This window comes from Loxodonta africana, chromosome X, assembly GCF_030014295.1.
Source record: "Loxodonta africana isolate mLoxAfr1 chromosome X, mLoxAfr1.hap2, whole genome shotgun sequence".
NCBI lineage: Eukaryota > Metazoa > Chordata > Mammalia > Proboscidea > Elephantidae > Loxodonta > Loxodonta africana.
The window spans coordinates 63,765,468-63,909,646 of NC_087369.1; the positions used below are offsets into that span (position 1 = coordinate 63,765,468).

General features: G+C 41.6%; 3 protein-coding genes across 11 annotated transcripts; 1 reads left to right on the forward strand and 2 right to left on the reverse strand.

Annotated features, from left to right (window-relative positions):
• Positions 1–21,656: 21,656 nt before the first annotated feature.
• SMC1A (structural maintenance of chromosomes 1A) lies at positions 21,657–67,252 on the reverse strand. Of its 2 annotated transcripts, XM_023539350.2 has the most exons (25): positions 67,144–67,252; positions 52,014–52,202; positions 51,807–51,919; positions 49,793–49,996; positions 49,469–49,707; positions 48,556–48,814; positions 48,325–48,465; positions 47,262–47,344; positions 46,900–47,107; positions 45,600–45,785; positions 45,328–45,507; positions 45,079–45,225; positions 44,835–44,972; positions 43,691–43,807; positions 43,481–43,587; positions 39,290–39,431; positions 37,063–37,208; positions 36,819–36,972; positions 35,681–35,791; positions 25,464–25,620; positions 24,900–25,054; positions 24,625–24,776; positions 22,995–23,064; positions 22,586–22,696; positions 21,657–22,160 (listed from the first exon to the last, which is right to left on the reverse strand). In XM_023539350.2, the coding sequence occupies exons 1-25, from the start codon at positions 67,250–67,252 to the stop codon at positions 22,077–22,079; spliced, it is 3,702 nt and encodes a 1,233-aa protein (XP_023395118.1). In that variant the 3' UTR covers positions 21,657–22,076. The 2 variants fall into 2 exon arrangements, with proteins under 2 accessions (XP_023395118.1, XP_023395119.1); XM_023539351.2 differs by lacking the exon at positions 52,014–52,202.
• Positions 67,253–67,274: 22 nt separating this feature from the next.
• RIBC1 (RIB43A domain with coiled-coils 1) lies at positions 67,275–84,815 on the forward strand. 7 transcript variants are annotated; one of them, XM_064278321.1, is made up of 9 exons: positions 67,287–67,756; positions 67,919–68,033; positions 76,343–76,430; positions 77,632–77,748; positions 79,002–79,083; positions 79,293–79,637; positions 83,547–83,665; positions 84,071–84,465; positions 84,578–84,815. In XM_064278321.1, the coding sequence occupies exons 3-9, from the start codon at positions 76,350–76,352 to the stop codon at positions 84,657–84,659; spliced, it is 1,221 nt and encodes a 406-aa protein (XP_064134391.1). In that variant the 5' UTR covers positions 67,287–67,756; positions 67,919–68,033; positions 76,343–76,349; the 3' UTR covers positions 84,660–84,815. The 7 variants fall into 7 exon arrangements, with proteins under 7 accessions (XP_064134394.1, XP_064134395.1, XP_064134396.1 ...); XM_064278320.1 differs by having other exon boundaries at positions 67,308–67,604; XM_064278324.1 differs by lacking the exon at positions 84,578–84,815 and having other exon boundaries at positions 67,275–67,604; positions 84,058–84,188.
• On the reverse strand, positions 69,367–87,383 carry HSD17B10 (hydroxysteroid 17-beta dehydrogenase 10). Of its 2 annotated transcripts, XM_064278327.1 has the most exons (7): positions 87,260–87,383; positions 86,741–86,905; positions 85,928–86,092; positions 85,670–85,798; positions 85,480–85,588; positions 71,623–71,700; positions 69,367–71,486 (listed from the first exon to the last, which is right to left on the reverse strand). In XM_064278327.1, the coding sequence occupies exons 1-6, from the start codon at positions 87,284–87,286 to the stop codon at positions 71,663–71,665; spliced, it is 633 nt and encodes a 210-aa protein (XP_064134397.1). In that variant the 5' UTR covers positions 87,287–87,383; the 3' UTR covers positions 69,367–71,486; positions 71,623–71,662. The 2 variants fall into 2 exon arrangements, with proteins under 2 accessions (XP_064134397.1, XP_003420414.1); XM_003420366.4 differs by lacking the exons at positions 69,367–71,486; positions 71,623–71,700 and adding an exon at positions 84,949–85,282.
• Between the last annotated feature and the right edge of the window lie 56,796 nt (positions 87,384–144,179).

The following is a 144,179-nucleotide window of genomic DNA, read 5'->3' on the forward strand; positions in this document are numbered from 1 at the left end:
GGCATCTTGAGTAGAGGCTACACTCACAGCCAACATACTACAGAGGGGGCTTTGATATCAATGAGGCCGGCCTGCCTGTGGGTCCATGTGGAGCATGACAGCCCCTCCCCCACCTGGACCCTGTCAGTTGCAAGGCTGCTGCCAATTGTTAGAGAAGATGCCCTGCAGTGGAGTCTCCTCCCATAGTCAGCACTCTGCCTGCCTCACTATTCACCCCATAGCTCAGGCCTCTGAAACCAACAGTACAGAACTCCCTGGGGGTCAATTTGGGTTAGTCTGCCCCCACTTCTGGTTGGCACTGAGGATTGCTGACTAAGGGTGCGTGTGCTAGAAGGCAGGCATCTTTAGTGGCGGCTGCACTCACAGCCAACAATCTACTGGGTCGGGGGCTCTAATAACAACAAGGCAGACCTCCATGAGGATCTGATCAGATCATGATACACCCTCTCCCATCCAATAACTACTGGTTGCCAGGCTGCTGCAAGGTGCTACAGAAGGCCCCTGCACTAGAGTCTGCTCCCATCGGCAACACTCTACCTGCCTCCATGCACATCTCATAGATCAGGTCCTTAAAAACAACAGGACAGACCTCTCTGGGGGTCAATTTGGGTCTGTCTGTCCCCCTTTTTGGTTGGCGCTTAGGACTACTGTCTGAGGCCACTGTGTGCTAGGAAACCTGTCTTGAGCGGAGGAGGCTGCACTCACAGACAACAGTCCACTAGGGGGATACTGATAGCAACAAGACAGACCTCGCTAGGGGTTCAACTGAAGCTTGACAGCCCCTTCCCCAACTGGTCACAGACAGCTACCAGGCTAATGTGAGTTGGTACAGAAGGCACCCTGCAGTGGAGGAGTCTGCTCCCATAGTCAGCGCATTACCTGACTCCCTACGTACCCTATAGCTCAGGCATCTGAGACCAACAGGACTTCCCTGTTCTCTCTCCCTTATGATTGGCTCTGAGGACTGCTCACTGAGGCTGCTCTATGCTAAGAAGCCAGCATCTTGAGTAGAGGCTACACCTACAGCCAACTTACTATGGGAGGGGGGCTCTGAGAGCAACAAGGCAGACCTCCCTAGAGGTCCATTTGGAACATGAGACCACCTCTCCCACTCAGTCACTGTCAGCTACTGAACTAATAGGAACTCCTACAGAAGGTTTCCTACAGTGGAGCCAGGAGGCAGATCACCAAAGTGGAGATTGCTCCCCCAGCCACCACAGGGCCACTGGGGCTCTGAAACCATAAAGACAGATATCTTGGAGGTCCTTCTAGGGAGTGACAACCCCTCCTCCTCCTGAAATGGAGGAAAGTCTGCCTGTGTATCCCCTGAATGCCAGCTCATATGTAAGCAGGCCCCACAGTGCAGGGAAGTAAGCCTCAGGCAAAACCAGAGGGCAACAACCAGCTGCAAAGATATCTTGCTGGGTACGGGTTTTCTCGGTGAAAATGTGGTTGCAGAAACAGAGACGGGAAGGGAGTAATAACCAGAGAGAGAGGATTGCACCCCCTGGTGGACAGATTGATTAGTTTGGGATATCTCGCCACAGTGGCAGTGCCCACAGGTGGACAGATTGACCATAGCATGTTCTCTGGTGTGCTTGGGAGACAATGAAAGTTGAAGACTGAGATCTAGAACTTTTGAATCCAAATTAAACTAAGGAGGGAGAAGGAGCTATCACAGAGAGGCAGCGGCAACAGTAAGCAAAGGCCAAAGGCTCTGCCCACCTAAGAGTTTTTTGCAGAAAGTAGTGGGGTAAAAACACCAAATACTGGGGAGAACTGAGAAAGTTAACAGCCTCGAAAATTTCAGTGCTTCAACAAAAAATCACAAGACACATGAAAAAAAGAAAAATGATGGCCCATCAAAATGAACATGACGGAGGAAGTGAAAGTGCATCTATGGAGACCGAATAATGAAAAGAATGGAAGAATATAATACAACAATGTTAAATATAATTAAAGAGTTAGGGTCCATATCCTTATCAAAAGGAAGAAAATGCAGAACAGAATTTCAAATTCTCATGGAATACAGATTTTCTGGAGCCCCGGAGACTGGATGAACCCCCAAAACTATTGCCCTGAGATAATCTTTGAACCTTAAACCAAAAATATCCCCTGAAGTCTTCTTAAAACCAAACAATAGTTTAGCTAAACTAGCAAAAAAAAAAGTCTGCCTTGAATATTGTGCTCTTTTAAGAACTATCTAATGGGATCAAATTGACAACAGCAGCTCAGAAGATTAGATAGGAAGCTTACAGGGCAGTGAGTTTATGTCAATGGATGACAAACAATTCAGAAAAGGAGAGTGAGAATGGTTGCACGACTTGAAGAATGCAATCAACGTCACTGAATTGTACATATAGAAACTGTTTTGCTGTGTATATTCTCAACAACATAAATAAATAAAATAAATTATAAAAAAAGATTCTATAAAAAAATAGTACATCCCAGTGAATTGGCCTAATAACATATTTAGTGCTTATGTTCTATCTCCTAGTTCATTGCATAGTGCCTGGGGTCGTAAAAGTTTGCAAGCAGCCATTCAAGGTACAACAATTGGTCTTTATTCACCTGGAGCCACAGAGGAAGGAGGAGAGTCAGGAATAGGAGGGTATGGAATGTGTGGCTAATTGCCTCCATGAAAAACTGCCTCCTTTGCCATGAGACCAGGAGACCTGGAATGTGCCCAGCTACCATTACTGAACATTTTGATCAAAGATTTTATAGAAGAATCCTGATCAAAAAGGGGTAAATGCATAATAGAATTTAAATTCTCATGAACTCCAGACTTTCTGGAGTCATGAAGGTTGGGTAAACTGCTGAAACTATTGAGATAATCTTTAAACCTTAAACCAAAAATATTCCCTGAAGTCTTCTCAAAACCAAACAATAGTTTAGCTTAACTAGTAAAAAAAAAAAAAAAAAAAAAGCCTGCCTTGAGCATTATGCTCTTTTAAGAGCTATCTATATGGAATCAAACTGACAAAAGCAACTCAAAAGATTAGATAGAAACCTTAGGGGGCAGTGAATTTATGTTAACAGGGGAGGAACAACTCAGAAAAGGAGGGTGAGAATGGTTGCACAACTTGAAGAATGTAATCAATGCCACTGGATTGTACATGTAGAAACCGTTGAATGGGTGTATATTTTGCTGTGTATATTCTCAACAACAACAACAACAAAATAAATTTTTAAAAGAGTTAAGGGAAGACAGACAATGAACTAAAAGAAATAAGGAAAACAATGCAAGAACAAAATGAGAGTCTGAAAAAGAGATAAAAAACAAAACAGAAATATTGCAACTGAAAGGGACAATAACTGAAATGAGAAACACAATGGAAGGATTTAACAATAGATTTAAACAGGCAGAAGAATGAATTGGTGGATTAGAGGATAAGATAGTCAAAATTACAGAGGGTAAAGAGCAACAAGAATGGAACTCAAGAAGACTTAGCACAGTTTAATGGAATTATGGGATGACAACAACAAAACACTTAATATATATACATCATAGGAATTCCAGAAGGTAATGAGAGAGAGAAGGGGACAGAAAGAATATTGGAGAAAAAATGATGACAGAAAATTTCCCCAATTTGACAAAGGACATGAATCTACAAATCCAAGAAGCTCAAAAAATCTGAAGCAGAATAAACCCAAAGAAATCTACACCGAGGCACATGATACTTAGGCTCTCAAAAGGTAAGGATAAAGAGAGAATCCTTAAAGCAGTGACAGAAAAGCAAACAGTCGCATACAAAGATCCCCGATAAGATTAAGTGCTGTTTTCTCCTCAGAAACATTGGAGGCCAGAAGGCAAAAAAAAAGAAAAAACTGTCAACCAAGAATACTATACCCAGTGCAACTGTTCATCAAGAATGAGGGTGAAATTAAAACATTCCCACACAACCAGGAGCTGAGAGAGTGCATATCCACCAGTCCAGCCATAAAAAAAAAAACAAAAAATACTAACAGGAGTTCTGCAGATGGAAGGGAAAAGACACTTGAAAGTAATTCAAAGCCATACATATAAAGACAGACCCCTAATAAAGGGAATTGAATGGACAACCATAAGGGCTAGTATCAAGGTATTCGTGCTTCATAATTCTAATTGTTTTCTCCTTAAGGCTTTTTTTTTATTATTAACTTTTATTGAGCTTCAAGTGAACGTTTACAAATCAAGTCAAACTGTCACATATAAGTTTATATACACCTTACTCCATACTCCCACTTGCTCTCCCCCTAATGAGTCAGCCCTTCCAGTCTCTCCTTTCATGACATTTTTGCCAGCTTCCAACTCTCTCTATCCTCCCATCCCCCCTCTAGACAGGAGATGCCAACACAGTCTCAAGTGTCCACCTGATACAAGTAGCTCACTCTTCATCAGCACCTCTCTCCTACCCACTGTCCAGTCCCTTTCATGTCTGATGAGTTGTCTTCGGGAATGGTTTCTGTCCTGTGCCAAGAGAAGGTTTGGGGACCATGACTGCCAGGATTCCTCTAGTCTCAGTCAGACCATTAAGTATGGTCTTTTTGTGAGAATTTGGGGTCTGCATCCCACTGATCTCCTGCTCCCTCAGGGGTTCTCTATTGTGCTCCCTGTCAGGGCAGTCATCGGTTGTGGCCGGGCACCATCTAGTTCTTCTGGTCTCAGGATGATGTAGGTCTCTGGTTCATGTGGCCCTTTCTGTCTCTTGGGCTCTTAGTTCTCGTGTGACCTTGGTGTTCTTCATTCTCCTTTGCTCCAGGTGGGTTGAGACCAATTGATGCATCTTAGGTGGCCGCTTGTTAGCATTTAAGACCCCAGACGCCACATTTCAAAGTGGGATGCAGAATGTTTTCATAATAGAATTATTTTGCCAATTGAGTTAGAAGTCCCCTTAAACCATGGTCCCCAAACCCCCGCCCTTGCTCCGCTGACCTTTGAAGCATTCAGTTTATCTCGGAAACTGCTTTTGGTCCAGTCCAATTGAGCTGACCTTCCATGTATTGAGTGTTGTCCTTCCCTTCACCTAAAGCAGTTCTTATCTACTAACTAATCAGTAAATAACCCTCTCCCACCCTCCCTCCCTCCCTCCCCCCCCCCCTCGTAACCACAAAAGTCTGTGTTCTTCTCAGTTTATACTATTTCTCAAGATCTTATAATAGTGGTTTTATACAATACTTGTCCTTTTGCCTCTGACTAATTTCACTCAGCATAATGCCTTCCAGGTTCCTCCATGTTATGAAATATTTCACAGATTCGTCACTGTCCTTTATGGATGCGTAGTATTCCATTGTGTGAATATACCACAATTTATTTACCCATTCATCCGTTGATGGACACCTTGGTTGCTTCCAGCTTTTTGCTATCGTAAACAGAGCTGCAATAAACATGGGTGTGCATATATCTGTTTGTGTGAAGGCTCTTGTTTCTCTAGGGTATATTCCGAGGAGTGGGATTTCTGGGTTGTATGGTAGTTCTATTTCTAACTTTTTAAGAAAAAGTCAGAGAGATTTCCAAAGTGGTTGTACCATTTGACATTCCCACCAGCAGTGTATAAGAGTTCCAATCTCTCCGCAGCCTCACCAACATTTATTATTTTGTGTTTTTTGGATTAATGCCAGCCTTGTTGGAGTGAGATGGAATCTCATCGTAGTTTTAATTTGCATTTCTCTATTGGCTAATGATCGAGAGCATTTTCTCATGTATCTGTTAGCTGCCTGAATATCTTCTTTAGTGAAGTGTGTGTTCATATCCTTTGCCCACTTCTTGATTGGGTTGTTTGTCTTTTTGTGGTTGAGTTTTGACAGAATCCTATAGATTTTAGAGATCAGGCGCTGGTCGGAGATGTCATAGCTGAAAATTCTTTCCCAGTCTGTAGGTGGTCTTTTTACTCTTTCGGTGAAGTCTTTAGATGAGCATAGGTGTTTGATTTTTAGGAGCTCCCAGTTATCTGTTTTCTCTTCGTCATTTTTGGTAATGTTTTGTATTCTGTTTATGCCTTGTATTAGGGCTCCTAAGGTTGTCCCTATTTTTTCTTCCATGATCTTTATCGTTTTAGTCTTTATGTTTAGTTCTTTGATCCACTTGGAGTTAGTTTTTGTACATGGTGTGAGGTATGGGTCCTGTTTCATTTTTTTGCAAATGGATATCCAGTTATGCCAGCACCATTTGTTAAAAAGACTATCTTTTCCCCAATTAACTGACACTGGGCCTTTGTCAAATATCAGCTGCTCATATGTGGATGGATTTATATCTGGGTTCTCAATTCTGTTCCATTGGTCTATGTGCCTGTTGTTGTACCAGTACCAGGCTGTTTTGACTACTGTGGCTGTATAATAGCTTCTGAAATCAGGTAGAGTGAGGCCTCCCACTTTCTTCTTCTTTTTCAGTAATGCTTTGCTTATCCGAGGCTTCTTTCCCTTCCATATGAAGTTGGTGATTTGTTTCTCTATCACATTAAAAAATGACGTTGGAATTTGGATCGAAGTGCATTGTATGTATAGATGGCTTTTGGTAGAAGAGACATTTTTACTATGTTAAGTCTTCCTATCCATGAGCAAGGTATCTTTTTCCACTTAAGTAGGTCCTTTTTAGTTTCTTGTAGTAGTGCTTTGTAGTTTTCTTTGTATAGGTCTTTTACATCCTTGGTAAGATTTATTCGTAAGTATTTTATCTTCTTGGGGGCTACTGTGAATGGTATTGATTTGGTGATTTCCTCTTCAATGTTTTTTTTGTTGTTGTAGAGGAATCCAAGTGATTTTTGTATGTTTATTTTATAACCTGAGACTCTGCCAAACTCTTCTACTAGTTTCAGTAGTTTTCTGGAGGATTCCTTAGGGTTTTCTGTGTATAAGATCATGTCATCTGCAAATAGAGATAATTTTACTTCCTCCTTGCCAATCCGGATGCCCTTTATTTCTTTGTCTAGCCTAATTGCTCTGGCTAGGACCTCTAGCACAATGTTGAATCAGAGCGGTGATAAAGGGCATCCTTCTCTAGTTCCCGTTCTCAAGGGAAATGCTTTCAGGCTCTCTCCATTTAGAGTGATGTTGCCTGTTGGCTTTGTATAGATGCCCTTTATTATGTTGAGGAATTTTCCTTCAATTCCTATTTTGCTGAGAGTTTTTATCATAAATGGGTGTTGGACTTTGTCAAATGCCTTTTCTGCATCAATTGATAAGATTATGTGGTTTTTGTCTTTTGTTTTATTTATATGGTGGATTACATTAATGGTTTTTCTAATATTAAACCAGCCCTGCATAAAAAAAAAAATTGCATACCTGGTATAAATCCCACTTAGTCATGGTGGATTATTTTTTTGATATGTTGTTGAATTCTATTGGCTAGAATTTTGTTGAGGATCTTTGCATCTATGTTCATGAGGGATACAGGTCTGTAATTTTCTTTTTTTGTGGTGTCTTTACGTGGTTTTGGTATCAGGGAGATGGTGGCTTCATAGAATGAATTAGGTAGTATTCCGTCATTTTCTATGCTTCGAAATACCTTTAGTAGTAGTGGTGTTAACTCTTCTCTGAAAGTTTGGTAGAACTCTGCAGTAAAGCCATTCCTTAAGGCTTTTTAATAAGAAATGCATAAAAAGCAAGGATAAAATTGTTACAGGACACACGAAATATAAAGACGTAATTAGTGACAACAATAACAAAATGGAGGGTGGGAGACTGGTATAGGTATAGAGTTTCTTGTATGTTACTGAGGTTAAGTTGGTACCAACTTACCCTAAGGAACCCCGTTGCCATCAAGTCGATTTGACCCATAGTAGCCCTATGGGACAGATTAAAATTGCCCCATAGGGTTTCCAAGGCTGTAATTTTTATGGAAGCAAACTGCCACATCGTTTTCCTGTGTAGCAGATGGTGGGTTCGAAACGCTGACTTTCCTGTTAGCAGCCTAGTGCTTAACCACTGCACCACCAGGGCTCTTAACTTACCCTAGAATGTCAAAAATACAAATGTTTAAATGTAATATTCACGGTAATAAGAAAATATCTATAAAACATACACAAAAGCAAAGGAGAAAGGGACCAAAAATGCTCCCTACCATAAATCAACAAAATAAAAAATCAAGCAGTAGTAAAGAAAAACAAATCTTAAGACACACAAAAACCAAATATCAAAATGGCAGAAGTAAGTCACTTCTTATTGATAATTACAGTGAATGCAAATGGACTAAATGCTCCAATCAAAAGGCAGAGTGTGGCAGAATGGATTTAAAAAAAAATGATTCATATATAAATGCTGTTTACAAGAGACACACATTAGACCCAAGGGGACAAATAGATTGAAAGTGAAAGGATGGATAAAAATATTCCATGCAAATAATAACCAAAAGTGAGCTGGGGTGGCAAACTTAATATCAGAAAAAGTAGACTTTAAGACAAAATCTGTTAGAAGAGATAAAGATGGACATTACCTACTGATAAAAGGGTTGTCTTAGTTATCTAGTGCTGCTGTAACAGTAATACCACAAGTGGATGGTTTTAACAAACAGTTTATTCTCTCACAGTCCAGTAGGCTCCAAGTCCAAATTCAGGGCATCAGCTCCAGGGGAAGGCTTTCTTTCTCTGTCAGCTCTGGAGAAAGGTTCTTGTCATCAATCTTCCCCTGGACTAGGAGCTTTTCAGGACAGGGGCCCCAGGTCCAAAGGATGTGCTCTTCTCCTGGCACTACTTTCTTGATGGTTTGAGGTCCCCATATCTCTGTGCTGACTTCTCTCGTTTATATCTCAAAAGAGATTGATTTAAGACACAACCTAACTTGTAGATTGAGTCCTGCCTCATTAACATAACTGCCACTAATCCCACCTCATTAACATCATAAAAGGATTTACAAGACATAGGAAAATCACATCAGGTGACAAAATGGTGGACAATCACACAATACTGGGAATCATGGACTAGCAAATTTAACACACATTTTTGGGGGACACGATTCAATCCATAACCAGGGTCAATTTATTAAGATGATACAAAATTAATAAATATATATGCACCCAACATCGGAACACCTAAATATATAAAGCAAACATTAATTGGAGAGAGAAATAGATAGCACTAAAATACACCACTTTCAATATTGTACAGAACATCTACAAAGAAGATCAACAAGGAAACAGCAAACCTGAAGGACACTATAAACCAACTAGAGTTAACAGACATATATCAAACACTCCACCCAACAACAGCACAATATACACTTTACTCCAGTGCAAATGGACTATTCTCCAGGACAGACGACATGTTAGGTCACAAAGCAAGTCTCAATAAGTTGAAAAATATTGAAATCATACAAAGTATTTTCTCTGACCACAATGGAGTGAAACTAGAAATCAATAATAGAAAAAAAAAACCTGGAAAATACACAAACATACAGAAATTAAACAACACACTATTAAATTACTAATGGGTTATGAAATCAAAATAAAAATCACAAATTTCTTAGAGTCAAATGAAAATGAAAGCACAACGTACCAAAATTATGGAATGTAGCGAAGGCAGTACTCAGAGAAAAAATACCAATAGATGCCTATATGTAAAAAGAAGAAAGATCTCAAGTCAACAGCCCAACTCTACAACTTGAGGAACTGGAAGAAGAGCAAACTAAGTCTAAACCTACCAGGAAAAAAGGAAAAAATAAAGATCGGAGTAGAAATAAATAAAATAAAAAATAATAGAATCAACAAAACCAGAAGTTGGTTCTTTGAAAAGATCAATAAAATTGACAAACTTTTAGTCAGGCTGACAAAAAAAAGAGAAAAGATACAAATAACCAAAATAAGAAATGAAAGAGAAGACATTACAACGGACCCAATAGAGAATTATTACAGAATATTATGAACAACTGTACAGCAACAAATTGGATAACCTAGATGAAATGGACAAATTCGTAGAAGCACACAACCTATCTGTGGTGCAATGAATTACCTAATATGGCCCTTCTAACCATGCACGGTCTTGTGACTCCCATAAAATGACTGGGTGGGACAATGCAAACAGGGTGGCCCACCAAGGGTATTGGGCATCTTGCTAACAACGCAAATGAAACCCTAACAAGAGGATTGGCCAGTTTTGCCATCCTAGAAGGCTTAAAGGGAGCCATTCCCAGAAGCAGGAAGCGGGCCTCGCTACCGTCAAGAAAGAAGAACCAGGAGTGGAGCGCATCCTTTGGACCCGGGGTCCCTATGCTGAGAACCTCCTAAACCCAGGAGGCAGAGAGAGAGAGAGAGCGCGGTAACATCAGAGACGGTGAGAGACACCGAGGAGCAGTGGCAGAGAAATGGTGGCAGCAGAACCTGAAGACCAGCATGAGACGGCATGGTGGACTTCCTGGCCCATGAAGCAAGGCAGCTACAGTGAGTGTGTCAAACCACGGAACAAGAAAGCTGAAAGCTTTTCAGCAGGAGGCTTCCTGGCAGAGGGGGTTCCTCTGGGCACTTATTGTCCGAGTTAAAGAGCTTTGTAACACTTGTCTGAGCAGGGCAGAGGCCAGGCCAGAGTGGGGCCAAGGGCCAAGAAAGGAGGCTTGTCCTGAGGGGGCCATGAGGAGTCTGTCCTGAGGGGGCCGAATGGAACCTGTCCTCAGGGGTCCAAGAGGAGCCCTGCATGGCCAAAAAGAGCTGAAAGAGCTGTCCTACATTGAAGAAAGGAGACTTTGCCTACATGCTTCCTGATACTGATCCTGATCCCTAGTTGTAACCTGTTACTTCCCTAATAAACCCCATAACCGTGAGTATGGTCTGTGAGTTCTATGTGGCCATTGCAACAAATTATCAAACCCAGCAGAGAAGTAGAGAGTACCATGGGAGGGATGGATGGTGTCAGACTGGTAAAAAGTTTGGAGGGTGGAAGTATGTTTGACCTCCACCTCACAGGAATCAGTCTTGGGCTGTTGATCTTGATTCTTTCTCCTCCCCCTTGTGAAGTTAGATGAGGAGGTCAGATGATGGCCCTACTGATTCAAGAGGTAATAGAAAAGTTTCAATAGACCCATAACAAGTGAAGAGATCGAATCAGTGATCAAAAACCTCCCAACAAAAAAGTCATTCTACCAAATATTTAGAGAAGAATTGACACTAGTCCTATTTAAAATCTTCCTAAAGATAGAGAAGGAAGGAACACTCTTGTCTTAATTATCTAGTGCTGCTGTCTATAACAGAAATACCACAAGTGGATGGCTTTAGCAAAGAGAGAATTTTATTCTCTCATAGTTTAGGAGGCTAGAAGTCTGAATTCAGGGCACCAGCTCCAGGGGAAGTCTTTCTGTCTCTGTTGGCTCTGGGGGAAGGTCCTTGTCATCTAACTTCCCCTAGTCTAGGAACTTCTCAGCACAGGGGCCCCAGGTCAAAGGACACACTCCACTTCTGGCTCTTCTTTCCTGGTGGTATGAAGTCCCTTACTCTCTGCTTGCTTCTCTGTGCTATAGCTCTTTAAGATAAAAGGTGATGCTAGCCACACTCCAGGAAAACTCCCCTTACATTGGATCAGGGCTGCGACCTGAGTAAGGGTGTTGCATCCCACCCTAATCCTCTTTAACATAATCTAATCTTGCCTCATTAACCACAGGCAGAGACTAGGATTTACAACACATAGGACAATTACATCAGATCAAAAAATGGTTGACAACTACACAATGCTGGGAATCATTGCCTAGCCAAGTTGACACATATCTGGGGGGGGGGGCACAATTCAATCCATAACAACTCCTTAATTCATTCTTTGAAGCAAACATAACCCTGATACCCAAACCAGACAAAAACACCACAAGAAAAGACAACTATAGGTCAATATACCTTATGAATATAGATGCAAAAATCCTCAGCAAAATACTAGCGAACAGAATACAACAGCATATTAGAAGAGTCAGACACCATGACTAAGTGGGATTTACTCCAGGAATGCAGGGATGGTTTACCCTCAGAAAATCAACCAATGTAATACACCACATCAATAAAACAAAGGAAAAGAACCACATGATCATCTCTATAGATGCAGAAAAATCATTTGATAAAATCCAACACGGTTTCTTTATGAAAACCCTAAAGAAGACTGGAGTAGAAGGAAAATTCCTCAATATGATTCAGGGCATATATGAAAAGCCAGCAGCCAACATTATATTTAATGGAGAAAGACTGAGCGCTTTCCCCTTGAAATCAGGAACAAGAGTGGCCACTCTCACCACTTCTATTCAATATTGTATTAGAAGTCCTAGCCCGAGCAATAACACAAGAAAAAGAAATAAAAGGTATCTAGATTGGAAAAAAAAAAGAAGGAAAATTATCTCTATTTGCAGATGACATGATCCTATACACAGAGAATCCCAAAGAGTCCACAAGAAAACTTCTACAGCTAATATGGAAATTTAGCAAAGTTGCAGCGTACGAAGTCAACAAACAAAAATCATTTGGATTTCTATACACCAGCAATGAGAAAGCTGAAAGGGAAATTAGGAAAATGATTCTATTTAAAATAGCATCTAAGAGAATAAAATACTTAGGAAAAAATTTAACCAGGGATGTGAAAGACATACAGTGAAAACTATAAAACACTGCTGAAAGAGATTAAAGAAGATTTAAAATAAATGGAAAGATGTTCCACGTTCATGTGTTGGAAGACTTAATACTGTTAAGATGTCATTACTACCCAAAGCAATCTGTAGGTTCAATGCAATCCTGATCAAAATTCCAACAGCCTTCTTTACAGAAATGTAAAAACCAATCCTCAACTTTATATGGAATGGCAAGAGGCCCCGAATAGCTAAAGCGATGTTGGAAGAGAAGAACAAAGTAGGAGGACTCACACTTCCTGATTTTAAAACATATTACACAGCTACAGTAATCAAAACAGCCTGGCACTAATACAACAATAGACATACAAACCAGTGGAATAGAATTGAGAGTGAAGAAATAAACCCACACATCTACGGTCAACTGATTTTTGACAAGTGTGCTAAGTCCACTCAATGGGGAAAGAAGAGTCTCTTCAATAAATGGTGTTGGGAAAATTGGATTTCCACATGCAGAAAAATGAAACAGGATCCGTGCCTCAGACGATACACAAAAACAAATTCAAAATGGATTAAGAACCTACATGTGCAAACTAAAACCATAAAATTCGTAGAAGAGAACGTAGGGGCAATGCTGTAGGGCCTAGCTTTTAACAATGGATTACACATACATACATACATACCCAGTGCCGTTGAGTCGATTCTGACTCATAGTGACCCTATAGGACAGAGTAGAACTGCCCCCATGGAGTTTCCAAGAAGTGCCTGGTGGATTCGAACTGCTGACTCTTTGGTTAGCAGCTGTAGCTCTTAACTACTACACCACCAGGGTTTCCAACAATGGATTATCTAATATAATAACAAAAGCACAAACAGCAAAAGTCAAAATAAATAAAGGGACCTCACAAAAATTAAAAATTTTTGTTCATCAAAAGACTTTGCCAAAAGAGTGAAAAGACAAGCTACTGACTGGGAGAATATCTTCAGAAACCATATATTTGATAAGCATCTAATAACCAAAAACTGGATGCCAGAAGAAAATGGAGCAATGCCTTCAAAGTTCTACAGGAAGATGATGTTAAATCTGAGAATTCTATACTCGTGTGAAGATGGAATAAAGGCATGTTCAGATATGCAAAGACTCAGGAATTTTATCTCCTACACATCCTTTCTGAGAAAGTTATTTGAGGATGTGCTCCATCAAAGCAATACAAAAAACAAACAAGCAAAACAAAAACCCTGGGATCCAGGAAATGGTGGATACAACAAAGGAAATCAGTGAAGGGAAGTCCCAAGATGACAGCCATGCACCAGACGTAGAGAACAACTAGTCCAGATTGGAGAAAGGGGATGGAGGGCTCCAGGAAGAAGGTCTCCTGGAGAAAAAAAGGCAGGGATTTGACAGAATACCTAATGGAATGGAGATTTTGGAAGAAAAAAATTGAATATATGATAAAGTAAAATAGTGAAAGAAAAAAAGAATTAGGAGCTTCAGGAAAAACAAAGGTGCTACAAGAAAAAGTACATTACTCGGCAATACAACGAACAATATTTACATAATCATATTAATATATCTGTTCATTGCATTTCAACTTTTAGAATTAAACTACAAAGCACAAAAAACACAATCATGATTACAGAACAGAATACAGTTATCAACTTTGACAATATAAAAGACCAGATGACAGAATTTGGGAAGTTGATAGTGGGGAAGAAGGCTGAAGGAAAGATATTCTCATCTAACAGAGCTCTGGTCCAGAAATATTGTCTCTAATTCATGAAACAAGAAATAAAACTGTTACTTAAATTCAGAAAGATAACCAATAAAATACAACTATATTAGAAGCAGGAAGGAAGGAGTTGAACATGGTATAAGTGAGCTAAATCCTCATCTGTCAGCATGACATATAATGGGTAATGTCTGAAATTGATTAAAAATGTGCACATAGCATATTATTTATAGAAATGATCAGAAGAAAATAACTAAAAGTGATTGCTAAAAGTGAGAGTGAGGGTCAGGATATGTGGGACAGTGGACTTGTTTTAAATAAGCCCTTCTGTAATAATATGAGTTTTCTAAACAATGTACATGCATTATTTCTATTTTTAAATGAACATATATTTAAGAAATAATTTTTAAAAGCACTAAAAAAAGGATATTCCTGTCTCCATGCTCTTCCTCCCCAAATTCCCTTGTCCCTCCAGACCTACTGCGCAGACTATAAAAACGTTTGAGAAACCTTGAACTCTTCCCCTCCTGCCTCTCCCTTAAATGCAGCCGCTGCTCCAGCCGAACTGGAATGTTTGTTAACCTAAACATGCCATATTTACTCCCACCTCCTTGCTTTTTTGTTTCCTGGGCCTGGAATGCCCTTCCTTCTCATCACCACCAGTTGGAATCCTCCCTATTCTTCAAGGTTCAGCTCAAATTCCACCTCCTCCAAAAAAGTCTTCCTTAGTCCCCTGATAAAACCTCTCTCTCCCTTCTCAGGGGCTCCCATAAGTCTTCATTCCTGCCATAATTATGTCACTTATGTGTACTTTTTTCAAGTACATTACTTAGGTCAGTGTTTATTCCCCACCCTTCCCCAACCAAATTTCACACCAGCTGCCAGCGTGTTCTTTCTAAAATACCAATCTTATTCTGTCACTCCCTTGCTTCAAATCCTTCTATGGCTTCCCATTGCCCATAGGGTCAAAGCTAAACTTGATTACTTGGCTTCCAACATTTCTCCCACCTCAGGAGACAATGCCCAGCCCACCCAAAATCCATGCACTTTCTCACTCTTCTTATAACTTTGCTTATGGAGCTCCTCTGCTTGGAATAGTCTTTCCTCCCTTTCCACATGGTAAACATCAACTCTTTCAACACTCAGTTCAGGTACCCCCTCCTCTATAAAGGCTTTCCTGACTACTCTTCCACCCCTCCCCATCCCAGGGAGAACCATCCGATGCTTCCTATATGCTCTCTATGTGCCTCACTCAGACTTTTGTTATATCATATCACACTTAATGCACTCATGTGCTTACTTATGAGTCCCCAATTAGATTGTGAACTCCTGGATGGCAGGGAGTATGTTTTATCTTCCCTTTTATCCCCAGAACCTAGCACAGTGCCTGGCATACAGCTGGAACTCAATACATGCTTACTGAACGAATGGATGGGAAAACGATATGAGTGGGTAAAGAATGAGCAAAAATTGAGTAAATATATATTAATATACATATTAATATATATTGATTGAACAAATGAATAAATGAATGAGTTATGAGTGAGTGTAAGGGAATGAATGAATAACGAGTGAAGGAATGAGAAAAATAAGTCAATAAATGAATGAAAAGTGCCTGTGGCAGTGAGGGAGTGAGAAAAAGAATGAATTCCCATCTCTGTCTTATTCAAAATCCACCTGGAAGACCTTCTGCCCTGCTTTCCACCCACCTAAACTGCACTCCACAGTGCTAACCTCCTTTAGATTACCAGGAACAAAGACAACTCAGGTTAGTAACGGGGATTTATTAAAGCATTCACAGGGAAATAAGGAAGACAAGAATAGCTACACAGGCAGCCTCACAAAAGAACAGAAACTTGAAAATGGTTCATGATCCAAAGCAGACCTAGAGCCTGGCTTGTCGCCCCTGAGCTGCAGGTATCTGTTGCTCCCTTCTCTAGTGTGTCCCTAAACGGTGACTCAACTACTTCCTGGCCATATTTCTACTACTCCTACTGCTGCTAACTTCTTTCTGCTCCTCTCCTCTCTAGCCCATGGCTTTTGCTGCTTCACAGCTCCTAGATCCCCTGGCTCATGTAGCTTTGGTTTCTATTAATCCAGGGCTTCTCTGTGTTGGAGTTTCTGCTTGCCTTTTAACTGCTGCTGCCTCTGATTCGTGTTGCCAGCTACCTTGTGGCTCTTGCAGTCTCACAGCTTCTGCTGCCTCATGGATCTTGTTTATTCCAGCCTTCTGCTGCTTCACAGATCTCACAGCATTGTCTCTCATGGTTTCTACTCCCTCGTAGCTCCTGCTACATCACGGTTCCTATTACTTCACGGCTTGTGTCCATTTGGCCCATTTTGCCTTGCTGCCTGACTTCTGCTACTTTGTGGCCCCACGATCTCACAACACAAAATGTCTCATGACCTCTGCTGACATAGGGTTTCTGCAGCTTTCCATTGGTTTTTGCTGTCTAGTTTCTGGCTATCCACTTGTCTCGCTAAGTTCTAGTAGTTGTTCACTTCCTCTGAATGCCTCACATTCAGGCTTCTTGAAAGGAGATATGATTGTTTCATGTATCTGCCATTTCATACAGGCCATCCCTATGAGGCCAAGTTCTTACACCAGTCCACTGAATAGGCTGCTGGCCAGTATAGAGATTGGCTGTTCTTGAGTCCCATACTATCCCAGTCTAATCATATATAGCCAGGATTGTGAGGCCATATGGTACAGAGCTTGCAACTTATGCTTAAGAAACCCCTAAAAAGGGTCTGTGGTTATTGCAGTTTTGATGAGGGTTTCCAGAAGTGAGAAATGTAATTGGCAAGCATCTTGTTTGGCTTGTTCAGAACATTAACCTTCAAGGCTCAACCTAAGTCCCACATTCCCCCTGACCACCTCTGCCTGTCATGATCTACAATGGGATAGATCTGGCTCCACCATGCCCTAACAGTGGGTCCTTGGGCAAGTTCCTATCCCTCTGAGGGCCTCAAGAAAGGACTGGACAAAGTCTCTAAGTTCCCTTACAGGTCTGACATTTTGGACATCTCAACTTTGTTATTGTATAAGGGATGTCGAGTCTTACCTAGGAAAGCCCTCAAAAATCTTTGAGGTAGGAAAAAGGGAGACAAGAGTCCTGGTCTGGAAAAGCCTCACTGCACGCAGGAAGTGCTTAGCCAAGATTTACTGAACTGGGTGAATGAATCAATGCAATGGTTCAGGGTAGGAAGGGAGCACACAGAGAATGTTTAAGTGAGACATTCCAGTTGCTGAGTAGGCTAGGAGATTCTAATTCAGAGATGAAGGAGAATGATTCAGATAGGGCATGAATCTTGGATATTAATGGATACTCATTCTATCCTCTCAGTCACCCTTCACATCCAGTAATTAGTCCCCAACTCCAATTCATCATCTCCCCTTGACAGCTCACACCTTATCGCCTCCAATCCATTCCTACTGCCCTTGCCTTAAAGCAGGCCTCCTGTCTATTGCAACAGCTTCCCAACTAATCTCCCCGTTTCCATTCTCTCCCTTACAAAAGTATTCATTCACACGTTCAAAAACTATTGGGTGCCTGTTATGTGTCAGACATTGTGCTTATTGCTGGGAATATACCGGTAAGCAAGACATCCCCAGGCCCATCCTTGTGGCGCTTACGCCTGTTCAGAAAGACAAAATAAGCAAATACACAATACAGTGTGAGAAGTTGAATAGCAGGGAAACTATGGTCGTATATAGCATGAGCATCTAACCTGATCCATTTTCACATTGGCTGGCCGGAAAGAAGTTGGTTAAATTCACATCTGATCTGGACTCTTTACCTGCTTAAAACCATTCCATAGCTCCCCCACTGCCTTCAAGCTTTAGTTCCCAAATTTGGCTGCAGCTTAGTCACTTAACAAACTTTATAAGCACTCAAAACCACCCGACTTACTTAAATCATTTTTTTTTTTTAATAAGTTGAGGTCCAGATTGCCCCATGTGTTTCTGGTATACAGCCAGTTTGGAAACCACACTGTCCCACAACATAGATCTGAACTCCTTAGCCAGGGACTCAAGACCCTCTGCAAATCTGGTTCCTGACAACCACTCCAGCTTCATTTCTTGCTGCCGTCCCTTCCCCAGCAAACTTTATGCTTCAGTATTTCTAAATTGCTTTGCTGTTTCTTACCTTCAGGACTTTTTGCATACTGTTCCCACTAGGTGGAAGTCCCTTCCGCTTCCTCCTCGCTTGGCCAACACCTACCACTCCCTCAAGACTTAGCTCAGGTGTTACCCCTAAGACTAGAAAATACCTTCCTTGAATCTGTTAGAGGCCCATTTTTCTGCACTCCTGTCACTGATCAAACTGGGTGCTTTACCACTGTTTATGAACTGCTTCCCCCACTAGACTGTGAACTCAAGGGCAGGGTAAGAGTTGACAATGTACCATACTGTGACTGCCAGAGTGAAGTGCCCAGTTAAAGGTACATACTCTTGTGGAGTACTCTTCAACTCCCTAGACCAACGCTTCGAAGTACAAGGGAGTTAACCTAGCATTCTCCAACAAGCTCTAGGCGTTGCCTGGAGACAGTAGGAGGCAGTGTGGAACACTGGCAAAGGGTGCTGGGCAAGCACTAAGATCTGAGTTTTTAAGTCTAGGCTTTGCCACTGAACCACAAGTCATCTCACCTCCCTGATACTCAGGACTTAAGTTCTCTAAGCTCATTTGTAGTACTGTGTTCCTGTGTGCCAGGGCCTTAGCCCAAGGCATCATGTGTAATCCTTCTCACCCTGTAAGGTAGGGAGAGATTACTTATCCAGATTATCATCCATACCCACTGAATCAGATTCCCAAGGGTAAGACCACAGAAATTTATTTTTAACAAGCCATTGGATGTGGAGGTATGGCAGGGGAATGATGCTTTTTAGTATAAGCCCTTCTATACTATTTCATTTTTTAACCCTGTGTATGTATTGCCTTGGAAAAAGCATAGCTAACGTTGACAACCACCTGTATAGTGAAGAAATCACTACGCTGAACTGGGGGACCTGGGTTCAAATCCAAGCCACTATCTGCTACCTGGATCACTCTTGCTGACTCACTTAACCTTTCTACCTTGCTACCTCTAGAGTGATGATCCAGGCACTAACTAAATTTCTTTAAACATATTTAATTTCTCTCTGCACTGCAAGGTAAGGTGCTCATTATTTCCTTTTATAGATGGCGAAACTGTGGCCCAAAGAGGTAAAATAACTTGCCCAAGTTTCTACAGCTAGGATTTGAACCAGATGTCCAAGTTGTGCTCTTCCATATAATCCAGCATTCCCCAAAGTATGGTACATGTAGCACTGGTAGTTATGTGACTTTTTTGGTTAAACACAGATGAATTTAGTTTGTTTTAAAAGCTATGCATTTTAATATGAATTAGAAAAATACATAATTAGCACATCGAACCTGTTGATTTCATGGATATCACTGCTTAGGATGAAACTAAAGTAGGTAACAATGCTAGGCTGAAGATAACCTCAGGAAAAATATTGAGTAAACAGAGGGGCAATTTGGAAGTATCTATCAAAGACAAAAATATAAAAATCCTATGACTCTGCAATTCCACTTCTAGCTATTATCCCTACGTAAACTTTCACACATGTACTTTCACACATCTACAAGGATACTCCATGTAGCACTTTGTATTAGCAAAAACTGAAAACATGTTAATGTCCACCACAACAGAAATGGGTAAGTGAAATGTGGTACAGTCATACGTGTAGTACAGTCATATGGCGGCAACCTATGCAGCCATCTACATGTAGCAACGTGCATAGCTCTCAAAAACATTAAGAAAGCAAGTTGCAGAACAATTCAGTATACCATTTCATCAAGCACACACAATGTTTTCAATGAATTCACACCTGTATGTAAAAGTATTAAAGTCTAGATGGATGTACAACAAACCTAACAGCAGTTAAGCATGAAGAGGGGGAAGGTATCAGGATTGAGAGCCGCAGTCAAAGGAGGCTAGCTTTATCTGTTTAACAATCTGATTTCTTAAAAGGAGAATGGATTCATGCATTACTTGGGTAATCAGAATTGACTTAACTTTTATAACACACAAAGACTCACAACAACCCTATAGGACAGAGTAGAACTGCCCCATAGTTTCCAAGGAGTGCTTGGTAGATTTGAACTGCCGACCTTTTGGTTAGCAGCCGTAGCCCTTGATCATTATACCACCAGAGTTTCCTATAGGGTCGCTGTGAGTTGGAATTGACTCGACAGCAGTAGGTAGGTTAACACAAAAATATACAGACTAAAATAAGCCAAAAGTCTGACAGTGTATGTTAATGAGTGAAGGCTGAACTCACCGCACCAGGCTTCGGTGCCCCTGCAAAGTCGCCGCAACTAACCAGATTATCTTGCAAAAGGAACCTCAGAGCACGTTATGCTGGGATGTGGCACAGGCTCTCTGTCCCCTACTTCCTCACAACCCACGTTGGGGCTCAGTAACTGTTACTACTGATGGCTGAAACTATAGGCTTCCTTAGGCCCTTCACTTACCAGGTAACCCTATCAGTGCTGTGGGACTTTCCCAGCAACCAGAGCATTCAGCAACTCCAAGATTTAAAAGCTTCTACTGTCCCTAACAGCCAGGATCAGAAATCCTCAGGGTCCAGGCATGAAAAGGTTTATACTCTGAGGAGTTAGCACCTAGTGAGCTCCAGGCATGGATAAGGCCTCCAGTGAGGAGCTTGACATCATTAAATCCTATGAGGTAGGTAATATTGTTAGACCCATTTTACAAATGAGGAAATCGAGGCACAGAAAGGTCAAATGACTTGCCCAAAGTCAAACAACTAGTAAGTGATAAAAAATGGGACTAGACCTGTAACTGTCTGTCCCTTGCTCTGCTCCTAGCGCCTGATTAAACCCTACCAATTTGTCAAGATTCCACTCAAATGTGAACTTCTCCAGGAAGCCTAAAGGTGATCTTCCTCTTCGAAAATACGATGTTCCCTTACATATGACATTCTACTAATCACAGTAATTCATGAGCCCATTTCATCTCCTTACTAAGAGGGCAGCGATCACATCTGGTTCAGCTCTGTATTCCTAGCATACCAAAAAAAAAAAAAAAAAAAACCAAACCCAGTGCTGTCAAGTTGATACCGACTCATAGCGACCCTATAGGACAAAGTAGAACTGCCCCATAGAGTCTCCAAGGAGCGCCTGGCAGATTCGAACTGACCCTTTGGTTAGCAGCTGTAGCACTTAACCACTACGCCACCAGAGTTTCCATTCCTAGCATAGAGCCTCACAAATAAGCGGGTGTTCAGTATGTGTTTGATGAATGAGTGAATTAATACATAAATGAATGAATGAATGAATGAATGAATAAGGGCAGTTTCAGCTCTGAGGTGCCATCATCCTAAGCTCTCTTGGAATCAAATTCAGCCTAGGCTCCTTATAAAACAAGTCTCCAATATCTTTTATTATTTTGCAAACACACCCACATACACACATGAGTACACACATATATCCACACACATATACCTATACACACAGTGGGCAAGGGGCCCATGATTATGGGTAATAGGGGGAGTGGACAGGAAGCAGGAAGTGGACAGACGGCCCTGTTCAACTCAGTTCAGTTCAGCTCAGTTCAGCACCTCCTTCCAGAGGCCAGGATGCTCCCTGTAGCTCAGGAACTTTTGGTCCAGACCTAACATCACCTCTGTTCCTCTTCATGCTTGATAGCAGTGCCTAAATTCCCATGACTATACCAAACACAGCCAGGAAGTAGGGGAAGGTGGGGAGCCAGATAGCCAACATTGGGAGAGGGGCAGCTGAGGGATCCAGACAGGATGGGAGGGCAGAACTGCTGCTACTGCTCATTGGGGTTGGGGTTGGCATCTGGGTACTTGGTGAGGTCGAAGGTCAGGACTTTGCTGATCACACAGTCCCCTTGCTGAAGGAGGAGGGAGAAAAAGAAAAATATAAGGAGAGAATTAAGAGGGGTCTAGCACCTCAGGACTGGGGACCTCAAACCCTCCTCCCTATATACCTGCCTAAAACCCAGGCAATGGGTCTCTCTGGGTGTGAGAGGATGTGCTTGGTCCCATATGTCTTCTATCCCTGCCTACCTCCACACTCACCTTTTCTCCACTGTCTGGCTGCCTCTACCTGGCCTTTCCACCTCTCCCCAAATGTAATGGCCCTGACCAGGTGGGCTGCCTAAGCCTCCAAGGCTGGGCTCCAACAAGCCCAGATGGCAGTTCAGGATATGATTCCCTATGCTCCCCGCCCCCCTTACCCCTCCACTGCCTTCTTCCCTTCCTGCCCTGGGGAATCAGCCAGAGAATGGGGCTGGCTCCTAAGCCAGGCCTGCCCTACCTCGGGATAGACTCCAATGAGGCTCTCAGCCTTGGTGTAGAACTCCTCCTTGAGAGAGATGACGATGGCCTGGAAGTTGCAAGTCGACTGCTCCTTGATGTAATTTGCCACCTGTGGGAGGGGCCGCTGGGTACTTAGCAGGGCTCAAGCCCTAACATTCCCCTGTCTTCCAGTCAGAACCAGTAGGCAGAGGCAGTGAGGTAGGGGGGTGGAGGATAAGGAGAAGAGAGGCTAAGAGAAGGAGGCCGAGGCCACTGACAGTACCACAGCATGGATGACCCTGAGCCCAGCCTCCCAGGCATAGAGGGCAGGCAGCAGGAATGGCTAGGGCGCACTCAGGAGTTACTCCCTGAAACCCAGCCCCAGCCTGGGGGCCTCCCTCCCAGGCCCCCACTTTTCTTGCACCCACCTTGCCAATGTTGGTGTTATCCAGGGCAGCATCGATCTCATCCAGGACGAAGAAGGGGGCTGGCTTGTAGCTGGGAGGGAACCAGTAGGTGAGCTGACACTGAAGCAGGGGCAAGGAGGGGTGGGACAGCCCCAGGCCCCATCAAACAGGCCAGCTTCCCCCTCCACTTCTTCAGAAACTAAAAAACACAGGTCCTAATGTTGTGTGGAGCCCTGGTGGTGCTGTGATAAAGACCTCGGCTGCCAACCAAAGGTCAGCAGTTCAAATCTACCAGCCGCCCCTTGGAAACCCTGTGGGGCAGTTTTACTCTGTCCTATAGGGTCGCTATGAGTCGGAATCGACTCGATGGCAACGAGTTTGTTTTTTTTTTTTAAATGTTGTCTGAGCCCCTAAAGGCCAATGAATCAACCAAGCCCTCCTCTGAACCCAGCCCTGTGCTCCAGGATCCTGTAGAAGAACCAGAACTGGGGAGAAAGTGCTCCTAGGTTCTGGCCAGACTGACCAAGCTGTCTAGAGTCCGCCCAGCACACCCTTCTCCATGCTGTCATATCTTCCTGCCTCAACACATGCTATACCCTCCATTAAGAATGCCTGCTGGTCTCCCTGGCAAACTTCTATTTGGTCTTTATGTCTCTTACTCTTGAAAGCCTTCCCTGACCCACCCACGCCTTCCTCCACATTGGATTAACTGTCCCTCCTCTGTTCATCCACAGTGCCACTGCTCACCTCAGTAACAATACTTAGCACACTGTCTGTTTACACGCCTGGTTTCTGCTAGATTGTGAGCTCCTCCAGGACAGACACCATGTTCAACTCATCTATGCCTAATCCCTCCACAAGGTCTGGTACAGATCAACCCTCAAGAAATGCTTGCTGCTTGAGCATTATACTTTCTTAAGAACTATCTATATGGGATTGAAGTGACAACAGTAATTTGAAAGATTAGGTAGGAACTTTAGGAGGCAGTGAGTTTATGTTAATGGGGGAGGAACGACTCAGAAAAAGAAGGTGAGAATGGTTGTACAACTCTAAGAGTGTTATCAATGTCACTGAATTGTACACATAGAAACAGTTGAATTGGTGTATGGTTTGCTATATATGTTCTCAATCACAAAATAAAAATTTTAAAAATAAATAAAGCAATTTAGGTAGAAAAGAAAGAAATGCTTGCTGAATGATGCTGCATAATCAAACACTAAGTCGTGTGGGTCAGGCTCAAGTACTATGGGCATTTAGGAGGGGGAGGTCAGGGTATGCCACAGTGGTCAAAGAGGGCTTCCCAGAGAAAGGGGAGGGGAGAATAAAAAGTGTGAAGGGGTGGAAAGTAACAGTCAAGCTAGATTTGCATGGAAAGGGCTTATTAGACAGTAACCATGTGAGCAAAATCCTGGAGGTGGGACTGAATATATGTAAGGGCCAGTAAGGACATGCTGAGTGGATGAGGATGCATGGGGGACACAGGTCCAGGAAAACCAAGCCAGATACACTGCAGTAGGTAGAGAAACAGGGATGCAATCTAGTTTCCACTAGAACATCTTCACCTCTGAAGATCTCTCCATATCCTTGTGCCCAGAGCCTCTGGTAGCCTCAGTTCAGTCTCTCTGCCAACTGCTCTGGGGAGCAGCCTTACCTGTGGATGGCAAAGAGCAGGGCCAGAGCTGCCACTGTTTTCTCCCCCCCTGACAAGTTGTCCATAGGCCGGAAGCGTTTGCCAGGAGCTACGCAGTTATAGTTGATGCCATCCAAGTAGGGCTCCTCAGGGTTCTCAGGGCCCAGGAATGCCTGCGGGGGGGCAGATAGGTTAGGATCTGGATCTAGGGTCTAGATAGGAATGGCAACAGAAAGTCTTGAGGGAAGGGTAACTGAGAATGGCAGGAATTGGCTGAGTAAGGGGATCCAGCATACCTGGGCACTGCTGTTGCGGGACAGGGCCTTATAGATCTCATCAATGTTGGTGGCCACAGATTCAAAACAAGCATTGAAGCGGTCAAAGCGCTCCTTCTTGATCTGTTCAAATGCCTGCTTGGCCTTCTTGGCTCGCTTTCGGGCTGCCTCAAACTCTGCCACAAGGGAAAGACAGGCGACCCCTCAGTGCCCTGGCTCTGCCAGGGCTAGGGACCATACCCTGGCAAGAATGATCTGCAAATGACAATCTGCAGAGTAAGTACATTCCACGGAGGGACAGAAATGCCTGGAGAGGGTCCCAGGAAGAGGGTACCACAGGCCACATAAACATCGATTCCTCCCTGGACTCTATCAGCAACCAGCTGTGTCACCTTGGACACACACCTCATTTTCCCTCTCTGAACCACAGCAGTTTTCTGCTCTATAAAATAGGTGTTATGACCTCTACTGTTCAGGGGTATTAGGAGTTTTAAATAAGAAAGCATGTAAAAATGGGAGCGGTTGTAATATATAAGGACAGCCTCCTGCCCTCATCTCAGGTCCAAATAGAAGGGGGAACCTTACCATCTGAGGTCTCCTGGAACTTGTCTCGGACACTTTCCAGCTTTTCCATAGCCTTCATGTTGGGGGCAGCAATGCGTTGGAGTACACTCTGCTGCTCATTCAGCTTCTGCTGCAATGTGTTCATTTCCTGCTTGATCTCCTCCTCAGCCTGGGCATCCTGTAAGGCCCAATCCCCCACAGAGATGCTTTACTGAGTGGGCCCTGGGCACCTGCTCCCATGCAGTAAGCAGGTTCTTCCTTCCCAGCTCAGCTCCTCCCACCAGGTCCTGCCTTCAGTAGCGATTCCCACCATCCCTGGAAATTACAGGCTGCTGCTGCTCTCTCTCATCTCTAGCCCTTCTCCAGGTCCTGTCATGTCTTTTGTCTTTCAGGAGATGGTACCCCTCTCTGGCTCTCAGCCCTGGTCATGAGCCAGCATCATCCCAGGATGACCTAGAGGCTTCCACACAAGCTGTTCTGGACTCCGCTTACAGCTCCACATTGAATAAGGCAGCTCACCTTTTCTGCTCAGACCGCTACAGTTGAGCAAATTCCACTTGAGTTTGGTTTTAGGTCTATGGATATTGCATATGCATGTCTGGGCCTGTGCCTTTCTGCCACTTTCAGTCAATAAATATTTACTGAATGCCTACTAAGGGCCAGGAACTGGGGAGCCTCATATCCAGTGAGCCATGGTTCCCATGCTCACAGAGCTCATGGTTCTAGCAGAGGCATGCATATAAGAAATCAGAATACTACAAGATGAATGCTATAACAAAAATTAGCAGACAATGTTGGGTCAGCACACAAGAAAGGCACCTAACTCAGACCCTGGGGCCAGGGAAGGCTTCCAGGAACATGCCTATGCTAAGGTCGATAGGATGAATGGATGAAGACAGAGAGAAGGAACAGTGTTCTAGGCAGAAGGGAACATCACATGCAAATGTCAGGGGTTATCCTCATGGTTCACTCAAGGAATTTAAAGCAATTCAATACGGTGACTGTGCGTCTCTCTGTGTATGTGACTGTGCATGTGCACAGTGTTCAGTGAGAGCACAGGAAGAGAAGAGGCTGGAGAGACAAGCAAAACACACACTATGAAGGGCCTTGTTAAGAGGTTTGGACTTTATCCCAAGGGAAGTGAGGGAGGTGTCCCTCAACAGTTTCAAGCACAGGAAGGGCATGAACAGATTAACATTTTAGAAAAACCCTCCTGAAGATCTCTACATACTGCTACAGAGTGGTCTCCAAAATATATTTTTAAGTGAAATACGAAAGGTATACAATAGTATGCTATGTTTAAGAAAGGAGTGGCAAGAATATGAATATATTTGTATTTTAAAATCACAAGAAAAAAGGATAATCAAAAAACCTAATTAAAATGGTTACCTATAGTGGAAGGTAAGGAACAAGGAAGGTGAAGGGGACAGCCAGGCTTGTCTTCATGTACCTTGTTCTCTACTTTCAGTTTTAGAACCATATGAAAACATTATGTGATTATAAAACAAAACTAAATGAAAATGTGAAGACCACTGGGTAAAAAATTATTGGGGAACAGGACAGTCACAAAATGTCAAAGAATTCATCCTAACAATTACTCACTAACTACAAAGGTAAAAATGTACATTGAGAGTTGAGAGAGGTGGCAATGAACACCTTAACTAAGGGATCAAACTTAACATCACTACTAGTAGGACACCCTGACATTACGTGCTTCCTGATGTGGTGCAATACGAAGTATACAGCCTCACCAATGAAGTGTTCTTGCCCCAAAATATTTAACCTGAATCTATCAAGCCACTAGACTAGACCGAACTTCCCATTTACAGGAAATACAAGGAAGAGCAAGTTAAACAATTCTGTAAGGAAACCAACATACCCGTAATGTGGGACATTCTACAACTCATGTGGACTCTCCAGAAGGTCAATGTCATGGAAAAAAAAAAGTGAGGGGACAATTCTGTATTAAAAGAAACAAAAGAGACGAAATACCAAAAGCAATACATGAATCTTGACCAGATCATAGTTTAAAAAAAAAAAAAAAAACTACCACAAATACACTTTTGGAACAACCAGGGAAATTTGAATATGGACATTATGGAATTAATAATAATTATTAATTTTATTGGATGTAATATGGAATTGTGGTTTTATAGGAGAATTCCTTGTTCTTAGCACACTGAAGTATTTCGGGCTGGAGTATCATGAGGTCTTCAACTACCTTCAAATGGCTCAGTAAAAACCAAAAAAAGTGCATATGTAGTGGGGAAAGAGGCTCTTCCAATCCTTGTATTTCCTATAAATGTGAAGTTTGGTCTAATCTAAACCAAACCAAACCCAGTGCCGTCGAGTCAATTCCGACTCATAGCGACCCTATAGAACAGAGTAGAACTGCCCCATAGAGTTTTCAAGGATTGCCTGGCGGATTTGAACTGCCGACCCATTGGTTAGTAGCTGTAGCACTTAACCACTACGCCACCACGGTTTCCTGGTCTAATCTAGAGGCTTGACAAATTCAGGTTAAGTATTTTGAAGCAAGAACACTTCACTGGCAATGCCGTGTGCTTCATATTGTACCACATCCGGAAGCACATATGTCAGGATGTGATGCTAAGTTTGATCTCTTAATGAAAGGGAAGGAAGAAGACAAGAAAGATGAGAGACAAAGCAAATGCAGTAAACTCATTCACTGGTGAGTCTAAGGCGAAAGCTATATGGGCATTCACTGTACCATTCTTTCAACTTTGTTGTAGGTTTGAAAATTTTCGAAATTAAATTTGAGGGGAAAAAAACAAATCAAAATGCTAAGAGAAATTCCTAAAAATTGGAAAAAATGAAACAAAGAAACCTAACTATATGCCAGTTTGGTTAAATATTAGAATTATTTTAAATTACTTTACAACATAGGAATGCACATGCCCAATGAAACATCAGCTTAATGTCAAAAAGAACCTCAAAGAAATCTTAAACATTATTCAATAATCAAATTGTTAGTGGTATCTTTTTTAAGATAAAATTTATAGTAAAATATATGTAAGAAAACATTTGCTATTTCAACCTTTTTATGTGTGCAGTTCAGTAACATTTATTACATCAACCATGTGTGCAACCATCACCATTATCCATCTCCAAATTTTTTCATCACTCTTAACAGAAACCTGTTGCCTCTTAAGCAATCATTCCCTCTTTCCTCCTCTCCTGGTAACCACTTTGGTCTCTGTGCACTTGCCTATTTTAGATATTTCATATAAGTGGGATCATACAATTTTTGTATCTGATTTCACTCAGCATGTTTTCAAGGTTCATCCATGTCATAGCATGTATTCAAACTTCATTTATCTTTATGGCTGAATAATATTCCACTATATGTATATAGAGGATCCCTGGTGGCGCAGTGGTTAAAGCATTCAGCTGTTAACCTAAATTTCAGTGGTTCAAATCTACCAACGGCTCTGCAGGAGAAAGATGGGGCAGTCTGCTTCTGCAAAGATTTACAGCCTTGGAAAGCCTATTGGACAGTTCTACTCTGTCCTTTAGGGTCACTATAAGTCAGAATCGACTTGACAGCAGTGGGTTTGGTTTGGCTATGTATATGCCTCATTTTGTTTATCCATCCATCTGTTGATGGGCACTTGGATAATTTCCACCTTTTGTCTATTGTGAATAATGCTTTAATGAACAATGCTGTACAAGTGTCTGAGTCTCTGCTTTCAAGTCTTTTGCGTAGATCCCTAGCAGTGGAATTGCTGTCCCTGGGTGCTGCATACGGTTAACCTGCATGGCTGCTAAATGACAGGCTGGAGGTTTGCATACATTCAGAAGTGCCTTGGAAGAAGTCCTGGCAATCTACTTCTGAAAAATCAGCCATTGAAAATCCTGTGGAGCACAGTTCTACTCTGACACACATGGTATTGTCCACGAGTCAGAATCAACTTGATGGCAACTGGTTATGGAAGCAGTATCTTATTGTGATTTTCAAACTTCTATACATAGAGTAAGATAAAGTAAATACGTTATTATGTTAATGTTGTTAGGAACCAAGATTTACAGCAAGAGTAACTGGAGACTCAAACATACAATCAATGATGTTAAACTGTGAAAATTACAATTTCAATTCAAAGTATCAATATGAACTCACGACGCATTTTCCTTTCGAAATAAAATATGTATTTCGTCGCCAAGTCTACTAAAAAGTTTTAGGAGCACTGACTAACTCTGCAGTCATGAGCACTATCGTATTCAGATGGCAGTCATTAAACAATCCCACTGAAAGAAGCCAGAGCTTTAGGTAAAATAGCTAAGTCTAGGTCTGAGGCAGAAAATGTAGAGGATGAGCCTGGACTATTAGATTATATCAGGAAGCAAGGAAAATATCAAAGATTACAAGGATTGTATCAAAATGATTCTGAAGACAACCTGAATAAGTTCCCACTGGCCAAAGATGGGACAACTTGTACACCAAAAAATTACCACAGCAGATTAAAACACACCAATTAACATTTATATCCGTAAGTTCGTAATTACACAAAAATAACTCAGTGGACAAATCTTAAGAATGCCAGGGAACCAACTCTTTAGTCTATAAACTGGTAAATAAAGGGAAAGAATCAAGCACAACATTTTGCCTTTCCTGTACAAACTGTGGAAACCCTGGTGGTGCAGTGGTTAAGAGCTAAGGCTACTAACCGAAATGTCTGTGGTTTGAATCCACCAAGCACTCCTCGGAAACTCTATGGGGTCACTAAAGGGTTGCGATGAGTAGGAATCTACTCGATGGCAGTGGGTTTGCTTTTTTTTGGTATACAAACTGTACCTCAGGGTAATGAAACAATTGATGAGAGAAAGTATATATAGTATTCTAACTAATAAACAAAAAGAAGTGATAGAAGATCACCATTTTGCAACCCTTGAATTGCTGGATCTAGGCAATGACCATCGTGGCTGCTAAGCACACACACACACACACACACACACACACACACCCAGACACTATGTACCTCCTGATGGAAGTAACACCACCACCTATGAAGTAGCCTTGACCAAAACAAAAACCAAATCTGAATTTGATCAAGCCTCTGTCCAATATAATGACCACTAGCCACATGTGGCTAAGCATGTGAAATTCGGCTACTGTGACTGAGGAACTAAACTTTTATTAATTAATTTAAATTGAAAAAGTGATTCAGCTACTGGAAAACTTTTAGGTATATTTGGAACAACTTGGATATGGTGGCATAGTGGTTAAGAGCTATTAGCTGCTTACCAAAAGGTCAGCAGTTCAAATCTACCAGGCACTCCTTGAAAACCGTATGGGGCAGTTCTACTCTGTCCTATAGGGTTGCTATGAGTCGGAATTGACACCTACGGGTTTGGTTTTTCAGTTTTGAGAATGCAGATATTTTTCAATTGTAAATTAAAAAAAATCCAAATACAGATCAAGTATGTCTGATGAAAACTTAAGCATTCAAATTGAAATGTGCTGTAAAGTGTAAAATACATACTGGATTTTAAAGACTTAGTACCAATAAAGAGTGTTAAATATCTCATCGAGGAAGCCTTTCCCAGCATCTCCATAATGACATTAATCCTGGATCGTGCCACTGCCTAGTTTCATGTCTTTTTCTCCAACTTAATACAATCAGCACGTTTTGAGAACCTCCTGTTTGCCAGCTCCCTGGCTGAACACATATTAGAGGTAAACAGAAACACTGTTTACTTGTTAAAATAATATTCTTTGGGATATATTAGGCTTAACAAACTATAGCATTAAATTTAATTTCTTTTCACTTTTTTAAAAATGTGGCTACTATGAACTCCTGGAACTACTGCCCTGAGATAATTTCCAAACTTTAACCCAAAAATATCCCTGAAGTCTTCTTAAAGCCAAACAATAGTTCAGTTTAACTAGTAAAAATGTCTGCCTTGAGCATTATATACTCTTGTAAGAACTATCTGTAATGGATCAAAGTGACAACAGCAACTTGAAAGATTACACAGGAAGCTTAGGGGCAGTGAGCTTATGTTAATGGAGGAGGAACAACTCAGAAAAGAGGGGTGAGAATGGTTGAACAACCCGAAGAATATAATCAGTGTCACTAAATGGTACCTGCAGAAACTGTTGAACTGGTGTAAGTTTTGCTGTGTATATTCTCAACAATACACATTTTTTAAAAAAATGTGGCTACTAGAAAATATTACACACGTGCTTCACATTTTATTTCTATTGAAAAGCACTGATCTATGCCTAACTACCCGCTTACAGGAACTATGAGGGAAAGCGGGTATTCCATTTTATTTTGGGGGAGTGTATTTTAAACATCACTGGGATATAATCAATACAGAATGTAGTAAATCCTACAGGACTAATGACCCAATTTCTTCAACAACAAAAAATACTGTGAAGAAAAATAAATATAGATAGGAAGGGGAAATTACAGATTAAATGAGACTTATGAGCTGTATCAACCAATCACCACATCCATCAATCATTTATCTACATATTTATCAATCTATCTACCATATTTTTACACAAATAACGTGTGCCTTCTATGTTTGTTTGCCAACCACGACTGCCCCCCTCCCCCAGAGGTATTTTTTGTAAGTGCTGCTACACTTTTCTGTTAAAAAAAAAAAAAACAGCATAGTGTGCTTAGGAAAATACCTTGCAGGGGGAAGGCAAGGCTGGCAAACAAATGTAGAAGGCACATGTTATTTGTGTAAAAATACAGTATCTATCTTACTTGGTTCCCAACTCAAACAAGCAAATTGTGTGTGTGTGTGTGTGTATATATGCATGCATGACATTCAGGGAAATGTGAATATTAATTACTATATTAAGGTACGATAATGGTATTACTTTTTCAAAGGATACTTATCTCTTTGGGAAATACATTCTGAAATATGAAATGATATGCTGCCCAGGATTTATTTTAAAATAACCAGGAGGGAAGGGGAATGGAGTATGTGGGGGTGCAGATGAAACAAGTTTGGTCATGAGTTGATAACTGCTGCAGGTGGTGATGGCTACATTAGGGACAATGTACTATTTTACTTTTGTGTATGAAATTTCCTATAATTAAGAACTAAAATTAGCAACAAAAATCAGCTTGAAGTGGCTCCCATTGGCCAAGGGTGGGATAATTTCAGCATCAAGAAGAAAAATGACTCTAACAGAGTGAAACATTCAAATACGTAAGGTTATAAGGAACAAAAAAAAATCCTCATTGGTCACCTTTAAAGTTACAAGGGTATATAACTCGTGACTCTGAAAGTTGGTAAATAAAAGCATTAAGTATTTATCCTACCTTTTCTGTACTAACTGTATTTCAAACAAAAAAAAAAAAACCAAACCCGTTGCCATCGAGTCAATCCTGACTCATAGCAACCCTATAGGACAGAGTAGAACTGCCCCATAGAGTTTCCAAGGAGCACCTGGAGGACTCAAACTGCCAACCTCTTGGTTAACAGCCATAGCACTTAACCACTACGTCACCAGGGTTTCCACTGTATTTCAAGGAATGGGAAATACAGTGGGAAAGTTCTTTTCAGAATTCCAACTAATGAAGGAGATGTGACAGAATTAGAAAATTACCACTTTGAAACCTTTCACAATGATCACCAATGGCTATTAAAATCAATTCGTGAAAGGCTGATAGGGAGCTTTATAAAGGATGGATAAGGTTAACACGTGAACCTAGTGATCGTGGTTTTTGGTTTTTCTAACGTTGCATTATGTAAATTTTCAAACATACACAAAAGTACGAAAAATAATATCATGAGCCCCCATGTACTCATTCAAACCCCAAAACTCACTGCGGTCAAGTCGATTCTGACTCATAGCGACCCCATAGGGCAGAGCAGAACTACCTCATAGGGTTTCAAAGGATATAATCTTTACGGAAGCAGACTGCCACATCTTCCTCCCTTGGAGAGGCTGGTGGGTTCAAACTGCTGACCTTTCAGTTAACAGCTGAGTGCTTAACCACTTCAATTATCAATTCATGGCCAATACTGTACCATCTATACCTTCCAACTTCCTCCCTATACTCAATTACATTAAAGCAAATCCCAGACAGATCATTTCATCTGTAAATACTTCAGTATGTATCTCTACAACAGGGTTTCTGAACCTCGGCACTACTGACATTTTGGGCCAGATGATTTGTTGTTGTGGGGAGCTGTCCTGTGTATTTTGGGGGCGTTTAACAACATCCCTGGTCTCTACCCACTAGACGCCACTATTAACACCATCCCAGCTGTGACAAGCAAAAATGTTTCCAGACTTTGCTAAAAGTCCCCAGGAGGCAAATTTCCATTCTCCCCGCCAACTGAAAAGCACTGTTCTAAAAGATAAGGACGTTAAAAAATACATATAATGACAATACCATTGCCACACCTAAAAATATTAACAGTAATTCCTTATCATCATAAAATATCTGGTCAGAGTTCAAACTGTCCTGTTTTAGAAAAATTTTTTACAGTTTTTTTCAAAATCTGTATCCAATAAGGCACATACACTGAAACTGGCTGCTGTCTCTTCAGTCTCTAATTTAGTTTATAGATTCTTCCTCTCTTTTTTCTTTGCAATGGATTCAAATGAAGTCCACACATTTTACAACTGGTTAATTTGTCTCTTTTAGCTTCTAACAGTCCCCTCCCTCTTTATTTTTTTTCTGCCCATTTATTTATGGAAGAAACCAGTTCTTTTATCCTTTAGAGTTTCCCACGGTCTGGATTTGGCTAACAGCATCCCTGTGCTTTTATTTAACATGCTCCTCTGGCACAGGTGTTTCTTGTAATTGGTGGATCTAGCCGCTTGATGGGATTCATGTTTGAGTTTTTGTCAAGAATATTTCATAAGTAATGTTGAACACTGATTAATTTTAACATCACAGAGAGAGACAACTGATATCATTTATCTGTGGATGTGATGCAAAAGGAAGTTCACAAGTACACAGCACCATCTACGACATATTCCTAGAAAAAAATAATGAACTTGAATCCAATCAAACCCTAGATTTAACTACCAGTTTATAGAACAAAGGAACCCTGATGGAGCAGTGGTTAAAGCACTTGGCTGTCAACCAAAAGGTCAGTGGTTCAAACCCACCAACAGCTCCATGGGAGAAAGATGTGGTAGTCAGCTTCAGTAAAGATTTGCAGCCTTGGAAACCCTATGGGGCAGTTCTACTCTGTCCTAGAGGGTCACTATGAGTCGGAATTGACTTGACAGCAGTGGATTTGGTTTTTTGGTTACAGGAAATACTGGGGATAGAAGAACATGCTAAATAACGTCAGAAATGTGATCACGAAATTCTACAGGACAGGTGACAAGAGTTTATTTCTTAAATAAATGGGAAGAAAAAAAGAGGGAAGGGAAAATGTTATAGCCTAAAAGAGACATATCAACCCATTGTAACACATGGACCTCAGCTGAATCCCGATTTAAACAGAAACCTTTAGAAAAAAGTTTTCATGGGACTTCCATGGAAATCTAAACATTTGCCAAATATTACATGATATTATGGAGTTACTGTTAAAATTTTCTAGATCTGATATTGTGGTTATGTTTTTTTTTTTTAAAGAGTTCTTATAGTCTAAATGTTGAGGTAATTATGGATGAAATAATGTCTAGAATTTGCTTTAAAATAGTTCACTGGGGGAGGGAAGGGGTATAAGAAATGAAACTGACCATATGTTGCTAATTGTTAAAACTGGGTGATGGGTACCTGGGGTTCATTATATATTATCCTCTCTACTTCTACATATGTTTGACATTTTCATAATAAAAAAGTTTTAAAAAGATTAAGTCCCTGTGGCTTAATTTTTAGAATGAGGAGGTATGGATTATAAAGCACTAGAAACGATTGAGAAGCTCCTGCAGTATAGTCTATGTGAGGGATGAAAATGGCCCAAAACGGTAGAAACAGAAAAAAACAGACTTTATTAGACAGGAGCATGTTGTGTGTGTGTATATCCAGGCTTAAGGTATGTACACACATGGAAGGGGGGAAGGGGCAGGGACACAAGCAACTGAGAGTGGAGGTGGGAGATGTACATATGCCTTCGTGTGTATAATGGGGGAGACCCTAGGTCACAATTTAATCCTCCCTTCTTGCCAGCTCTCCCCTCTTTCCAGCCATGGTCTCCATAGGGCCCAGAGGGCTTGACTTTCTCTCTGGACAGCTAGGAAGATAGCTTCCCACCCCACATCTCCCACCCCTGTGACTGATTCTCACCTTCAGATCCTCACACAGGTCACCGTAGTCAATCTCGATGAGGGCCTCTCGTGCATAGATATTGGAAGTTCTCTGGGAACCACTCACTGAATCCTCCCCCTGGGAGCTACCCTGCAATGATGAGAGAGAGGGAGATTCTAACGAAGCAGACCAGCCATGAGAGTGCCTCTGGGGAGGGGAGATGCTGGGGGTTCCTTTGCAGCCTTCAATGTCTTTGAGAAAGCACCTTGCTAGAAAGCAATGTGGTAGATGGAAGAGCAGCTCTGAAGGTAGAAAGACCTTAGTTCAAAACTGGGTTCTACCACTAATAGTGTGATCCTAGACAAGTTATTCTCTCTGATCCCATGTTCCTTCACCAGTAATGTGCGGACAATGCCTGTCTGGCAGGGCTATAGTTAGGATGAGAGCTAATTATGTCATGTGCTACTATGATGCCTGGCACATTTCTGGTATTTAAAATATTTTATTAAACTAAACAGAAATGCTATTGGGAGGGGGAGTGAGAAAGACCTGGGAGACTAAGATACATGACCAGGTCTAAGACAATATATATGCAAACCTCCTCTCAGTTAACATTCCCCACCCCTTCACTACCAATCTTCACTTCCAATGGATACAATGCCTTGGCTCCCCTATTGGCTAGTGTCCCTCTCTTTCCTATAGCTGTTTCCTTACCGCTGCACATTGTTGATGTCCCCTACCTCACCCTCTCCTGGCCAACTTCCCTCAATGTAGCTATCAACCCTCAGGTCCCACCAGCTTCCTGTCTTCCTCTGCTCTTGCTCTTGGCTAACGTCCCTCAATTCCCACTTTGACATCCACCACCCAGTGAGGTTAACATAGCTCAAGTCCCTAAAGTTAATGAATGACCTCATTCTCTCCTGGCTTACTTCCCTCACCATCTGCCTCTCTACCCCCAATTCAACTTCCCTCTCACACCAAGCCTATTTATTGCCTTTCACCCCACCTGCCTTCATAACCTCACTTTGCTTTATTGCCCCTGCATCGCTCCTATGTCCCTCGCCATCCCCTGCCTATCACACTTCTCTCTCTCACCTGCCCCTCCTGGCCACTGTCATTTCTCAGCACTGGTTAATGTTGTTCATAGCCCACTTCCATCACCAGCAATAATTCTCACCTCTTCCTGACTAATATCGTCCATGGTGCCCTTAGACAGTGGCAACTTGATGTCCTGCATCTTGCAGGCCTGTAGCAGGTTGTGGCGGTCACTGCGCTTCTGTTCAAGTTTGGTCTCAATGGCTGTCACCTCCTTCTGTAAGTGGGTCATTTCCCTAAGAAGGTCCAGGGAGCTGGGTGAGACCCAAATCTGGCAGGCTGCCTGCTCTACCTATTCCTCCCACCCCGAACCTGAACCCACTCACTTGTTGGCACCTCCCAGTTTCTTACGAATCTCCTCCATCTCGTGATTCTTGTCATTCACTTCTGACTTCTTGGCCAGGTGCTGGTTCTTCAGGTCTTGTAGCTGGGCCATGGTCTCATCTATTATCTTCATGTGTCTCTGCTCCTCCTGGTCCCAGCAGGGGAACAGGACAAGAAGTGAAGGCTTTCCTCAACTCACCTTAGGATCTTCTCCCCTACCCCCACCCTTTTCGCCAGGCAATTTGCTGGAGCCTCTCTTCAATGAGCTCTGCTTCCACAAACCCCTAATCACCCCTCAAGCCTCTTTTATCTTTTTTGAAATTATTTGGTTGCCTTCCCCCACCCACTCCAATTATACAAGATGCTTGTTGTAGAAAAGTTCAAAGTATACAAAAAGTATAAAGCAGGGAGAAAAAAAATCACTCGTAATCCTACCACCCAGTGCTAACCAATTTACATTTTAGCATATTTCCTCCCAGCATTATTTATAGACAGCTTTACATAGTTCCCTCCCATATTATTTATAGACAGTTTTTACATAATTGGGACTAGACTGTAATTAAAACTCTGTATTTCTTTTTTTAATTCTGACTTAATGTTATTTTTGAGCATTTTTCCACATCAAATACTGCCTGTCATGAGCAGTATAACAACATCCATGTTTTTAAAGAAGCACATATAAACAATACTGTATATTTTCTATGAGAACACATATACGAATGTAAAAGTATTTCATTAAGTATATACAAGGTCTTGAATACAAAATAAGCCAGGGTTGCCTCTGGGAAGAGAATAAGGGACTAGAATTGAGAGTGGTCAAAAGGGATTGTAGCCTTATAGTGTTCTGATTTTTTAAAAAGAGAATTTTTTCTTCTCATTTTGATCCTAAAAAGTCACATAAAAGGTACACACCTGCAAGTTACCCTAAGACGGTTCATAAGAAACAATCATATGCATATACAGAGGGAATGAAAATTGAAATGTGGCAAAATGTTAATGACTGATGAACCTTGGTGATGGATATATATCAGAGTTCTTTGTACTATTCTTGCTACTTCTAAGTTTAAAACTATTTCAAAATAAAAAGGGAAAAAGTCACACAAATATATTATTCTGGATCATCTAGATGTCCACCTAGTCCTAACCTGGATTTTACTCCCCAGGGTACTTAGCATTTAAGATTCCAGTGATACCAAATAGTAAACTTTAGGAGCCAAGAGTAATGAAACAAAGAGGCAAACAAAAAACAAACACAGGCAGACATAAAAGTCAAATGGTATGTTCAAACCAAGTGATGACCAAACCACTTTAGGAGGGGATGCTGTAAGGAACAAAGGTTTCATAGTAATTTAAAGAGAAAAGGTGTGGAAGAACTGAATTATCACATAGTACACAGTGGTATGGGCATGTTAAACTCAAAGGAACTGACTTGTAACAGTCAGTAGTATAGTCGCACCGTGAAAAGTGATTCGATTTCAGCAAAACAACATCACCTGTTGCAGTGATTTAACGTGGTTAATTTGAATTTTATTAGTTTTGCTAGTATTTAATGTGTAAGTTTGTCTTGGTTTTTGGTTAAGTGTTTGAAGTATATACATTTGTATATGTTTAAGTAACATTAAAAAAAATTTTTTTTTTCAGCAAACACTGGGGATCTTAGGGAATATTTTTCCTTTAAATGGGGCCCATGTACTACTAAACTTTGAGCAACACAAATACTTACATGAATGAAATTTATTAAATTTCTAATTCCCAAGGGGTATTGGTAATTTCCAATTTGGAACTAAATAATGCTTGCAATAAACATCACCCTATGTGCACAGAGCCTTGCCAGTATTTTGCATTATTTCCTCAGGTATAACTGAGTATTCTGAATACTCTTGACCAAATACTGGTCTCATGCAGTACGGCCAGTATTGAGTATTATCTTTTTTTGAATTTAAATTAATATGATAGGAAACAAATTACGTCTAATTGTTGCCTTAATTTGCATTTCTTTGATTACTCATAAGGCTAAATTATTTGTAACGTTTATGGACCATTTGAATCTTTTCTTGAACTGTCTGTGCCATTTACTTATTTTTTTTCCCCTTATTTCGGTCTTGATGTTTTTCTTACTGATTTAGATGAGAGATTCGTAAGTTATTGATATTAGCCTTCTGTCCACCATATCTCTTGCAATATTTCCTCCCAGTGTTTAGCCTGTCTTTTCATTTTCTCCTTCCTTACCTTCTTGAGCTTTTCTATCTCATTCTCATCTTTTTTTACTGTCTGTTCCCACATGTGCACTTTATCTTGGTCCTCCTTCAGTTGATTCTTTTCAAAATCCAACTGGATGCCCAAGCGAGTCTTCTGATTCTCAAACTCCAAACTGCGGAGAGAAAGGGAAACTAGGCTCAGGGCTCAAGGACCCAGAGTAACTGCAGAATGTCAGGCACCACTCAGCTCATCCACTCATATTTGTTACTGTTGTGTGCTGTCGAGTAGATTCCAATTCATAGCAACCCTATATAACAGAGTAGAAATGCCCCATAGGATTTCCTAGGCTGTTATGGAAGCAGATTGCCAGGTCTTTTCTCCCATGGAGTGGCTGGTGGGCTCGCTTAATCAGTCTCACCAAGGACCCAGAGTTACTACTGAATGTCAGGTGCCACTTAGCTCATCCACCCACATGGCCCCATAAAACTCTCCCCTGAAGTTAGGAAACTAAGTTCCTCAGCCTAGCCCTATGGATAGGCACAAGGTCAGGGAGATTGGGCTAAACCCCATTCATTCCCCTTGAACCTCTGGAGGACTCTCCAGAGTCTTCCCAAGTTCCTAGAAGGAGGAACAAAAAAAGGCTCATCAGAATCCACCAGCTTTTATAATACCTATTGATAGAACTTTTACACACCTTATATACATTACCTGTAATCCTCACAACAGTCCCACAAGTAGGTGTTATTATCCTAATTTTACAAATGAGGAAACTTAAGCCAAGAGGTAGGAGACCTGCCCAAGGTCACCAGCTAGTAAATAGTACATGTGAGATTCAAACCCAGGTCTAACATCAGAACTTGGGCTTTTTTCCTATACTACCATTGCAATACAATGTAGTGGTTAAGAGGATCAGTATCCCAGCTCTGCCATTTACTAGTGTAATCTCAAGCAAGTTAAAATTATACCCTTCATGCCTCAGTTTCCTCATCTTTAAAATGGAAATAATAAAAGTACTAACCTCCACTGAGAATTTTTTTAATTAGTTAATATGTATAAAGTCCTTAGGCATGTTAAACTAAAAGGACAGTGCCTGGCAAGCAGGAAGTACACAATAAATTTTAGTTACCATCATCATTGCTGGGTACACTGGTTGTATTCAGCTCATCTTTGCCCAGAGGTTTAGAGTCTTCGACAACCACCCCCCCACCCTTCCCCAAGATTCCTGAACCTCTTAAGAGCTTGGCAGTACAAAATCATGGACAAAATACTGAGTTCCCGATTTTGATGGAAGATTCTATAGAAGAATTCTGATCAAAAGGGAGAATACGCAGAACAGAAATTTCAAATTCTCATTGACTCCAAACTTTCTGAAGCAATGGGAGCTGGATGAATCCCTAAAACTAATGCCCTGAAATAATCTTTAAACCTTAAACCAAAAATATCCCCTGAAGTCTTGTTAAAACCAAACAACAGCTTAGCTAAACTAGTAAAAAAAAAATGTCTGCCTTGACCTTTACGCTCTTTTAAGAACTATCTACATGGGATCAAAATGACAACAGCAACTTAAAAGATTAGATAGGAACCTTAGGGGGCAGTGAGTTTATGTTAATGGAGGAGGAACAACTCAGAAAAGGAGAGTGACAATAGTTATACAACTCGAAGAATGTAATCAATGTCACTAAATTGTACATGTAGAAATGGTTGAATTGGTGTATGTTTTGCTGTGTATATTCTCGACAACAATAAAATTAAAAAACAAACAAACAAACACTGGGTTCCTGTTATTGCCCTCCTCCCCATCTCTTCAGAAACTCAAAGTATATGAGAATATGGAACTAGCAGGCCAAGCAGGGCTAACTTCCAACTGCTTGCCCTCCTTCCCCCCATTATCAGGTGACAGATGCTGCCAGATGTTATGCTAGCAGGCTTAAACCCATTAGTCACTATAATCCAAATGGAATGTAATTAACTCCAGAATTTTGAGCTATGCAATTTTAAATTCAATCGCTTAAATATGACTCATAAGGCCCTCTGTGATCTGGCCCCTGCTGACCTCTCCACCACTCCCGCCTTTCTCCTGGCCCCTTTTTATGCTCCAGACATTCAAAACTACTTAGCTTCCAGAAAAAGCATATTATCTCACACCTTCACGCATGCTGTTTTCATCGCCTGGAAATCCCTTCTGTCTGCTGCCTGGCTGGCTAAATCCTACTCACTCTTTTGGTCTCCAGTTCATCACCCTTGTTCTGTAAAACCTTCCCTGACTATTTTGAGCAGGCTGAGAATTTAGTTTCTACTGCCCATTATTGGGTTCCTCCCTTTTTGGACTTCCAGTTCGAAGATGAGTTAATCATATCTCACAGTTTGTAATACCCTTATGATCACTGCCTATGCAAGACCCTTCCTTGTCCCTTTGTTTCAATTCCTAAATTCCTACTCCCATTACCTTCTCTACTGTAAGCATGTACCCTAAAATGACACATACTTATATACATATGTATATATCCTTAAAAATGCATATCCTTATGTCACTTTGTTTTTAAATTTATATATGTATATAAATGTATATATCCTTAAAATGCACATCCTTACGTCACTGTTTTTAAATTTATATATGTATATAAATGTATATATGTATATAAACGTATATACCCTTAAAAATGCATATCCTTACGTCACTTTGTTTTTAAATTTACACAAATGGATGGTGTTATAAATTTCACTCTTTCTTACTTTTTAAGCCAACACACCAGATTTATAATTTATCCATGTTACTGCCTATAAATCTAGTTCTTACTTTGAACTGCTACACACAATTCTATACTCTGTATATTCATCACATTTAACTTATAATTTCCCTCAGTGATGGCCACCTACATCACCACCAACTTTCCCACTACCACAAATTATGCCCATGGGTCTCTTTGTGACCCTGTGGCAAGACTCTCTCTAGAATACATACCTAGGAGTGGGTTACTAAGTCACAGCACATATTTAAACTTATTTTCACCAAATACTGCTAGGTTGTTTTTGAAAACATCTGTACCAGTTTACATTCTCACCAATAGTAGTACATAAGAGTTCCTGGCTACCCATGACAACAATACTCATCATTATTCACCTCTTATACTTTTGCCAATCTGATAAGTATAAAACGGTATTCTCATTGTTCTGATTTGCATTTTTTATTCTTATAAATAAGACCAAACACCTCTTCATATTGTTGTTAGCCATTCGAGCTTCTCTTTCCATGAACTGCCAATTCATATCCTCTGCCCATTTTTCTATTGGGCATCTTGGGCTTTTTTTCCTCCTGTTGATTTGCAGTTCCTTGAAAATTTCCTCTGTATTTTGAATCTACCTCATTACAGCACCGATCAGACTGTTCTGAAATTGTTGATCTACTTGTTTGTCTCCCCGACTACTCCTGAAGACAAGGAGTCTCTGATTCAATTCCATATCCCTTGAGCCTGGCTTAGGGGGCAGAAGAGCAATGAATCTTTATTGTATGGGTGAAGGGCTAGATGAACTGTTGCCTAAGGCACAGGGTCCAGGGAGTGACCTCCTTCAAAGCAGGGAATGTGTCGTGTTCATCTCTGTCTTATCTCTACCTTTCCCAGCCCCTTGAATACCTAGCAAGGAACAATTTGGCACAAGGTAGGTATTCAAGAAAGGTTTGTTGAATGAATGAATAAACTAAAGTTGGGAAGAAAGGAGAAACTGTTGCTTTGTTCTTGCTATTCTTCCAACCTAGAACTTCTTTCCTCCCCCCTTATATCATCCATCAGAATAATAACAATAACAGCTAATATTCATTGTTCTTAATATGTGCTAAGTATTATTCTAAGTACTCTGGAAGGATTTTATCTGCTCCTCCCAACAATGCCATGTGACAAGTACCATTATTATCCCATTTTACAGATAAGAAAACTGAGGCTTAAGAGGTCAAGTCACTGCCCAAAATCACACAGTTAATGAATTGTGGAGGTGGGATTTTAACCCAGAAAACCAAGTCTAACACTGGCACTCTTAACCACTATACTATGCCATACTACCTCCCTTATCTCCCTGTTATTTAAGGCCTACCTCTTTTTTTTCCAATAAACTTCCATAGTTCTAAGAGCTGGTCCCTTCCTTATGATGGCATCTGACTTTCCAAGGATGTCAGGCTAGGTGTTCAAGGGCATTCTAGTCTCCCCTTCTACTCACACTTCCACCTACCGCTTCTTGGCGATTTCATTCTGCCTCTTCACCTTCTCTTCCTCAAACTCCCGAATGTTGCGCACACCAATCTCCCGACAAAACTCTTCAAATACCTCATCTTCTACCTGAGACGAGAAGCCAGGGAGGGCGGAGGCTTTTTTAGAGTCCTGCTTGCAGTCCCAATCCTGCTCTGATATACATGCTATCATGGCTCACCCTGCTACCAACCTGGTTCATCTTCTCCTTCAAGTCTTTCATTTCCCGCTCTCGGCTCTGAATGATTCTTTTGATATCATTGATGCGAGGCCCAAAGTTGGCTAGTTCACTCTCCAGCTTGGACTTTTCCTACAGGAAATGAAGTTGAGAGAGAAAGAGACCAGGCTCCTTGGAGGAAAAGAGCTACCCTGACTACGCTGGCCCCATGGTTAGGAAGGAGTAGCTCTCCATACGCTGACAGAATCAGAACTCAGCTCCATTGCTCTAGTCAAATTACCCATCATTTCTCAATTGAACAACATATGACTTCCTTCCTGGCCTCCATTTTGGCCAGATCCTGTTCAAGAGCTGAGCACAGGTCCACAATTCCTTATCTGTAATGCCTGGGGCCAGATACGTCTTGGAATTCAGGCTTTATCAGATTTCAGCAAAAGGTAAAACAATATATGTACTACAGATTACGTAACACCTCCAGGGTGGTCTGGGAAAGTACCCCATAATCAAACGCATTACTATTTCTGCAGGTAAATGTCTCACTATTCACATTAAGCGGTTTAAGACTATAAATGGCCTCACATCTATTCAGATCAGGTTTTTGTCACCAATTTACACACACACACACCACAAAAACCCTTTTGTTTTCCGAGCTTTCTGAACTTTCAATTTTGGATAAGGGATTATGGACCTGTATTAGACGAGTGGACAGTTGATAATGTTTGTACCAACTCTAACAATGCCCTCCCCTATTCCCCTTTCCTGGTTTATTTTTCTCCAAAACACTTACTACCTTCTTATATACTGTATCATTTACTTATTTTAACTTCTCTCCACTTGAATATACACTCCATGAGGGCTGGGATTTTTGTCTGTTTTGTTCATTGCCAATATCCCCAATACCTAGAACAGTACCCTCACCTACAGGGATTGAAATGCTCAATGAGGAAGCTCAATTATTTGTTGAATGAATGAGTTATGCTAATAAAAAAAAATAGCACCTAATATTTACTAAACACTTACTACGCGACAGGAACCAGTCTAAGCACTTTACTTGCTGGGAGGAGAGGAGGAAGTGGGACAAGTTCTCCACCCCTAGAGAAACCTAGGCTAGGAATGTGAGGATGGCCTCTGGAGGACAGGGATGGAAGCCAGACCACACCTGCAGATTCAGGGCTAAATGTCGTGTCTTGGTCTGTTCTAGGTCACTCTGTGAATACTTGAGCCGCATCTGCAGTCCATGGGCCTGAGACTGCACCTGACGCAGCTCTGCCTCTTTCCGCTTTGCTTTCATCTGTTCCTGAAGGGGACAAGAAAGAAGAACTGTGGTAAGAAGACAGCCAGTCTGGGTTTTGGGACCCGCCCCCCGCCGCCTACTCCTAGGGACAGCACTGCTTGTGGTTTACTTTCAGTTCCTCTGTCAATCGCTCCTTCTTCTCTTTCAGCTTGTCTACTGCTTTCTCATCCCAGCGTCGTGCCTTGGCCTTCAGGTCGCTGGCCCCACCAGAGATTACTCCTGACTTCTGGAACAGGGTCCCATCCAATGCTACTGTCTACACACAATAGGGAGAAGAGAAGAAGAGGGGTTGAAGCTGAGTAGAGGAACCTCCAGTGCTGAGCCTGTCTAGCTCCAATCTAGGCAAGGGAATCCATACCTTATGGCGCTGGTGGCCTCCAAAGGCAATGCGGCGGGCATCCTCCACATTGTCACAGACAAGGGCATTGCCACAAGCATACTGCAGGGCCTTTTTGATGTGAGGTGGCTCATAGCGAATCACATCAATCACTAGCTTGGCTCCCTTGAGCTCCCGGAGTTTCTCATCTGTAGGCTTTACCTGTGAAAAGAAGCTTGGTAAGTGGAAGAACACGGAAGGCTGGGAGGAAGGGCCCCCTCACACTGCCCTGACCCCCTTCTCACAAACCTTACCTCCAGGTAGTCAAGAGGCAAAAAGGTCTCAGGCTCTCCACGCTGCTCCTTGATATACTGAATACAGTCCCGGCCTGTCTTCTCAGAGTCCACAATAATGGCATCCATGTTCTTGCCCAAAACCTTGGTTACAGCAATCTGATACTTCTTTTGTGTTGGCTGGCAGAGGTCAATGAGGCGGCCGTACTGAGTAAAGTAGGAAGGGAAAACTGAGGCATGAGGCTTTCAGGAACTGGTTCAGGAATTCCAACTCCCAGCTCAGAAAGGGGCACAGGCTAGAATCTGTACCAGGAATATAGTTCATGCAATTGGTGAGAAGCCTGCTCTGGTTCCAAAGGAACAACTGCAGACTCATGACTGAATCCAAAATCATCTTTCTAAACCTAACTTTTACCATTTCACAGACCACTGCCACTCAGGCACTATACTAGGTATCTTATATATATTACCTCAAATTATCACAAGAGCTTAGCAAAATAAATCTCTTTTACCATTTCACTGTGGAACCAAGCTGAGTTGAACCCAGGGACAGGATTATGGCAATAGAGTGGGAAGGCACTACACAAGGGCATAGGTACCAGGAGGCGGGGATTGTTCGGGGCCATCTTGAAGGCTGGCTACACAAATAATAACTTCCTCATAGGACTGCTAAAAGGACTAAATGAAATAATATGTACTATTATTAAATTAAATGAAATAAATAATCCTCTAGCCCCAGTCAAACTTTGAGATGACTGCAACTTCATTAGAAACTCTGAGCCAGAACCAAACAGCTAAGTCAGTCCCAGATTTTGGACCCTCAGAAACTGTGTGAGATAATAAATGCTTGTTGCTTAAGCCGCTTCAAAAAAAAAAAAAAAAAGCAACGGGCTGGCTGGTACATGCCAACGGAGCTCAATAGAAGACTGCATGCACAGAACTTTCTAAATATGAAGGCCTCAAACCTAACTTCCTGGAAGAATAATCCTGGCCTTGCAGGCCCTCCCCTTTCCAAAGTCTTCTCCACTTCTCCACCTCCTACAGAGGCAGAGACACAGCAAGACAAGCCCTTAGGAAGACACAACTTTTGTGATGAAAAGAACATAAGCTTCAGAATCTGAACAAGTTGGGTTTGCAATACAGCTCTTCCATTTATAAACTGTGCTGCTTTGGGTTAAGTAATTTAATCTCTCTCAGTCTCAATTTCCTCAGCTATAAAAAAGGGGTTAGCAACTCTGCCCTCACAGGGATGCTGGGAAAATTATATGATAGTCAGTGTAAGAGTAGGTGCTCAGGAAATGAGTTCCCTTTCCACTCTTACCACAGAGCCAGGGTAAAGGCGCTTGATACTTTCCATGATCTCTGCCTTTCGCTGTTGGCGGCTGCTCTCCTGGCGGTCGATGCGGGCATCCCCCAGCTGCTCCATCACCTGGTTAAGCTCCTTATTGATCTCGTCAATACGCCGCTTGGCCATTTCCACCTCCTCTGTCAGCTCCCCCTCTAGCTTCTTTTGCTCCTCTAGAGACTGCCTACAAACAGAGGGAACAGGTTACACTGGCTGGTCAGAAAATATTCCTGGCTGAGAGGGACTCTAGGGGGACTGCCTGGGAAGGGGCAGAACAGGCAGGGTCACAAGAATAAGCTTGGAAGTAAAGGAGAAGGGAAGGTGGCAGAGCCACATACTTGCTAGTGGTAATGTATTCCTCCAGTTTCTCAATCCGCTTCTGATTCTCTTCAATCTCCCGCAGCTTTTGCTTGATCTTTGCCTGAGAAAGAGAGAAATATACTCCATTGCCAGAGGCTGATGAGCAAGTTAACTCCAAGACCATAGCTCACTACATGCTCCCTCATCCAAGGGCCCAACAATCCAGGACAATCCTTCACAGATGGTGTTCAGTTTAGAGCTGCTAAATGATGGGGGCCTCATAGGGATCCAGAACCTCTCACAAGTATTCTATCCAGCCCAGGCTATCTATCTTCCTTGCCAACCATGGAGGCTCAAACCAAGGCAAAGAAAGCTTTACAGGACTTCTGCACCTTTGTTTTCTCACCTGAAATATGTGGGTAATCTTTACTTCATAGGTGCACATTATGTGCTTATTACAGTATAGCTATAATATGAATAGATACTCCCTGTTCCCATCAAGTTGATTCCGACTCACAGCAACCCTACAGGACAGAGTAGAACTGCCCCAGAGTTTCCAAGGAGTGCCTGGTAGATTTGAACTGCCAACCTTTGGGTTAGCAGCCGTAGCTCTCAACCACTACGCCACCAGGTCTTCCATAGATACTTCACATTCTCTTAAATATTTAAAAGATGTGCTTAGCAGACTGTCTGGAACATTGCAGGTTCTTGAGGCACTATAACAACTTCATATTATAATTACTCTTACTATTATTGACATTAGGGAGGCAGTAAGTAAAGTATACTTGATAAAAGCATGGACTCTAGAGCTAAACTGCCCAGGTTCGTATCCTGATTCTGCCACTTAATAATTTTGTGATCTTGGGTAAATTACTTTACCTCTGTGTCGTAAATTCCTCATTTGGAAAATGGGGATAACAGTGTCCCACCCCATGAAGGTAGTCATAAATGAGGAATTAAATGAGTGAATACATATAAAGAATAGTACCTGGCACACAGTAAGTGCTTGATACATGTTAGTTATTATTATTATTGTTACTCCTATCACTGAGAAATCCTTTTTTCTGCAACATTATCCCTAATTTTGTAACTCATGCCCACCTCTGTCTCAACTTTCTTTCGCTCTTCCAGATCTAGCCGGTCCTGGTCAGCTTTCTGGTCTCGATTGAACTTCTCCAGCTCCTGGGCCAGGGTAGCTGCTCTCTTGCTGGCTTCTTCTTTCAACCGGTGGTACTTCTTCACCTGTTAGGGACAGGGAAGGAAGACAGGGATGACCAATTCAGTCCATGTCAGCCCAGCAATCTCCTCCCCCTAACTCTTCTAAGGGCTTACCTGGTTCTCCTCCAGGGTCAAGTCTCTGCCCTGACTCTGGCTCTCCTCTTCCATCCGTTCCTCAAACTCCTGTCGGGCTTTCTCTACCGACAGCATCTCCTTCTCCAGCTCATCCATGTCACCTTTACGCTTCTTGTAGTGCTTCTGAGCATTCTGCAGGGACTTTTTGGCTGCTTCCAGCTTCTTGATTTTGTGAGAGGTATTCTCCTTGGCTTTGATGTACTGAGGCCGCTTCTGGTTCAGCTCTGAGTCCTTTTCCCTTTTGCCAGAAGAGAAAACCAGTCAGCACTTTGGTAGAAGGGAGGGTACCCAGGGTATTTACTCAAGTATTTTTTACTCTCCAGCCAGCCTCATAGAATTGCCTAAAAGAACAAGGGTCTGGTCTCCCACGGATGCTCACGAAGGGGCAGTCTGACTACCTCCTGGAGCCTATAGCTTCAGTCTGGCATTCTTGCCACTCCACAAGGTAAAGCTACTATCCCCCACCTCAACCCTTGCCAGGCCAGGCCCCTTATTAACAACTCCCAATACCCTGTGTTCACTTAGTCATCCCTGTCTGATCTAACCTTTTCAAATCCCTGTCCTTTAAACTTTTAGCTCTAGTTTTCCTCTTCCAGAAAGGCCTTCCTGGTCACTCCAGTGGCTGGGCCTCCCATATATCTCTGGCTCTTATTTGGCAAGGCCACCACCTCTTTCAAGTTCTCCTGAGTACCTATGATACCTAGAGTCTGGGTACTTAAATATTCTATTTGACAAAAATGCATGCTAAGAACTGTGCCTGGTCTGGCCAAAGCAAGTCAAGCAGAAGACAGAGAAACTAGTATGTGCACTGGACTCAAGACTCAGAGGAGCCCTAAAGAACAGCATAGCCTCTTGGTTTCTCCCAAATCACAGACCCAGGCCTGTCTCTTACTTGATCTCCTTCTCAATCTGCTGCTGCTCCCGCATCATTTTGCCCAGCTCCTTCTTCTTCTCCTTCAGCTCATCCTCTACCTTGTCCATACGTTTCTTGTCCTTCTCGATTTCCTTGTTCTTAGAGGCCAATTCCTTGTTGAGTTTCTCAATTTCCACTTCATTGTGGTAAAGCTTAAAGAGCTGCAGCTGTACCTGAGCTCGTACCACCTCATCCTTCAGGCGCTGGTAGCGGTCAGCCTGTGCAAATAGGGACAGGGGTGCATCAGTAAGCCATTGGTTCCATCCTGGCCCATCAGAGCCAAGAGGTTGCCTGGCCACCTACCTCCTCCTTCTCCTGCTTAGCCTCCTTGCGTTCAGCTGCAATGTTTTTCTTGCGATGGTAATTAAACTGAGTATCCTCTTCGGCCTTCACCATTTCCTTCTTTCGCTTGTCATACTCTTGGGCCAGCTCCCCAGAGCGACTGATCTCTTCAAACAGAGCTGTCCTCTCTTTGGGGTTCTTCATGGCAATAGATTCCACAGCACCCTAGTAAAGATCAAAACACATTCCTCACTTAAGACTGTAGCCATTCCAGTTCCCCTACCCACCCCCACTCATTCACTCATAAAAAGTTTGCTGACCTCCCCACTGAGTGCCACATTTCACACTAGGCTTTGAGGACACGCTCCCTGCCTTTTGAAGAGCACAGGGAGCAAAAAAGAAACAAAAACAACACATTATGTTATGTACACAGTCTGTTATGTATATGCATTTATGTATGTGTGTGTACACACACACACCCACACACCCATCCTTGGTGGCACAGTGGTTAAGAGCTCGGCTGCTAACCAAAAGGTCAGTAGTTCAAATCCACCAGCCACCCCTTGGAAACCTTATGGGGCAGTACAGAAAAAGGGACTAAGTGAAGCTTGTAGATAGAGGGTACAGATCAGTCTGGGAAGGCTTCCTAAAGGTAATGTCTAAGATGAATTTTGGAAGATGTGGATGAACTAACCAAATCCATAAGAGAGAAAAGGTTATTCCATGTAGAGGAAACAATATGCAAAGGCCTGGAGGCCAAAGAAAGCAGGTAAATTCGAGGAGCCATAACTGGTTTAATCAGGCTGGAGTATAGGGTTGGAGAATTTTGGCAGATGAGGCTCATGAGGTTGGCAAGAACCAAATAATGGTGTTTCCTGAATGACAGGCTTGGGAGTTTGGATTTTATTCTAAGCAATACTTCTCAAACTTCAGCATGCAGCATAATAACTTGGAGAGCTTGGTAAAACACAAATTGCTGTGCTCCTTTAAAAAATCACCTATATGAGACCAAATACTTTAAAACAAAGATGAGAATGCAAGGGGGCAGGGAAATTAGATATAATGGAAGCAGAACAACCAGAATGAAAATAATGAGAATGTTCAGCATTAAGAATATAACCAATGTTACTGAACAATTTTTGTAGAAATTATTGAACGGGAACCGAAACTGCTGTGTAAACCTTCACCAAAAACACCATAAAATATTATTTAAAAAAAAAAGCCACAAATTGCTGTGCCCCATTTCAAAGTCTATGAGTCTGTAGGTCTAGGATGGAACCTAAGAACGTGCATTTCTAACATGTTCTCAGGTGACGCTGATGCTGCTGGTCTGGAGACCACAGTTTGAGAACCATCATCATAAGGCAATGAAGAATCATTGAAATGCTTTAAGGAAAAAAGGGACAGACAGATTTGTGTCTTCATAAGATGAACCTAACCTAGGGCATGAACTTGAAGGGGCCAGCCTGGAGTCAGGAAGCCCAGTGAGGAAGCTGGTAGATTAGTTCAAGGGAGAAATGATAAAGCCTGAGATGGAACAGACCCAGTGGGGGCAGAACAGGGGCGGGCAAAAAGCAGATATCCAATAATTGTTAAAAATGCCCACCTGGCCCCCAAACTATTGCCCTAATATTTAAACCTTAAACCAAAAATATTCCCTGAAGTCTTCTTAAAAACAATAAAAAAAAATTAAACCTTAAACCAAAAATATTCCCTGAAGTCTTCTTAAAAACAATAGTTTAGCTTAACTAGCAAAGAATGTCTGCCTTGAACATTATGCTCTTTTAAGGTCTATCTACAGTATATGGGATCAAATTGACAATAGCAACTCGAAAGATTAGATTGGAACCTTAGAAGGCAATGAATTTATGTTAATGGGAGGAACAACTCAGAAAAGGAGGGCGAGAATGGTTGCACGAATTGAAGAATGCAATCGATGTCAGTGAAATGTACATGTAGACACTTGAACTGGTGTGTATGTTTTGCATGTATATTCTCAACAAAAACAACAAAATATTTTTTTAAAAATGCCCACCTGGAAGACGAGGAAGTTACGAGCTTTGATGAGAATGCCCAACTTCTCTAATTCCTCACTGTACTCATGGAGCTGGACTACTTTGTTGTTGATCTTGTACTCAGAAGAACCCCCTGCAAAACAATGCATGAGCAGCCAGCTGAGGGTCAGGCCTCCCTCCTACCCCGGGCAACTAGTCCAGCCACCTCCCTGACTAGCCTCACCCACCAACAATGACGCGGGCAAAGGTGCGGTCCTCAGCACCTTCCTCAGAGTATACCATGCTGACAAAAGCCCGATTAGCAGCTGGCTTGCCTACAGGAGCTCCATGGATCAGGTCCCGCAGGGTCTTTACCCGCAGGTTGCTGGTCTTTTCACCCAGCACAAAGCTGATGGCATCCATGAGATTTGACTTACCTAAGGGAGGAGGGAAAAAAGCAGAGGAGGGTAAGTCAGGAAGAAAAGAAGGTGAGAGGAAAGGAGGAAAGGAAACACTGAGAGGAGCTGGAATGTCTCCAATCACTCAGTGCTCAGACTGATGGGAAGCGAGAATATTCCTTTTCCCCCATAAAAACTGGGCCCAACCAAAGCCCTGGGTCAAGGACTTGGACCAAAAGTCCCCTTGGTGAATAGGAGGGGAAAAGGAGGAAAAATCACCAGTTAAGGGTGGTAAAGAAATTTGGGAACAGACAGTGGTAATGGTTGAACAATATGATGAACATAATTAATGTTGCAACAAACAAAAAAACAAAGTTTCCTTGTGGTTATTACATACAGTAGCCAGAAACCAGAAGCCTGTCTAAAGTAATGGTATATTCACAGACTAGGTTGCTCTACAACCTTTAATGACATGGGAAAATGCCTACAATAGGTGAAACAAGCAAGATACAAAATTCGATATACAGTTTGATCTCAACCATGTTTCTTAAAAAAAGGCATATTGCGATGCGGTATGATATGACATACAGAGCATCATCTATGAAGTATCTTGCCAAAAATGTTTAACACGAATCTAAACACAACTGCAGACCTATGTTTCAGTTTCCAGTAAGTACAGCAGATAGAGGAACATGATAAATAACACCATGAGGAAACACTCAGACAAGCACAGAATGTGAGATGTTCTACAAGACAATGTCTTAAAAAAAAAAAAAAAAGGTTGAGGGAACCATTCCAGAACACAAGAGATTACTGAGGCAAAACCAAACGCGGTGCACGAACATTGACTGAATCCTGGGTACAAAATAAAAAGATATTTTGGGGAACAATTAGGGAACCCTGACTATAAATTAGATAATCAAGGAAATGAGCAAATTAATTTTCTTAAGTGTGAAAATGATATAGGGGTAATACAGGAAAATTATGATTTTAGGAGATGAAAGATGGAATGTCATTACGTCTGCAATTTACATTCTAATGATTAAGAGAAACAGACACGTTTGAAAATTATTCATTATAAAAACTTGGGGAGAAGAAGAGACCTAAGAAAACATTCAAGAACATAAACAGTATGACATTGGTTGTTTCCAGGAAGGAAACTAGGTAGCTAAAGTCTCCCTGACAGGGGGAGGGAGTCACTGCTTTTACTGTATATCCTCTGGGATTTGAAAATTTTTATACCATATGCATGTATTAGCTACTTACATAAATAAATGAGGGTTTTTTTTTTTTGCTTTTTTAATTGTGCTTTAAGTGGAAGTTTACAGTTCAAGTTAGTTTCCCATCCAAAAATATATACACACATTGTTATGTGACCCTAGTTGCTCTCCCTATAATAAGACAGCACACTATTCCTTTCCTCCCCGGATTTCCCCTGTTCATTGAACCAGCTCCTGTCCCTTTCTGCCTTCTCATCTCACCTCCAGACAGGAGTTCCCCATGTACTCTCATGAATCTACTCGAGCTAAGAAGCACACTCCTCACGAGTATTATTTTATGTCTTACGGTTCAATCTAATCTTTGTCTTCTGGAATGGTTATAGTTTTGGGCTAACAGACAGTCCAGGAGCCATGTCTTCCAGGGTCCCTCCAGTCTCAGTCAGACCATTAAGTCCGGTCTTTTTACTAGAATTTGAGTTCTGCATCACACTTTTCTCTTGCTCTATCAAGGACTCTCTGTTGTGTTCCCTCTCAGGGCACTCATTGGTGGTAGCCAGGTAACATATAGCTCTTCTGGTCTCAGGCTGATGGAACCTCTGGTTTATGTGGCCCTTTCTGTCTCTTGGGCTCATATTTTCCTCGTGTCTTTGGTGTTCTTCATTTTCCTTTGCTCCAGGTGGGCTGGGACCAATTGATGCATCTTAGATGGCCTCCTGCTAGCTTTTAACACCCCAGATGCCACTTACCAAAGTGGGATGCAGAACATTTTCTCAATAAACATTGTTATGTCAATTCACCTAGACGTCCCTTGAAACCATGGCCTCCCAACCCCCACCCCTGCTACTCTGTCACTCGAAGTGTTTGGTTGTATTTAGGAAACTTCTTAGCTTTTGCTTTAGTCCAGATGTGCTGAGTTCCCCTGTATTGTGTGTAGTCCTTCCCTATTGCTAAGATAATTCTTGACTACTGTTTAGTTAGTGAATACCCCTCCCTCCCTCCCTCCCCACCTGCGTAACCATCAAAGAAAGTTTTCTTCTATGTTTAAACCTTTTCTTGAGTTCCAATGGTGGCCTCCTACAATATTTGTCTTTTGTAACTAATTTCACTCAGCATAATGCCTTCCAGATTCCTCCATGTTATAAGATGGTTCACGGATTCATTGTTCTTTATTGCTGCATAGTATTCCATAGTGTGAATATACCATAATTTGCTTATCCATTCATCTTTTGATGGGCGCCTAAGATGTTTCCATCTTTTTGCTATGGTGAACAGTGGTGCAATCAGCATGGGTGTGCATATATCTATTTCTGTGAGTGCTCTTATTTCTCTAGGATATACTCCAAGTAGTGAAATTCCTGATTTATTTATTTCTATTTCTAGCTACTTAAGGAAGCACCAAATGGATTTCCAAAGTGGTTGTACCATTTTACATTCCCACCAGCAGTGCATAAGTGTTCCAGTCTCTCCACAACCTCTCCAACATTTATTATTTTGTGGTTTTTGGATTGTTGGGGTGAGATGGTATTTCACTGGAGTTCTGATTTGCATTTCTCTAATGGCTAATGATCCTAAGCATTTCTTCATGTATCTGTTAGCTGCCTGAATATCTTTGGTGAAGTGCCTGTTCATATCCTTTCCCCATTTTTTAACTGGGTTGTCTTTTTGTTGTTGAGTTTTTGTAGTATCATGTAGATTTTAGAGATCAGGTGCTGATCAGATTTGTCGTAGTCAAAAACTTTTTCCCAGTCTGTAGGTAATCTTTTTTCCTCTTTTGGTGAAATCTTTGGATGAGCCTAAGTGTTTGATTTTTAGGAGCTCCCAGTTATCTAGTTTCTCTTCTGGTATTTGCATATTGTTAGTAATGTTTGTATACTGTTTGTGCCATGTATTAGGGCTCCTAGCGTTGTCCCTATTTTTTCTTCCATGATCTTCATCATTTTAGATTTTATATTTAGGTCTTTGATCCATTCTAAGTTAGTTTTTGTGCATGGTGTGAGGTATGGGTCTCGCTTCATTTTTTTGCAGATGGATATCCAGTTACATCGCACCATTTATTAGACTGTCTTTTCCCCATCTAGTGGCCTTTGGACCTTTGTCAAATATCAGCTGCTCATAGGTAGGTGATTTTATGTCTGGATTCTCAATTCTGTTCCACTGGTTTATGTATCTGTTGTTGTACCAGTACCAGGTTGTTTTGACTACCGTGGCAGTATGATAGGTTCTAAAATCAGGTAGAGTGAGGCCTCCCACTTTGTTCTTCTTCAGTAATGCTTTACTTATCTGGGGCCTCTTCCCTTTCCATATAAAGTTGGTGATTTATTTCTCCATCTCATTAAAAAATGCCATTGGAATTTGGATGGGAATTGCATTGTCTCTGTAGATCACTTTGGGTAGAAGTGACATTTTCACAAGGTTGAGTCTTCCCATCCATGAGCAAGGTATGTTTTTCCACTTCTGTAGGTCTCTTTTGGTTTCCTGCAGTAGTGTCTTGTAGTCTTCTTTGTATAGGTCTTTTACATCTCTGGTTAGATTTATTCCTAACTACTTTATCTTCTTGGGGACTATTGTAAACGGCATTGATTTGGTGATTTCCTCTTCAACGTTTTTTGTTGGTGTAGAGGAATCCAACTGATTTTTGTATGTTTATATTGTATCCTGATACTTTGCTTAACTCTTCTATTAGTTCCAGTAGTTTTCTTGTGGATTCTTTAGGGTTTTCTGTGTACAGATCATGTCATCTGCAAATAGAGATACTTTCACTTCTTCCTTACCAATTTGGATGCCCTTTCTTTCTTTTTCTAGCTAGGAATAAGAGTGGTGATAAAGGGCATCCTTGTCCGGTTCTGTTCTCAACGGGTAATGCTTTCAGACTCTCTCCATTAGGATGATGTTGGCTGTTGGCTTTGTATGCCATTTATTATGTTGAGGGATTTTCCTTCTATTCCTATTTTGCTCAGAGTTTGTTTCATGAATGGGTGTTGGACTTTGTCAAATGCCTTTTCTGCATCAATTAATAAGATCATGTGGTTCTTGTCTTTTATTATGTGATGGATTACACTGATTGTTTTTCTAATGTTGAACCATCTTTGCATACCTAGTGTGATTCCCACCTGGTCATGGTGATTTTTTTTGATATGTTGTTGAATTCTATCAACTAGAATTTTGTTGATGATTCTTGCATCTATGTTCATGAGGGATACTGGTCTGTAATTTTCTTTTCTTGTGGTGTCTTTACCTGGTTTTGGTATCACGGTTATGCTGGCTTCATAGAATGAGTTTGGGAGTACTCCATCCTTTTCTATGCTCTGAAATACCTTTAGTAGTAGTGGTGTTAACGCTTCTCTGAAAGTTTGGTAGAATTCTCCAGTGAAACCATCAGGGCCAGGGCATTTTTTTGTTAAGTTTTTTAATTACCTTTTCAATCTCTTCTTTTGTTACGGGCTTATTTAGTTGTTCTACCTGTTTGTGTTAGTTTAGGTAGGTAGTGTGTTTCTAGAAATTTGTCCATTTCCTGTAGGTTTTCAAATTTGCTAGTGTACAATTTTTCATAGCATTCTATTACGATTCTTTTAATTTCAGTTGGGTCTGTTGTGATATCACACATCTGATTTTTCATTCAGGTTATTTGCTTCCTCTCTTGTTTTTCTTTTGTCAGTCTGGCCAATGGTTTATCGATTTCATTGATCTTTTCAAAGAACAAGCTTTTGGTCTTGTTAACTGCTTCAATTGTTTTTCTATTCTCTATTTCATTTAATTCTGCTCTAATTTTTATTATTTGCTTTCTCTGGTGCCTGAGGGTTTCTTTCGCTGCTCTCTATTTGTTTGAGTTGTAGGGTTAATGTTTTGATTTTGGTCCTTTCTTCTCTTTGGATGTATGCACTTGTTGCTATAAATTGACCTCTGAGCACTGTTTTCGCTGTGTCCCAAAGGTTCTGGTAGGATGTGTTTTCATTCTTCAATCTGTGAACTTCTTTATTCTGTCCTTAATTTCTTCTATAACCCAGTCATTTTTGAGCAAGGTATTGTTCAGTTTTCATGTGTTTGATTTTTTTTTCTGTGCTTTTTCTGTTACTGATTTCCACTTTTATGGGTTTATGACCAGAAAAGATGCTTTGTAATATTTTGATGTTTTGGAGTCTGTTAAGGCTTGCTTTATGGCCTAATGTGTGGTGTATTCTAGAGAACATTCCATGTGTGTTGGAAAAAAAAGTATACTTGGCTGCTGTTGGGTGTTCTGTATATGCCTACAAAGTCAAGTCGGTTGACTGCGGCATTTAGGTCTGCCATGTCTTTACTGAGCTTCTTTCTGAATGTTCTGTCCTTCACCAAAAGTGGTGTGTTGAAGTCTCTTACTATCATTGTGGAGCTGTCTCACTTTTCAGTGCTGTTGATGCTTATGTATTTTGGAGCCTTGCCATTGGGTGCATAAGTATTCATTATGGTTATGTCCTCCTGGTGTACTGACCCTTTAATCATGATATAGTGTCCTTCCTTATCCTTTGTGGTGGATTTTACTTAAAAGTCTATTTTGTCAGAGATTAATATTGCCACTACTGCTCTTTTTTGATTGTTGTTTGATACATTTATTTCCATCCTTTGAGTTTTAAATTGTCTGAGTTTTTGAGTGTATGGTGTATCTCTTCTAGGTAGCGTATAGATGGATTGTTTTTTAATCCACTCTGCCACTCTGTCTTTCTTGGTGCATTTAGTCCATTTACATTCAGCATCATTACTGATAGGTATGAGTTTAGTGCTGCCGTTTTGATGTTTTTTGTTGTTGTTGATAGTTTCTTTGCTCCACTTCATTTTCTGTGCTGAGTCATTTTTCTTTAGGTATTTTCATCTTTTTCATTGTTGTTGACTTTGTATTTGCTTAGTCTTCATGTTTTTCTTGCTTTTTATTCTGATGTGTAAGATTGTTAGTTTCCTTCGTGGTTACCTTAATATTTACCCCTCTTTTTCTAAGTTTAAACCAATCTTTTATTTCTTTATATTGCCTTGACTTCCTCTCCATATGAAAGATCCATGCAATTTTTTAGTCCCTCTTGTTTTAATGTTGTCATCTTTTACATATTGATATCTCTCTTTTCCTATTTTCAGTGTTTTAGCTTAGATTTACTTTTGTGATTTTCCCATCTGAGTTAATAACTGGTTGCTCTGTCCTGTGTACTAGTCTTGGGTTGTTATCTGATGCTATTCATTTTCTAACCAGAGGACTCCCTTTAGTATTTAATTTTGGTTTGGTTTTTGCAAATTCCCTAAACTTCGTTTATCTGGAAATGCCCTAATTTCAACGTTATATTCGAGAGCAGTTTTGCTAGATATATAATTCCTGGTTGGCAATTTTTTTCCTTCAAGGCTTTATGTATGTCATCCCACTGCCTTCTTGCCTGCATGGTTTCTACTGAGTAGTCCGAGCTTAGTCTTATTGACTTTCCTTTGTAGATGACTTCTTGTTTATCCCTAGCTGTCCTTAAAATTCTCTTTTTATCTTTGGTTTTGGAAAGTTTGAATGCCTTGGTGACTTTCTTTTGGGATCTACCTTGTGTGTGGTTCGATGAGAATATCAGGGAAGTTTTCTGCCAAGGAATCTTCAACAATTCTCTCCATATTTTCTGTTATCCCTCCATGTTCTGGTACTCCAAGCACTTGTAGGTTATTCCTCTTTATCGATAGAGTTCCACGTAATTCTTAGGTTTCTTCATTTTTTTAATCTGATTTTTCCTCATATAACTTGGTGTCAAGTGCTTTATCTTCAGTCTTGCTAATTCTGCTCCTATGACTTTCTATTGACTTGTGTAATTCTGAAATTTTATTGTTAATCTTCTGGATTTGTTTGCTGTCCCTCTACAGATTCTTACAACCTGTTAAATTTGTCATTATGCTCTTCTCTAATCTTCTTAAATTCCTCTATTGCTTTATCTGTGTGTTCCTTGCCTTGTTTTGAGTTTTATCTGATCTCCTGAAGGGTTTTGTACACTAATCTTTTGTATTCTACCTCTGGTAATTCCAAGAAATTCTCTTCATCCAGAAGATTTCTTGATTCTTTCTTTTGGGAGCCTGCTGAAGCCATCATGGTCTGCCTCTTTATGTGATTTGCTAGTGACTGCTGTCTCTGAGCCATCAATAAGTTATTATAGTTACTTATTTTATGTTTGTTTACTGTGTCCTAGTTTCTTGTTGTTTTGATATGCTCAGATAGGCTGCTCGTGTGAGCTAGTTTGATTTTTTGTGCCTTTGAAGCTCTCAGGTCCTGTTACCAGATGGTTAGATCTGTTACTAGGTATGTGAGCCCAGGAGTCCATTTACTTTTATTATATGGCTCAGCTCAGGTGTCCAGGTAGTCAGTCACCACATGTGGTGCAGGCTCTCATCTACAGTCCTAGACGGCCGAGGGTGTTTGGTGTAGGCATAGCTATCTGGCTGCAGCAGGGGGTCACGTGCTGAGCAAGGCAGAGGGCTGACAGCTGCCCCTGAGAGTCTGGGAGGAAAGCGTGTCCCTGTTCCCTAGAGCATGTAGGTGGGTAGGTTTTGCAGCCGGACTGTGGGCACCCAATGCTGCTGGCTGTAAGGACTGGGACGCCCCACTTATTCTTGGACCCCTGTCACGGTAGCTAGGTGGCATGGGTGGAGCCATCAGTCCTCAGGCCCCTGATGTGGGTAGGTGAGGCCCCTGCTTAATGGGCAGAGCCGTGTCAAATGTCATGAACCTGCCACTTCACCATACAGCTGGTACAGTGAAGTTAGGCTTCAGGTATATACCCTGTTGTACTGTGCTAATGAGGGCCTATGCTGTTGTAATTGGCCCATACAGGTCTATGCAGGGGTAAAAGACATTCAAAGTCTGTGGACCCCTTATGCCTGTGCCTAGGCAAAGGAGCTGTGCCTGCCCTGAGCTCCCAGCTTAGGGGAGCTGGCAGATTATTTCCTCCTGTTTGTTAATTTGTTCCCTCTCCAATGCTGGGAGAACGGCTCAGGGCGCGTGATGGGTCCTACTTCTGGCCCAGGGGATGCGGCAGTCTCTGAAGCCGGCCTGGGATCCAGTACAGAGCAGGGAGGGGGCAGGTAAACAGGAGAGAGGTTTTTCCCAAAGGGGTGTTTCTTGGGTCTGTGCGGAAGATTAGATGCATGTACTTATCTTTTAACGACTGAGTGCCACTTTTCACTGGTTCTGGAGGGTTGAGCAGACTCTCCAGTGCTCGGTCTCTCCCAATGTGGAAAACGCACCCAGAATGCCACTGCTTGCCTCACTGTGCATGCCAGCGGATCCTGCCTTCAGGTGCCGGTTCCTGCTGGGTCAGGTCTGGCAACTCCTCGCTGCTTCTGAATCATCCCTCCCTTCCCCTGCTGCTCAGTCCAATTCCTCAGCTTTGCCTTTGATGTTCAGGGCTCCTGGATTGTCACATTATTATCAATATACTTGTTTTTTGGAGTCTTTGTTGTAAGAGGCACCACAGGAAGTGGCTGACTACACCACCATCTGGGCCCTGCCTCCAATAAATAGCATTTTTTAACATTAAGACTGGCTATCAGTTCAAACCCACCCAGTGCTGCTGCAGAAGAAAGGCCTGGCAATCTATTTCTGTAAAGATTGTAGTCGTTGGGTGCCATCAAGTCAACTGAGCCTCATAGTGACCCATGTGACAGAGTTGAACTGTCCCATAGGGTTTTCTTAGTTATAATCTTTACAGAAGCAGATGAGCAGGTCTTTCTCCCATACAGTCACTGGGTGGGTTCGAACCAGAAACCTTTGGGTTAGCATTACAGTCAAGAAAACCCTACGGAGCACAGGTCTACTCTGTCACATGGCATTGCCGTGAGTTGGAGTCGACTCAACGGCAACAGATTTGGTTAGTTGGTTTTGTTTTTTATCTTTTCAGAAGTGGAGTTAGTCTTTACTTTCTTTGTATTATAATAAGAAAAAAAAACTCACGTTTAAAAAAAAGTTTAGATGGGGGAGGGGCCCATTTAACATTTGCAAATTCTACCTCATGACACTCCCCAAACATGATTTAAACTGAGGACGTGATTTCCAACGTCTTTATAACCAAACCAAACCCACTGCCGTCAAACTGATTCTAACTAAAAATGACCCTACAGGACAGAGCAGAACTGCCCCATAGGGTTTCCAAGTCCATAACCTATATGGAAGCAGACTGCTTCATCATTCTCCCACGGAACAGCTGGTGGTTCAAACGGCCGACTTTTTGGTTAGCAGCTGATCACTTAACCACTGTGCTAACAGGGCTCCTAACACCTTTGTAATCAGCCATAAAAATGGAACCCCAGGTCTTTCCATGGGAACAATACAGGACAGTGATTAACCGCTTGGGCTCTCCCAAGACTTGAAAGCAGGAAGTCAAAAAGAGACTTGTACACCAGTGTTCTCTGCACCACTATTAGCAATAGCCAAAAGGTAGAAACAACCTAAATGGCCATCACAAATATGGAATACTACTCAGCCAGCAGACGAAATGAAGTCTTGCTTGATACACGCTACAGTATGGATGGAGCTTAAAGACATTATGCTAAGTGAAATAAGGACAAAAGAACAAATATTGTATGACCTCGCTTACATAAAAAAACAAGACAAGACAATGTACAGAGACCAAAGTTTATTAGTAGTTACTGGGACGAAAGAAAAGGGGAAAAGGGGGACTAATGGTGATGAAAAAAATCACATTGATTAAGGGTAGGGTTGCACAGTTATCGTAACTACTGTCAATAAGTTGTATACCTGTAAAAAGCTGAATTGTGGTAGATATATTTACAACGATAACAACAACAAAAAAGTAACTGTTGAGTCTAAAACTTATGTACAACCAAAAACCTCATGGGATTTGCTTCCTTAGTTTGGAGATTTAGGGTCATGGTTTCACCAGACATACCAGTTAACTGGCCTAATAACATGTCTAGTGCTTCTGCTCTACCTCCTAGTTCCTTGTGTACCAACTGGGGTCTTAAAAGTTTGCAAGTGGCTGTCCAAGGCACAATTGGTCTCTATTTGCCTGGAGCAACAGAGGAAGGAGAGTCAGGAATAGGAGGATATGGAATGTGTGGCTAATGAGACCTTTGCCACGAGACCAGAAGAACCGGATGATGAAGATTTTGATCAAAGATTCCATAGGAGAATCCTCATCAAAAGGGAGAAAATGCAGAAGAGAACTTCAAATTCTCATAGACTCCAGGCTTTCTGGAGCCATGGGAGCTAGATGAGCCCCTGAAACTATTGCCCTGAGATAATTTTTAAACCTTAAACCAAGAATACCCCCTAAAGTCTTCTTAAAATGAAGCAATAGTTTAGCTTAACTAGTAAAAAAATGTCTGCCTTGAGCATTATGCTCTTTTAAGAATTATCTATACAGGATTACGGGATTAGGAAACCCTGGTGGCGTAGTGGAGAGGTTGGCAGTTCAAATCTGCCAGGCACTCCTTGGAAACTCCATGGGGCAGTTCTACTCTGTCCTATAGGGTCGCTATGAGTCGGAATCGATTTAACAGCAGTGGGTTTTTTTTTTTAGACGGGATTAAAGTGACAACAGCAACTCAAAATATTAGATAGGAACCTTAGGGGGTGGTGAGTTTATGTTAATGGAGGAGGAACAACTCGGAAAAGAAGGGTGAGAACGGTTGCACAACTCAAGGAATAATCAATGTCACTGAACTGTACATGTAGAAACTGCTGAACTGGTGCACATTTTACTGTGTATATTCTCAACAACAAATTAAAAAAAAAAAAAGCTTGGGCTCTCTCACTCCTAGATATATACCCTAGAGATCTAATAGAAGAGACATGAACAGACATATGCACACCTATGCTCACTGCAGCCCTATTTACAATAGCAAAAAGGTGGAAACAACCTAAGTGCCCATCAATGGATGAATAGCTAAGCAAAATGTGGTACATACATACAAGGGAATACTATGCAGCCACAAAGAATAATTATGAGTTCTAAAAACATTGTAACATGGATGAATCTGGGGAACATTATGCTGAGTGAAATAAGTCAATCACAGAAGGACAAATATTGTATGATCTTACTCTTATAAAAAGACAAGAATAGGTATATATCCAGACACCAACTTTCATTGGTGTTTACCAGGGATGGGTGGAGAAGGGAGGGGGAATCATTCTCTGGATACTAGACACTTGTTATTTGTTACTTTTGGTGATGGAAAAGGTAACAGTAAATACGGGTGAAGGGTGCACAACTTGACCAAGGTAAATGATGTCACTAAGAAGTACACAAGAATAAAGGATGTTTTTGGTAAATGTAATGACATACAGAATTTTGCAACAACCAAAAATTGTAAGTGTGGTTACATATATACGTACATATGCATATACATGTATAGGTAGGCATATGTGGGTATATAATACATGCATGCACAGGTGTACACAGCTATATGCATATGTATATACATGTATATGTACATGTGTATGTATTCATATATATAATAAAGTGTACAGGGAGCACAGTTACAGACACTTCTTAGACATAAGCGAATACCTCATGGGACTGGTTTACTGGGTTTGAAGGCTTAGGATCATAGTGTTGTGGGACAATTCGGTCAACTGGCATAATAAAGTTCATGTTCTACATCCTAGTTTGGTGAGTATTGTCTAGGGTCTTAAAAGCTTGCAAGCAGCCAACTACAGGTCTCTACTTATCTGGAGCAAAAGAGAAAGAAGGAAACAAAAGACTCAGAGAAGAAACTAGTCTACAGGACTAATAGTCTATATGAACCACAGCCTCATCTACCCCGATACCAGAACTAGATGGTGCCCAGCTACCACTACCAGCTGCTCTGATCAAGGACACAACAGATGGATCCTGACAGAAAGGGAGAAAAACGTAGAACAGAACTCATATTCTTAAAAAGTCCGGACTTACTGGACCAGTCGAGATGAGAGGACCCCTCAAGACTATCACCCTTAATCACCCTTAGATGCCCTTAAACTTAGAACCAAAACTACTCCCAGAGGTCACCTTTCAGCTGAACAGATTGGCTCATAAAATAAAGAATATCACCCATGAATGTTGTGCTCCTTTAAAAAATCATCTTTATGAGACCAAAGAGTCAACGTTTACTCAAAAGCAAAAATGAAAAGTTAAGGGGGCAGGGAAACTAGATTTCTGGAAACAGAACTATCAGAACAGAAATAATAAGAATGTTGACACATTGTGAAAAATATAACCAACGTCACCGAACAATGTATGCAGAAATTGTTAAATAGGAACCTAATTTGCTATGTAAAGTTTCGCCAAAAACACAATAAAATATTATAAAAAAAAAGAGCTTGGACTCAAGTCCAATAGACCAAGCCCTAATCTTAGTTTCACTACGTCTTAGCTGTGTGACCCTGGGCAAATGGCACAGTATCTGTAACCTTCCATTCTCTCACCTGGAAAATATGAAAAAACATGACTCATGGGTGAAACATCTAAAACACAGCTTGGCACATATTGCTCTGTTGGAATGGAAGGAGCATAGGCTTTGAAGTATGACAGGAATGGCTTCTGATCTTGGCTCTGAGGACCAAAGGCAAGTTATCACACCTCTTTGTGCCTCAGTCTCCTCATCTATAAAATGGGGATAATGGTATCTTACTGTGAGGAATTAAATGTAAAAATCCCAATAAATAAAGTACTTGACACATAGTAGGTACTCAATAAGTGGCAGTACTATCCTAATTTTTTTTATCCTAACATAGGTCATAACTCTTAGCTCTGTCTCCCTCATCAGAGCAGGATTAGCATATCACACAGACCAGGAGTCAGTCATTTAGGTACCAATTTCTAAACTTTGGGCTTCTCTACTGCTTCCCAGGGATAACAGGAACATCTTACAACCAGAGGTCTCTCTCTACTTAGAATCATTCAATATTGTAAACATTTTCACAACATGTGTTATAAGATGGGCACTAGGGTAACAAAGTTAACAAAGATAAAACATTTCAAGGAATGTCTTCTTTGGAACACTTATAGACCAGTGACAAAGATATGAAAACAAAATACCATGAATACAAGACAAAAAAAATAAACATTAATGTGTACCAAGTGTCTACTATTTGTGCCAGAGAGGAAGAGGAATCACTGACTGAGGAGAATCAAAAAATGTCTTGTGGAGATCGGCCTTGAAGAATGGGGAAGGGGGAATTAAGGATAATGGCTTTTCTGAACAGCTGGGTATACAAATCTACCAGTGCTGAGGGAACTGAATGTAAGAGGTACACCTTGGCTCTTTCCACAGGGGTCACCGCACTAAAACTCTAAGAAACTGGGGTAAAACACTTTAGCCCAGTGTTTCAGGAAGAGGGGGGAGTGGTTTTGGCCCCCAGAGGACATTTGGCAATGTCTTAAGACATTTTCAGTTGTCACACCTGGAGAGTGGGGGTGCTACTGTCATCTTGTGGGTAGAAGTCAGGGATGCTGCCAAAAATCCTTCAGTGTATAAGAACATCCCCACAATTATCCTGCCCAAAATGTCAGTAACATTGCTGTTGAAAAACCTTGCTCTAGGCAGACAGCGGAAACCCTGGTGGCGTAGTGGTTAAGAGCTACAGCTGCTAACCAAAAGGTTGGCAGTTCAAATCCACCAGGCGCGCCTTGGAAACTGTGGGGCAGTTCTACTCTGTCCTATAGGGTCGCTATGAGTCGGAATCGACTCGACGGCAGTGGGTTTGGTTTTTGGGTTTTTTAGGCAGACAGCCACACCCAGGCAAGACTCCAAGGAAGGTATTCAGTATGAACTACAGTACTTCAGCAAGGGCAGCCTCTCAGGTTAGGAAATGATTCAGCTAGAACATCTCTGGGGTGGAGGCACACAGCAGAATTCCAAATGGACCACTTCTGAGGGTAGGTAGGAAGAACCATGGTGTATAATTTAGAGACGGGGAATTAAGACATGAAACAGTCGCCTTATATTACCACCCTTTCCAAAGATACACACGTTCCTCTATCACATCAACTTGTTCTATTTCCTTCACAGCACTTATTACAACCTAAAATTATCCTATTTTCTCCTTTATTATCATCTTTCCCCCCTGGAATCTAAGTCCCCTGAAAGTATATATAGAGTTCGCTTATTCTACTCTGTTTCCACAGCACCTTGAACAGCTCCCAATAAACTGTACGCATTCAATGAACATTTGATGAGTGAGTTCTGGCTTTTGACGGCGTCATAAGGTGTGTGTCAGGGGGAGGGGATCGAGACCCAAAGCACCCTGGAGACTCAAACGCTGGGTCCAAGATTCAAAAGTGCCGCCTTGGGAGAAGAGTAAAAAAAGGGGAATTGATGCGAGGCGGGAGGGGGCGCTGAGCTGAGGCAGAAGTGTACCGTTTGGGCCCCAGAGGCCACAGGAAGGATACCAGCCATCCCACGACTTCCGGAAAGGTCAAGTAAGGCGGGAGGAGCCAGATCGAGAGGGTCCGGTGGGGTCAGCGGCTGGCGGCCAACTGGGGACGCGCCACTTTTGGCGGGAGGGGTGGTGGGCGGGGCAACGTACAGTTCGGCCCGTACCACTCGGACCCGAGCGGGGACCGCACAAAGTACGGACAACTGACGCCTGGGGAAGAGGTTCGAGTAAGAGCACCCGAGTAGAGAGAGCAGGTTCGGACCGAACCCCTTCAGAAGGGGCAAAGAGCACGTTAGGGTTCGCGACTTTTCAGGTGGCATTGGCTGGGTTGTACTACTCTGTCGCCGGACAGGGGGTCCAGGCCGGGACGTGCGCGAGGCCGCGGCCAGGTTTATCTCACCAGAGCCATTAGGTCCAATGATGGCTGTGAACCTCTGAAATGGTCCGATGATCTGTCGCCCCTTATACGACTTAAAGTTCTCGATCTCAATCAGTTTCAGGAAACCCATGACGCCGAAGGCGCCGGCAGCGGTACGAGAGGCCGCGCCGTACGCCCTAGAACTCGGTAGCCCGCGCGGGAAACACCGCAGTGCAAGCCGGGTGGACGGCAAGTCTCGCGAGAATGAGTCCAACCCAACGGGATTTCCGGTGTCCGTAGCGAGCGAGACCACGGGGCGGGGCCTTCGGTTTAGCGTGGAAGTTTTGTGGATCCGTTGCCGGGGCATTTGAGCCCCACCGCTCTTTACTGTTGCCTTGGCAACACAAACCGCTGCTGCAGCCGAATGTATCCTTGAGGAGGCGGTGTCGGGAGGTCTGGCGAGACTAGAGCCCACTGTTTCTGAAAATCAGAAGTCGCAGCAGGTTAGGCCCCGCAGGGCAAGAGGAAAATGGGAGCTCGGCTCTGGCTTTAGCCTGGCCAGCTAGAGGGCTCGGACAAGGGATCGGGAATTAGAAGGACACCGGGGAGCCGAGGGCTGACGGGAAGGAGGGACCGGCGGGAAGATCGTTGTTAGGTGAGCTCAGACTTTGCTGAGGGTGGGGTGGAGTTGGAGGAGGGATGGAGTGTGAAGGAAACTGTGGGGGGACTCCGGGCGACAGGGTTGTGGGCTGGGGAAGCCTGTGGTCTGAGATACAACCTTTGTCGCCTGCCTCCCTCCCTCCTGTTCTCCAAGCAGAATTCTGAGACTGCCACCATAGCCCAAGAACAGACTTGGACCTAAGCCACTTGTTGGCTACTTGAACCCAGACCCAACCTGGGAGCTTCAACACCGGGACTCCTTGACGAGAAAGGTATTTTGAGTACCCCCAGGAATCAGGGTCCCTAAATCAATGCTCCCCACCTGGCTAGGGACCTGCAGTCTGGGTAGGAGAGGCCCTAGCCTGTCCCCTTGAGTTGCTACCTCCTATCCTTCTACATCAGCCACCAAAGATATTAATATGAATATGTTATCCACTCACTTAAAACCCTTCAATAGCTTCCCTCAGGACAAAGCCTAGAGCCCTTAGCCTGGTATTCAGGGACCTTCTTGGCCTCTACTTTGTCTGGGATCAGAGATGATGACTTTTGAGCTGGACTCTGAGGATGACAAGAAGCTTACCAGGTGGACAGAGACAGGTGGGGATGGGAGGGCAGCATTCCAGACACATGGACTATTGTATGCAAAGAGTTATATGAGATATCATGAAGTCATACTTAGTTGTGTGTCTGGAACTAGGCTTTTAGATTTTCTTTTACCCTTCAGGATGGCCTTGTCTGTCCTCCCTACCAAGTATGACTCCTAGGAGAACCCCTAGAATCTGCGAGTGGCTGGATGAGTCAGAATTACTTATTGATTATGGTGGCAGATGGAGCAGGTGGGCTGGGGTTGGTGCCATTCTCAGGCTTAGACATGAAAAGAGTTGGGTGGCTGCCATAGCCATTCCTGTGACTTTAAAAAAAAAAGATGTCTGAAGGCTGGAAAGAGTCCTAAAGACTTAGGACAAGTTCAGGAAAGTGAGAAAGCCTGGTTGACAGGATTTAATAGAGGAGCCATACATGAAGTTCAGTTTGGAAAAGCAGGAGCAGGCTGAGGGGATAAAATGACCAAAGGACAGAAATCTCATAATTCATAGAGAACTATAGTTTCATCTCTAAAAGATGAGATGGAGCTAGGGGAAAAAATTAAGTTCTTATCACACACCATACACAAAATACAGTTCTAAATAGACTAAAAACTTAGATGAGAAAAGCAGAACTTTAGAAATTTTAGAAGAAAATATAGGAGAATATCTTTATGACCACAGGGTAAGGAGGGATTTCTCCAAATATAAAAACTACTAAGGTGTTGCAGTGCTTAAGTGCTCAGCTGCTAACCAAAAGGTTGGCGGTTTGAACCCATCAGCCACTCTGCAGGACAAAGGACCTGGCAATCTGCTCCCATAAAGATTACAGCCTAGGAAACCCTATGGGGCAGTTCTACTCGGTCATATAAGGGTCAGTACTACTGAGTCGGAATCAACTTGATGGCACACAACAACAACTAAGCTTAAAGGAAAAGTGGTAATTTGACTACATTCAAAATACACCTTAAAGAAAGTAAAAAGATAAGCAAGTGCACACAGAAAGCTTCAAAAGTACTGGTAATGTTCTATTCTCTGGGTGCTATGGAGGGTTCACAGGTGTTCATTTTATTGTTGTGCTTCATAACTTGCATGTGTGTTAACCATATCTTTGTATGTATCAATTGATACCATAAAAATCATTGTAAAATAATAAAGTGAAAAGACAAGCCTCACGTTTGGAGAAGATATTTGCCGCACTTAAATTAAGAAATGATTGTTGTTGTTAGGTGCCATCAAGTTGGTTCTGACTCACAGAAACCCTATGTGCAACAGAATAAAACACTGCCCGGTCCTGCACATTGAGCCCATTGTTGCAACCACTGTGTCAATCCATCTTGTCAAGGTCTTCCTCTTTTTTGCTGACCCTCTATGTTACCAAGCGTGATGTCGTTCTCCAGGGACTGGTCCCTCCTGATAACATGTTCAAAGTATGTGAGATGAAGTCTTGCCATCCTTGCTTCCAAGGAGCACTCTGGCTGTGCTTCTTCTAAGACAGACTTGTTCGTTCTGGAAGTCCATGGTATATTCAGTATTCTTTGCCAGCACCATAACTCAAAGGCATCAATTCTCCGGTATTTCTTATTCATTGTCCAGCTTTTCCACGCCTATGAGGTGACTGACAATATCATGGCTTGGGTCAGGTAGGTATACCTTAGTCCTCAAAGTGACATCTTTGCTTTTCAACACTTTAAAAAGTATTTTGCAGATTTGCCCAATGTAATATGTTGTTTGATTTCTTGACTGCTGTTTCCATGGGCATTGATTGTGGACCCAAGTAAGATGAAGTCCTTGATAACTTCAATATTTTCTCCACCCATCATGATGTTGCTTAAAGGTCCAGTTGTGATGATTTTTGTTTTCTTTATGTTGATGTGTAATCCATACTGAAGGCTGTAGTCTTTGATCTTCATCGGTAAGTGCTTCAAGTCCTCTTCGCTTACAGCAAGCAAGGTTGTGTCATCTGCATATCTCAGGTTGTTAATAAGTCTTCCTTCAATCCTGTTGCCCCATTCTTCATATAGTCCAGCTTCTTGGATTATTTGCTCAGCATACAGATTGAATAAGTATGGTGAAAGGATACAACCCTGACGTACACCTTTCCTGACTTTAAATCATGCAGTATCCCCTTGTTCTGATTGAACGACTGCCTCAGGTAAACATCTTTCTGGCATTCTCTGCTGTCAGCCAGGATTCATCTGATATCCCTCGTTCCACATCCTCTCTTGAATCCAACTTGGATTTCTGGCAGTTCCTTGCTGATGTACTGCTACAACTGTTTTTTTATGTTCAGCAAAATTTTACTTATATGTGATATTAATGATTGTCTTGGTCTTCTAGTGCTGCTGTAACAGAAATACCACAAGTAGATGGTTTTAACAAAGAGAAATTTATTCTCACAGTCTAGTAGGCTACAAGTCCAAATTCAGGACGTCAGCTCCAGGGGAAGGCTTTCTCTCTCTCTGCTCTGGAGGAACTTCCTTTTCATCAATCTTCCCTTGGTCTGGGAGCATCTTAGCACAGGAACCTCAGGTCCAGAGAACATGCTCTGCTTCTGGCACTGCTTTCTTCGTGGTATGAGGTCCCCATGTCTCACTGCTTACTTCTCTTTTTTTTAATTTTTATTGTGCTTTAAATGAAAGTTTTGCTTCTCTCTTTTATATCTCAAAAGAGATTGGCTTAAGACATTGTCTAATCTTGTAGATCTCATCAATATAACTGCCGCTAATCCATCTTATTACATCATAGTGATAGGATTTATAACACATAGGGAAATCACATCAGATGACAAAATGGTAAACAATCATGCAATACTGGGAATCATGACCTAGCCAAGTTGACAGACATTTTTAGGGGACAGAATTCAATCCATAACAATGATATTGTTTGATAATTTCCACCTTCTGTTGGATCACCTTTCTTTGGAATGGGCACAAATATGGATCTCTTCCAGTCAGTTGGCCAGGTAGCTGTCTTCTAAATTTCTTGGCATAGACAAGTGAGCACCTGCAGCACTGCATCCCTTTGTTGAAACATCTCAATTGGTATCCTGTCAATTCTTGGAGCCTTGTTTTTCACCAGTGCCTTCAGTGCAGCTTGGACTTCTTCCTTCAGTACTATCAGTTGTTGATCATATGCTGATTACTGGTTATTGGAATGCAAAAGTTGGAAACAAAGAAGAAAGATTGATAGTTGGAAAATATGGCCTTGGTAATAGAAACAATGCTGTAGATCGCACAACAGAATTTTGCAAAATCAATGGCTTATTCATTGCAAATACCTTTTTTCAACAACATGAACGGCTACTATACATGTGGACCTCACCAGATGGAAAACACAGGAATCAAATCAACTACACCTGTGGAAAGAGACATGGAAAAAGCTCAATATCATCAGTCAGAACAAGGCCAGGGGCATACTGCAGAACAGACCATCAATTGCTCATAAGCAAGTTCAAGTTGAAGCTGGAGAAAATTAAAACTAGGCCGTAAGACCCAAAATACGACTTTGAGTATATCCCACCTTAATTTGGAGACCATCTCAAGAATAGATTTGACTCATTGAACACTAATGACCAAAGACCAGAGGAGTTGTGGCATGACATCAAGGACATCATATATTAAGAAGGCAAAAGGTCATTAAAAAGACAGGAAAGAAAGAAAAGGCCAAAACGGAAAGAAAGAAAAGGCCAAAACGGATGTCAGAAGAAACTGTGAAACTTGCTCTTGAATGTACAGCAAGCAACTAAAGCGAATGGAAGAAATAAGTAAAAGAGCTGAACAGACTTCAAAGGATGGCTCAAGAAGACAGAGTATTATAATGAAATGTGCAAAGACCTGGAGTTAGAAAACCGAATGGGAAGAACACACTTGCCATTTCTCAAGCTGAAAGAGCTGAAGAAAAAATTCAAGCCTCAAGTTGCAATTTTGAAGGGCTCTATGGGTAAAACATTGAACAATGCAGGAAGCACCAAAAGAAGATGGAAGGAATACACAGAGTTACTCTACCAGAATGAAATGGTCCATGTTCAGCCATTTCAGGTGGTAGCATATGATCAAGAAATGATTAGTGTGTGGAATATGTAAGGAATTCCTAAAATTAATAGGAAAGGGACAAACAACCTGATTTTTTTTAAATGGACAGATATGAATAAGTACTTCACAGAAGAGTAAACAAAAATACCCCAAAACACATGAAAATATGTACAACCTCATTAGCAATAAGGAAAATTCCAATTAATCAATAATTATAATTTTATACCCACAACTGGCAAAAATTAAGAAGTCTGATAACCAAGTGTTGGTTAGGATGTGGAGTGACCAGAACTCTATACACTGTTGTAAACTGATATCAATATGATATGATTGTATTGATGCAATTTAGCATTATCTTGTAAAGTTAAGTATGCATATACCCTGCCATCCAGCACTTCCACTCCTAGGTATATGCTAGAGACTCTCCCACCTGTATATATAGAAGTCCTTTTTAATCTACAGTTTCCCCCTTCCTCTTTTTCTCTTGTATTTCTTTTTAATAAACTGGGTTGTTTCTTGAACCTACTTCATTCAGGCTTTTATTGCCACACTCTACCAAAATTGCTCTGTCAATGTCAATAACCCTCATGCTACTAAATCAGTCAAGTTCTCAGTCCTCATCTCAATCCATCATCAGTTGATCACTCTCTCCTCCTAGAAGCACTTTATTTCCCTTGGCTTCTAAGACACCACACTCTTTAGGTTTTTCTTTCACTTCACTGACCACTCCTCCTTAGCTTCGTGTACTGGCTCCTCATCTCCCTGTCTCCTCTGCCCTGGCTTCTCAGCTTTCTGGGGTATTCTTATCTATCTACACATCCTTATAGATCTCATAAATTCTCACAGTCTTAAGTTTCTTTGTATCAGTCAAGATAGGTTAAATTATGCTGAGGTCACACACAACCCCGAAATCTTAGTAGTTTACAAAAACAAAGGTCATTTCTCACTCATTCTTGTCAGTTGTGGGCTGAAAGAGCAGCCCTTACCTGGGATACTGCCTGGGTTACTCATAGTCTTGTAGCAGAGAGTGAAAAGAAAAAGTAGCCATCCTGTAATAGCTTTTAGTACTGCTTGGGCATGACAGATGTAAATTCTCTTCACACTGCCAGGGCAAAGCAAATCATGTGGCTAACCTTGATGTCAATGACGTGGGATGTATAATCCCTCGGAAGGGAGGAGCACCAAATATTTTTGAACAGTAATAAAATTTACCATACCATCTGTATGCAATCAATTCCAAGGTTTATGTTCTCAGCTCATATCTCTCTCCTAAACTCTAGACATCTCTACTCGGATATCTAAATAGACCTCTCAAACTCAACATGCCCAAAACTGATCTGGTCCTTCCCCTACCCCATACTTGCTCTGCCCGCACAAACTGTTCAGTTAATAGCAACTCCATCCCTCTGATTGCTCAGGCCCAAATGCTTGAAGTTACTCTCTCACACACTCTCACAATCTGCATATCCAGTCTGTCAGGAAATTCTGTCAGCTCTGCCTTCAAAATATGTCCAGAATCTAAGCAACCAAGGTGTCCATCAACGGATGAATGGGTAAAGAAATTGTGGTATATTCACACAATGGAATAGTACGCATCGATAAAGAACAGTGACGAATCTGTGAAACATTTCATAAGATGGAGGAACCTGGAAGGCATTATGCTGAGCGAAATTAGTCAGAGGCAAAAGGACAAATATTGTATAAGATCACTATTATAAGATCTTGAGAAATAGTATAAACCGAGAAGAACACATACTTTTGTGGTTACGAGGAGGGGAGGGAGGGAGAGGGTTTTTTACTGATTAATTAGTAGATAAGAACTGCTTTAGGTGAAGGGAAGGACAACACTCAATACATGGAAGGTCAGCTCAATTGGACTGGACCAAAAGCAAAGAAGTTTCCGGGATAAAATGAATGCTTCAAAGGTAAGCGGAGCAAGGGCGGGGGTTTGGGGACCATGGTTTAAGGGGACTTCTACGTCAACTGGCAAAATAATTCTGCATCCCACTTTGAAATGTGGCGTCTGGGGTCTTAAATGCTAACAAGCGGCCATCTAAGATGCATCAATTGGTCTCAGCCCACCTGGAGCAAAGGAGAATGAAGAACACCAAGGTCACATGACAACCCAGAGCCCAAGAGACAGAAAGGGCCACATGAACCAGAGACCTACATCATCCTGAGACCAGAAGAACTAGTTGGTGCCCGGGCACAATCGATGACTGCCCTGACAGGGTGCACAACAGAGAACCCCTGAGGGAGCAGGAGATCAGTGGGATGCAGACCCCAAATTCTCATAAAAAGACCATACTTAATGGTCTGACTGAGACTAGAGGAATCCCGGCGGTCATGGTCCCCAAACCTCTTGGCACAGGACAGGAACCATTCCCGAAGACAACTCATCAGACATGAAAGGGACTGGACAGTGGGTAGGAGAGAGATGCTGATGAAGAGTGAGCTAATTATGTCAGGTGGACACTTGAGACTGTGTTGGCATCTCCTGTCTGGAGGGGGGATGGGAGGATAGAGAGAGTTGGAAGCTGGCAAAATTGTCATGAAAGGAGAGACTGAAAGGGCTGACTCATTAGGGGGAGAGCAAGTGGTGTACGGAGTAAGATGTATAAACTTATATGTGACAGTCTGACTTGATTTGTAAACGTTCACTTGAAGCTCAATAAAAGTTAATAAAAAAAAAATATGTCCAGAATCTGACCACTTCTCACCACCGCTGCTGCTAACTAACCTGGTCTGAGTCACCATCATCTCTTGTCTGGGCAACTGCAATAGCCTCTTGACTGATCTCTCTTCTTCTAGCCTTGCTCCCTCCCCCCGCCAGTCTAAACACAGTAGCCAGAACCAAAAAAAAAAAAAAACCAAAATCGTTGCTGTTGAGTCAAAACCCTCCAATGGCTGCGTGTTTCTCTCAGGGTAAAAGCCAAGGTCTATGAAGTCTACATAGGCTTATAAAGCCCTATATGATCTGCCTCCCCCTGCCATCATCTCTCTAATATCATTTCCTACCTACCTCTCCTTCACTCATTCCAGCCAGACTTGCCTCCTTGCTGTTCCTTGAACATATCCCTCCCATGCTTCCACCTTTAAAACCTTCGCATTTGCTGTTTCCTCTGCCTGGAATGCTCTGCCCCCAGATATCTGCACGGATAATTCTCTCAACTTCTTCAAGTATTTGCTCAGATATTACCTTCTCAATTATGCATCCCTGACTTCCATATTTAAATTTATAATATTCCCCCATTTCCCTAGTGCTTCCAATTTCCCTTATTTTGCTCTATATTTTTTCCCTTGTTGCCATTGATTCCACCTCATGACAACCATACATGTCCAGAGTAGAACTGCTTCATAGGGTTTTCAAGGCCGTGACCTTTTGGAAGCCGATCAACAGGCCTGTCTTCCAAGGCACCTTTTGGTTGGTTCAAACCCCCAACCTTTCAGCTAGTAGTAGAGTGCTTAATTTTTTGTGCCGCCATCATCTTCTTATGAACTATTTAATGTGCATATTATGTTTTACTCTTTATTGTCTGTCTACTCCCACTAGAAAGTAACCTCCATGAGAGCTGAGATTTTTGTTTTGTTCCCTGATATCTCCCAAATACTTAGTAGGCACTCCACAAATATTTATTAAACAATGGATGAATGTTGAGTGAAAAAAAAAAAGATGCAGAAAGTACATACAACATGATATTTTGTGAAGTTTGAAAACGAGAAAACTTGAAAAAAAATTGTTCAGGGACTGAACTCACACACACGATATATTTATAAATGTAAAAAAATTTGCATAGTTGTCACCTCTTGGGGTTAGGATGAGGGAGAAAAGACAGGACACTCCAATGGTATTGATAATGTTCTATTTCTTAGGTTGGGGAGTTGGTCCTTGGGTCCTTCTTTTATCATGCTTCCTAACTTACATGTGGGTTTTATATATTTTCTTGTCTGTATCAAATATTTCAGTTAAAAAATGGTGGAAAAAAATGGGAACCAGCCACAGGAGTTGAAGAATAGTGTTCCAAACAGGAACACTACGTACAAAGGTTCTGAGGTGAGAACAGTTGTGTTGGAGGACTTGACTGGAGGCCAGTATGCCTGGAGCACTGTAAGCAAGGGAGACAGTTGCAAGAGTTTAATGGGGGGATTGTGCAGGGACTGGATCTTGAAAGCCCACAGTAAGGAGTTTGGATATGATTTTAAGTGCAGTGGGAAGCCATTGGAGGATCTTAAGCAGGCGAGAGATATGATCACACTTGAAATAGTTTTTTTGGCTGTGGCTTTAGCTCATGCATATGCCAAAAGTGGGTTTCCCAAAATGAGGACACAGGAAAATTTAAGTCCTATAGCCTTCCATTTGGTGAAAGAATAAGTAATAAAAAATAAAGGGGGAAATTTATTTCAGAAAAGAAAGCTTATTCTGGGTTTCTGTTATAAGTGGGCTGCAGGAGACAACAGAGGAAGCTGGAAGACTGGTAGACTGTGGCAGGAAGGTGATAATGGTGGGAGCCATCAGAAACAAATTGGGAATGTATTTTGAAAGGAGTGAGGGAAAGGGTTAAAGGATGCTTCCTGGGTTTTTGACCTGAGCAATTTGGTGAATGGTGTTGCCATTTACTGAGATGGGGAAAACTGAGTAGAGCATAATGAGAAAGGGGGCAGTGTTACAAATGAGTTTGAGGCTAGAAGGTGAGCAGAGACAAAGAATCTTATCTAGCAAAGGAGTTTGGAGCTTACCTTGTAGGCAGTGAGTAAAAACAAACAAAACCAAACCCATTGCTGTTGAGTCAATTCCAACTCATGGCAACCCTAGATGTTTCAGAGTAGACTGTACTTTCTAGGGTTTTCGATAGCTATAATCTTATGGAAGTAGATCGCCAGGCTATTCTTCCAAGGCACTGCTGGGTAGATTCAAACTTTGTTTTTTAAGTTGCTTTTAAAGATTTTAAGCTGAGGAGTGTCATGGTTAGGTTTGCTTTCAGAAAGATCACTGTGGTAGCCAGTTCAGAGAAAGAACTAGAGAGTATAACACTGGAGTAAGGGAGGCCAGTGAGGCTCCCAGGGATGTTGTGTGGCACCAGATTGTGAGACCTGAATTAGGAAGGTGACAGCAGAGATGGAGAATACAGATAATGCAATATATTAGGAATTAAAATCAGTAGGAATAAATACTATAGGAGGAAAGAAAGGAGGGAGGCATAATCAAGGATGATGGTAAGCACTGATTAGCCATTTTGCTTCACCTTTGCTCCAAGATGTATAAGGTAGGCCTCTCATCAGATCCCAAGGAGTTGGCAGCCATTGAGGCTAGAAAAAATCGAGAAAAGGAGCGACAGAGCCGATTCTTCAATGTGCGGAACCGAGTCATGGGGGTGAGTGGGCAGCAGGAACTATTTCTCAGGACCATGGGCCTGAAGAGGAATATTGCAGGGCCCATTATAGCCCTTTCCTTGATTGCAGTAGGCCCTAGAGCTGGAAATGAAGGAGAGTAGAAGGCACCCACCCTACATGCCTGGGAAGTCTGGGGGAAGAAGAGCCAGTGACAACTAACTCTTCTTGGGTCACCTCTGGACCATGTGGCCTGGTTCTCAAAGTACAAGCAACATGGAGCCAAAAGAGGTCTAAAGAAATATTTGGTATTGTATATGCCTAAACTACCTCTGGAGGGCTATATAAGAAACTGGTAACCTGAGTGAGGGACACTTACTCTTCACTAAATTGTATTCCTTTTTGTAGTATTTTGGAACATTTTAAATGAATTACAATCAAAATAAAGAGAAATTATTGATAGTTTAGGGGAAAAAAAAAAGATAATCAGATGAGTGTATAGAGGGGGATGGAGCATGGTATTCTGGAAAAGACACCAGACTTATGTTCAAGGGCCAGGTCTGCTGTTTACTAGATGTGTGTCTTCTCTGAGCTCCAGTCTCCTTCTCTGTAAAATGAGGCTAAATAAAGGAAGTTTTGAGATGACGAGTAACATATGGTAGTAGGTCTGAAAACCAGAGCTTAGCACCTGACATGAGTAAGTAGTTGGCTTAGGGATGAGTGGTCTGATTGAGATCTATTTGGCAAATGTTTCCTCAGACCTTGCTCTGTGCCAAGCAGTGTGTTGGGTAGTGGGGATAAGGCCCAGTTTGCCTTTTAAAAGGGCTCACAATCTATTGAAGGAGATAATAGATACAGACTTCAGTATAATGTGGACAGTGGGTCCTACAATCCATGGGAGTAGCACCAGCCAGAGGGATTAGGAAGGTGAAGTCTGAGCTGGTCCTAAAGGATGAATAGCAGATCAGATATAGAAGGGAGGAAAGAGTGTTCCAAGGGGAGAGCAGCTTGTAAAAGACCTATAGGTTTGAAACAGCCTAAGATGTGCGGAGAACTATAAGCAGAGTTTCTAAGGCTACTGTTAGAGTGGGACAAGGGAAGAGATGAGGCTAGAGAAGGGGGCACAGGCTAGATCATTGGAGGACTTAGAAGCCATGCTCAGGTATTGGAACTTCATCCAGTAGGTACTGGGGATCTATAGGATTTTGGATTAGGTAAATTATAAACAGTTTGTTGTTGTGCATCCAAGGCCTCTAATGGGCCCCTACCCTTACTTAGCTCATTTCTTTGGAATCAGGTGGATGTTGAAGCACTAAATAGCCAGGTTGCAGAGCGAAAACTTCAGGAGGCAACAGAGCGGAGCAGGGATGCAGCTTATGGTAAAAGCCCAAGGCCAGGGGCTGGGTGGGGCATTGGGGAGGTAATGTAAGGGCCTGAGTGGGCTGAAGTTGGGCAGCTGTGGCTGTGAGTGGGGCATGAGGGCTGGGGGTGGTAGGGTAAATCAGATGGGCCTTGGGAGCAGAGGCCATACTGGGTGGGCTCTGTCTCTCCCATGGTGCCTTCTCCATGTCCCTGCCACTACCTCTAGGTACCAACCAGGTGCAGTGTGATTTAGTAGCCCAAATGCTAGAGAAGGAAGAGGCAGAAAGGACACGTCGGTTGGCCAAGAAAACCCAGGAGTTTCAGGAGCAGAAGCAGCAGCTCAAGAATAGACGTGAATTTGACCTTTGGGATCCAGACAGACTTCAGAAGGAGTTTCTAGCCCACCTTGGTGACAGGGATCCCCACTGTGGCCCAGCCAGCCTCCAGTGCTTTTCTGGAGAGGATCTGGACAGGGCTACATGCCTGCGAATGCAGCAGGACCAGTTCAGGTACAGCCTGGAGAGGCAACTGCAGGAACAGCAGCGAGCCAGAGTTGATGAAAAGTGTGCAGGTAAGCAGCAAGGCTCTCTAGACTCAGAGATATAGGTGCTGGTGGGAAGTTGTCCTGAGCCAGGTTCAGTACCCAGGAGACCAGAACTGTGTGGGGAGGTCCAATTCCCCATGGGGCTGATGTTGAAAGTTTAGATTATGCAGACCCCAACCTCCCTGACTTCCGTCTGTCTGACAGTGTAGCCATTGCTCCTTGATTAGCCGTTACTCGGAGGCAGTGCAGTACAGACAGACCTAATGGCTCTGCCACTCACTAGCTGGTTTGGGAAAAGTTTATTTTCTTCTCTGTACTCTGGTTTCCTCATCTTTAAAACGGATAATCCATACCACATAGAGTTCTTAAGAGAATAAAATGAGATACTGTATGTAAGGTATAAGCATCAGTGCTCAATTTTTTACTGTATTGGAGCTCTGGTGGTCCAGTGGTTAAGTGCTATGGCTGCTAACCAAAAGGTCAGCAGTTCAAACCTGTTCTATTACACCATTTATCATAGTTGTAACTAATTATGGATGTATTTGTTAATGTCTGTCTTCACTCCAAAATGTCAACTCACTGAAGATGAACCGTATCTATCATTACCACCCCTGTATCCCTAGTTGCCTAGTACAATGTCTCCCACGGTGCCAGGAGCTCAGTAAATCATTGTTGAATTAACAATTGAACAAAATAAACAAGACAGGGGCCCCTGCCTTCCAGGAACCCACAGAGTCATGCCTTTCAGAAAGTCACAGTTTAGATTAAAAGGAAAAGATATGTACACAAGTCACTCATCAGCAAATATTTATGCTTTAACCCTGTGTTAGGTACTGTGACAGATACTATGATAGTATATATAGGACATGGAAGAAACATCAATATGAATGGTCAGTTCTCATAAGGACAGGGAGGCACAGTGTGCAGGCTGACTGTCAGGAACTGAGTTTGGAAAGTTGTATAAAATTTTGCTGGAGTGGGGTAAGGAAACAGAAAAAAGCCATTCTAATTTTTTTAAGCAGAGAAAGCAGCAGGAACAAGAGCACCAGGGCTGTAAATGGTCTGTGTATTAAGGGTATGTTGTAGAAGGTCAGAGGAAGAGAAAATGCACAAGAACCTACTACACCAAACTAAGAAATTTTGACTTTATCATGTAGGCAGTGGGTAACTACTTAAGGGTTTTAAGCAGCAGAGTGACAAGACCATCAGCAAATATTAAGCTACCTACTTTGTGCCTGGCACAGTGAACAAAACAGAAAAATCCTGGCTCTCATGGAATTCACATTCTAATGCGGGTAGACAGACACAATAAACAAGATAAAATAATGAAGTATATAATACGCAAGGTGGAGATAATTGCTAGAAAGAAAAACAAAGCACAAAAGGGGTATAGGGACTTTTGGAGGGAGGTGGACAGTTGCAATTTTAAATAAAGCCTTACCGAGGTAACATTTGAATACAGTTCTGAAATGAGGGAGTGAACCATTCAAATACCTGAGGAAAGAGCTGTCCGGGCAGAGGAAATAGCTAGTGTAAAGGTCATGAGGCAAGAGAGAGTGTGCCTGGAAGGTTCAAGAAATAGCAGTGGGGCCAGAGTGGCTAAAACAGAATAACCAAGGGGGAAGAGTGGTAGGAAGTGAGGTCAGAGAGGTGATAGGAGCCAGATTGAATAGACCAGGTAGACATGGTGAGGATTTCAGCTTTTACCAAGGAAGATAGGGATCACAGGGTTTTGAGCACTGGAGTCACATGATTCGTGTTTTAGCAGATAATTCTGTCAGCCAATTTGGCAGTTGGATTACAAAGGAAGAACCAGAGGCAGGGAGACCAGGTGGAAGACTACTGAAGCCAAGAAGAGGTGATTGGCAGGCAGGCATGTAGCTATATGATCCTGAAGTTCAGGGGCAGTCTGAGCTGGAGGGAGAGATCTGGGAGCCATCAGCATGGAGGGGTAAATGAACAGAATGCTAAGTGCAGAACGTGGAGAAAGAATGAGCCAATGATGCACTCTGTGAGGACAAGGGTCAGGGCTGTCCTGTTAACCATTATAACCCCAGTGATTTAAACAGTGTCTGACACACAGTGGATGTTCAGTATCTTGAGTAAATGAACAAGTAGAGGAAGAAAAAAAAAATTTTTTTTTGAGATGCCCACAATAAAGACTGGGAAGGAATCAGGGACGTAGTAAGAAGAGATGCATAAAATAATGGTGATGATAATAGCAGCAGCAGCTAACCTTTATTGAGTGCCAGACATTGTGCTAAAGCACTTTATACTTATTAACTCATTTAATACTTACAACAGCTTTGAGGCAAGTACTAGTATTACCTTCATTTTCAGATGAGGAAACTAAAGAACAGAGATGTTACGTAACTTGCCCAAAGTCATATACCTAGTGGGTGATAGAGGCAGGAAGTGAACTCAGGCAGGCTGGTCCTAGAACCTGTGCTTTCAACCACTATGCCATGCTTGCCTTCTCTCAGTCACCAAGTGGAGACTCAGAAGCCAAGGGAGGAGTTTCAAAGAGAGAGTAGTCAATAATGTCAAATCCCCTGGAAACTTCCAATCAGATAAAACAGAAACTGTCTAATGGATTTGGAAATTAGGAGTATTTGGTGATTTTTGTCAGAGCAGTTTCAGTGGCACTGTGGGGCCAGCTGCCACTTGGCAGCAGGCAGACTTATGAGAAGGCAAAGTGATGCAACAGGGACAGCAGAAGGCTCAGGGAGAACATGGAGTTTAACAGAAGGGCCATGGACTAAGACCTACTGCTTCCAGATTATATAACCTTGGGCTATTTACTTAACCTCTTTGAGCCTCTCAGTTTTCCCATCTGGAAAATGGAGCTGATCCTTTGCTCTCTGGGTTGCTGTGAAAATTAAAATGAAACAATATACCCCTATCCTCTCTTCCTCTCCTACCCTTTAGTCTCTGACCTCAGTGTCCCTGTGCTTCTTCAAAACCAAGCCTTCAGCCTTTGCTCTTGACCCCATTCTTCCCTGCTTCGCCCTGGGCTGTGCTCCCTCAGGTATTCCCTGTCCTGTGTTTTCAACGTTTCCCCTTCTACTGACCCATTCTGTACAGGCTGTAAACATGCTTAAATCTAACCCATTTTAAAAAAAAAAAAAAAACCTCTCTCAACCCTGTGATCCTCTGGATACTGAATTATCTGTTTTCCTTTATAGCCATAATTTTTCAAAAGTCTGCTGCTACTTACTGTCTTTTCTTCCTAACTTTCCAGTCACATCTCAACCCCCTGAAGTCTAATTTCTACCCGCACAACTTCACTGAAACTACTCAATTACCAATGTCCTTTGTGTCATTAGGTACAAGAGGCTCCTTTTAGTCTTTTTTCCTTGACCAGACCTTTCTTGCTGCATTTGACCCTGATCACATCTTCCTTTCTTGATACTCTCTATTCCTTTGGCTTCCATGACACCACATTCTGCTCATAGCTCTTTGACCACTCCTTTTCTGTCTGCCCTTTGTGTGCTCCCAAAATGCCCTGTATATATCTCTGTCAATGCCTTTACCACATTGGGGTACAGTTATGTTTAATCTGTCTCCCTCACTAGATGAGGAGCTCTCTGAGGACAGCGTCTAATTCAGTGGTATCCTTAGAGCCCAACGACATGTGGACACAGGGTCAGAGAAATGAAATGATTTACCCAAGGTCACATACCTCAGAAGCGGCAGAGCTAGGCATTAGGACCCAAATCTCTTTGGGAAATCTTTCAACTAGTCACTTGAAAAATTCTCGTTGCTGCCACTTTGGCTATCCCTAGCCCCAAAGAGTAGCTCCTTCCACATCCCTACAACTCAAGATACTACCCCCCTCCCAAGCATATATATACATAAAGCTTTGAACAAACGGTTGAATGAGTGAACCAGAAATGGAGCAGGCCAGTACAGTGCCCAGGCCATATTTCTGTGTAGATACGCTTAATGACCAGCTGCGCCTAGGCATGGACAGGCGGGCCACCCACCTGGCAAAGCTGGAGGAGTCCTGTCGAAAGGCCGTGATGTCTGCTGTAGCCAATGTCAACAAAGCCCAGGTATGACCTGAGCCATCCAGCGCACTGCGTTCCCCTCCACTCCCAAACAAAGTCCTGGAGAACCTTAGCCACATCATTCCTCCCTCTGCCTAAGGACTCCTCCCTTCACCTAAGGGTTCTGTTAGGGCAAAAGATGCCTCTCCCCACCTCCAGACTCAGGATGATGAGAATAGAGCACTTACTACCTTCCCACCCCAGTCTCTCAGTCTAAGGGCTTCCTGAGGGCAGAGAAGTTCCTTGCCTATTTACCCTTCTCCCCACCCCAGGGGTCATTAAGAGGCTATGCAGTGTCTGCTCCTTCTCTCCCTGAGATAGAGGATAGGGCCATATAACTCCCCTGCCTCAAGCACTGAGAGTTCCCCGAGGTTGGGCATTCAAATGTTCACATTCAGGCGGCCCCACCAGGTAGCTGAGCTGGCTGAGCGGCAGCGCCATGAGCATCATTGCGAACAGGAGGCCAACCTTGTGGATATCCAGAACCAGATCACAAGTGACCTGCTGACCGAGAACCCCCAAGTCGCCCAAAACCCTCTGACTCCCCACCGGGTCCTGCCCTATTGCTGGAAGGGCATGACTCCAGAGCAGAGAGCTGCTATCAGGAAAGTCCAAGAGGTGCAGCGCTGTGAAAAGGACGCACAGTGCCAGGCCAAACAAGCACTGGATGCTGAATGGGAAAGCCAGACCACGCACTTCGCCCAGGCAGCAATGGAGCTGGAGCAGCAGGAGAGAGAACTGTGTGCTGAATTTCAGAGGGGACTGGGCTTCTTCAACCAGCAGCTGGCTAAGGAGCAAAAAGCCCAGTGAGTTCTAGGGAGTAGCAGTGGGGATGAATGCCAGGGAGGGTGGGGAGGGATGTTGAGGGCCAGGGAGAGAGAAAGCACATCAACTGAGGACTCTGGACTTCTTTCACAGGCAGAATTATCTGAATTCAGTAATCTACACCAATCAACCTACAACCCAATATCACCTACAGTTCAATACCAGCAGCCGCTGAGCTCAGGATGGTCTTCTCCCCCTTCTCCATCAAGCTCACAGAGGGCTATGGGTCAAAGAAGAAAATACTGCATATCCCTACCCACAATTCATTCCCCAGTGGGGGGCACTGAGTCAGTACCCCCGCCTTCTACCTAGGTAATAAAGTTTTTCACTGAAATCAAGGACTTGTGTTGTGATAAGACAAAGGTGTGAGGTACTGCTTCTCCCACCCAACACCAGGGCTCCTTTACCCATTTACCTTTCTTCCCCATGCCAGTACCCCCCAGCACATAGCGCCTCCCACTCCCTGTGAGAAATACAGACTTTATTAGGCACAAAGGGTGACTGGTGAGCAGTTACAAAATGGCTGCTGGGATTCCTCTCAAGCTGGAGTCTAGTACCCCAAAGGAATGGGGGGCAGAGGGGGATGCATTCTTTCTGCCCTCTCCTTTCAGGGCTGCATGCGGATGGCACCATCCAGCCGGATGACCTCTCCGTTGAGGAATGGGTTCTCGATTATGGCCTGTACCAGATGAGCATACTCAGAAGGGTCACCCAGTCGGCTGGGGAAGGGCACCTGGCTGGCCAAGAAGTTGCGCACCTTGTCTGGGAGGCTCGTCAGCAGTGGAGTGCCAAACAGGCCTAGACAAGACAGCCAGAGTCAGAGACCCACACTTGCTTTCACATTCACCTAGTCCTTCCTCACCTTAGCCCTATTTCTTGGTATGTTCCTAGGGCCCAGAGATGGGGGGCTGCCACTACTTAGGTGGTACTTTCCCCTCTCAATTGCCCATAGATCCCCCACAGTCCCAGGTATTGCAGGGAGGGAATATGTCTACCTGGAGCAATGGTCATCACCCGAATTCCTATGGGAGCCAGATCCCGAGCAATGGGCAGTGTCATACCCACTATGCCCGCCTTGGAGGCAGAGTATGCAGCTTGTCCAACCTGGAGAAGAAGGAGTGGAGGTCATAGGTGGGGCCCCAACAAGTCACTGAGGAGGCCCAAGCCTTGCCCCTGCCTACATACCTGGCCCTCAAAGGCAGCCACACTAGCAGTGTTGATGATGACTCCACGTTGGCCTCCCTGGTCTGGTTCATTCTGGCCCATTTCTCCAGCCACCAGGCGGATCACATTGAAGGTACCTACGAGATTCACCTGGAGGATGGGTAGAGACATAGTGTAGGACCCGAGGCAGGGGCAGCCTTCTGTCCCCTAAAAGCTTTGGGGTACCCACAGCCAGATAGATGCCTCTTCTCCTACCCAAGGAGAACCTCAAGGTCTTACATTGAGAACTCGCTGGAAGTCCTCCAAGGTATGGGCCTGGCTCCTCTTTAAGTTGTATGTCTTGATGGCCACTGCAATGCCTGCACAGTTGACTGCGACATCCACACAGCCAAACTTTTCTTTTGCTAGAGTCAGGGCTGCTTGCACGTCCTTCTCTGAGGTCACCTTCAAAGGGAGAAGTGGAGATGTTATTGCTTCTCCCAGCCCACGATTAAATCTAGGGTGAGGGTGGGGGTGGAAGGCAGGCCAGAAGTGTATAAGCAAGGGAGAAGCCAAGAGAAAGTTATAGTGGAACTTGAGAGAGGAGGCTGGGGCTAAGGTGAAAATGTCAGATCCTCTAGGGCAGTGTTTCTAAAGATTTTTCAAATCCGCACACAGTAAATTCACATACTCCTGGAGATGCTCAGTTGCTGTGGATCATAGCACTAATATATCCCTGTTTTGAGAATTATTGATATGAAGATAAACTAGCTTTTCTGTGTCTCTACCTGCTTGATTTCATCAAGCTTTCTGTAGTTTCATAAAAACAAGTTCTCCCACTTACTAAATATAAAATTACAGGACACAATATGCATTTTCAAACTACACATACCCCCTCCAGGAGATTCTGATATGTCCAATCCCCGTCCCCATTCTTGTGAATCCCGGTTCCCATCCCACAGTGCTTGATGGCTCAGGCCAAAAGGGACAAGGACACAAGCTCACTGCCCACATAGATGGCACTCTTATGGGAGGGAGCCCATGGGCTCTCAGGCCGGTGTGGTGTTCGTAGCCTCGGGCACACCCTGGGAGAGGAGAGTTGGCCCCACTTACATCGCCTGGGGCGAAGGCGCAGCTTTTCCCTAACTTCTTGGCTTGGGCAGCCCCATCCGAGTCGGGCAGGTCCAAAAGTACAGCAGAGGCCCCCTGCCCCACCAGTCGCTCCGCGGTGGCTAGGCCTAGACCCGAGGCTCCTCCGGTTATCACGGCAACCAGGCCCTGTTAAGAGAGACACTGTCAGGTGCTACTGCCCGGACCACCCCAACCCTTTCATCTGTCCTTTCTCCAGGCTTCTGCGGGCCCGGGAGTGGGAGCCGGGCGGCTTCTGGTCACCCTTGCGGCGTGGCCCAAGTGTGCCTCCTCCCCTCACCGGCTGGGATCTCTGGGTGATTCATCCCCAGACATCCCACCCTGTCACCCCCACCATATGTGCTTCGGAGTATTGACCTTCATCTCCCGAGCCCAACCGCCACCAAAACCAGGTCTAGACAAGCATGACCCTTTCTCCCAGCACCGATCTCTTCCCACTCGTTCCACGGCCGTGCCGTCCCAACTGAGCAAAGACCGTTCTACCTTCACGCTGCGACACGCAGCAGCCATCTTGCGCAGAACCTCTTCACAGGCAGGTCTGCGCGGGCGCTCGCTGATTGGCCAAGGTGGAGCCACGGGGCGGGGCCGAGGAGGTGGGTCGCCAGTCGCGCAGAAGGTCTGGGCCAGTGTCTACTATTGTTACTGTCCTCTGGCGAGAGCGCAAAGCCCTGACAAGGTGTCCTTAGAGAGTTATTTCGCCCAGCGAGAGAACCCAATAGCTGTACCACAATACCACCACACCCACCGCCTTTTGGCAGGTTGCCAACTCCGCGGGGGAGGGACGTGAGAGTGAGTCCCTTTCTCCTTAGAAAAAACCGTCATTCATGTACAGACATATTTGAGAGACTCCTGTATGCTAGACCTCGTGAGGGACACTGGTTGTTATTGTTAGGTGCCGTAGAGTCGGTACCGACTCATAGCGACCCTATAGCACAGAGTAGAACTGACCCATAGGGTTTCCAAGAAGCGACTGGTGGGTTGGAACTGCCGATCTTTTTGGTTAGCAGCTGAGATCTTAACCACTGTGCCACCAGTGCTCCAGGGATACCCAGAGGAATAGTAAAAGGTTTGTGCCTTCCAGGAAGGCACAGTCCAGATGGAGAAAGAGACAATTGTAATACAAACAGATACAAAGGAAGAAACAGAGAGTCAGACACTAGGACATAGACATGGAAATTCAAAGATGGAGAATCTGAGATACAGAAAGGCACATAGAAACAAATATGTTCAGATAGAGATAGAGAGGAACAGAGATGCCGAGACAGGATCACAGAGATACGCTTAAGGGTCAAAGACACTAGGAGACAGATGTTCTGAGGCAGCTACTGAGAAGCACAAACACAGAGAGGCATAAACAGAGAAGCAAAAACATCTTTCATCAGCTCAGCCTTTGCTACTCTCTTCTGTCTGTGTCTAATGTATTTTAAGCCCAGAAGCCCAAATCAGACTCTGCAGACTGGACCTCAACCAGAGATTGTCATTTAAGACCCAGGTCTCTGGTCATCCTAGAACATCTTTCAACCAGCTTCCCAATTAGAATCTTGAGCCCAATTAATCCCCCAGACATCTAATCTGTCTTCCATACTTTCCCCCAATCCGAGGTCTTCAGGCCATAAATCTTGGTCTACCTTTTTCAGCCCCATACTGCTTTAGGTTTCCTCTGTCTGAATTATCTCCCCACCTGCTTTCCCACCCAGGAAGTCTTCTCTCTGGGTCCTCTAGTTGTTGCCAGCCACTACACTCATGGTCACTACACCATATTCATCATGTGCACCTGGTTCACAATCTTCATATCTACTTGAAGTTCTCCCATCCATTCACACTACTCTTCACCTGGTCTGATAAGCTTCAGCCACAATGACCTCCTCTTTGTCTTTGCACTAGCTATTCCCTCTGTTTGGAATACTCTCCCCCTGATCTTTGCATGACTTCCTTTCCTGGGGGAAGGGTCATTCAGAACTAACTTTATATGTCACCTCCCCAGAGGGGTCCTCTCTGATCTCTTAAACTGTAGTTACCTGGTCACTATACCTAATTCTCTGTGAAACACAGGTCCATAATCCTTTTTTCCAACCTTGGGGCCAGATATGTTTTGGAACTTATAATTTTTTTTTCAAATTTAGAAAGGAATAATTGTACCTACTCTATATTACATAACTACCAAAAAAGGTCTGGAACATCTATTGGAAACCTGAACCCACCAGCTGCTCTGTTGGTGAAAGATGTGGCAGTCGGCTTCCATAAAGATTTACAGCCTTAGAAACTCTATGGGGCAGTTCTACTCTCTCTTGCAGGGTCGCTATCCACAATGAATTTGGTTTTGGGGTGTATACAGGCTATGCGTGTGTATGGTGTCTTCAGAAGTACCTGGACCATAAAAAGTGGTCAGTCAGTAGTAGTACCAGGCTTGCTTAGTGCAGGGTGCTCCACCCTAGGCCACTTGAGCCCTGTGAGACTGTTTTGATGGCGGGGATGTGGGGCACAGTGGGGAGACCCTGACCCAGCATCACAGGGAGCCCAAAGGTGGCCCTGGCCCTCAAAGGGCCTGAGGGAAACACAGAGTCTTGCAGAGGTCCCTTCCCTGCCTCTATAGTCCCACCTATGACAGTGATGAATTGATCTGCCACTAATCATGACCCTGTGATGATTTTCTTTGTCCTCTATAGTAGATAATAGATACCATGACTGTGATTCATTGGATTCCTTTGGCCTCTGTACTGGGTACATGCTGATGAATGATCGAATGATTGTCTTTGTCTCACGAGCCCTGGTGGCACAGTGGTTAAGAGGTCAGGCTGCTAACCAAAAGGTCAGCAGTTTGAATCCACCAGCCGCTCCTTGGAAACCCTAATGGGACAGTTCTATTCTGTCCTATAGGGTCGCTGTGAGTTGGAATTGAGTCAGTGGCAACATGTTTGTTTGGTTGTTTTTAACCTTTAACTTAAATCAGATAACATGTATCATGGAGCATTTCCTTCTTTGTTTTACTTGGTACACTTATTTATTAACCAGCAGAGAAACTTGTGCCAGTTTTTCTATCACAAAACTAGGTAAAAGAGAAATCGAACCTTGTCCTAGTTTTCCTAAATATGACCAAGCCCTTAAGATTTAGGAGGTCTCCACATCAATCCCTCCTTTTGATCAAGGATTTCAGCTGAACATCCTTTGATCACACTGTCATTGTCTTTTGTATGGCTTTACATTATCTTCAGCATGGACTTGGCTTTCCTAGGTGGTGGCCCATAAGTTTTGGGTCTTTAAATTCACGGCTATTTGGTTTTGCTGTTCAAGTTTATTGTCTGTACTCTCTGCCAGATATCATCTGGTTATTCACCATTCTGTATATTGGTTTTCACCATACTGTGTGGATTCAGGATACATCTATTGGAGACCTGAACCAAATTGAGAAGGTATAACTTGGCCTTTTCAAGAAAGCTAGTTTTAGGTGCAGGACCAGCCACTGTGTTAGAAAAGTGTACAGAGTCAATATACATTAGTTGTTTTGGAACACGTTTTTGCCTGACCTTGGCTACACATTTCATAATACATTTGACTATGCCAACAATGATTACAACAATTATTAACACAGTTATTCTAATTTGCAATAAGGTTCGTAACCATGATCCTATCCCTAGTGGGAGTTAACTAAACAGGTCAGATACCTATGGCATCTGCACAGGGGGAACTGAATGTAGCCATACTGCTTGTTGGCCTACTTTGTGTGTATCTTTTTTTTTAATTATTATGAGGCATAGTAACAAACAGCTTAAGAAAGGCTTTATAATAGAGGAAAATTACCTAGAAGAAATAAACAAGAGCAATTAGCACACAAATGACCTAAAAACTAAAATAGGGTCCATTAAATAAGGGCATATATGAGTAAACAAGAATGGGTGTGACACGTAACTTAATGATTATTAAAACACTAATAAGAAAAATATAAAGGAAAGTTTTTAGGTTAAAACACATGGAAAGGTTTAGCAATACAAATCTGTCTTAGCAATTAATAAAACCTAACTGATAGACCAAAGCTACTTTAAAAATAATGAGGGTTAGGCACAAAGCAATAATTTCAATAACTTTCATTCAGCAAGGGCAAGTTATTAGCCCACAGACATTGAAGTCATTTAAGACAAAATGGATAGCAAATACTGTTGTTGTTAGGTGCCGTCCTGTCGATTCTGACTCATAGAGACCATATGCACAACAGGACAAAACACTGCCCGGTCCTGTGCCATCCTCACAATCATTGCTGTGCTTGACCCCATTGTTGCAGCCACTGTGTAAATCCATCTCACTGACCCTCTACTTTACCAAGCATGATATCCTTCTCCAGGGACTGATCCCTCTTGATAACATGTCCAAAGTATGTGAGATGAAGTCTCACTGTCCTTGCTTCCAAGGAGCATTCTGGCTATACTTGTTCGTTCTTTTAGCAGTACATGGTATATTCAATATTCTTCGCCAACACCACAATTCAAAGGTGTCGATTCTTCTCTTAGAGCTTCTTTATTCATTGCCCAGCTTTTGTATGCATATGAGGCGATTGAAAACACCATGACTTGGGTCAGGTGCACCTTAGTCTTTAAAGTGACATTTTTGCTTTTTAACATTTTTAAACAGGTCTTTTGCAGCAGATTTGTCCAGTGCAGATCTGTCATTTGATTTCTTGACTGCTGTTTCCATGGGCATTGAATTTGGATCCAAGTAAAATGAAATCCTTGACAACTTCAACCTTTTCTTCATTTATCATGATGTTGCTCATTGGTCCAGTTGTGAGGATTTTTTTTTTTTTTATGTTGAGGTGCAATCCATACTGAAGGCTGTGGTCTTTGATCTTCATCAGTAAGTGCTTCAAGCCCTCTTCACTTTCAGCAAGCAAGGTTGTGTCATCTGCATAATACAGGTTGTTAATGAGTCTTCCTCCAATCCTGATGCCCTGTTCTTCTTCATATAGTCCAGCTTCTCGGATTATTTCCTCAGCATATAGATTGAATAAGTATGATGAAAGGATACAAACCTGACGCACACCTTTCCTGACTTTAAATCATGCAGTATCCCCTTGTTCTGTTTGAACGACTGCCTCTTGACCTATGTACAGGTTCCTCATGAGCACAATTAAGCGTTCTGGAATTCACAGTCTTTGCAACGTTATCCATAATGTGTTACGACCCACACAGATGAATGCCTTTGCATAGTCAATAAAACACAGGTAAACATCCTTCTAGTATTCTCTACTTTCAGCCAGGATCCATCTGACATCAGCAATAATATCCTTCGTTCCATGTCCTCTTCTGAATCAGGCTTGAATTTCTGGCAGTTCCCTGTTGATGTACTGCTGCAACCACTTTTGAATGATCTTCAGCAAAATTTTACTTGCATGTGATATTAAGGATATTGTTTGATAATTTCTGCATTCAGTTGGATCACCTTACTTTGGAATAGGGACAAATATGGATCTTTTTCAGTCAGTTGGCCAGGTAGCTATCTTCCAAATTTCTTAGCATAGACAAATGAGCACTTCCAGTGCTGCATCTGTTTGTTGAAACATCTCAATTGGTATTCCGTCAATTCCTGGAGCCTTGTTTTTTACCAATGCCTTCAGTGCAGCTTGGACTTCTTCCTTCAGTACCATCGATTCTTCATCATATGCTACCTCCTGAAATGATTGAACGTCAACCAATTCTTTTTGGTACTGTGACTGTGTATTCCTTCCATCTTCTTTTGATGCTTCCTGCGTCATTCAACATTTTCCCCCATAGAATCCTTCATTATTGCAACTCAAGGCTTGAATTTTTTCTTTGAAAAAATTTTCTTCTCAAAAGAAAAGGCCAAAATGGATATCAGAAGAGACTTTGAAACTTGCTCTTGAACGTCGAGTAGCTAAAGTGAACAGAGGAAATGATGAGGTAAAAGAGCAAATACTAGAAAAAGAAATATGAAAGGTCTGAGAATTGTATATTTATGTGGTCCAGTGTTTGGGAATAAAGGGCTTATAAGCCTGATCTTGCACCTTGGGATGAGTTGTCCACACCAGATTTCATCTGTTCCTCATTCTAGTGGCTTTTAATTTTAGTTTCAGTCTTTTAATTGGTTGAACTGTCCAAGTAGGAACAGCAGCTTTCTTCAATTGGGAAAGGTGTATCCAGGTCTTAACTCTGTAATTTAGTGGCACAAGGATAAGCACAGGGAACTACATATGGTTCTTTTCAATGAGACTCCAGGGAATCTTTCAATTGATGTCTTTTTAAATATATGTATATATATACAGTCCTCTGGAACAATATTGAGCAGATTTTGAGATTTTGGTTTTTGGTTGTCAAAAGCTCCTTTAACCTATGAAAACATTCTTTAGAGTATTGGATTAAAAACTGACAGTATTTAACAATATTAGAGTTAGTTTAAATAGCATAAGGGAAGGCCATTTGGTTTTGAAGAACTACTTATCTTATTACAGTCATTTTAGCATTCATTTCTTGGAGTCTAAGAGCAAATCACTTAAAACACTCTGAATATATCTAGTGAGACTTTTGACATGTGCTATGACATCTTCTAATCCTATTTGAGGTACAGAAATAGATGTTAAATGATTATACTATTGAAATACAGATCTGTAGTAACAAGGGAAAGAAAAGAAAATATTCTTATATAAATTTTATAGTAATTCTTTTAGTTTACTCAGTTCTATGTAGCCAATTTTGGTTCCATGTTATTCTGGATTAGGAGTAACTTAAAAACTATGTGAATTCTACATAACAGTTTTAAAATCTTGATTTAATCCAATTATATTATATTCAAAATATTATGTTCTTCTTTATGAGTCTGATACAGTCCATTTTGTTGCATTTTCAGTGAATTAGCAACGTAAAACTTATCTGTGAATTATAAACCTAAAAATGGCTATGATTATGATTAGCTTATAATAATAGTTTTTGTTTTAAAGTGAAAAGACAATGGGAATTAACCACAAAAATAATGGAAAGCCAAATAAAGTTAAATAAAAACTTTAGATAAAATGTTTGTAAACATAATGATTAACCTTATTCCTAAAAAGCTTTAGATATGTTGTTGTTGTTGGGTGCCGTCGAGTCGGTTCCGACTCATAGCGACCCTATGCACAACAGAACGAAACACTGCCCTGTCCTGAGCCATTCTTACAATCGTTGTTATGCTTGAGCTCCTTGTTGCAGCCACTGTGTCAATCCACCTCGTTGAGGGTCTTCCTCTTTTCCGGTGACCCTGTACTCTGCCAAGCATGATGTCCTTCTCCAGGGACTCATCCCTCCTGACAACATGTCCAAAGTTTGTAAGACGCAGTCTCACCATCCTTGCCTCTAAGGAGCATTCTGGCTGCACTTCTTCCAAGACAGATTTGTTTGTTCTTTTGGCAGTCCATGGTATATTCAATATTCTTCGCCAACACCACAATTCAAAGGCATCAACTCTTCTTCAGCCTTCCTTATTCATTGTCCAGCTTTCACATGCATATGATGTGATTGAAAATACCATGGCTTGGGTCAGGTGCACCTTAGTCTTCAGGGTGACATCTTTGCTCTTCAACACTTTGAAGAGGTCCTTTGCAGCAAATTTGCCCAATGCACCGCGTCTTTTGATTTCTTGACTGCTGCTTCCATGGGTGTTGATTGTGGATCCAAGTAAAATGAAATCCCTGACAACTTCAGTCTTTTCTCCGTTTATCATGATGTTGCTCATTGGTCCAGTTGTGAGGATTTTTGTTTTCTTTATGTTGAGGTGCAATCCATTCTGAAGGCTGTGGTCTTTGATCTTCATTGTTAAGTGCTCCAAGTCCTCTTCATTTTCAGCAAGCAAGGTTGTGTCATCTGCATAATACAGGTTGTTAATGAGTCTTCCTCCAATCCTGATGCCCTGTTCTTCTTCATATAGTCCAGCTTCTCGGATTATTTGTTCAGCGTACAGATTAAATAAGTATGGTGAAAGAATACAACCCTGACGCACAACTTTCCTCACTTTAAACCAATCAGTATCCCCTTGTTCTGTCTGAACAACTGCCTCTTGATCTATGTAAAGGTTCCTCATGAGCACAATTAAGTGTTCTGGAATTCCCATTCTTCGCAGTGTTATCCATAATTTGTTATGATCCACACAGTCAAATGCCTTTGCATAGTCAATAAAACACAGGTAAACATCCTTCCGGTATTCTCTGCTTTCAGCCAGGATCCGTCCGACATCAGCAATGATATCCCTGGTTCCACGTCCTCTTTTGAATCTGGCCTGAATTTCTGGCAGTTCCCTGTTGATATACTGCTGCAGCCATTTTTGAGTGATCTTCAGCAAAATTTTGCTTGCGTGTGATATTAATGATATTGATCGATAATTTCCACATTCAGTTGGATCACCTTTCTTGGGAATAGGCATAAATATGAATCTCTTCCAGTCAGTTGGCCAGGAAGCTGTCTTCCATATTTCTTGGCATAGACGAGTGAGCACCTCCAGCGCTGCATCTGTTTGTTGAAACATCTCAATTGATATTCCATCAATTCCTGGAGCCTTGTTTTTTGCCAATGCCTTCAGATCAGCTTGGACTTCTTCCTTCAGTACCATCGGTTCCTGATCATTTGCCACCTCTTGAAATGGTTGAATATCAACTCATTCTTTTTGGTATAATGACTCTGTACTCCTTCCATCTTCTTTTGATGCTTCCTGCGTTGTTTAATATTTTCCCCATGGAATCCTTCACTATTGCAACTCGAGGCTTGAATTTTTTCTTCAGTTCTTTCAGCTTGAGAAATGCTGAGCGTGTTCTTCCCTTTTGGTTTTCCATCTCCAGCTCTTTGCATATGTCATTATAATACTTTATTTTGTCTTCTTCAAAGGCCCTTTGAAATCTTCTGTTCCGTTCTTTTACTTCATCAATTCTTCCTTTTGCTTTAGCTGCTCGATGCTCAAGAGCAAGTTTCAGAGTCTTCTCTGACATCCATCTTGGTCTTTTCTTTCTTCCCTGTCTTTTCGGTGACCTCTTGCTTTCTTCATGTGTGATGTCCTTGATGTCATTCCACAACTTGTTTGGTCTTCGGTCACTAGTGTTCAATGCATCAAATCTATTCTTCATATGGTCTCTAAATTCAGGTGGGATATTCTCAAGGTCATATTTTGGCTCTTGTGGACTTGCTCTGATTTTCTTCAGTTTCAGCTTGAACTTGCATATGAGCAATTGATGGTCTGTTCCACAGTCGGCCCCTGGTCTTGTTCTGACTGATGATATTGAGCTTTTCCATCGTCTCATTCCACAGATGTAGTCAACTTGATATCTGTGTGTTCCATCTGGTGAGGTCCATGTGTATAGTCGCCGTTTATGTTAGCGAAAGAAGGTATTTGCAATGAAGAAGTCGTTGGTCTTGCAAAATTCTATCATTTGATCTCCGGCATTGTTTCTATCACCAAGGCCGTATTTGTCTGTCAGTTTGTCGTACTATGGGGTCTCGTGTGTTGCTGTGATGCCACCAGTATTCAGATACCAGCAGGGTCACCCATGGAGGACAGGTTTCAGCTGAGCTTCCAGACTAAGACAGACTAGGAAGAAGGACCTGGCAGTCTACTTCTGAAAAGCATTAGCCAGTGAAAACCTTATGAATAGCAGCTTTAGATATAACACATAATAATTTGAGATATTGTACCATATAGTTAACATATATCAAGAATATATTAAGCTAAACATTTGAATAGTAACAAAAACTTTATAAGCAAATGATGTGAATTCTCTGATTCAAATTATTGGATTGATGGTGCTAGATTTAAAAGAAACAAGTAGTGACCAAGTTAACAATTGAAATAACAAAATTATGACATAATATCATATGCTTGTTGTTTAGTACTAAGCATATAAATTTTTAACTCAACGAAAATTTAATGCATTTTCTGATTTGACATGTATATGTAATTCATAATATATTAAATAAATCCTTTTTATTTTTTATAAAACAGAAACAAGTCTTTCGCAGCTTTCCATGAAGTTTTAAACTTGTCAGGTGTTTGATCTAGATCACTGAGAATCAATACTTAAGTTATTTTAAATAAAAGATTTTAAAGGTAAAAACATTAGTTTTTTCAAAACCATGCAGTATTGTTTTGACTCAGGCATCTTTTCCTAATGAGAGGCTGAACTCTTGTCTTCCAGGCAGATTACATAAAAAATAAGCAAATTTTTAACCAAGTAATCAAAGAAAATTTTGTCATTTTAACAGTAAGAAACATAATTTCTTGGTTTTATAGTTTATTTGATATTAAAAGTTGTTAAAAATCTCATCAAATTTTAAACAGACAAAAATTTTGATTATAATTTTTGTACAATTCTTTAAGTGACAGCAACAAACATTTTTATCAGCAGACATAAATATATATGTGTATATATATGTTTTTCTTTGTGACATAAAAACAAAAGCATATAAACTTGGATATTAATTTAATATTCATTACTAAAAGCTTTAGGAAATTATTTTAAGCTTATATATCATAAAATATAACTACTGTTGAACTAAAACTTTGTTTAACTTTATTTTTATTTAAACTGTTATCGTTTTATTTTAGGTGTGTCTCGTGATTTTTACATTTTGGCTCATGGTTAAAAACAAAAAATGTTTATTCAATTTATGTTCAGATGTTTAAGCTGGTTTAGATATTTTGAAAGACAAAAGATAGCTGAACTTTTTTTCTTTTATTACTCTCTTGGTAAGCAGTTTTTGCCTTTTCTTTATTAAAACTTTTTATTTACTGTGATGGTTAAGGTTGTGTGTCAACTTGGCTGGGCCGTGATTCTCAGTGGTTTGGCAGTCATATAATGTTGTGATCACCTTAACGATGGGATCTGCTGTGAATAGCCAATCAGTTGAAGGGAGTTTACTTGGGCATGTGGCCTGCATCAAATAAAAGTGAACATTCTCGCAAGGCTTGGGGGCTTTTTGCTTGCACTGGATATTGCAGCTGGCTCCTGTTCATCTGACCTCTGGTTCTTAGGACTGGAGCTAGCAGCTTATCTATGGTCTTGCCTGCCGATCTTAGGATTCATTGATCTCCGCAGCCTGTGAACAAGGGCCCTACTTTCTGACCTGCCAATCTTGAGTTTGCCAGCCCCTGCGGCTATGTGAATCAGAAGAAATCTCTATCATGACCCACAGATTTCGGACGTTTCAGCTTCTACACCGCATGAGCCATTTCCTTGATACAAATCTCTCTGTGTATATATATTATGCTTTACTGGTTTTGCTTCTCTAGAGAATGCATGCTAAGACATTAGGTACTGAGAGTGGTCCTAGAGAAACTAAATTGTAAGGGTGAGTATTCTAAATTGGTTCTCAAGTCTGGTTAGCCTTAAAGATGTTGATGACTCTGCTTCCAGTAGGTGGCGTAAGATGGTGTGATGGTTAAGATTGTGTGTCAACTTGGCTGGGCCATGATTCTCAGTGTTTATATGTGATCACTCCCATGATTGAATCTCCTGTGAGCAGCCAATCAGTTGAAAGGAGGTGTGGCCTCATGTGAATATAAGCAGACCTTCTGGTTTTTTTGCTCACTCTGGATCCTGTAGCTACCTCCTGTTCATCTGACCTCCGGCTCTTGGGACTTGAGCTAACAGCTTATCTGCAGATTTTGGGATTTGTCCATCTTCACAGCCTGAGAGCAGGAGCTCTGCTCTCCGACCTGCCGATCTTGGGTTCGCCAGCCCCTGTGGCTTCGTGAATCGAGAGAAGCCTCTGTCCTGATCCACAGACTTGGGACGTTTCAGCCTCTACAAGTGCATGAGTCATTTCCTTGATATAAATCCCTCTGTCTATATATTTATATGCTTTACTGGTTTTGCTTCTCTAGAGAACACAGCCTAAGAGGTGGCAATACAAATATGAAAAATATCACCACCAATAGATCAGGTATTGTTGAAAGGCAAGGCTCTGAGTGATTTTGTCAAAATAAGAAGTATAAGGAAGCAGTTTAGTTCGTCCTACTTTCACTAGATAAACTAGTGAAAGAAAGGGATGTGCTCAGGGATTCAGTGTCAAGGCTCAAGTGCTGCATAAATGACATCAAAGTTTCCATTTGTGCTTTGAAAGAAAGCCTTATTTCTTGTAGTAACAGAGCTGATATTGCTGAAAACCAAACCCAGAGTCTTATTGTAAGGGTGACTGAATTACAATGCCAACTCAACTGCCAACCTTGAGAGGTGTTTAAAGTTAAACTGAGGGCATTGATTGGGAAGAAATGGGGTCCTGAAACTTGGGATGGGGACATATGGGCAGATTATCAGGAAGCTGGAGACACTGAGCCCCTAAATTCCATTGAATTACTCCTACCAACAGAACCAGCCCTCTCCCATCTGAAGAGATTACTCCATGATTATCTGCTAAACCACCGACCCCAGTAAAACCATTAGTCCCTCCACCCCCATCTAATGATATTAACCTAGCTGCGTCTAAAGAGTCTTTGTCTGATTCATTGCCTGGGGCATCGCCTGAGGTAGATGCTTTACAAGACAATGTTGAACGTTCTCAAAACATTTCCCCACTACCAATTTTGTCTCCTAGACCTATAGCTAGACTTAAGTCCCAGCAAGCCTCAAAAGGTAAGTACAAAGTGTGATCCAGGAGAAGTTAAGCTACACTCCAAAAGAAATGCTTGACTTTTCTAATATGCACAGAGACCTGGGGAATATGTGTGGGAATGGCTATTAAGGGTGTGGGATAATTGTGCAAGGAACATAAAGATGGATCATTCGGAGTTTATTGATATGGGCCCACTAAGCACAGATTTCACATTCAATGTTTCAGCTTGAGAACTTAGGAAAGGATCTAATAGTTTATTTGGTTGGGTCACTGAAGCATGGATTACATGGTGGCCTACACTAAATCAAGTTGAAGTACCAGACCTGCCTTGGTATACTGTAGAAGAAGGTATCCAAAGGCTTAGGGAAGTTGGCCTGTTAGAGTGGATTTATCAGGTTAGACCCACAGACCCACACATGGAGTGCCCAGAGGACAAACCTTTTATCCAAACTGTGAGGAACAAAATTGTCAAGGGAACCCCAGTATCATTGAAAACTGTCGATTGCTATTTTATCTAAGTCAGATCTGACAGTGGAAACTGCCCTAACTGAATTAAGATTCCTAACCATAATGGGGCTGATTGGACCCCGTGATTGTAGGGGCCAAGAGGTGGCACTCAATCAACAAAAATAAGGTGGGCATGGTTACAGTAATGGACAGCAGGTTCAAAGCAGTAATCAGAATAGTCTGACTCGTATGGACTTCTGGCATTGGTTATGTAGTCATGGTATCCCTAGGAGTGAAACAGATAGAAAATCTACTAAATATTTACTTAATTTGTACAAGCAGAAAAATTCTAAGTCAGGTGAACAGCAGTTTAACTTGAATCACTAGAGTAGGAGTCACGGCCTCTCAATCAATTCCCAGACTTGAGCAAGTTTAAAGACCCACAACCCCTTGAATGAATGGGAGGCTGGGCTCTCTTGAGGAAGGACTCCAGTACACTGCCAAAAATTTATACGGTTAATCTTTCTCTCAGCCTTCCCCAAAGGGATCTACAGCCTTTTATGACAGTAACTGTTCATTGGGGAAAAGGAAATAATCAGACGTTTTGGGGATTACTGGATACTTGTTCTGAACTGACACTAATTCTAAGAGATCCAAAATGTGACTGTGGCCTACCAGTCAGAGTGGGGGCATATGGAGATCAGGTTATTAATGGAGTCTTAGCTGGTATTGACTCAATGGCAACAGGTTTCGGGTAGCTCATGTCCATCTCACAGTAGGTCCTGTGATTTCCTCTAATGATTTCCCCAGTTCCAGAATGCATAATTGGAATAGATATACTCAGCAACTGGCAGAAACCCCACACTGGATCCATAACAAATGGAGTAAGAGCTATTACAGTAGGTAAAGCCAAGTGGAAGCCATTAGAACTGCCCCTACCTAGGAAAACAATAAACCAAAAGCAATAACAGCATTCCAGGAGGGATTGCAGAGATTACTGCCACCATCATGGACTTGAAGGATGCAGGGGTGGTGATTCCCACCCCATCCCCATTCAACTTGCCTATTTGGCCTGTGGGGAAAAAAACACAGATGTATCTTGGAGTTTTACAGTGGATTATTGAAAACTTTACCAGGTGGTGACTCCAATTGCAGCTGCTGTACCAGATGTGGTTTCATTACTTGAGCAAATTAATACATCTCCTGGTACCTTGTATGCAGCCATTGACCTGGTTATTGCCTTTTTCTCCATACCTGTTTCAAAGGACCACAAGAAGCAGTTTGCCTTCAGCTGGCAAGGCCAGCAATACACCTTCAGTTGCCTACCTCACAGCTACATCAACTATCCAGCCCTATGTCATAATTTGGTCCACAGGAACCTTGATCCCCTCCCACAAGGCATCACACTGGTCCATTACATTGATGACATTATGTTGATTGGACCTAGTAGGGAATAAGTGTCAATGACTCTGGACTTAATTGGTAAAACATTTGCATGCTAGAGGATGGGAAATTAATCTCACAAAAATTTGGCACCTTCCACCTCAACGAAAATTCTAGGGGTCCAGTGGTGTGGGGCATGTCAGGATATTCCTTCTAAAGTGACAGATACTGTGGTGGTTAAGATTGTGTGTCAACTTGGCTGGGCCATGATTTTCAGTGTTTTGGAAGTTATATAATGTCGTGATCACTTTCCTGTTGAAATGTGATATGTGATCACCCCAATGATGGAATCTGCTAAGTGGTACCGGTGGGGGTGGGGCCTGTGGCGGCTCACCACCCCCTCACCCTTCATCTCTTGGCCTTCCGCCACCTATGTCCTTCCTGCTTGCCTTGCAAAGGTTGTTGGCTTGTTCTGGATCCAGCAGCTGTCTCTTGTCTGACCTCCAGTTCTTGGCACCTGAGCTAGCAGCTTACCTGTCCATCTTGGGGTTTGCCGATCTTCACGGCCTGCGAACAAGAGTCATGCTCCCCGACCTGCCTATCTTGGACTCGCCAGCCCCTGCAGATAAGTGACTCAGGAGAAACCTTGTGGTTTCTCCTGCCAACCTCAGGGATTCCTTGACCATCACAACCTGTGAGCAGGATCTCTGCTCTGCAACCTGCTCATCTTGGGTTGACCAGCTTCTGCGACTCTGTGAATTGGGAAAGGACTCCATCCTGATCCAAGGACTTGGGACGTTCTAACCCCTACAATTGCGTGAGTTGTTTCCTTAATATAAATCTCTCTATATAAATTTATACGCATTACTAGTTTTGCTTCTCTAGAAAACCCAGCCTAAGACAGATATGTAATTGCATCTGGCTCCTCCCACAACTAAAAAGAAGGCACAAAACCTAGCAGGCCTCTTTGGATTTTGGACGCAACATATTCCTCATTTGGGTGTGCTACTCCAGCCTATTTATCAAGTGACTTGAAAAGCTGCTAATTATGAGTGAAGCACAGAACAACAGAAAGGCTTTGCAACAGGTTCAGGCTGCCATGCAAGCCTCTTTGCCACTTGGGCCATATGATCCAGCTGAACAATGGTGCTTGAAGTGCCTGTGGCAGATAGAAATGCTGTTTGGAGCCTTTGGCAGGCTTCTATTGGTGAATCACAGTGCAGATGTTTAGGATTGTGGAGCAAAGCCCTGCCATGCTCTGCAGGTACCTACTCTCCTTTTGAGAAACAGCTTTTGGCTTGTTACTGAGCCTTAATAGAAACTGAACACCAAGTCATCATGTGGCCTGAGCTGCCCACATGGTGTTGTCTGATCCACAAAGCCATAAAGTTGAATGTGCACAGCAGCACTCCATCGTTAAATGGAAGTGATATATCCGAGATCGGGCCCAAGCAGGACCACAAGGCACAAGTAAGATGCATGAGGAAGTGGCCCAAATCCATGGTCTCTACTCCTGTCACATTACCTTCCATCTCCCAGTCTGCACCTATGGCCTCATGGGGAGTTCCTTATGATCAGTTGACTGTGGAAGAGAAAACTCGAGCTTTGTTTACAGACGGTTCTGTGTGATATGCAGACACCGCTCAAAAGTGGACAATGGCAGCACCACAGCCCCTTTCTAGGACCTCCCTGAATGACAATGGTAAAGGGAAATCCTCCCAATGGGTAGAACTTCGAGAAGTGCACCTGGTTGTTCACTTTGCTGGGAAGGAGAAATGGCCAGATGCATGACTGTATACTGATTCATGGGCTATGGCCAATGGTTTGGCTGGATGGTCAGGAACTTGGAAGGAACGTGTTTGTAAAATTGGAGATGAGGAGGTATGAGGAAGAGCTATGTGGATAGAACTCTCTGAATGGGCCAAAGAAATGAAGATATTTGTGTCCCATGTGACTGCTCACCAAAGGGTGACTTCAGCAGAGGAGGATTTTAACAACCAAGTGGATAGGATGATGCGTTCTGTGGAAACCTCTCATCCTCTTTCCCCAGCTATTCCTGTCATTGCTCATTGAACTCATGAACAATGTGGCCATGGGGGCAGGGGTGGAGGTTATGCACGGGCTCAGAAACATGGACTTCCACTCACCAAGGCTGACTTGGCTACAGCCACTGCTGAGTGTCCAATGTGCCAGTAGCAGAGACCAACACTTACTCCCGATATGGCACCATCCCTCGAGGTGATGAGCCAGCAACCTGGTCGCAAGGTGGCTACACTGGACCATTGCCATCATTGAAAGTGCAGTGTTTTGTTCTTGCTAGAATAGACACTCTGGATATGGATTTGCCTCCCCTGAGTGCTTCTGCCAAAACTACCATCCATGGACTTACAGAATGTCTTATCCACCGCCATGGTATCCCACACAGCATTGCCTCTGATCAAGGGACTCACTTCACAGCAAGTGAAGTGTGACAATGGGCCCGTGCTCACAGAATTCAGTGGTCTTATCATGTTCCCCATCATCCTGAAGCAGCTGGCTTGATAGAATGAATGGCCTTCTAAAGGCACAATTACGGCACCAGCCAGGTGGCACTACCTTGCAGGGTTGGGGCAATGTTTTCCAGGAGGCTGTATATGCTCTAAGCCAGTGTCCAATACATGGTGCTGTATCTCTCATAGCCAGGGTTCATGGGTTCAGGAATCAAGGTGTAGAAATGGAAGTGGCATTACCCACTATTAGCCCTAGTGACCCATTTGCAAGATTTTTGCTTTCTGTCCCCGTGACCTTATGCTCTGCAGACCCAGAGGTCTTACTTCCAAAGGGAGGAGTGCTCCCACCTGGAGACACATCACTGGTTCCATTGAAGTGGAAGCCAAGAATGCCACTTGGCCACTTTGGGTTCCTTATGCCTCTGGATCAACAGACAAAGAAGAGAGTTACCATACTGGCTGGTGTGATTGATCCTGATTACCAAGAGGAAATTGGGTTGATATTACATAATGGAGGTAAAGGAGAGTATGTTTGGAATGCAGGATATCCCTTAGGGCATCTCTTAGTACTACCATGCCCTATGATTAAAGTCAATGGAAAGCTACACCAATTCAATTCCAACATGACTACTAATGGTCCAGACCCTTCAGGAATGAAGATTTGGGTCACCGCACCAGGCAAAGAACCATAACCAGCTGAGGTTCTTGCTGAGGGAACGGGGATACAGAATGGGTGGTAGAAGAAGGTAGTTCTAAATACCACTTACAGCCACATTACCAGTTGCAGAAATTGTTATGAGTATTTCTGCCTGTATGCATGCATCAGATATTTTTGTTTTCTTCAGTTATAAAATATAAGATGTAAACAGGGCTAGTGCATTTCAGTTGTATGTGTGTTCATTGTATCATGTTAGGCACAAGTATGACTTTATAATTATCTTTATTCAGAGATTACGTATGGTTTAAGGAGATGTGTACAGGTGCCAAGATGCTAAGGGGAGGACTGCGATGGTTAAGGTTGTGTGTCAACAGGTCTGGGCCATGATTCTCAGTGGTTTGACAGATGATGTTGCGATTACCTCCATGACAGAATCTACTGTGAGTAGCCAATCAGTTGAAAGGGAGTTTCCATGGGCATGTGGACTGCACTGAATATAAGTGGACATTCTGGCCAGGATTGGGTGCTTTTTGCTTGCACTGGATCCTGCAACTAGCTCCTGTTCATATGATCTCTGGTTTTTGGGACTTGAGCTAGCAGCTTACCTGTCGTCTAGCCTGCCAGTCTTGGGATTCATCCATCTTCAAGCCTGTGAGCAAGAGCCCTGCTCTCTAACCCACCAATCTTGGGTTTGCCAGCCCCTGTGGCTACGTGAATCAGGAGAAGCCTCTACCTGACTCACAGACTTGGGACGTTCCAGCCTCTACAACCACATGAGCCATTTCCTTGGTATAAATCTCTCTCTATATATATATTTATATGCTTTACTAGTTTTGCTTCTCTAGAGAACCCAGCCTAAGACATTTACCCAGTAAATACCAAAGCTCTTTTGTAAAAATGAACTCACTGATTTTTGAAAATTACCCCTTTTCTTTAAATAAACATATTTCACATAATATCTAGTTTAATTTACTTAATAAGGTTTTGCTTTAAAAATTGACATATTACAGAACATAAAAACTTTGTTAGAATAAATTTACCTTTATTAATTTTTGGAGATATTTGGATTTATGTATGCTTATTTATTAAAATAATTAAAGTTCTTTGAAAAAATGTTATAACTTAATAATACATCTGGAGATAAGAAGTTACTATATTTTCATTACCCTGTCACTTGACTGCTTTAAAGAATAATTTAGAATCATTTGTCCCTTTTAAAGCCTTGTTATACTAATTAAAATAAATAATCTATCCTTTTTCAGTGCACTTTTCTAAATAGACTAATTCATATTAAAGTTTTTTAGAGTAGCTACTAAAGGCCCAGATGGACAAGACAAAAACTCAGTTTCACAAAAATCAGTAACTGAGGCAAGCTTTCAGGACAAAACAAAAGGCACCGTGGCAGGACTTTGGCCTTGCCCTTTTTTTCCCTTTTTTGCAAGCATTTAGCAAATATGTACTCTGTGAGTAAGCAAAATTAAAAACAGCTGTGGGGATGGTTATTTTCAGTTTCTCACCTTTTACAGTAACCTCCACAATGCCTGATTATGCACCCTGGTTTCCAGGAGCATGACTTTAGGTCTCTTACCCCTTAAAGTAGCCTCCACAATGCCAAATTGTGAGAAGCGACCTCAAATGTGCAGCAAACCCAGGTCAAATAAACTTTAATACGAACTTGCAAGTGGAAAAACTAAATAAGTGCATGCCAGACATGGCATCCCTCATCTTACTAAGTAATACCAGACCCAGTGCCGTCGAGTCGATTCCGACTCAGTAATAGCATGTGCCAACAAAAGAAAGGTGGGCTAAGCTAAAATGCACACTTAAAGGAACAACAAACTACATGGTGGACTTGTCATGCTCAAAGTTTCAAACCAGAAACAGAAACAAAAGACCAAAAGCTTGGCAGTTATTCAAACCACGAGCACCCCGAAAGTTAAGAGAAGTCTGTCAAACTGGTTTGAGCACAAACCTTCAGCAAGCTTGTTCAGCTGCAAATGGGAAAGTGAAAGAGGACTTTTACTAGGCACCTGAAACTGCTGCTTGTCATTTAACTTGTTGATTTATTTTAGAGTCCCTTTTTTTGTAATCCACTGTGCAGAAAAGTTAATTTTACCGAGTTCAAAATTTTCCCAGACTGGCCATTTGGTTTGGTTCCTAATCTATGGCAAGTGCACATCATTTCTGAAGCTAAAGGGCATTCCCCAGTTTACAAGAGTTCAGCTCTTGCAACCTTACATTTCAGAAATCTGCAGATAAAACCACACATCACTAGATGAAGTGCAAACATCACCTTTGAGTAATTTCAGAGAAAAACTGCCCGTACAAAAGACAAAAAACTACCCTCAGTTTTCTCCCAAGCCACAAAGAAATATTCTTTGAAAGTAGATTTACCTCTGTACCAACTGAGATGCTCAAATGTAGACAGTACAAAAAAGGGAAAGCTTAATAAGATATCCGAGAGAATCCGAGCAGAAAAACACAACAGAGAATCATACTGTAAATTAGGGTGTTCAAATCCAAGAGTGCTTACCTTTGTGGGGTTCCCAGGACCCATGGAAACAGTAGGGCACAAAGGGCCCAGTTGCTGGCACCTGCTCCATTCCTCCGCCCCTGGAGGGTCCCACTGAAGGAAGATGGCTTTGGAATGTCATCCTTGTTGTCAAAATGTCATAGGGGAAAAAGACCCCAGGCTCAAATTTAATCAAAAGATAATTTGATTAAGCCAAGACAAAGGCAAAGACAATCATTCGAATGAGGGAGACCATTAGCATGTACCCAGTACAGAGGCTGACGGAATCCACTGAATTACGGCCATGGTGTCTATTATATACTATAGAGGACAAAGAAAATCATCACAAGGTCATGACTGGTAGCAGGTCGATTCATTGCTGTCGCTGTTGTAGGTGGGACTATAGAAGTGTGGAAGGGACCACGACTAGGATATGTACATAATTACAGGTTAAAAGAGTTACAGGATTGGTTCTGGGGGTTTAATTACCTGGCTACGTGCTGGCTGGGGTCGACTCACTGTCATGCGATCCTGAGTTACAGTCACAAGGTGGTTATAAGACAATATCAGGACACAAATTTTTTACTTAAATCAGATAACATGCATCATGGAGCATTTCCTTCTTTGTTTTACTTAGGTACACTTATTAACCAGCAGAGAAACTTGTGCCAGTTTTTCTTCACATAACTAGCGGAAGTAGAAATTGGACCTTATCCTAGGTGTCCTTACTATGGCCAAGCCCTATAAGATTTCCCTACATTGTACTCTTAGATTCACTGTGCTTTTTTGTTATTCATTGTTTCATTGTATTAGAGGGACTGCTGGCTAAACGGAGTTGGCTGGCTAAACGGAAGAATTCACCCTAAGACTCCAGTATGGAGCTGTTCCATAGACAGAACGAAGTTGGGAAGAGGAGGCCTTGGAATTGGAAGGAGGGCGCAGGGAGCACAGGCCCAGCTTCACACCACCAACAATGGCCTCGCCCTCCCTGCAGGAGCGTACTCGGAATCTGCGAGTGGCTCCCCGCCCCCACGAGGTCCCTGGCTGGGTCGGTCCGTCCCCTGTATAGGTGGTGTCCGGGCATGCGTGCCGCGCTCCCCTCCCAGTTCTTGTGTTTGGGGTGGGGCCGGACTGTACTTGGCGAAGGCGGCGGTATAGTTGTGGGGAGGAAGGCGGCCTGGCGCGTAGGGGTTGGGCTGTTAGGGAACATGGACAAAGTCGTGTGTGACAGCGATAGGTCACAGAGGATTAGTGCGTTTTAGGCAGAGACGGCGTCCCCAGAAGGAGATGGGCTGTTACAGTTTGCGGGACCCCTCCAGGAGACCAAAAACCAGAGGGAAGAGGGGACTGGATGTGTTAGACCCCGAGGAACTCATCTTCAGCCCGCATTCACATCTCCATGCTTAGAAGGGACTCGGGTCCATTCGCCACAAATCATCCCCAGGACAAAAGGCTAAATTTGGGTAGTAACCGCGGCGCCCGCCCACTCCAGCGTCCTCCAGTCAGCTCCAGGGACCAATCCCACACTCTGGGAGTGCTCTGGATCAAAAGGGGGGGCCCTAAGGGCTGGGTGAATTTGAGAGACCTGCTGTGTAGCCGCTCCTGTGGGCCGGGAGAACCGCTGCTCCCTAATTTGCCACTGAGGCCAAAGAAGATCCCCAGACGGGCCTTGCAAGCGCCACGAAGGCAGAAGGGCAGGAGTGAAGGCCAGCGTTCCCGAAGAGCAGGTCACACGCAGTGAAAGCAGTGAACAAGGGTGAGGTTGGGGTAGGAAAGGGTGGGACAATTAAAGTCTGAGGTCTTAGAGACAGTTAGGGGCCAGATCACAAGTACTTATGTACCAGCAGGACTGCCCCATAAAACCTGCAAGTTTTCACTGTACAAGGGCACCTGCCTTGAGGGGATGAAGAAGGGGATCTAAAATTCAACCTGCACTATGTCGAGGAAGTTGTGCAGTGCATCCTGGTGCAGGGCTGCATCTGCCAGGAGAAGGGGGTGCCTTTTATAATAACCACAAGGATCTGCTCACCAGACTGTGGGCTAGGGCGTTGCATCCGCCCAGAGGGGCACCTTTGTCTAAATAGCATGAAGGTGCTGTATAGACTAGCTGTGGCTTGTATGCCAGGCAGTAGGCTAGTAGTTGCCAGGGTAGCAGGTTTTTATAAGAGTTGAGGCAGCCATCCCAAAATAAGATAGCCATAAGAGGTGAATTTATTTATTTTTTTTTATTACAAGGCCCATAACATTTATGTAGTGAGCATGTTCAACACTTCCATGGGGAAACTGCAACAACTGTACAAGAAGATATGTTCAAGTACTGGTATTTGAGAGTGACTTCATCTAGGTGAATGAACTCAATCCTCTTTTCCCCCTCCTTGTGCATTCTCTTCCACCCCTCCTCCCAAGTCCTTCTTCCTTCTGCACTGTGGAGCCCTGGTGGTGCAGTGGTTAAAGTGCTTGGTTAGTGGTTTGAATCCACCAGCCCCTCCATGGGAGAAAGACGTGGCAGTCTCTTTCTGTAAAGATTTACAGCCTTGGAAACCCTATGGGGCAGTTCTACTCTGTCCTATAGGGTCTCTATGAGTCAGAATTGACTTGACGGCAATGAGTTTGGGTTGGATGTACACTGTATGCAAAGATGTCTTCAGTGATGTTTCCAAAACCAGGCAAAAGAAACACTTTTTTAAAAAAATGTATCGAGTTGTTGATTTATACATCTCTATCTTACAAAACGGAAACCCTGGTGACGTAGTGGTTAAGAGCTACAGCTGCTAACCAAAAGATTGGCAGTTCAAATCCACCAGCTGCTCCTTGGAAGCCCTACAAAACGGAAACCCTGGTGACGTAGTGGTTAAGAGCTACAGCTGCTAACCAAAAGATTGGCAGTTCAAATCTACCAGCCGCTCCTTGGAAACCCTATGGGGCAGTTCTACTCTGTCCTATAGGGTCACTATGAGTCAGAATTGGCTTGATGGCAATGGGTTTGGCTTTTTGGTTTATCTTACAAAACAGACTTGAAGCAGCTGTTAATTGGAAGATTTATCATTTCCTGCCAGTTTTATCAAAATCTTCACATTTTTCTACATTTACTTAAGAATTAATTAAAAAAAAATAAAACATTAAAGATACAACTGAACCCCTGTAAAGGGTAATGCTATTCAGCTATATACATCCCCTCCTAATGGAGTCAGCTTTGCTCTTCCCCAAAGCATGCTGAGGATGAACTCGGGCTGAGGTACAAGGCCAGGAGTGGCATGACTGAGTTGGTGGCCAAGGCTGAGGAACGCCTTAGCAACAAGAAGAAAAACATCTGGGCCTGGACGTGAAGTCCCTGGGAACGCTGGCTGCCCAAGGACTTGGGAAGAAAAACAATAAGCCTTAGTCCCAGCTGGAAGGGCGTATAAGCTTGTGTCCCCTGCTAGGCAGTTGTGGAGCGTTAAACTGGTCCAGCTGCTGCCCTGGGCCAACTGTCCCAAAAGTAAGCTCCCTAATAAACCGTATGTCATGATCGCTGTTCCAGAGTCTTTCTTCGGTCTCTTGGAGACGTAGCTGACCTTGGGTCCAAGTGCTGCTGGGTTGTTACACAACAACCCCCTTCAGTAACCTTCCCCAAGTGCATCCCTCCCCCCCACCCACAGTTACCATTGTCATGAATTTGGAGTTTATCATTCCCATATGTTTTGTCCTTCAGCTTTACATGAATGTATCCATAAATGTTTCATAGAATTTTGTGAACATTATGTAATCTTGTTTTGCATGGTATTAGCACTATATGTACCCTCCTGAAGCTTGCTTTTTTATTACTCAAAGTGTTTTGGATATTTGTCTATGTTGGTAGGTATCTCTTCTATTTACATGGTGCTCTCCAGCATCCAAAGGACTTTAGTGTTCATTATTTTCCGTGATCCTCACAACAAATCTGTAAAGTAGGTAGAACAAGTATTCTGATCCTCATTCTACTGAAGAAGAAACTGAGATCTGAGTGAAGTGACTTGCCCAAAACCACAAAGGGGCAGAGCCCTGGGCTCTCAGGCTCCCAGATCAGTGTACCTTCCACTACTCAGTTGCCTTCTGGATGATACTGTGAGTCTTATCATCAAGGTAAGTGTGAACAACCAAAATAAAAAAACCAAACCCATTGCCGTCGAGTCGATGCTGACTCATAGTGACCCTATAGGACAGAGTAGAACTGCCCCATAGGGTTTCCAAGGAGCACCTGGTAGATTCGAACTGCTGATCTTTTGGTTAGCAGCTGTAGCTCTTAACCACTACACCACCAGGGTTTCCATGTGAACAACTAGAGGGCAGGCAAATGAGAGGGACAAAAGAGTGGAAAGGAGGGTAGGAAAGAAGGGAGGACAAAATAGAAGGGAGAGCTAGCTGAGGAAGCTCTGTGGCTATCAGTGATTCTCAAACTTGGACATTCATTGGAATCACCTGGGGAGCTTCAAAAACTGCCAATGCCTGGGATCCACCCCCAGAGATTCTGTTGTATTGGATTGCAGGTCAACATTGGCAGCAGCAGGATGTTTAAAAGCTCCCTAGCTGATTTTAATGTATAGCTAGGACTGTGAACCACTGACTAAGCAAAGCAATTTGACAGGCAGTGAATTGGCTGAGGGGGCAGTACTCAAGGCTGGCTCGTTAACTTTAATGAGATCTTAGACCTCAACAACTGGCTTGATAATGCAGTGTAAATAAGGTATTAAGATCTTACACCTAGATTCTATTGATAGAAGTGGACTAGAATGAAAACCCATTGCCATCGAGTTGATTCCGACTGATAGCGACCCTATAGGACAGAACAGAACTGCCCCATATGATTTCCAAGGCTGAAATATTTATGGAAGCAGATTGCCACATCTTTCTCCCAAAGAGCAGATGGTGGGTTCGAACCTCTGACCTTTTGTTTAGCAGCCAAGCGCTTAACCAACTGTGCTACCAGGGTTCCTGGACTAGAATGAAGGAGGTAATAATCCCATTTCCTCAGTACTGTTCATACATGCTGTTCGTATTGTGTTCAGTTATCCGGGCTTTACCTTGAAAGGGAAACCAGCAATTTTCAGAATGAATGACAGTAAACCCCACAGAGCAATACAGTTCTGAAAACATTCTCTAAATATTTCTTTTATGCAGGGCCTGTGCTGCGGGGAAGGAAGATGGAGATGAAAAAATCATACTCCTTGCCCTCAAGAAGCTCAGACTAATGGGTGACCCAGACAAATAAATAGACAACACAATGTGCTACTTAGCTAGAGATTAGTCCAAGGTGCGAGGGACAGAGGGCAGAGAACACCTAACTCTATCTTGGGGAGATTGGCAGAGGGGCTCCAAGAAGGCTTTACAGGAGTGATGCATGAGCTGAGTCTTTCAAAGGATGAGGAGTTGGTTAAAGGCGTAGTCCAGGTTTCGGGTTGTGAAGAGCACATGCAAAGGCTCAGGCATAAGTGTGGCTGCAGAGGGACAAGTGGTCTGGTGTGGTAGAAGCACAGGGAGTAAATGTATAGTGGAAGAAGCAGGTGATGAGGCTAGAAAGGTGGGCCTTGTGTGCCATGTCCTGTATGCAGCAGGGAATCATCAAAACGAGGAGTGTGGTGAGAACTGAAGTCCTTATGGAGGAGAAGGTGTAGGGTAACGCTATTCAGCTATATGCATCCCCTCCTTAACAGAATCAGCTTTGCTCTTCCCCGAAGCATGCTGGGGATGAATTCAGGATGGACTCGAGCTAAGGTACAAGGCCGGGAGTAGCATGACTGGGCCAGTGGCCAAGGCCGGAGAATGCCTTAGCAACAAGAAGGAAAACATCTAGGCCTGGACATGAAGTCCCTGGGAACAGTGAGTGCCCAAGGACGTGGGAGAAAATGATGAGCGTTGGTCCCAGCTGGAATGGTATATAAGCTTGGGTCCCTTGCTAGGTGGTTGCGGAAAATACTCCAGCAGGCTGCCACTGGAGAGCAGCTGATTGCCCGTGTCAGTAAGTTTCCCTGAACGTATGAATCTGGAAAGGGCTATGTGTCAGTTCTTCAGATTATCTGCCAGGACACACAGCGAGGGTCTTTCCTTGCTAGTGCTGTCCCCCCGACAGAAGGCATATAAGCTGGGCCTTGGAAGATGAGTAGAAATCCAACAGGCAGGCATATGGGATGGAGAAGAAGGCTTCTCAAGCAGGGTTTGGGGGAAAATAGTGTGAGCAAAGGTGTAGAGGCAGGAATGAGCCTGACATGTGTGAGGTGCAGTGAGGAAACCCACAAACCCACAGGTGTCGAGTCAATTCTGACTCATAGTGACCCTATAGGACAGAGTAGAACTGCCCCAAAGAGTTTCCAAGGAGCTCCTGAAAGGAGTGCTCAAAATCATCTGGAGTGATTTTTTTTTTTTAATGTTACTGCCTGAGCTCCACCTCCCAAAGATTCTGATTTATTTGTTCTGGGAGTGGGGCCCAGGCATCTGTGTTTTCTAAAAGCTCCTAATATGCAGCTGGGCTTGAGAACCACTGCTGTAGGGGAGTTATTGAGGACATGGTTGGAAAGGTAGGCTAGAGCCAGATGACAGTGATCATAAATTACCATATTTTTCTGCAAATAATGTGCATTTTTTAATGTTTGTTTGCTAATTGTACTCTCCCCCAGAGGTATTTTCATAAGTGCTAAGCCAATCTTTTTGTACATGTTGCTGTAAAAAAAAAAAAAAAAAAGCACAGCATGCTTATGAAAACACCTCATGGGGGGAGGGTGTGGTTGGCAAACAAATCCAGAAGATGCATGTTATTTGTGTAAAAATACTGTAGCTAATGTTTATTGAGTGTTAACTATATGCAATACCCTTTTCGAAGTATATTAATTCATTTAATCCTCATAACTCTATGAGAGTAGGTACTATTATCCTTGTGTTGCAGAAGAGGAAACAATAATTTACCTGAAGTTGTATAGCAAAGTAAGTGGCAGGCAGCCTGGCTTCAAAGTATATCCTAGAAAGGCATATATTCTAGGCCAAAGAGTTTGGGCTTTCTTCTATAACCACTTTTATTCATTTACTGAGTATCCGTCAATAATTTCTTTATGCATATAAAAGCAAGTATGAATACATATTCCCCCTCTTTCTTACAAAAAAGGTGGCATACTATATACACCATTCTACACCTTGCTTTTATTACTTAACAATATATCCTAGAAATCTTTACAAATCTATACATAGAAAGCGTCCTCATTTTTTTTTTTTACAGCTCCTTAGCCTTCCTTTATGTATATGAACCACACTTTATTTAATCTTGGATTGTTTCCAGTTTCAGGCTATCAAAATGCTGTGATTAATAATCTTATATATACTTCATTTTGCATTTTCCCAGAAATGGGAATGGAATGGGTATATATGCTTTTGTAATTTCAACAGGTATTACCAAATTACCCTCCATAGCTGTTGTACTGTTTTGCATTCCTACCTGTGATGTATGACAGTATATAGGCATGTTTTAAAGAATTAATTTTTGAATAGATAATATGCATATGCTTCAAAAATAAAACCCCACAGCTAGGAATTTTATTTGGCTCTGGGAAACCAAAGTTTCAGCCTAAGGGAATAGGATCCTTGGTATCTAAGAAAAGCGAGCTTGGAGCTCCCCTATACCAGGATGCAGGTTTGCAGTTCATATTCGAAAACGCTATAATCTGAATATACTAGAAGTAATTTGGAATTTCAGTGGTCACTTTGGGAAAATAAGTTCCCATTTGGGTTGTCTTTTCTCTTTCCTTGGGGAACTTCTGTTTGGTGCTCAGATTTCATCAGAGGATCTGAGGTCCCTCCATCTGAGACTATGGCAAGCTAATAAGTTTTATCTAGAACCTGTTTTTCTGTCGAATTGGGTCATTCTTACCAAAGAATTGTTGTAGACATTTTAAGAAACTGGGTTCACTATTTGTTTTGTGTTGTGTTGTTTAAGAGTATAAGCCTGTGGTTTGGGCTGGCCTCACATACTGGTGAGTTTGTGGTTTTTCTGTCTTGTTTTGTTCTGAGAGCTTGCCTCTGATCTACGGTGTTGTACATGAGTTTCAACCCAATGTCAGTTGGTTGACCATTGCAGCCTTTGCATGGGCTAGTTTTTTTCCCCTCTTTTTATAATTTATTTTATTTTTATTGTTATTCAGTATGTACACAGCAGAACATAAACCAATTCAATAGTTTTTACATGCAAGTTGTGCAACCATTCTCACCATCCTTTTCTGATTTCTTCCTCCCCCACTAACCTAAATTCACTGCCCCCTAAGGTTCCTATCTAATCTTTCAAGTTACTATTGTCAATTAGATCCCATATAGTTATTAAAAGAGCATAATGTTCAAGGAAGACTTTTTTTTTTTTACTAGTTAAGCTAAACTATTGTTTGGTTTTAGTGAGACTTCAGGGGATATTTTTGGTTTAAGGTTTAAAAATTATATCAGGGCAATAGTTTCAGGGGTTCATACTCCTTCTTGGCTCCAGAAAGTCTGGAGTCTAAGAGAATTTGAAATTCTATTCTGCATTTTTCCCCTTTGGATCAGGATTCCTCTGTGGAATCTTTGATCAAAATGTTCAGTAATGGTAGCTGGGCACCATCTTGTTCTTCCGGTCTCATAGCAAAGAAGGCAGTTGTTCATTGAGGCAATTAGCTACACGTTCCATATCCTTCTCCTATTCCTGACTCTCCTTCTTCCTCTGTTGCTCCAGGCAAGTAGAGGCAAATTGTCATACCTTGGATGGTCACTTGCAAGCTTTTAAGACCCCAGGCACTATGCAATGAACTAGGAAGTAGAACAGAAGCACTAAATACGTTATTAGGCCAATTAACTGGGATGCCCCAGGAAACCATGACCCTAAACCTCTGATATACCAGGGTTGTATCCTTTCACCATGCTTATTCAATCTGTATGCTAAGCAAATAATCTGAGAAGCTGGACTATATGAAGAAGAACAGGGCATCAGGATTGGAGGAAGACTCATTAACAACCTGCATTATGCAGATAACACAACCTCGCTTGCCAAAAGTGAAGAGGACTTGAAGCACTTACTGATGAAGATCAAAGACTATAGCCTTCAGTATGAATTTTACCTCAACATAAAGAAAACAAAAATCCTCATAACTGGACCAATTAGCAACATCGTGATAAACGGAGAAAAGATTGAAGTTGTCAAGGATTTCATTTTACTTGGATCCACAATCAACAGCTGTGGGCGAAAGCAGCAGTCAAGAACACAAACAACATATTGCATTGGGCAAATCTGCTGCAAAAGACCTCTTTCAAGTGTTAAAAAGCAAAGATGTCACTTTGAGGACTAAGGCCTGACCCAAGCCATGGTATTTTCAATTGCCTTATATGTAAGCAAACGCTGGACAGTGAATAAAAAAGACAGAAGAAGAACTGATGTCTTTGAATTACGGTGTTGACAAAAAATATTGAATATACCCTGGACTTCCAGAAGAATGAATAAATTTGTCTTGGAAGAAGTGCAGCCAGAATGCTCCTTAGAAACGAGGGTGGCCAGACTTTGTCTGACATACCTTGGACATATTATCAAGAGGGACCCACCAGTCCCTGGGGAAGGACATCATGCTTGGTAAAGTGCCGGGTCATGGAAAAAGAGGAAGACTGTTAATAAGATGGAAAGACACAGTGGCTGCAACAACGGGCTCAAACACAGCAATGATTATGAGGATGGCGCAGGACCGGACAGTGTTTCGTTCTGTTGTTCATCGGGTGTGTATAAGTTGGAACTGACTTGACAGCACCTAACAACAACAACACAAACCTCCAAACCAAGGAACCAAATCCCTCAGCAGCTACTCTTTTTTTATTTTGTTTTATTTGGTCGTTCTTATAAATATATCTATCACGCAATGTTTGTCAATTCAACTTTTTACAGGTGTACAATTTATTGATAGCAATTATAATAATCAGCTGTGTAACCCTGCCCTTAATGTGATTTTTCCATTACTATTAACACCCTTCTTTCCCCCTCCCTCCTGCCCCTGGTAACTAATAAACTTTGGTCTCCATACATTTGCTTTTTCTTGCCTTTTTATGTAAGTGAGGTCATACAATATTTGTCCTTCTGTGACTGACTTATTTCACTCAGCATAATGTCTTCAAGCTCCATCCATATTGTAGCATGTATCAAGACTTCATTTCTTCTACTGGCTGAGTAGTATTCCATTGTATGTATGTACTACATTTTGTTTATCCATTCATCTGTGATGGGCATTTAGGTTGTTTCCACCTTTTGGCTATTGTGAATAGTGCTGCAATGAACATTGGTGTACAAGTCTCTGCTTTCCAGTCTTTTGAGTATATACCCAGGAGTGGAATTGCTGGGTCATATTGTACTTCTATTTTTAGTTTTTTTGAGGAACTGCCACACTGTTTTCCATAATGGCTGTACTACTTTGCATTCCCACCAGCAATGGATTAGGCTTCTAGTTTCCCCAAAACCTCTCTAAAATTTGTTATTTTCTGGCTTTTTTTTTTAACCTTAGCCATCCTAGTGGGACTGAAATAATATCTCATTGTGGTTTTGATTTGCATCTTTCTGATGGCTAGTGATGTTGAGCATCTTTTCATGTGTTTGGTGGCCATTTGAATGTTCTCTTTGGTGAAATGTCTGTTCAAGTCCTTTGTCCATTTTATGATTGAGTTATTTGCCTTTTTGTTGTTAAGTTGTTGAAGTTTTATATATATTTTGGCTATTAGATTCTTATCAAATATACAGTTTCTGAAGATATTCTCCCAGTTGGTAGCTTGTCTTTACACTTTTTTGGTAAAGTCTTTTGATGAAGAAAATTTGTTTAATTTTTACGGGGTCCCATTTATTTATTTTGTCTTTTTCTGTTTGTGCTTTTGTTATTATTAGTATGGAGACTGTAAAATGTTATTATGAGGTATCCGATTTGAGTTAGAGATGCTGAAGTGGGGGTCCAGGCTTGGAATTTACTCTGTGTAGAAAATCTGTAGAACTAGAAAACTAAACTGACTAGGGAAGTTCTGTCTGTTATCTGATATATCTAAGAGAAGGTGGTTTTTCCTAGTAACAAAGCCAAGGAGCTTTTATGTAACTGTGAACCCTGTGAACTCTTTATGGTAACTAAGCAGCCACCAACCAACAAAGCACCCATATCATGAAGTAGAAGCTATCTTACTGCACTAAGCACCAGTCAGAATTTTGTTAGCTTGTTTCCAAAGAAGCCTTAACCCAAACACCTCATCTCTATGGTTTGTTCCCAAGGAGTCTTAAAACAAACGTTGTAAGCCACCAATCAATGTAATGTCACTAAGTAGGTAACTAGTCAACAAAGTTCTGTAAACCAATCATTATTAAGGTCCCACTTTGTTATTCCTCATTTGACAATGATGTATCTTTACTTCCTTCTGTAACACTGTATTAGGTACTCCCTGATTGTGATTCAGTGGATTCGGCTAGTCTCTTGTGCTTGGTGCATACTGGCAAATCCCTCATTGCAATGACTGTCTTTGTCTTGCTGTAATGAAAGTCTCTTTTCATAAAATTTGAGTCTGGGGTCTTTTTTCCCCATGACATTATATTAGATAATCCATTGTTAAATGCTAGGCCGGACAGTATTGCCCTTGCATTATCTTCTAAGGATTTTATGGTCTTAGTTTGCACGTTTAGGTCCTTAATCCATTTTGAATTTGTTTTTGTATATGCTGTGAGGAGAATTTAAATTCTGTTCTTCATTTTCTTCCCTTAGATCAACATTCTTCTATAGAATCTTTTTATATATATATATTTTTTATTGCTCTTTAAGTGAAAGTTTACAAATCAAGTCAGTCTCTCACATAAAAACTTATATACACCTTGCTACATACTCCCAATTACTCTCACCCTAATGAGACAGCCTGCTCTCTCCCTCCACTCTCTATTTTCATGTCCATTTCGCCAGCTTTAACCCCCTCTACCCTCTCATCTCCCCTCCAGGCAGGAGATGCTAACATAGTCTCAATTGTCCACCTGATCCAAGAAGCTCACTCCTCATCAGTATCCCTCTCCAACCCATTGTCCAGCCCAATCCATGTCTGAAGAGTTGGCTTCAGGAATGGTTCCTGTCCAGGTCCAGCAGGGGATCTGGGGGCCATGACCACCGGGGTCCTTCCAGTTTCAGTCAGACCATTAAGTCTGGTCTTTTTATGAGAATTTGGGGTCTGCATCCCACTGTTCTCCTGCTCCCTCAGGGGTTCTCTGTTGTGTTCCCTGTCAGGGCAGTCATTGGTTGTAGCTGGGCACCATCTAGTTCTTCTGGTCTCAGGATGATGTAGGTCTCTGGTTCATGTGGCCCTTTCTGTCTCTTGGGCTCGTAATTACCTTGTGTCCTTGGTGTTCTTCATTCTCCTTTGATCCAGGTGGGTTGAGACAAATTGATGCATCTTAAATGGTTGCTTGCTAGTGTTTAAAACCCCAGAAGCCACTCTTCAAAGTGGGATGCAGAATGTTTTCTTAATAGATTTTATTATACCAGTTGACTTAGATGTCCCCTGAAATCAGGGTCCCCAAACCCCTGCGCCTGCTACACTGGCCTTCGAAGCATTCAGTTTATTCAGGAAACTTCTTTGCTTTTGGTTTAGTCCAGTTGTGCTGACCTCCCCTGTATTGTGTGTTGTCGGTTCCCTTTACCTAAAGTAGTTCTTATCTACCAACTAATTAGTGAATATCCCTCTCCCACCCTCCCTCCTCTCATAACCACAAAAGGATGTTTTCTTCTCAGTTTAAACTGTTTCTCAAGTTCTTAAAATAGTGGTGTCATACAATATTTGTCCTTTTGCAACTGACTAATTTCACTCAGCATAATGCTTTCCAGGTTCCTCCATGTTATGAAATGTTTCACAGATTCCTCACTGTTCTTTATCGATGCGTAGTATTCCATTGTGTGAATAGACCATAATTTATTTATCCATTCATCCGTTGAGGGGCATCTTGGTTTCTTCCATCTTTTTGCTATTGTAAACAGTGCTGCAATAAACGTGGATGTGCATATATCTGTTCGTGTAAAGGCTCTTATTTCTCTAGGATATATTCCAAGGAGTGGGATTGCTGGATCGTATGGTAGTTCTGTTTCTAACTTTTTAAGGAAGCGCCAAATCGATTTCCAAAGTGGTTGTACCATTTTACATTCCCACCAGCAGTGTATAAGTATTCCAGTCTCTCCACAGCCTCTCCAACATTTATTATTTTGTGTTTTTTGGATAAATGCCAGCCTTGTTGGAGTGAGATGAAATCTCATTGTAGTTTTGATCTGCATTTTCTCTAATGGCTAATGATCGTGAACTTTTCCTCATGTATCTGTTAGCTACCTGAATGTCTTCTTTAGTGAAGTATCTATTCATATCTTTTGCCCATTTTTTAATTGGGTTGTCTTTTTTAGTTGAGTTTTTGCAGTATCATGTAGATTTTAGAGATCAGGCGCTGATTGGAAATGTCATAGCTAAAAACTTTTTCCCAGTCTGTAGGTAATCTTTTTACTCTTTTGATGAAGTCTTTGGATGAGCATAGGTGTTTGATTTTTAGGAGCTCCCAGTTACCTAGTTTTTCTTCTACATTCTTAATAATGTTTTCTATACTGTTTATGCCATGTATTAGGGCTCCTAATGTTGTCCCTAATTTTTCTTCCATGATCTTTATTGTTTTAGATTTTATATTTAGGTCTTTGATCCATTTTGAGCTCATTTTTGTGCAATGAGTGAGGTATGGGTCTCGTTTCATTTTTTTTGCAGATGGCTATCCAGTTATGCCAACACCATTTGTTAAAAAGACTGTCTTTTCCCCATTAAGCTGTTTTGGGGCCTTTGTCAAATATCAACTGCTCATACGTGGATGGATTTAAGGCTGGACTCTCAATTCTGTTCCATTGGTCTATGTATCTGTTGTTATACCAGTACCAGGCTGTTTTGACTAATATGGTGGTATAATAGGCTCTAAAATCAGGTAAAGTAAGGCCTCCCACTTTGTTCTTCTTTTTCAGGAATGCCTTATTTATCCGGGGCCTCTTTCCCTTCCATATGAAGTTGGTGATTTGTTTCTCCATCTCATTAAAGAATGTCATTGGGATTTGGATTGGAATTGCTTTAAATGTATTGATCGTTTTTGGTAGAATAGACATTTTTATGATGTTAAGTCTTCCTATCCATGAGCAAGGTATGTTTTTCCACTTACGTAAGTCTCTTTTGGTTTCTTGCAGAAGTGTACGGTAGTTTTCCTTGTATAAGTCTTTTACATCTCTGGTGAGATTTATTCCTAAGTATTTTATCTTCCTGGTGGCTACTGTAAATGGGCATTGATTTGGTGATTTCCTCTTCGATGTTTTTGTTGGTGTAGAGGAATGCAACTGATTTTTGTATGTTTATCTTGTATCCCGATACTCTGCTGGACTCTTCTATTAGTTTCAGTAGTTTTCTGGAGGATTCCTTAGGGTTTTCTGTGTATAAGATCATGTTGTCTGCAAATACAGATACTTTGACTTCTTCCTTGCCAATCTGGATGCCCTTTATTTCTTTATCTAGCCTAATTGCTCTGGCTGGGACCTCCAACACAATGTTGAATAAGAGTGGTGACAAAGGGCATCCTTGTCTGCTTCCTGATCTCAGTGGGAATGCTTTCAGGCTCTCTCCATTTAGGGTGATGTTGTCTGTTGGCTTTGTATGATTGCCCTTTATTATGTTGAGAAATTTTCCTTCTATTCCTATTTTGCTGAGATTTTTATCATGAATGGATGTTGAACTTTGTCAAATGCCTTTTCTGCATCAGTTGATAAAATCATGTGATTCTTATCTTTTGTTTTAGTTATGTGGTGGATTACATTAATTGTTTTTTCTAATGTTGAATCATCCCTGCATACCTGGTATGAATCCCACTTGGTCATGGTGAGTTATTTTTTTGATACGTTGTTGAATTCTATTGGCTAGAATTTTGTTGAGGATTTTTGCATCTACATTTATGAGGGATATAGGTCTATAATTTTCTTTTCTTGTGGTGTCTTTACCTGGTTTTGGTATCAGGGATATGCTGGCTTCATAGAATGAGTTTGGTAGTATTCCATCCTTTTCTATGCTCTGAAATACCTTTAGTAGTAGCGGTGTTAACTCTTCTCTGAAAATTTGGTAGGACTCTGCAGTGAAGCCATCAGGACCAGGGCTTTTTTTGTTGTTGTTGGGTGTTTCTTGATTACCTTTTCAATCTCTTCTTTTGTTATGGTCTATTTAGTTGTTCTACTTCTGTTTGTGTTATTCTAGGTGGGTGGGTAGCATTTCTAAGAATTCATCAATTTCTTCTAAGTTTTAAAATTTGGTAGAGTACAATTTTTCATAGTAATTTGATACGATTCTTTTAATTTCAGTTGGGTCTGTAGTAATATCATCCATCTCAATTCTTAGTCAGGTTATTTACTTCCTTTCCTGTTTTTCTTTTGTCATTTTGGCTAGTGGTTTATCAATTTTGTTGATTTTTTCAAAAAACCAGCTTTTGGTCTTGTTAAATCTTTCAATTGTCTTTCTGTTTTCTATTTCATTTAGTTCAGCTCTAATTTTTATGATTTGTTTTCTTCTGGTGCCTGTGGGTTTCTTTTGTTGCTTTCTTTCTATTTGTTCAAGTTGTAGGGATAATTCTTTGATTTTGGCCCTTTCTTCTTTTTGGATATGTGCATTTATTGATATAAATTGGCCTCTGAGCACCACTTTTGCTGTGTCCCAAAGGTTCCGCTAGGAAGTGTTTTCATTCTCATTGGATTCTCTGAATTTCTTTATTCCATCCTTAATGTCTTCTATAATCCAGTCTTTTTTAAGCAGGGTATTGTTCAGTTTCCAAGTGTTTGATTTCTTTTCCCTGCTTTTCCTGTTATTGATTTCCACTTTTATGGCCTTATGGTCAGAGAAGATGCTTTGTAATATTTCAATGTTTTAGATTCTGCTAAGGCTTGCTTTTTGACCCAATATGTGGTCTATTCTAGAAAATGTTCCATGTGCACTAGAAAAGAAAGTATAGTTGGTTGCTGTTGGGTGGAGTGTTCTGTATATGTCTATGAGGTCAAGCTGGTTGATTGTGGCATTTAGATCTTCCGTGTCTTTATTGAGCTTCTCCCTGGATGTCCTGTCCTCCTCCGAAAGTGGTGTGTTGAAGTCTCCTAGTATTATTGTGGAGCTTTCTATCTCACTTTTCAATGCTGATAGAGTTTGTTTATGTATCTTGCAGCCCTGTCACACTAGGTGCATATGTATTTAACATGGTTATATCTTCTTGGTATATTGTCCCTTTAATCATTTTATAGTGTCCTTCTTTATCCTTTCTGATGGATTTAACTTTAAAGTCTATTTTGTCAGAAATTAACATTGCCACTCCTGCTCTTTTTTGGTTGTTGTTTGCTTGATATATTTTTTCCATCCTTTGAGTTTTAGTTTGTGTCTCTAAGTCTAAGGTGTGTCACTCGTAGGCAGCATATAGACGGATCTTGTTTTTTAATCCATTCTACCACTCTGTGTCTGTTTATTGGTGCATTTACTCCATTTACACTCAGGGTAATTATGGATAGGTATGAATTTAGTGCTATCATTTTGGTGTCTTTTTTTGTGTGTTGTTGACAGTTTCTTTTTCCCACTTGATTTTATGTGCTGAGATTATCTTTATATATTGTCTTTTCCTCATATTTGTTGTTGATTTTGTTTCTGCTGAGTATCTATTTTTTTCTTGTATTTTATTTTTATAAGTGGGATAGTTTCTCTCCTTTGTGGTTACCTTATTATTTACCCCTATTTTTCTAAATTTGAACCTAACTTTTATTTCTTCATATTGCCGTATCTTCCTCTTCATATCGAAAGTGTATGATTACATTTCTAGCCCCTCTTTATTATTCTAATGTTTTCTTCTTTTATGTAATAACATTGCTGTCACCCTGTTTTGAGCTTTTTTATATATATATATAATCTTGCTTTGTTTTTTTGGATTTCCCTGTCTGGGTTGACTTCTGGTTGCTCTGTCCAGTGTTCTAGTCTTGTGTTGATATCTGATATTATTGATTTTCTAACCAAAGAACTCCCTTTATTATTTCTTGTAGTTTTGGTTTGGTTTTTACGAATTCCCTCAACTTGGGTTTATCTGCAAAAGTCTTAATTTCACCTTCATATTTAAGAGACAGTTTTGCTGGATATATGATTCTTGGCAGGCAATTTTTTTCCTTCAAGTTTTTAAATATGTCATCCCATTGCCTTCTTGCCCGCATGGTTTCTGCCGAGTAGTCCGAGCTTATTCTTATCGGCTCTCCTTTGTAGGTGACTTTGCGTTTATCCCTTGCTGCTCTTATAATTCTCTCTTTGTTTTTGGTTTTGGCAAGTTTGATTATAATATGTCGTGGTGACTTTCTTTTCAGATCTACCTTATTTGGAGTTTGGTGAGTATCTTGGATAGATATCTTCTCATATTTCACGATATCAGGGAAGTTTTCTGCCAACAAATTTTCAAGGATTCTCTCTATATTTTCTGTTTTCCCTCCCTGTTGTGGTACTCCAATCACTCGTAGGTTATTTCCCTTGATAGAGTCCCACAGGATTCTTAAGGTTTCTTCATTTTTTTTAAATTCTTTTATCTGATTTTTCTTCAAATGTATTAGTGCCAAGTGATTTATCTTCGAGTTCAGAAATTCTAGCTTCTACTTGCTCAATTCTGCTCCTCTGACTTTCTATTGAGTTGTCTACTTCTGTAATTTTATTGTTAATCTTCTGAATTTCTGATTGCTGCCTGTCTATGGATTTTTCCAGCTTATTAAACTTTTCATTATGTTCCTGAATAATCTTTCTAATTTCTTCAATTGCTTTGTCTGTGTGTTCCTTGTCTTGTTCTGCATATTGCCTCATTTCCTTCCTGATGTCTTGAAGGGTTCTGTATATTATACTTTTGTATTCTGCATCTGGTAATTCCAGGAATGCACTTTCATCTAGAAGATCCCTGGATTTGTTGTTTTGAGAGCCTGTTGAGGTGATCATGGTCTGTTTCTTTATGTGACTTGATAATAACTGTTGTCTCTGAGCCATCATAAGTTATTGTATTAGTTTATGCTTGCTTACTGTGTCATAGCTTCTTGCTTTGTTTTGTTTTGGTATACCCCTATGGGTTGCTTGAGTGAGCTACCTTGATTATTTTCGCCTTTGGAGCTCTGACGTCTGTTCCCCAGCTGGCTAGAGCTGTTATCAGGTATATCATTGTAGGAGTCCATTCAGTTTTCTTGTATGAATTCAGCTCAGATTTCCACGTAGCTGATCATCAAGTGTGTAGTACAGGCTCTGTCCTACAGTCTTAGAGGGGCAGGGGTGATTGGCATTTATACCGGTATCTGATTGCAGCAGGGGTTCACTCTCTGAACAAGGCAGGGGGCTGAGAACCAACCCCCAAGTGTCTCTGAGGAAAACGCGTCCCTGTTGCCTAGAGCATGCAGGTGGGTGGGTTCTGCCGACAGACCACGGGCACCCAAAGTTTTTGTTTGTAAGGACTGGGAGGTACCAGTTATCTCTGAACCCCTGTTGCGGGTGGCTGGGTGACCTGCGTGGAACTACCAGTCCTTAGGTCCCTGATGTGGGTAGGTGGGGACCTTGTTTAATAGGCAAAGCAATGTCAATTATCAAACACCCACCTCTCCACCACACAGCTGAAACGGTTAGAGTCTGCCTACAAGGGCATATTCTCCCAAAATAGGCCCACACAGGTCCATGCAGAAGGGAAAGGTGCTCAAAGTGTACGGACGGTTTATGCCTGGACAGGAGTGGCTTCTGTCCTGAGCTTCCCCTGTTAGTAGAGCTAGGAAATTATCTTTTCCTTCAAATGCAATTTTTTTCATTCCCCAAGGTCTGGAGGGTGGCTCTAGGTGCTCAACAGTGCCCATCTCAGTCCCAGGGAATTCAGCTGCTGAAGCCGGTTTGCGGGTGGGGGTTGTGGGTTAAAATATACGCAAGTACTTAGCTTTTGCGGAGAGTGCCATTCTCCTCAGGTTCGGAGGTGTGAGCAGGCTGTGTGGCTGTCTGCTTCTCCCTGAGGAAACTGCAGCTGAAGGCTAGTACCAGCCCGCCACCACCACCTGTCCGGGAGTGGTACCTGAGGGTCCCCGCGATTCAGGTCCAGTCACTCCTCTCCGCTTCTGAATGGTCTCTTCCTCCCCCTGCCCTTCAGTTCGTTTTCTAAGCTTGCCTTTGAAGTTCAGGGATCCCAGTTTGTCACAAATATACTCGTTTCACTTGTTTTTTCGGGTCTTTGTTGTAAAGAGGGCTCGCCGGAAGCGTCTGTCTATTCCATCATCTTGGCTCGCCTCCTTCTGTAGAATCTTTGATCAAAATGTTCCGTAATGGTAGTCAAGCACCATCTACTTCTTCTGGTCTCATGGTAAAGGAGGCAGTTGTTCACGGAAGCAGTTAGGCACACATTCTATTTCCTCCTCCTATTCCTGACTCTAATTCTTTCTCTGTTGTTCCAGGCAAATAGACCAATTGTTGTGCCTTGGATGGCCACTTGCAAGCTTTTAAGACCCCAGGCGCTACAAAGCAAACTAGGAGGTAGAACAGAAGCACTAAACATGTTATTAGGCCAATTAACTGGGATGTCCCATGAAACCATGACCCTAAACCTCCAAACCAAGGAGCCAAATCCTATGAGGTGTTTGGTTGTCCATAAGCAGCCTCAGCAGCTACTCTTTTTTTTTGTCACTATTATATCTATCACACAACTTTTGTCAATTCAAATTTTTAGAGGTGTATAACTTATTGACAGCAATTACATTAATTGTGCAATCCTACCATTAATGCGGTTTTTCCATCACTGTAAACCAAAAGTCAGCACATCTACTACTAACTTGTTGACCCTCTCATTATCCGACATTTCACATTTACAATGATAGTAAAAAATCTGCTATCCAACTATTTGCACATTAACGACATACACCTGGTAGTAACAAATGCCGAAGCGTGAGGCAAGAGTAACCCTGGTTCTGAGGGTTAAGGTAATGTGTCAGCATGGCTTGGCTATGATTCTCAGTGGTTTGGCAGTTATGCAATGATGTAATTTGGCAGTTATGTAATAATATAGTTGTTACAGATTGAACTATGTCCCCCCCGAAAATGTGTGTGTAAATTTAGCTGGGCCATGATTCCCAGTATTGTGTGGTTATCCTCCATTTTGTGATTGTAATTTTATGTTAAAGAGGATGGGGTGGGATTGTAACACCCTTACTAAGGTCACATCCCTGATCCAATGTAAAGGGAGTTTCCCTGGGGTGTGCCTGCACCACCTTTTATCTCACAAGGGATAAAAGGGGAAAGGGAAGCAGGCAGAGAGTTGGGGACCTCATACCACCAAGAAAGCAGTGGTGGGAGTAAAGCGCATCCTTTGGACTTGGGGTTCCTGCATGGAGAAGCTCCTAGTCCAGGGGAAGACTGACGAAAAAGACTTTCCTCCAGAGCTGACAGAGAAAGCCTTCCCCTGGAGCTGAAGCCCTGAATTTGAACCTCTAGCCTAGTAGACTGTGAGAAAATTAATTTCTCTTCGTTAAAGCTATCTACTTTTGGTATTTCTGTTATAGCAGCACTAAATGACTAAGACAATAGCCATCCTCCATTTTGTGATTTGATGTGGTCATCCTCCATTTTTGCATAACAATCTGGTCTTTGGAACCTAACCATGTCGATAAGTGAGGAGTGGGTGTACCCTATAAGCAATAACCCTCCTTTCTCCCTCCCTCCCACCTCTGGTAACTACTAATAAACTTTGGTCTGTATACATTTGACTTTTCTTGTCTTTTTATATAAGCGAGGTCATACAATATTTGTCCTTTTATGATTGACTTATTTCATTCAGCATAATGTCCTCAAGCTCCATCCATATTATAGCATGTATGAAGATTTCATTTCTCTTACTGACTTTGTAGTATTCCATTGTATATGTGTGGGACCTTTTATTTATTCATTCATCTGTTGGTGGGCATTTAGGTTGATTCTACCCTTTGGTTATTGTGAATAGTGCTGCAATGGACATTGGTATACAAGTATCTGTTTGAGTCTCTGCTTTCAAGTCCTTTGGATATATACCTAAGAGTGGAATTGCTGGGTCATATGGTAGTCATATTTCTAGTTTTTTTTAGGAACTGCCACACTGTTTTCCACAAGGGCTGGACCATTTTACATTCCAAGCAGCAATCAATAAGCATTCCAATTTCCCTACATCCTCACCAATGTTTGTTATTTTCTGTTTTTGTTTTTTTTTTTATTTTAGCCATCCTAGTGGGAGTGAAATGGTATTTCATTGTGGTTTTGATTTGTATATCTCTGATGTCTAGTGATGTTGAGCGTCTTTTCATGTGTTTGGTGGCCATTAAAATGCCCTCTTTAGTGAAATTTGGAAACCCTGGTTGCATAGTGGTTAAGTGCTATGGCTGTCGCCCAAGAGGTTGGCAGTTTGAATCCTCCAGGCACTCCTTGGAAACTCTATTGGGCAGTTCTACTCTGTCCTATAGGGTTGCTATGAGTCGGAATCAACTCAATGGCACTGGGTTTGGTTTGGTTTTGGGCTTAGTGAAATTTCTATTGAAGTGCTTTTACCACTTTATGATTGGGTTATTTGTGCTTGTTGTTGTTAAGTTGTCAATTCATGGGGTTGTTTTTAAGTCTCAATTTGTTCCTCTTTCAGAAAAATGGCTTCCTATGTGTGCCTGCCTTTCTAAATGGTGTGATTCCCCAAGGATGATCTGGGCTCACAGTAGCTACTCTGAGAAATTTTGATATAAATTGGCCTATTTGAAAAGTGCATTGGAAAAAGGATGTATTGTTTATTTTGATTGGTATAACAAGGTCTTAAAAAGACAAAAATTATTCTAAATTGCATCTGTAAAAGATACTTTACAGCAGGTAGAAAATAGTGTTATGAAAGTATAATAATTTCCTACCTCCGGATGATATTATTAAATTAGATTATAATATTCCTTCAAATAGCTTTATTCTTATCAGTTTAGTGATAAACACGTGTACAAATTTAATAGTCCTAATATTCCAGGAGTTAATGAAAATGAATTAAGTTCGAGCAAAGTTTTTTATGTTGACTTAAAAGCAGTTTCCAAGATCTTTTAAGATATAGGTTGTGTATCGTCAAGGAGAAAGAGTAAAGTAAAAGACTGGTTGTTCCAGAGTGAACAACAGAAAAGCAAAGTAAGAAAATTTGAATGGATATAGAAGGTTAGAAGAAGATTAAGTGGAAAGTTAAGGAAGAGAAGGCTAAACTGCTTACCAAGAGAATAGTTTAAAAAAAAAAAGAGCCAAGGGACCCCTCCCAATAGGGTGGAGATCTTTTAAAGATATTTAAAAAATAGGATAAATAAGGTGGACATTGATGAGGGTTAAAATTTTTTTTAAATGTTGTCTTAATACAATTATTAGAAATTGGGTGAATCCCCAGCACAAGTTCCCTCTATTGTAGAGGAATTCTAAAAAGCCAAAAGATAAAAACCACAATAAGAAAAAAAAAAAATTTTTTTTTGAGGACACCCAAAATGGGGAAAATGTTTCCCCTAGCCAGAGACTTAAGGTTATATACATATCAATAAATAGGTTGGGTTGTGCAGAGACTGATTAAAAAAAAAACAGCTGATAAAACCTTAAAGGGCTGAGATTAGATTGGAAAAATGGGGCAAGGTAAAAGTTTGAATGAAAATACAGAACATTTAAACAAACTTTGTTTCAACAGTAATTATTTTTTGTGGTATATAGACTTAAAATTATTTCAAGATCTTTAGGTAATTAACTGATATTAAATTGAGCTAATGGATATGTATTGTAATTGAAGTTTATGATCATTTGCTTTTTATGCCACCAGAAGGGTATATATATATTTGGTTCTGCTAATTTCTGCCACTTTAAAAAGTTGTACTATAAGAGATATGCAACAAAGACAGAAAACAAAAGGCTTATGAAAAAGGGAATTTAAAAAAAAATTGTGAATTAAGTGAAAAGTTTACAATTCAACTCAGTTTCTCATACAAAAACATACACACATTGTTATGTGACCCTAGTTGCTCTCCCTACAATGTGACAACACACTCCTCCTCTCCACCCTGTATTTTCCGTGTCCATTCAACCAGCTCCTGTCCCCCTCTGCCTCATCTTACCTCCAGACAGGAGCTGCCCACATAGTCTCATGTGCCTACTTGAGCTAAGAAGCACACTCCTCACCAGTATCATCTTATGTCCTATAGTCCAGTCTAATCTTTGTCTGAAGAGTTGGCTTTGGGAATGGTTTTAGTTTTGAGCTAACAGAGAGTCCGGGGGCCATGACCTCTGGGGTCCCTCCAGTCTCAGTCAGGTCTTTTTATGAGAATTTGAGGTCTGCATCCCACTTTTCTCCTGCTCCATCAGGGATTCTCTGAGGTGTTCCCTGTCAGGGCAGTCATTGTGGTAGCCGGTAACCATCTGGTTCTTCAGGTCTCAGGCTGATGGAGCCTCTGGTTTATGTGGCCCTTTCTTTCTCTTGGGCTCATATTTTCCTTGTGTCTTTGGTGTTCTTCATTCTCCTTTGCTCCAGGGGGTTGAGACCAATTGATGCATCTTAGATGGCCACTTGCTAGCTTTTAAGACCCCACACACCACTCACCAAAGTGGGATGCAGAACGTTTTCTTTTTTTTTTAATTGTGCTTTAAGTGAAAGTTTGCAAATCAAGTCAGTCTCTCATACAAAAAGTTATACACACTATACACACTTAGTTATGTACTCCTAGCTGCTCTCCCCCTGATGAGACAGGACATTCCTCCTCTCCAACCTGTATTCCCCGTGTCCATTCAGACAGCTCCTGTCCACCCCCCCGCCTTCTCATCTTGCCTCCATATAGGAGTTGCCCACATAGTCTCGTGTGTCTACTTGAGCCAAGAAGCTCACTCCTCACAAGTATCATTTTCTATCTTATAGTCCAGTCCAATCCCTGTCTGAAGAGTTGGCTTTGGGAATGATTTACAGTCTTGGGCTAACAAAGGGTCTGGGAACCATGATCTCCAGAGTCCTTCTAGTCTCCATCAGATCATTAAGTCTGGTCTTTTCATGAGAATTTGAGATCTGCATCCCACTGTTCTCCTGCTCCATCCGGGATTCTCTGTTGTGTTCAGTGATCAGTGGTAGTCGGGCACCATCGACAGAAAGTTTTCTTAATACACTTTGTTATGCCAATTGACCTAGATGTCCCCTGAAACCATGGTTCCCAGACCCCTGCCCCTGCCACTCTGTCCCTCAAAATGTTTACTTGTATTCAGGAAACTTCTTAGCTTTGGGTTAACCCAGTTGTGCTGACTTCCCCTGTACTGTGTGTTCTCCTTCCCTTCATCTAAAATAATTCCTGTCTACGATCTAATTAGTGAATACCCCTCTCTCTTCCTCCCTCCCCACCCTCGTAACCATCAAAGAATGTTTTCTTCTGTGTTTAAACCTTTTCTGGAGTTCTTATAATAGTGGTCTCATACAATATTTGTCCTTTTGCAACTGACTAATTTCACTTAGCATAATCCCTCCCAGATTCCGCCATGTTATAAGATGTTTCACAGATTCATCGTTGTTCTTTATCGTTGTGTGGTATTCAATTGTGTGAATATACCATAATTTGTTTATCCATTCATCCGTTGAGGGGCACCTTGGTTGTTTCTATCTTTTTGCTATTGTAAACAGTGCTGCAATGAACATGGATGTGCATATATCTATTCGTGTAAAGGCTCTTATTTCTCTAGGATATATTTCCAGGAGTGGGATTGCTGAATCGTATGGTAGTTGTATTGCTAGCTTTCTAAGGAAACACCAAATCGATTTCCAAAGTGGCTGTACCATTTTACATTCCTGCCAGCAGTGTATAAGTGTTCCAGTCTCTCTACAACCTCTCCAACATTGATTATCTTGTGTTTTTTGGATTAATGCCAGCCTTGTTAGGGTGAGATGGTATCTCACTGTAGTTTTGATTTGCATTTCTCTAATCGCAAATAGGAAACCCTGGTGGCACAGTGGTTAAGTGCTACAGCTGCTAAGCAAAGGGTCGGCAGCTTGAATCCGCCAGGCGCTCCTTGGAAACTCTTTGGGGGCAGTTCTACTCTGTCCTATAGGGTCGCTATGAGTCGGAATCGACTCGAAGGCACTGGGTTTGGTTTTTTAATGGCAAATACCTGTGAGCATTTCCTCACGTATCTGTTAGCCACTTCAATGTCTTCTTTGGTGAAGCGCCTGTTCATATTCTTTGCCCGATTTTTAACTGAGTTATTTGTCTTTCTTTGTTGAGGTTTTGCAGTATCTTGTAGATTTTAGAGATTTAATGATGCTGATCGGATTTGTACTAGCCAAAATTTTTTTTCCAGTCTGTAGGTTGTCTTTTTACTCTTTTGGTGAAGTCTTTGGATGATCATAAGTGTTCAGTTTTTAGGAGCTCCCAGTTATCTACTTTCTGGTGTTTGTGCATTGTTAGTAATGTTTTGTGTACTGTTTATGCCATGTATTAGGGTTCCTAGCATTGTCCCTATTTTTTCTTCCATGATCTTTATCATTTTAGGTTTTATATTTAGGTCTTTGATCCATTTGGAGTTAGTTTTTGTGTGTGGTGTGAGGAATGGGTCTTGTTTCATTTTATTACAGATGGATATCCAGTTATGCCAGCACCATTTGTTAAAGAGGCTGTCTTTTCCCCAGTTAATGGCCTTTGAGTCTTCATCAAATATCAGCTGCTCATACATGGATGAATTTATGTCTGGATTCTCAATTCTGTTCCATTGGTCTGTGTATCTGTTGTTGTACCAGTACCAGGCATTTTTGACTACCGTGGTGGTATAATAGGTTCTAAAATCAGGTAGAATGAGGCCTCCCACTGTGTTCTTCTTTTTCAGTAATGCTTTACTTATTCAGGGCCTCTTCCCTTTGCATATGAAGTTGGTGATTTATTTATCCATCTCATTAAAAAATGCCATTGGAATTTGGATCGAGATTGCATTGTATCTATAAATTGCTTTGGGTAGAATAGACATTTTCACAATGTTGAGTCTTCCTATCCATGAGCAAGGTATGTTTTTCCAATTCTGTAGGTCTCTTTTGGTTTCTTACAGTAGTGTCTTGTAGTTTTCCTTATATTGATCTTTTATATCTCTGGTTAGATTTATTTCTAAGTATTTTATCTTCTTGAAGGCTCTTGTAAATGGTATTGATTTGGTGATTTCCTCTTTGAAGTTCTCTTTGTTGGCGTAGAGGAATCCAACTGATTTTTGTATGTTTATCTTGTATGCTGGTACTTTGCTGAAGTCTTCTGTTAGTTACAGTAGTTTTCTTGTGGATTCTTTGGCGTTTTCTGTGTAAAAGATCATATCATCTGCAAATAGAGATACTTTTATTTCTTCCTTACCAATCTGGATGCCCTTTATTTCTTTATCTAGCCTAATTGCTCTGGCTGGGTCCTCCAGCACAATGTTGAATAATAGTGGTGATAAAGGGCATCCTGGCCTGGTTCCTATTCTCAGGGGGAATGCTTTCAGACTCTCTCCATTTAGGATGATGTTGGCTGTTGGCTTTGTATAAATGCCCTTTATTATGTTGAGGAATTTCCCTTCTATTCCTATTTTGCTGAGTGTTTTTTATCATGAATGTGTGTTGGACTTTGTCAAATGTCTTTTCAGCATCAGTTGACATGTGGTTCCTGCCTTTTGTTTTATTTACGTGTCGGATTACATTGATTGTTTTTCTAATGTTGAACCATCCCTGCATAACCTGGTATGAATATTTTTTTGATATGTTGTTGAACTCTATTGGCTAGAATTTTGTTGAGAATTGTTGCGTCTATGTTCACGAGGGATATTGGTCTGTCATTTTCTTTTTTTGTGGTGTGTTTACCTGGTTTTGTTATCAAGGTTATGCTGGCTTCGTAGAATGAGTTTGGGAGTAATCCATCCTTTTTTATGTTCTGAAATACCTTTAGTAGTAGTGGTGTTAACTCTTCTCCAAATGTTTGGTAGAATTCTCCAGTGAGGCCGTCAGGGCCAGGGCTTTTTTATGTTGGGAGTTTTTTATTTATGTTTTCAATCTCTTCTTTTGTTATAGGTTTATTTTGTTGTTCTATGTCTGTTTGTGTTAATTTAGGTAGATAGAGCGTCAGGAAATTTGTTCATTTCTTCCAGATTTTCAAATTTGTTAGAATATAATTTTTCACAGTATTCTGTTAGATTCTTTTAATTACTGTTGAGTCTGTTGTGATGTCGCCCATCTCGTTTCTTATTTGGGTTATTTGCTTCCTCTCCTGTTTTTCTTTTGTCAGTTTGGTCAACAGTTTATCAATTTTATTGATCTTTCCAAAGAACAAGCTTTTGGTCTTGTTAACTCTTTCGATTGTTTTTCTATTCTTGTTTCATTGAATTCTGCTCTAATTTTTTATTATTTGCTTCTTCTGATGCCTAATTGTTCTGAGTTTTGCCTGATCTCCTTCCTGATTTCTTGAAGAGTTTTTTATGTTAATCTTGTGTATTCTACCTCTGGTAATTCCAAGAAGTTATCTTCATCCAGAAGATTCCTTGATTCTTTATTTTGGGAGCTTGCTGAAGCCATCATGTTCTGCCTCTTTATGTGATTTGATAGTGACTGTTGTCTCTGAGCCATCAATACGTTATTGTATTTATTTATTTTATTTTGCTTACTGTGTCCTATCTTCATTTTTTGTTTTGTTTTGATATACCCAAATATGCTGCTTGTGTGACCTAGTTTGATTATTGGTGCCTTTGAAGCTCTAACGTCCTGTCACCAGGTTTTAGAGCTGTTACTAGGTATGTGAGCCCAGGAGTCCATTCACTTTTTTTGTACGGATTCAGCTCATGTGTCTAGACAGTCAGTCACCAAGTGTGTGGTGTAGGCTCTCACCTACAGTCCTACACGCGGAGTGGTGGTTGAAGTCGGCACAGGTATCTGCGTGCAGTAGGCAGTCATGAGCTGTGCAGGGCGGGGGGGCTGACAACTGCCCCTGAGTGTCTGTGAGGAAAGTATGGACCTGTTCCCTAGAGCACATAGGTGGGTGAGTTTTGCATATGGACTATGTGTACTCAGTGGTGCTGGCTGTAAGGACTGGGAGGCACCACTCATTCTGGGACTCCTGTTGTGGGTGGCTTGGTGTCATGGGTGGAGCCACCAGTCCTCAGTCCCCTGATGTGGGTAGGTGAGGACCCTGATTAATAGGCAAAACACTCTCAAATGTCACAAACTTGCCTCTCCACCATGTAGCTGAAACAGTTGAACTTATACTTCAGGTATATACCCTGTTTTACTGTGCTAATTTGTGCCTACACTGTTGAAATTGGCCCACACAGGTCTATGTAGGGGTGAAAAGGCATTCAAAGTCTATGGACCCCTTATGCCTGTGCCTAGGCAAAGGAGGTGGTCTTTTTTGTGAGTTAGAATTTTGTTCTACATTTTTTTCCAGCTTTGTCCAGGACCCTCTATTGTGATCCTTGACAGAGCAGTCAGTGGCGATAGCTGGGCGCCATCTAGTTGTACTGAACTAGTTTGATGGAGGCTGTGTTAGATGTGGTCCATTGGTCCATTGGACTAATCTTTCCCTTGTATCTTTAGTTTTCTTCATTCTCCCTTGTTCCCAAAGAGGTGAGACCAGTGGAGTATCCTAGATGGCTGCTTACAGGCTTTTAAGACCCCAGATGCTACTCACCAAAGTAGAATGTAGAACATTTTCTTATGAACTATGTTATGCCAATTAAGCTAGATGTTCCCCAAACCATGGTCCCCAGCCCTCAGCCCAGTAATTCAGTCCCTCAGAGAGTTTGGATGTGTCTATGGAGCTTCCATGACCTTGCCTTGTATAACTTGTGCTGGTTTTCCCAGTATTGTGTGCTGTCTTACCCATCACCAAAGTTACCACTTATCTATTGTCTATTTAGTGTTTTTCCATCCCTACCCTTCCCCTTGTAACCATCAAAGCTTGTTTCTGTTTGTGGGTAAACCTTTTCATGAGTTTTTATAATAGTGGTCTCATACAATGTTTGTCCTTTTGTGATTGACTTATTTCACTCAGCATAATGTGCCCTAGATTCATCCATGTTATAAGATGCTTCACAGATTCATTGTTGTTCTTTATCACTGCATAAAACTCCATTGTGGGTATATACCATAGCTAAGCTTGTTTTTCCATTCGTCTGTTGATGGGCACCTAAATTGTTTCCATTTTTTTGCTATTGTGAACAATGATGCAGTGAACATGGGTGTGCATGTGGCTATTCATGTGATGACTCTTATTTCTCTAGGATATATTCCTACGAGTGGGACTGCTGGATCATATGGTATTTCTAATTCTAGGTTTGTAAGGAAGTGCCACATCATTTTCCAAAATGGTTGTATCATTTTACATTCCCACCAGCAGTGCATTAAGAGTTCTGATCTTCCCGCAGCCTCTCTAGCTTTTGTTATTTCCTGTTTTTTTTTTATTTATTTGTGTCAATAATGCCTGTGTGAGATGGTATTTCATTGTGGTTTTAATTTGTATGTCTCTAATTGCTAGTGATTGTGAGAATTTCATCATGTGTCCGTTGCCTTCTTGAATGTCTTCTTTGGTGAAGTATCTGGTCATTTCCTTTGCCCATTTTTTAATTGGGTTATTTGTCTTTTTGTTGTAGAGGTGTTAAATTTTCTTGTAGATTTTAGAGATTAGAACCTTATCTGATTTGTAATAAACAAAATTTTTTCTCTTTTTACTCTTTTGGTGAAGTCTGAAAAAGGGAATTCTATGTGATGTGGTCCAAGTTTTTATCTGTTGTCACTAAAGTTTGTTGGTTTAATTTATGAGATTTTTAAGAGCTTTAGTATCAAATAGTATATAAAACAAGAATTGGGTTTCTCACTTTTAAAATGACAAAAGTTTCTTTAACTACTGGATTGAAGAGTTAACTTTATCCTCTATGAAACCTGACTCAAAGGAAAGGGTTCTCTGTCTCCTTAGAAAAAATTCCTGAGTTCATTTTGAAAACCAAGCCTTGTGGCTTTTGAAAAAGCTAAGGTTTTTACCTTTAAAATCATTTCTTGTCATTTTAGTTAAACAAATCACTAAATATTGAGAAAAAGTAAAGGTAAAAAGTATATCTAATCTTCCTCCACCATTAACCATTGTTTTTCATTTGTTATGTAACCTTCTAGTGTTTTCATACACACCACACACACATGCACATACACATTTCATTTCTAGTATAGTTTTTTAAAACTTGTTAGTAGAAAATTTCAAACAACATACACAAAAGTAAGTCTGAAAGGGCTGGGAAAACCTGGGTCTTACAAACTATCAAAACAGTCACACTGAAGAGCTTCTGGGAATAGAATCCAATGTGAGAAGAAGGGACAATACAGATAAAGGAAAAAGAAGATCCAGATAAAACTGTGGGAGGAGAACAGAACATAGATATCTCAGAAGGCAAGCTGTCCTGTCTTCACAAAAACAGAAAATGGAGCTATAGAGCCATGAAGTTAGAAAGCTGTCTTGAACCATGTTTCCCATCTAAACATTCAAGAAAAAGGATGGAGGTCAAATCCCATATAAAGTTATAAGAAAAAATAGGATAAGGAACAGAATAACATCCCTACGATGAGAGAACGCAGGAAAGACATGCTTACAAAACAGATGAAACTCTATTCTCATATTTCCAAATGAGCTAAAATAGATTAAGAAACCATAAGATATGAAAAAATGGCATAAATCAGAATGAGAAAAATTCAGAAATGAGGTGATTGAATTCAAGAAGGAATTAGAAATAAAATATAATTTTAGAAATGAACCCTAAACTAGAAGTAACTTAAGAATGAATAAACACAACAAGTAATGGCTTAAGAGAAATACATGAGAAGGAGGAAAGCTTTTAAGATATAAAAGAAATAAAGAGGCGGGCCAAAATAGTGGAGTAGTCAGACACTTCCAGTGATCCCTCTTACAACAAAGACCTGAAAAAAACAAGTGAAATGATTATATATATGACAAGCTAGGAGCCCTGAACATCAAAGGCAAAGTTAGAAAACGGACTGAGAGGCAGGCGGAGGGAGAGACGGTTCAGAAGCAGAGACGAGCTGCTGGTCCTGAATCGCTGGGAAGCCTCAGGCACCATTCCCTAGAGCGACCACGGCGGGGCTGGCAGTAGCATTCTGGATGTGGTTTCCTCAGGGAGAGACAGGAAGCCGCACAGCCTACTCACAACTCCAGAACCAGAGAAGAATAGCACTCTCAGCAAAAGCTAAGTACTTCCATTTATTTTACCGTGTCCCCAGCCCCCAAACAAGCTTAAGTAACTGTCAATTTCCCTGGGCCTGAGAGAGGTTCTGCTGCATGCTCTGAGCCATTCTCCCAGCCTTGGAGAAGGAATAAATTCACACTCAGGGGAAAAGATAATCTGCCAGCTCCACTAAGCTGGGGGGCTCAGGACAGAAATGGCTCCTGTCCAGGCACAAAATGTCCATGAACTTTGAATATCTTTCACCCTGCATGGACCTGTGTGGGCCCACTTCAGGAGAATAGGGCCTTTTTGGCAGACTGCAACTGTTTCAGCTGCATGGTGGAGAGGTGAGAGCTTGATGTTTGACACTGCTTTGCCTATTAAACAAGGTCCTTACCTACCCACATCAAAGGCCTAAGGACTGGCGGCTCCACCCACATCACCTAGCCACCCATGACAGGGGTCCAAGGATAAGTGGTACCTCCCAGTCCTTACAACCAAAAGCATTGGGTGCCCATGGCCTGAATGCAGAACCCACACACCTGTCCACTCTAGGAAACAGGGATGTGCTTTCCTCACAGACACTCGGGGGACAGTTGTCAGCCCCCTGCCTTGTTCAGAGTGTGACCCCCTGCTGCAACTAGATATCTGCACCTACACCAATCACCCCTGCCCCTCTAAGACTGTAGGACAGAGCCTGTACCACACACTTGATGACCAACTACCTGGACACCGGAGCTGAATCCACACAAGAAAAGTGAATGGACACCTAGGCTCATATACCTGATAACAGCTCTAGCCATCTGGTGACAGATGTTAGAACTTCAAAGGTGAAAATAAACAAGCTAGCTCACTCAGCAGCCTATTTGGGCATATCAAAACAAACAAAGCAAGAAGCTGGGATACAGTAAGCAAACATAAACTAATACAATAACTTATAGATGGCTCGGAGACAACAGTCAATATCAAATCACAAAAAGAAGCAGACCATGATTGCTTCAACAAACTCTCAAAACAAAGAATCCAGGAATCTTCTGGATGAAGGTGCCTTCCTGAAATTACCAGATGCAGAATACAAAAGATTAATATACAGAATGCTTCAAGACATCAGGAATGAGATCAGGCAAAATGCAGAACAAACCAAGAAACACACAGATAAAGCAGTTGAAGGAATTAAAAAGGTTATTCAAGAGCATAAGGAAAAATTTAATAAGCTGCAAGAATCCTTAGAGAGCAATCAGAAATTCGGAAGATTAACAATAAAATTACAGAATTAGACAATTCAATAGAAAGGAACAGAATTGAAGAAATCATAGGCAGAATTAGTGAGAATGAAGATAAAACACTTGGCACCAATATATTCAAAGAAAAATCAGATAAATGAATTAAAAAAAATGAAGAAACCCTGAGAATCAGGTGGGACTCTATCAAGAGAAATATCCCACAAGTGCTTGGAGTACCAGAACAGGGAGGGATAACAGAAAATACAGAGAGAATTGTTGAAGATTTGTTGGCAGAAAACTTCCCTGACATTGTGAAAGATGAAGAAGATATCTATCCAAGGTGCTCATCGAACTCCACATAAGGTAGATCTTAAAAGAAAGTCACTAAGACATATTATAATCAAACTTGCCAAAACCAAAGATAAAAAGAGAATTTTAAGAGTGGCTAGGGTTAAACAAAAAGTCACCTACAAAGGAGAGTCAATTAGAATAAGCCTGGACGACTCAGCAGAAACCACACAGGCAAGAAGGCAATGGGATGACTTATATAAAGCAATGAAGGAAAAAAATTGCTACTCAGGAATCATACATCCAGCAAAACTGTCTCTCAAATATGAAGGTGAAATTAGGACATTTCCAGATAAATAGAAGTTTAGAGAATTTGTAAAAACCAAACCAAAACAACAAGAAATACTAAAGGCAGTTCTCTGGATAGAAAATTAATATCGGATATCGGCCCAAGACTAGAACACAGGACAGAGCAACTAGATATCAACCCAGATAGGGAAATCACAAAAATAAATCAAGATAAAAAAGTGCTCAAAACAGGGGAACAGTGATATCATTATGTAAAAGAAGACAAAATTACAACAATAAAGAAGGACTAAGAAATGTAGTCATAGATCTTTCATATGGAAAGCAAGTCAAGGTGATATAAAAAAATAAAAGTTAGGTTTTAACTTAGAAAAATAATGGTGAATATTAAGTTAACCACAAAGGAGACTAACAATCCTACTCATCAAAATAAAATACAAGAAAAAAATAGAGACTCAGCAAAAACAAAATCAACAAGAACGAATAAGAGGGAAAGACAATATATAAAGACAAACGACTCAGCACAAAAAATTAAGTGGGAAAAAGAAACTGTCAACAACACACAAAAAAAGACAACAACATGACAGCACTAAACTCATAAAAAAAAAACCTATCCATAATTAAGCTGAATGTAAATGCACTAAATATACCAATAAAGAGGCAGAGAGTGGCAGAATGGATAAGAAAACTCTTTCCATCTATATGCTGCCTACAAGAAAAACACCTTACTTAAAGACACAATTTTTTTTTTAAAGACACAAACTAAAACTCAAAGGATGGAAAAAAATAAAGCAAGCAAACAACAATCAAAAAAGTGCAGGAGTGGCAATATTAACTTCCGACAAAGTAGACTTTAAAGTTAAATCCACCACAAAGAATAAGGAAGGACACTATATGATGATTAAAGGAACAGTATACCAGGAAGACATAACCATATTAAATATTTATGCACCCAATGACGGGGCTTCAAGATACATAAAACAAAGTCCAACAGCATTGAAAAGTGAGATAGACAGCTCCACAATAATAGTAAGAGACATCAACACAGCAGTTTTGGTAAAGGACAGAACATCTAAAAAGAAGCTCAATAAAACACAGAAGATCTAAATGCCACAATCTACCAAATTGACCTCATACACATATACAGAACACTCCACCCAATAGCAGCCAAGTACACTTTCTTTTCCAGCACACATGGAACATTCTCTAGAATAGACCACGTACTAGGTCATAAAGCAAGCCTTAACATAATCCAAAACATCAAAATACTACAAAGTATCTTCTCTAATCATAAGGCCATAACAGTAGAAATCAATTAACAGGAAAAGCAGGGAAAAGAAATCAAACACTTGGAAACTGAAAAATACCCTGCTCAAAAAGACTGGGTTATAGAAGACATTAAGAATGGACTAAAGAAATTCATAGAATCCAAAGAGAATGAAAAAGCTTCCTATCAGATGCTTTAAGACACAGCTAAAACAGTGCTCAGAGGTCAACTTATATCAGTAAATGCAGACATCCACAAAGAAGAAAGGGCCAAAATCAACGAATTATCCCTACAACTCGAATAGAAAGAGAGCAACAAAAGAAACCCTCAGGCAGCAGAAGAAAGCAAATAATAAAAATTACAGCAGAATTAAATGAAATAGAGAACAGAAAAAAATTTGAAAAAGTTAACAGGACCAAAAGGTGGTTCTTTGAAAAAATTAATAAACCATCGCCCAAACTGACAAAAGAAAAACAGGAGAGGAAGCAAATAACCCAAATAAGAAATGAGATGGGTGATATCACAACAGACCCAACTGAAATTAAAAGAATCATATCAGATTACTATGAAAAATTGTACTCTAGCAAATTTGAAAACGTAGAAGAAATGGATGGATTTCTGGAAACACACTACCTATGTGAACAAACACAAACGGAGCTAGAAAAAAGAAATAAGCTCATAACAAAAGAAGAGATTGGAAAGGTAATTTAAAAACTCCCAACAAAAGAAGCCCTGGCTCGGACGGCTTCACTGGAGAGTTCTACCAAACTTTCAGAGAAGAGTTAACACCACTACTACTAAAGGTATTTCAGAGCATAGAAAAGGATGGAATACTCCCAAACTTATTCTATGAAGCGAGCATATCCCTGATAGCAAAACCAGGTAAAGACACCACACACACAAAGAAAATTACAGACCTATATCCCTCATGAACTTAGATGCAAAAATCATCAACAAAATTCTAGCCAATAGAGTTCAACAACATATCAAAAAAATAATTTACCATGACCAAGTGGGGTTCATCCCAGGTATGCAGGTATGGTTCAACATTAGAAAAACAACGAATGTAATCCATCATATAAATAGAACAAAGGACAAGAACCACGTGATCTTATCAATTGATGCAGAAAGGCATTTGACAAAGTCCGAAACCCATTTATGATAAAAACTCTCAGCAAAATAAGAATAGAAGGAAAATTCCTCAACATAATAAAGGTCATTTATACAAAGCCAACATCGTCCTAAATGGGAAGAGTCTGAAAGCATTCCCCTTGGGAACGGGAACCAAAGAAGGATGCTCTTTATCACCACTCTTATTCAACATTGTGCTGGAGGTCCTAGCCAGAGCAATTAGGCTAGATAAAGACATGAAGGACATCCAGATTGGTAAAGAAGAAGTAAAATTATCTCTATTTGCAGATGACATGATCTTATACACAGAAAACGCTAAAGAATCTTCAAGGAAACTACTGAAACTAATAGAAGAGTTTAGCAGAGTATCAGGATACAAGATAAACATACAAAAATCAGTTGGATTCATCTACACCAAAAAAAAAAAAAGAACATCAAAGAGGAAATCACCAAATCAATACCATTTACAGTAGCCCCCAAGAAGATAAAATACTTAGAAATAAATCTTACCAGAGACGTAAAAGACCTATGTAAAGAAAACTACAAGACACTACTGCAAGATACCAAAAGAGACCTACAGAATTGGAAAAACATACCTTGCTCATGGACAGGAAGACTCAACATTGTAAAATCTTCTATAGAAAGCAATCTATAGGTACAATGCAATTCTGATCCAAATTCCAAAGACATTTTTTAATGAGATGGAGAAACAAATCACCAACATCATAAGGAAGAGAAAGAAGCCCTGGGTAAGTAAAGCATTACTGAAAAAGAACAAAGTGGGAGGCCTCACACTACCTGATTTTAGAACCTATTATACCGCCACGGTAGTCAAAAATGCCTGGTACTGGTGCAACAACAGATACATAGACCAATGGAACAGAATTGAGAATCCAGATATAAATCCATCCACATATGAGCAGCTGATATTTGACAAAGGCCCAAAGGCCATTAACTGGGGAAAAGACAGCCTCTTTAACAAATGGTGCTGGCATAACTGGATATCCATCTGTAATAAAATGAAACAAGACCCATTCCTCACACCACACACAAAAACTAACTCCAAATGGATCAAAGACCTAAATATAAAACCTAAAATGATAAAGATCATGGAAGAAAAAATAGGGACAATGCTAGGAACCCTAATACATGGCATAAACAGTACACAAAACATTACTAACAATGCACAAACACCAGAAGAGAAAGTAGATAACTGGGAGCTCCTAAAAATCAAACACGTGTGCTCATCCAAAGACTTCACCAAAGGATTGCCTACAGAGTGGGAAAAAGTTTTTAGCTATGACATTTCCAATCAGCACCTGATCTCTAAAATCTATATGATACTACAAAAACTCAACTACAAAAAGACAACCCAATTAAAAAATGGGCAAAGGATATGAACAGGCACTTCACTAAAGAAGACATTCAGGTGGCTAACAGATACATGAGGAAATGCCAACGATCATTAGCCATTAGAGAAATGCAAATCAAAACTACAGTGTGATTTCATTTTGGGTTTTTTGGCATTAATCAAAAAAACCCAAAATAATAAATGTTGGAGAGGTTGTGGAGAGACTGGAACAGTTATACCCTGCTGGTGGGAATGTAAAATGGTACAACCACTTTGGAAATTGATTTGGTGCTTCCTTAAAAAACTAGAAATAGAACTACCAGCAATCCCACTCCTTGGAATATATCCTAGAGAAATAAGAGCCTTTACACGAACAGGTATATGCACACCCACGTTCATTGCAGCACAGTTTACAATAGCAAAAAGATAGATGCAACCAAGGTGCCCATCAACAGATGAATGGATAAATAAATTATGGTATATTCACATGATGGAATACTACCCATCGATAAAGAACAATGATGAATCCGTGAA

Excerpts from the sequence above, each read along its gene's own strand:
- SMC1A (XM_023539350.2), bottom strand. The coding sequence starts at position 67,252 with ATGGGTTTCCTGAAACTGATTGAGATCGAGAACTTTAAGTCGTATAAG. Across the intron at positions 47,108-47,261 it reads GAATACATTACCACTAGCAA|GCAGTCTCTAGAGGAGCAAA; the intron begins GTATGTGGCTCT and ends CTCTGTTTGTAG. Across the intron at positions 36,973-37,062 it reads AAACTGGGAGGTGCCAACAA|GGAAATGACCCACTTACAGA; the intron begins GTGAGTGGGTTC and ends GGACCTTCTTAG.
- RIBC1 (XM_064278321.1), top strand. The coding sequence starts at position 76,350 with ATGGTGGAAAAAAATGGGAACCAGCCACAGGAGTTGAAGAATAGTGTT. Across the intron at positions 77,749-79,001 it reads TGCGGAACCGAGTCATGGGG|GTGGATGTTGAAGCACTAAA; the intron begins GTGAGTGGGCAG and ends CTTTGGAATCAG. Across the intron at positions 83,666-84,070 it reads CCAATGTCAACAAAGCCCAG|GTAGCTGAGCTGGCTGAGCG; the intron begins GTATGACCTGAG and ends CGGCCCCACCAG.
- HSD17B10 (XM_003420366.4), bottom strand. The coding sequence starts at position 87,286 with ATGGCTGCTGCGTGTCGCAGCGTGAAG. Across the intron at positions 86,906-87,259 it reads CTGCGTGTCGCAGCGTGAAG|GGCCTGGTTGCCGTGATAAC; the intron begins GTAGAACGGTCT and ends CTCTCTTAACAG. Across the intron at positions 85,283-85,479 it reads GGTGATGACCATTGCTCCAG|GCCTGTTTGGCACTCCACTG; the intron begins GTAGACATATTC and ends TGTCTTGTCTAG.